General features: G+C 43.8%; 7 protein-coding genes and 1 long non-coding RNA gene across 11 annotated transcripts; 3 read left to right on the top strand and 5 right to left on the bottom strand.

Moving 5' to 3' along the window:
• Positions 1-470: 470 nt before the first annotated feature.
• LOC109874021 (cystatin-B-like) lies at positions 471-2,685 on the bottom strand. The gene is made up of 3 exons (XM_020465757.1): positions 2,525-2,685; positions 1,649-1,750; positions 471-953 (listed from the first exon to the last, which is right to left on the bottom strand). Exons 1-3 carry the CDS (start codon positions 2,588-2,590, stop codon positions 825-827), a joined length of 297 nt encoding a protein of 98 aa, XP_020321346.1. The 5' UTR covers positions 2,591-2,685; the 3' UTR covers positions 471-824.
• A 13,702-nt stretch (positions 2,686-16,387) lies between these two features.
• On the bottom strand, positions 16,388-25,309 carry LOC109874428 (uncharacterized). Its single transcript, XM_020466328.2, has 4 exons — positions 24,267-25,309; positions 17,619-17,963; positions 17,281-17,381; positions 16,388-17,058 (listed from the first exon to the last, which is right to left on the bottom strand). The coding sequence occupies exons 1-4, from the start codon at positions 24,343-24,345 to the stop codon at positions 16,816-16,818; spliced, it is 768 nt and encodes a 255-aa protein (XP_020321917.1). The 5' UTR covers positions 24,346-25,309; the 3' UTR covers positions 16,388-16,815.
• Positions 25,310-26,681: 1,372 nt separating this feature from the next.
• On the bottom strand, positions 26,682-38,478 carry LOC109873873 (palmitoyltransferase ZDHHC23-like). The gene is made up of 5 exons (XM_020465587.2): positions 38,086-38,478; positions 29,496-29,644; positions 28,511-29,179; positions 27,563-27,730; positions 26,682-27,254 (listed from the first exon to the last, which is right to left on the bottom strand). Exons 2-5 carry the CDS (start codon positions 29,612-29,614, stop codon positions 26,981-26,983), a joined length of 1,230 nt encoding a protein of 409 aa, XP_020321176.1. The 5' UTR covers positions 29,615-29,644; positions 38,086-38,478; the 3' UTR covers positions 26,682-26,980.
• Positions 38,479-53,080: 14,602 nt separating this feature from the next.
• Positions 53,081-58,704, bottom strand: LOC109874002 (V-type proton ATPase catalytic subunit A-like). Its single transcript, XM_020465737.2, has 15 exons — positions 58,451-58,704; positions 57,813-57,913; positions 57,427-57,555; positions 57,041-57,255; positions 56,775-56,912; positions 56,243-56,394; positions 55,945-56,107; positions 55,691-55,799; positions 55,367-55,489; positions 55,145-55,259; positions 54,886-54,949; positions 54,558-54,761; positions 54,344-54,438; positions 54,055-54,226; positions 53,081-53,892 (listed from the first exon to the last, which is right to left on the bottom strand). The coding sequence occupies exons 2-15, from the start codon at positions 57,892-57,894 to the stop codon at positions 53,800-53,802; spliced, it is 1,854 nt and encodes a 617-aa protein (XP_020321326.1). The 5' UTR covers positions 57,895-57,913; positions 58,451-58,704; the 3' UTR covers positions 53,081-53,799.
• A 580-nt stretch (positions 58,705-59,284) lies between these two features.
• On the top strand, positions 59,285-60,955 carry LOC116358303 (protein shisa-2-like). Its single transcript, XM_031809540.1, has 2 exons — positions 59,285-59,718; positions 60,220-60,955. Exons 1-2 carry the CDS (start codon positions 59,310-59,312, stop codon positions 60,741-60,743), a joined length of 933 nt encoding a protein of 310 aa, XP_031665400.1. The 5' UTR covers positions 59,285-59,309; the 3' UTR covers positions 60,744-60,955.
• A 2,969-nt stretch (positions 60,956-63,924) lies between these two features.
• Positions 63,925-73,339, top strand: LOC109874442 (wiskott-Aldrich syndrome protein family member 3). Of its 4 annotated transcripts, none has more exons than XM_031808690.1 (9): positions 63,925-64,106; positions 65,569-65,726; positions 69,389-69,547; positions 69,715-69,868; positions 69,957-70,074; positions 70,895-71,076; positions 71,209-71,442; positions 71,556-71,860; positions 71,994-73,339. In XM_031808690.1, exons 2-9 carry the CDS (start codon positions 65,594-65,596, stop codon positions 72,149-72,151), a joined length of 1,443 nt encoding a protein of 480 aa, XP_031664550.1. In that variant the 5' UTR covers positions 63,925-64,106; positions 65,569-65,593; the 3' UTR covers positions 72,152-73,339. The 4 variants fall into 4 exon arrangements, with proteins under 4 accessions (XP_031664550.1, XP_031664549.1, XP_020321933.1 ...); XM_031808689.1 differs by having other exon boundaries at positions 65,566-65,726; XM_020466344.2 differs by having other exon boundaries at positions 63,931-64,106; positions 69,389-69,523.
• A 16,646-nt stretch (positions 73,340-89,985) lies between these two features.
• Positions 89,986-93,664, bottom strand: LOC116358281 (uncharacterized). Its single transcript, XR_004206157.1, has 3 exons — positions 93,483-93,664; positions 90,593-90,656; positions 89,986-90,440 (listed from the first exon to the last, which is right to left on the bottom strand). It is a non-coding gene; the product is annotated as an uncharacterized LOC116358281 (long non-coding RNA).
• Positions 93,665-100,093: 6,429 nt separating this feature from the next.
• Positions 100,094-102,004, top strand: LOC116358314 (uncharacterized). The gene is made up of 2 exons (XM_031809590.1): positions 100,094-100,323; positions 101,272-102,004. The coding sequence occupies exon 2, from the start codon at positions 101,292-101,294 to the stop codon at positions 101,808-101,810; it is 519 nt and encodes a 172-aa protein (XP_031665450.1). The 5' UTR covers positions 100,094-100,323; positions 101,272-101,291; the 3' UTR covers positions 101,811-102,004.
• The last annotated feature ends 19,892 nt before the right edge of the window (positions 102,005-121,896 follow it).

Below are 121,896 nucleotides of genomic sequence, written 5' to 3'. Positions count from 1 at the left end.
GGGTGGGGTTTCAACTCAATATTTGGAAGATGTGCCTAATGTTTTGTACACTATTCTTCCCATAAACCTCTACTTTTTATTCCCCTCAAACCCCCAAAGACAAAGGGATAACTAGCAGTTCAGCTTTGTGTGTTTTGGTGGAATTTAAACTGGTAAAAGCTGCCATCAACCAATCATGCTGTCATTACAAGTTGTGAACACCTCTAAAATGGTTGCAGTCCTCTTGAGTTGCATTCAGTGGACACCCAAATGTTTTCAGAAAAAAGAAAAGCAAGACTATGCAAACCGCAATTGATGCACCCTTTCCTGTTGCCAACATCTAATTTTGATGTCCAGAACCAAAAGTAATTACAGACATCTTTCTATCTTAAATGCAAAATAGGTTTTCAAACAGTATAGAGCTATAATCACAGGCTTCTTTGCAGGAAGGAAAACTGCACAAGGGTGTCAAATCACTTCCTCCAGCTGTACCGATTTTAAGGAGAACTTTATTTGAGGTCCTCAATTGAAAGACTGCACTGGATTTAAACTTCTTTTTTTTTAATGAAAAACAATCTCAACTGAATCTCTCCTCCCCGAAATGTACCACACAATCCTGAGAAACATGTTAGTCACTAACCGCCACAGATTGACAAAAACAAGTCTGTCAAATTTGTATTTATGTCCTAGCAAAAGCCATTTTGTCAAAGGTGTAGACAGCCTTTAGTACAAAAGACACATTTACCAACAGAAGTATACAATACAGGTGACCATAATAAACAAGGGTACACATGATCCAGGCATGGAGTAGAGGTGTGGCATCCCCTGCAGGGAGTTACAGGTAATCAGAAGAAACCAATGGGGTCATGGTGAGCTTTGGATGTCTGTACACCATGAAGCTCCAGTTTCCCACCAGCGTGGGGTAGAGTTCTATGGACCCGCAGGTGCACAAATTCATCTCCACCAACATGGACCTATGAGAAAAGGATAGAATAGTGAGTGAATAGGTGATGGGGAGACAGGACTCTGAGTAATAATCTGTTTGTTTAGAGTTCACATAGCTCTTCCAGTATATACATGTTCACTCCACAGGAGGCTGCCGAGGAGATGAAGGCTTATAATAATGCCTGGAATGTGGTAAATGGAACGACGTCAACCACATGGAAACCATGTGTTAGATACCATTCCATTAATGCCGTTTCAGCCATGACTATGAGCCTGTTTGCCCCAATTAAGGTGCCACCTTCCTCACTCCCTACAACTTTGATGCAGCCCAATGCTTTGAACCCCACACAGGGGTTGTGAGGATGTGGCAGGCTGTCACGAGCTTGAAACCAAAATAATGTATTTGTTGTAGTGGGGACAGTAACATTGGTACTGAAAAAAATGGTTAAGGAATTTAAAAATACTTTCACATTCAGTTCACTTAATATAATTTAAAAGTAGGCCTATGCATTAAAGGTGTCTAATATAATAGTCAAAACAAATGTAGACATTAATCAATGCATTTTTATAGCTTTCAAAAAAAAAAATACAATGATGTACGGTGGCGTCAAAACAATGTCAGCCATCCAGGGTTAATAAATATAATTGAGTGAAACTGGTGACATTTTTTTATTTTTGCATAACTGAAAGGCTAGAAATTATATTTATAAAATTAAACACTCACTTTAATGAAGAAGTTGGTCCCAGCCACAACTTGCGTTGTGAATGTTTTGGCAGCGAAGACGTCAAACTTCTTTGCAGCTTTCTCCTCTGCATATGGCTTCATCTAGAAACATTTAAAAATACTCAGGCAATGACTCAACTGTTCCCACAGCATCCCAAATTTCCGCCATATAGCCTACGCACATGCACACCTACAGTCCTATAGATTGAACGTTGACAATACACACTGTAGAGCTTATTATTCAATAAAAGGTTTAAGATCACACCATCAAGTCTGAGTCTCAACGCAGTTAAAAAGAGGATGTTCAGTGGGACAGATGAGGAACGCGCAACTCCGTTCCTATATCGAGGCGGAGGTGAGAATTGACACCTGGTCACGAGATTTTCTCGCAACAACGTTGAGTCACCATCAGCCGATACTAGTAATAAAGACGATTCTGAAAAAGCTTTCCTGCATCTAAGTTTGTCCTGTACAACTGCGATCCTTCCGCAGGGTGCTGAAATTCATAATTTTAATAAATACTTTGAGAACCGACTTTCTTAATTTGCATTAAACTGGAGACGGTAGCGGCCTTGACGTAGTAAACTACAACTGGGACTCGGGCGCCGAGATGAGCAACACAAATCGGTGGTTGTATTCCATAAATGTTCATTAAAAGTATGACTTTCAGCACCCCGCTGAAGGACCGCAGTGGTGCAAGACAAACATAGGTACAGGTAAGTGTTTACATTATTGTAAAAATATAAATCAACGAATGGGAACACAATGTTGTTAGCAAATCGCGCGACCAGCTTTCAATACTCAACTCTGCCTCGATAACGGAGTTGAGCGTTCCTCAGCTAGACTATGCAGGATAAATGAAGGAAATATGCTTACCTCATCGCAGATTTGCTGCACTTCGGGTGTGGCATCCTTCGCCTCGGCGGTACCGCCACACTTCATTACGATTGATTGCAGATAGAAAGTTACTTACGACTGAAATATTTCACACATGGCTTTAAACTTCCTTATTTATATTGTCGCATCACATGACTCGAGTCATGTTTTTTTAGAAGGTACCATTATGTTTATGAAGTGGAAAAACAGCCGCTGTATCTTATAATGAAAAACATAGGGCACTTAAACCAAGCTTTAACATTTGTAGTTAATGCATGTTTAAATTCATATATTGTGTCATTTAGGGTATATGTGACCAGAAAGGTGCTCTTTTAATCATGTATAAAAATTTGCTAAACCCCCTTCAACCTTAGAATAGTTTAGGCGGAGGTGCGGCTACAGTAGTGGGCGGTTCAATCACGAGGCAAATTGCTGCGTCTCTTTTTTTTTAATTAAAAAAAAATATATATATTTATTTTATTTTAATTTTTATTAACAACAAATCAATACATAAAGCACATGAGGGAACACATACATAGATTACAAACAATAGACAATCGAGCTAGGGGGTACAATATCACATTACAATTACACAAGGACCTTAAGGGACATGCATATACTTACAATTCTAACAGCTTTTTTGTTAGTAGAGCATTTAACCGTCTTTAAATACAGTTCAATTTCTTTTTGTAGGGTACGAAAATGTGGTTTTCTGTTTGTAAATTTACATTTGTGTATATGAAATTTGGCCAAAAGAATAATGAAATTAATTACATAAAAATGTTTCCGCTTATTTCTATTGTATGTAAAGAATCCAAACAGTACATCTCTCCATAATAGTGTAAAATCTTCATAAATGTGTTCAATTATAAACCTACTGATGTCTTGCCACAGTTTTCTTACATGCATACATTGCCAAAAAAGATGCAAAACTGTTTCTGGGTGGTCATTACAAAAGGAGCAATTTGAGTTGATGTTTTCCATAAACTTCTTCATATAGTGGTTGGCAGGATAATATTTATGAATAATTTTAAAGGAAACTTCCTTAATTTTGTTAACAAGTAGGTATGTGTGTGGCAACATCCAAACTTTTTTCCAACAGATATTATCAATAAATCCATTCCAATAAGGCATGATATAAGGTATAGATACAACATCCTGCTGAAACAAGAATCGTATCGCTCTGTTGTTGAATGGACCAAAAGACAAACAAATCTGGACCAAAAGACAAACAAATCTTTCTTACTGATGAGTCAACAGGGTCAATAGAAGGTAGGCTCTGAAGGTCAGGTCTTGACACGTTCCTGAATAACAGAGCAACACCTGAGGGAATGGCATCAAAAACAATTGCAAAATCTTTAGGTGTTACAGGGACCTTGTAAAGTGATAAGAATTCTTTATAACTGAGTAAAAGACCCTCTGCATTTACCAGTTCGCTCACCAATATGATATTATTTCGGAACCAATATTCTAAAAACAAAGAAGTATTTTTATACAATATATCCCGATTATTCCATATATAATATCTGTGTGGAGAAAATGTGTGTTTATAAATTAAGGACCATGACAAGAAAACCTGCCGATGAAAAGCAGAAAGTTTCACTGGAACTTTGTCAATATTATATGCAAAACAACATGAAGTTAAGACCACCAAAAGTAGAGAAGACATGATGAGGAATACAATTCTAAAAATAATATGAAGCTATCCTCAGTTATTAGCTCTGAGTAGTCAAATATGTCTAATACTAGTCTGACATTGTTATAAATATGTCTGTTCCTCATGAAGCCAGACTGTGTTTCATCAATGATTGCATCCAGGACTTCTTTAATTATTTTTGCAAGTAGTAAAGCTAATATCTTATAGTCATTATTAAGAAGACAAATTGGACACCGGTTATCGATGAGCAGCACTTCTTTTTTAAGCTTAGGTATCAGTGTTATTAACCCCTGACTCATTATAGGAGGGAGAACATTGTTTTTAATACTCTCTAAAAAAGACTTCAAATAGGAAGGGAGCTACTTGTTCAGAAAATAATTTGTAAAATTCTGATGTAATTCCATCAACACCTGGTGATTTATTGTTCTTTAGATGTTTGATAGACTCTATAATCTCTTCAACTTTGATGGGTTCATCACACTGTTTAGATTCAATATCACTGATAGAGTGAACATTATTCAGTGAGTTAAAAAACATATCTGTGGATTCCTGACAGTACGTAGAGCTATACCATTTTCTGTAAAAATTGTTACAGTATTTAGCGATTGATTTTTGGTCATCTGTAATAACACCATCAATGTTTAACTTATGGATAGTGTTATTTTTAGAGTGACATTTCTCAAGTCTAAAGAAATAGGATGAATTCTGTTCTCCCTCCTCAATCCATTTTTCCCAGATGTAATAAAGGCTCCTTCTGCTTTTAATTTATAAATATTATCCAGTTTATTTTGTAACTCAATTAGTTCCATCTTCTCCTCGGCTGGGGACCTCTGAGAAAGGGAAGTTATCTTAATGATCACCTTTTCCTCCTCAGCTCTTCTGGTCTTAGCAAGATTACTACCATATTTTCTAAGGTATTTGGACATCTCAAATTTAAAGAGCTCCCAGTTCTTGCAATAAGATTTTTCTTCACAAGCCCTTTCCCAAAAGTGTGAAAGCAGATCTTTAACCTCAAATGTAACTATATCATTATTTAATAATGAGCTATTTAGCTTCCAGTAAGATGCTCTACCAAGGTTATTATCATGGATAAATATTTTGATATCAATGTAAATAGCCCTATGGTCTGTGAAGGGAGTAGTACAAATATTTGTAGTAACACACTCACTATCATGTGATGTACAACTGACTAAGTATCCCCCTTTTCCCTTCACGTGTCAAACTCTGGTGGCCGCGAAGGGTCAAATTTAATCAACAAGGCTGCATTTTCGGCATTTCAGAAATATTTATGAAGATAGTTTGCTAAAATATATATAAACGAAATTGTTTTAATCATTGGCAAATTGGCTTAGTCTCGAAGTGAGGAGATAATAAAACGGAGCTAGAGTCATAAACATATTTTGGGGAATTCTGAAATGTATTGCAATAAATGACCAAACTATAAAACTAGCCAGCCAGTTAACATTATAGCTAACTGTAGCTAGCTACCCGACAGGAGTGCTAGCTAGCTATGTTAGCTTACTAGGTACATTAATAGCTTTAGGTTGGTTGTTTTTAAGCTCAACTTCAAGATTTCCACCAAGGACTTTGCCTCTCTGATCATCACTCTTCCTCGCTTGGGCAAGGGACATTTAAGACACACGATGTAAAACCTCATTCAAGGGCTGAGGGTTAAGAGCCGATGGCTGTCTACTTTGAGTTTGAAATGCAGCCAAGGTGTGGTGTGCTGTGGTCAATGTCTCCACCTAGTGTTGAAATACAGGAGTGAAACCAATAATGGAAAAAAATTGAAAACTGGATACACAACCACTACTACTGTATATAATAACCAGTTTATAATAGCAATAAGGCACCTCGGGGGTTTGTGGTATATGACCAATATACCACGGCGAAGGGCTGTATCCAGGCACTCCGCGTTGCGTCGTGCATAAGAACAGCCCTTAGTGTTAGAGTGCGTCTTTCGAATCCGGTATAAGGAAGAATAAAAGTCAGAATCTGTCGTTAATTATCTTTAATTAAATTCAAGCAATAAATGGTGAATGCAATTTTCGTATATACGGGCTCTCTGTCCCACCTCGCAGGGCAAACAGACAACTGGCAGGATGTACGTAAACAGTTGTTCTTATACTGTGATAAACAGGCCAACAGACGGGTTGGAACTATCACAGTAGAGTCTGAGCGTGGTTTAGACTTTGCTCAGCCTATCGCAGGCGCTCAGACTAGTCCTAGCTTCTTGGCGCTTCTTGGAGTTTACCCTCTGTCGATGTATAGATTCTCACTGTTCTGGTATCACACCCTAGTTACTGCAACTACTCGTTATCTGTTATTGTGTTATTCAGTATTTTCTAATTCAATCAAATCTTGTGATGAGCCTCCCCTCCCTGTACCTGATTAACCACAACTTTGTAAGATACAGCGAGTCACACCATGTGCTCAATATTGTCACATACAAACACAAGGAAAAATCAACTAAGAAAAATAGAAATATGCTTTTGTCTCCCCCTTTTGACACCCACAAGGGTGTCACATCAAAAATAGGATAAAACTTTATTGTTTATTGACTTGTTAGATATAGGATAAAACTTTGGTCATGGAAAATAGGGTAAAGCAAAGCCAAGCATTATTATAAACCGTCTGGTCCTCTCAGCTCCTCCTATCCTGTACCAGGTGGGCTTCATGCCACCCAGGGACTCCAAACCCTCACAACAGGGAGAACAATCATACTGGAAAGAACTTATCATAAAACAAAAATGTAAAAGAAGGAACTGTGGTGGTGTAATATTTATTCTACTACATCACCCACAGTAAACCATGGGTCATCTTCAGTCAGTCCCATCCTCCCCTGAAAGCTTGATTCAGTATCAGCATCTCCAACTGGAGCATCAAGCAAAGGCATCATGCCTGAAGCCTTCACCACATCTGTAACAGACTTCTTAAAACACGGTATGATGCAAGCAGCACAACACATCAAAAATAAAAATACAAGAATTAGGGTCAGAAATCCAGTAACCATCAGTGATGCATACTCACCAAGCCACACCCCCATCCAAGACATCCAGCCAGACTCCTCCACCCCAGCCACGCCCTTCATTTCCGCCGCAAGCTCGTCCAACCCAACCAATGCTTTTGATATACTCCCATCAGGACTGGTATTATTAGGTATAAATGTACAACATTGTTCACCAAACATTTTGCAAACCACTCCCTGACTGGCCAGGATCATATCTAAAGTCAATCTATTCTGCCTGGCGGTCCTGGTAGTATCCTCCAATTGCTCGGCCATACCAGTGAGAGCTGTGTGGGTGTAATTAACAAATCTCTGTTGATTATAGTAGATATAATTAATCCAAGAAATCTGTTTAGCATCTATAATAGCAGGCCCAAGAATTGGTAGTAGATGCCATAAACCATCATTCCTGTTTAGGTTCTGGAATTCCTAAGGAACACCTACTGGCACACCTAGTAGGTTGAAATGTATATGATCTGTTTCCTCAGACCAAGGTGCATCACGCTTATATCTGGAGTACGGGTGAACATTTTTAGGTGCTTTTTCTAGTAGATCCCAGGAGCTGATTAGCTGTAACTTCAATAATGGTTAGTGGTATTATCAGACTGGCTAAAGCACACGTACCCTGCCAGTTACCTCTAAGAACAGGTGTTAAATGCCTGTTTGGGCCACACATCCACCATACATCAGCAACACCCTTAGTTTGATTCAAGCTTTTCACTGGCCAGGTGGCATTACTACAATCTGCTGCAGGCAACCATCCACAGTCAAAACCCCTACCTGTACCAGTGATGCAACTGTAGTTACCTCCGTACGCTTTAACATCCCATGGAGCCTTTTGAGGAGGGACTTCCGGGAACCCTAGAGATAAAGTCTTACAAAGGGTGGAGTTGGGTTTAACATGGTAAAAACTTTCCAGTATACACCTTCATCCTTCCTTTGTAATGTCTTGGCAGTATATCGCATGTATGCCAACCACATATTCCCTACCGTCATATACAATTTCAGTACCCATTTGGTCGCTATCTGTGATATCCTTAACATTAATTACCTTGATAGGATTTGGTATTTTGGTTGGTGGAGGCAGGGTTGGGCCTGGAGTGGTGGAGGCAGGGTTGGGCCTGGAGTGGTGGAGGAGTGTTTCTGGGTCTGGCTGTGGTTCGTCTGGGACCGCTGTGGCTCAGGCAGCACCTTTACAGAGAACACACCCATCATGTCAGCCCCATTCCTTTCCAGACCAAAGGTATAGGTTCCTGCATCAGAAAGCTTAATGGACCTAATGGTTAGTAGGATTTCATTACCTTTACAGAGTTCAACAGTGCTCCCAGGTTTTCCCCATATCATGGAAAACCTATCCACCTTTCTGGGATCCCCTATGCTATAAGGATACCCTTTTCTCCAATCCCAGAACTGTCCCAAATTGGTTATCATGTAATCCCCATACGGACACCCTCCCCCATTATACAGGTACACCATTATACAAGTACACTGGCACCCTCCTATACACAGGTGTTAAAACCAAACACATCTCAAGTTCTTCCCTGCTTATCCAGATTAAGTGATCCCACATGCTTGGTTAATATAAAATCCTCATCGTCTAAACTATGGGTCAGGTTAACCTGTAAAGCCCCACCCTTTCCTGGAAAACACATCAGCAGCCAGAGGCCAGACACACTTTCACTTCTATGAATGCTACACAGTGATGAGAGGGCGGGGTCAGGGAAGCTTCGTTAAGAGAGTTAAACCCCGAGATTGGTTTCGGTTCTCTCTAACTCTGATGGTTCGGCAGTGTCAGTGTGTCCTACCCTCCAACAATGTGTGATATGTCCCCTGGTAGCTCTTTCAGCTATTCTCACAGCGAAGGCTGTCACCAGGAGTACTTGGTATGGCCCCTTCCAACGGGGCTGCTTCCAGTCTATTCTCCTCAGGGACTGGATTGAGTGAATCACCTTGTCCTTTAATTCACCTGTAATGCATAAAATCTTGGACATACAGGTTTGGTTAACAAACAGTTTCTCATTTGTTCTATCTGATTATATCTTTAACTTCTATGCCTATTTGTTAGCTAGAATATATATATTTTTTATTAGTTTATTATCCAATAGGCCCCATCCTATCCTAGACCATAACAACTTACCCATCCCCCTTTTGATACCTGGCTCTGCCCAGGTAACAACCTTATCTACTCTAAATAATGACTTAGGTAAGATTAGTAAATTATCTTTATGTTCTTACATTATCATGTAGGAGCGCCCCTTTCATTCTCCTCATGTCCAATTCTCAGTTTTGTCTCCACTCAGTAACTGTTATCTACCCATTCTGTAATCTTTGCTCATGTCCTGGCGCCTATTCTTTTCCCCCTATCTGTCTGTAACAACTGTGTGTTGTATCCAAATTTTAACTAAATGTCTCACTGTTTGGCTTATCTAAACTCATGGATTTTTAGAAAAACATGTCTATGGTGGCAATTTCTAAAGTCCTTATATAGGTTAATTAAACTCCATTATAATTAATTTACCTTAAAAAAATAGTATTACCTATGACCACAAATTCATTATTCAAATGGCACCCCCTTGTGGCTGATCAGACCACCTGGGAAAGCCATGAAAACAGGTCAAAGGTTACACCACCCCCTTATATTCGTGTTCCATACCATATTAGACATATTAAATAACCCTTTATCTTAAAAAAAGAAAAAAAAGAAATCACTTGTCTAATTAAAACTCAGAAAAATAAAACTCCTAATATTCCATATGTGAGTGTACCCCTTTAAGATATCTTGTCTCTGGGAACATGGAAATCCCCTTAAACCCAAAACGTTTACTACAAATAAAACCTAATAATTATAATAATACCCTCAAATCATTCGTTTTAAATTTCCTCGATGTTTCATGAAACTCATTTGTTCTTTCTCAAAATTGTCTCCCCAAAATGCTTTATACCCTGCCATTAAACACACACACTTTAACATAAAATAAACTCAGCCTGCAATCCACTTTGCGGGGCCTTTCATTGTTCTCCATGATGCAAAACCTATAAATATTTGAATTACAATCAGAATGAATTTTAGTCTCTGTTTTTCGTTATGTCACCAGTATTTAACCAGGCTCCCTGTCGACTGGGCGCGGCAATACTGCCCTCTTCTGTCCACTCTCTGTATAATTTCTCCTTTCTTCTCCCAATCCTTTCCATCTTTACCTCCATTAATTTCTAGTGTGGATTTCAATGTTTTCAACACCTTCTCAGCCTCCTGACTAGTCATTGTCATTGTTAAATAGTTCAATTACTTGTTTTAATTTGAATACAATAGAAATTATCATGTTTAATTGTGAGCTGCCTTAGAATGTGTCCCAATCTAGCCACTGTCTAGTAAACACCGTGCACTTCTCCTTTACCGTTTCAAAACATAACCTAGGTCTCACACTGTTATTTACCCGAAGGTCATACAAACTTGGTATTAGTACATCGACTTAGTACCTAATGTACTACAATCACACGGTTCGACTCTCTCAAACCTTCAAACATACATCAGTTCGAATCACTCAAACCTGCAAACATACATCAGTTCGAATCACTCAAACCTGCAAACATTCATCAGTTCGAATCACTCAAACCTGCAAACATACATCAGTTCGAATCACTCAAACCTGCAAACATACATCAGTTCGAATCACTCAAACCTGCAAACATACATCAGTTCGAATCACTCAAACCTGCAAACATACATCAGATCGAATCACTCAAACCTGCAATCATACGTGGACTTCAACGTTTTCAGTACCTTTTCTATTTCTAATGACATTTTAGTACATATATCTATCCAGTTCTACTTAAATGCTACTATATATAACCAACGTAATCAAATATGCAATGCGGGTCCCTTAAGATACCCGCCCCAACTGTAATATCTAAGGTACTTTCAGTCACTCTGTAAAAGTATTCCGTATAAACTGAGTGTCCCCAAACACTCTTCTATAAATATCAATTACACTTATATTAGCCCCAAATAATATTGTAATGTACTTCACTCACACAGTGAACTTATCTTATTTCTAGTATAGTATAATGCCGTTCACATATCCAGGAACTTATCTTATTTCCAGTATAGTATACTGCCGTTCACATATCCAGGAACTTATCTTATTTCCAGTATAGTATACTGCCGTTCACATATCCAGGAACTTATCTTATTTCCAGTATAGTATACTGCCGTTCACATATCCAGGAACTTATCTTATTTCCAGTATAGTATACTGCCGTTCACATATCCAGGAACTTATCTTATTTCCAGTATAGTATACTGCCGTTCCCGGTGGTTAAACTGCCGTTCACCTCTCAATCGTACCAGTGGGTTCGCCGACCCACCCTCACACAAACCAGTAGATTTACCGATCTACCTAGTACATTTCATTCGCATTTATACGGTCATTTACCCTCATTCACACCTTGTAGGCCCCAACCTACGTCAAATATTCAGTACATTTCATTTACACATTGCAACATTCAAATGACATTGATCAACTTAAAATTGCATTCACCACCGTTTTGTCTATATTGTTATAATATTTTTATAACTAGATATAGGGAATTAAAATTTGGTAACTTACATCAGACAGGGTTTCTCACAAAAAATAGATTTGGATAATGCCAATATGCAGAACTTCAGTTATCACAATAGGTATCTGCTTACATTTCTGGATGACTGGTCAGTATAAACTGGGTGGTTCGAGCCCTGAATGCTCATTGGCTGAAAGCTGTGGTATATGAGACCGTATACCACGAGTATGACAAAACATTTATTTTTACATATCTAATTACATGTGCAACCAGTTTATAATAGCAATAAGGCACCTCGGGGGTTTGTGGTATATGACCAATATACCACGGCTAAGGGCTGTATCCAGGCACTCCGCGTTGCGTCGTGCATAAGAACAGCCCTTAGCCGTGGTATATTGGCCCTATACCACACCCCCTCGGGCCTTATTGCTTAAATAAACAACAGGGTTAAGCACAACTAGGGCTAACAACTATAAACATTAAAAGCTTAGGCAAAGAAATCTAACAAGTGGTTTGGACAACAGTTTGTGAGCTAGTAAGCTCCATGTGTAAACAAGAAGTGGAAATGGGGGGTTGTCACTGGACCAACTGTCACGTTCTGACCTTTATTCTTTTGTTTTGTCTTTATTCAGTATGGTCAGGGCGTGAGTTGGGGTGGGCAGTCTATGTTAGTTTTTCTATATTTTCTATTTCTGTCTTTGGCCTGATATGGTTCTCAATCAGAAGCAGTTGTCTATCGTTGTCCCTGATTGAGAACCATATTTAGGTAGCCTGTTTTCCTTTGTGTTTTGTGGGTGGTTATTTCCAGTCTTTGTGTGTCTGCACCAGATAGAACCATATTTAGGTAGCCTGTTTTCCTTTGTGTTTTGTGGGTGGTTATTTCCAGTCTTTGTGTGTCTGCACCAGATAGAACCATATTTAGGTAGCCTGTTTTCCTGTGTGTTTTGTGGGTGGTTATGTTCAGTCTTTGTGTGTCTGCACAAGATAGAACTGTTTCGGGTTGACACTTTGTTGTTTTGTATTTTGAAGTGTTCAGGTTCTTATTAAAGAGATGAACACTAACCAAGCTGTGCTTTGGTCCTCTGCTTCTTCCCATGACAGCTGTTACACCAACAAAGGGATTGGGCCCTTCACAAAAGCATACTATAGTCCTTCTCTAGACTAAGACCTCAGGGGACTAAAGTATCTAAGGAATGGATCCAGAATGTCTCTCTGGACCTTCGGTGTTTGTCGACATCACCACAGCGTTTGTTTACTGACTTGTTCAATTCCAACATTTTAAAAAACGTACAAACTGAGTGTCTTCTCTCTTTGAAATGGTGGGCCACTGGGCTGTTGGGTTCAGCACGTAGAATGGCCCTTCGGTGTTCACACATTCTAGTGCGTAACTAGATGTAAAATATAGATCAGGCGTCCGCAGGAGGCTTACCTAGAGCTGAGTCTGAGCATAGAATATGCCAATGTTTTTTAATGATGCTTAGTAGTTCTGGACTTTGGGGAATATGTAGTGACCATTTGGATAGGAGGTCTTGCTCTCTAGGGCTTGTGGGCTTGCTCAGTAGTTGGGCTCTAGGAATATCCAGGCTCTCAGCGACTTTAGGTCACCCTTGTAGTCCAAATAATGTAATCAATGTAACGTTTCCAAATGACCAGGATCTCGAAAAAAGTGTTGGACATCTCATTTAGAATGTGAGCTTTTTCATCACTAGGTGTAGACATTAACCACAGCACACCACACCCTGACTACCAACTTGTTTGGTCTACGACAGTCTCTCATTAGCACCACCAGTTGAAGTGATTGATTAAGTTTAATGCTAGCTAGCAACTTACCTTGGCTTCTTACTGCATTCGCGTAACAGGTGGGCTCTTCGTGAGGCAGGTGGTTAGAGCGTTGGACTAGTTAACCGTAAGGTTGCAAGGTTGAATCCCTGAGCTGTTGTTCTGCCCCTGAACTTTGTGTGAGACTCAAAACAGGTGCATCCTGTTTCCATTGATCATCCTTGAGATGTTTATACAACCTGATTGGAGTCCACCTGTGGTAAATTCAATTCATTGGACATGATGGAAAAAGACCCATAACATCCACATGAAATAAAATATTTTTCTTGATCAAATAACATAGAAAAAAATAATTTTTTGTGCAGTATTAATTTACCATCCTTACAAACCAATTAATTTAAATGTACATTACTGTATTGAACATAGGATGTTCATGTAGGTTTGTACCTGTAGACTTTCCATCACGATGAAGGAAAACAATGTTCAATACAGTATTTGAGTACATTGAGACATGAAAGGGTTTGTGATGATGTGATATGATGTGGCTCAGTTGGTAGAGCATGGTGCTTGCAATGCTAGGCTTTTGGGTTCAATTCTCACGGGGGACCAGTACAAAATGTATTACAATGTAATGCACTCACTACTGTAAATTGCTCTGGAATATAATTAAAATGAATGAATAGACCATTTTCAGTTTTCACATAGAAACAACATGACTGATGATTTACTCTTACAACCGCCCTAGATACAGTGGCACCTATTAGAAAGAAAAAATGTACCCTAGAAAAGCTTGCCCCCTGGTACACTGATCATACCCGAGCCCTGAAGCGTGCCGGCCAGAAAGCTAGAGTATAAATGGCATTCCTCCAAGCTTGAGGTATACCGGCTGGCATGGCAAGACAGCATCACAGAATACAAGCAAGCCCTAGCATCTGTGCATGCGTCCTACTTCTCTAAATTAATAGATAACAAAAAGAACCCTAGATTTTTCTTCAGCACTGTAGCCAGCCTCACAGAGAAGCAGGCCCCAGCCTGCCCGAGCCAGCCTCACAGGGAAGCAGGCTCCAGCCTGCCCTGAGCCAGCCTCACAGAGAAGCAGGCCCCAGCCTGCCCTGAGCATTTTTCTAGCCTCACCTGTAATGATTTTACTTAAAAAATCTATTGAGAAAATAACTACAATTAGAGATAAAATCTCCAAGAATCCATCTGCTATGCCACAAACCCTACGGGATTATGAGGAGACCACAGCTATTCTGGATTGTTTCATACCCCTGATTTATGATGACATGGTTGAACTTATGATGCACTCCAATCAATCAATCAATCAAATTATTATTATTTATGAAGCCTTACGTCAGCTGTTGTCACAAAGTGCTGTACAGAAACCCAGCCTAAAACCCCAAACAGCAATCAATGCAGGTGTAGAAGCACGGTGGCTAGGAAAAACTCCCTAGAAAGTCCAGAACCTAGGAAGAAACCTAGAGAGGAACCATGCTATGAGGGGTGGCCAGTCCTCTTCTGGCTGTGCCAGGTGGAGATTATAACAGAACATGGCCAAGATGTTCAAATGTTCATAGATGACCAGCATGGTCAAATAATAATAATCAGAGTGGTTGTCGAGGGTGCAACAGGTCAGCACCTCAGGAGTAAATGTCAGTTTTCATAGACGATCATTCAGAGTATCTCTACCGCTCCTGCTGTCTCTAGAGAGTTGAAAACAGCAGGTCTGGGACAGGTAGCACGTCCGGTGAACAGGTCAGGGTTCCATAGCCGCAGGCAGAACAGTTGAAACTGGAGCAGCAGCACGACCAGGTGGACTGGGGTCAGCAAGGAGTCATCAGGCCAGGTAGTCCTAAGGCATGGTCCTAGGGCTCAGGTCCTCCGAGAGAGAGAAAGAAAGAGAAAAAGAAAGAGGGAAAGGACACCGGATAAGACAGGAGAAATACTCCAGATATAACAGACTGACCCTAGGCCTCCAACACAAACTATTGCAGCATAAATACTGGAGGCTGAGACAGGAGAGGTCGGGAGACACTGTGGCCCCATCCGAGGACACCCCCGGACAGGGCAAAACAGGCAGGATAGAACCCAACCCACTTTGCCAATGCACAGCCCCCACACCACTACAGGGATTTATTCAACCACCAACTTACAAGGCTGAGAATAGCCCAGTAAGATCTCCGCCACGGCACAAACCCAAGGGGGGGAGCCAACCCGGACAGGAAGATCATGTCAGTGACTCAACCCACTCAAGTGACACACCCCTCCTAGGGACAGCATGGAAGAGCACCAGTAAGCCAGTGACTCAGCCCCTGTAATAGGGTTATAGGCAGAGAATCCCAGTGGAGAGGGGAACCGGCCAGACAGAGACAGCAAGGGCGGTTCGTTGCTCCAGTGCTTTTCCATTCACCTTCACACTCCTAGGCCAAATTACACTTAATCATAGGACCTGTTCCACTTACTGGTGCTTTCCCATGCCTTCCCTAGGAGGAGTGTGTCACTTGAGTGGGTTGAGTCACTGACGTGATCTTCCTGTCCGGGTTGGATTATGGAACCCTGACCTGTTCACCGGACGTGCTACCTGTCCCAGACCTGCTGTTTTCAACTCTCTAGAGACAGCAGGAGCGGTAGAGATACTCTGTTGCACCCTCAACAAACACTGTGACTATTATTTGACCCTGCTGGTCATCTATGAACATTTGAACATCTTGGTCATGTTCTGTTATAATCTCCACCTGGCACAGCCAGAAGAGGACTGGCCACCCCTCATAGCCTGGTTCCTCTCTAGGTTTCTTCCTAGGTTCTGGCCTTTCTAGGGAGTTTTTACGAGCCACCAAGCTTCTACACCTGCATTGCTTGCTGTTTCTTGTTTTAGACTGGGTTTCTGTACAGCACTTTGTGACAACAACTGATGTAAGAAGGGCTTTATAAGTACATTTGATAGATTGATTGACAGCCAAATAACCATTTTTTCTAATGGTGTAGTGTGACTGTTAAAATCATGCTGCAGGGCCATTCTGTGTGTTTGAGAGATATTGAATTCCTTTTTATTACAAAACACAAGATATTTAGGATGCAGAGCCACCACAATAAGACAAACAACATTACATCTTTACTTCAGAGTAGGGGAGATGCTAAACTGGAAATTGTCCCAAACCAAATATAGGTAATGTGTGTGAATGTAACTGCTTTTGTGTCAGTGAGTGTGTGTATACATTATATTTTGTCTTTATGAACACATGTCTTTGTTTGTTTGTATTTTATTCTGTTTGTATGAGAGTGCAGTATTCTCTAGCTTTTCCTCAAGGCAGAGGAGGCAGTAGGTGGAATTCTGGGGAGGCGAAGCACTGTAACGTTCAAGTAATCCATTTCCCCGTTCTCCTCCTCCTCCTCCTCCTCCTCCTCCTCACTGTTACTCCTCTGTGGTGGGGGAGCATGGGCCTGGCTTTTCTGGAGGATGGATTTTTTTTTTTGTGGAAGCCCCCCTGGATGAACTGCCACATGAACAGGGTCCTGCACGGGTCTTCTACACCTCTGTGAATATGGGAACGTTCCATTAAACACTTTGGAGAGAAACGGGGTTATATAGCAGCTCGACGTCACAACATGTATATCAATCGCAGCCACCAAGCTACACTGCAGTTCCGATTATAGCCACCTAAGGGCATTAGAGAATTTCATCTCTAGCCCTCTCTCAGAACCATTGAAATAACTATGAAGTGATAGAGGTGTTATGGGTAGATGTGTGAGTCTCACCTGACAGAGCAACAGTGCTGTTATGGTCCCTCCCAGCACCAGCACTCCCAGAATCCCACTCGCAATGGACACAATCATTATGAGAGGAGATTCACTGAAGGCTGACAAAACAGGAGGGAACTAGTTAGAAATGTCTTATCTTTTCTACATCCTTGTTCAGATTATTACAATAGCTGACGTATAAGTTAGTGTGACAGTTCAGAAAGGAAGCACGCGCGTGGTTGTTGTGGGTGTCATCCTGGTGACTAGGTACTTCTATGGCAGAACAACTTGGCGTAGAAGAGAAATATGTGAGGTACATGTTAGCCTGGTTTGGAGTTGGTGAAGGTGGGCAGTACCTGTTTGTGGGTCCTCAGTCAGATACAAAAAAAGGTGACATTTCAAAGACCCAAGTGGGAAGGTTGTGAGAGAACAGCAGTACGGCCCAGCGTCATTCCTCTGTGTCCCTAGTAACGTGAATCCACGCATCGTCACAGCAGAGACACGGTCGATATAGTCCTGCTCCACGACAACTGGGTTGTTCGTGTTCGAAACCAGAATCCTACGGCCATCACACCCTCCAATCCTCCACTCAACCTGGGACACATTCCCGTCTCCAGACGGCTCACAGGACAGGGTCACAGGATGACCAATCTTTGCTGTGATGTTACCAGAAGTTCTCACCCTGCTGTCTGCAAAACAACCTGGAGGGGATGGGGGTCTTATTTTGGGATGATCTTACATCATCATGAAAACATTGGCACACGTTTCTTAACTTTGTTCCTTATAATTATGTAAAATGAGAGATACAGTGCATTTGGACAGTATTGCGACCCCTTCCCTTTTTCACATTTTGTTACGTTACATTCTTAAATGGATCAAATAAAAAAACATTAATCGACACACAATACCCCATAATGACAACGTGAAAACATGTATTTAGAAATGTTTCCAATTGTATTAAATATAAAAACAGATACTTTATGTTTCCATTGATCATCGTTTATGTTTCTTCAACTTGACTGGAGTCCACCTATGGTAAATTAAATTGATGGACATGATTTGGAAAGGCACACACCTTCTATAAAAGTTAACAGTGCATGTCAGAAAAAAGACCAAGCCACAAGGTCGAAGAAATTGTCCGTAGAGCTCCAAGACAGAATTGTGTCAAGGCACAGATCTGGGGAAGGGTAGCAAAATTTCTGCAGCATTGAAGTTCCCCTACAACACAGTGGCCTCCATCCTTCTTAAATGGAAACCTGCTCCAGAGCACTCAGGACCTCAGACTGGGGTGAATGTTCACCTTCCAACACGACGATGACCCTAGGCACACAACTTAGTCATACTTTGGAGGCGCGCACACCACCCACCGCTTCCGAGTATATTACTCACTAATGTCCAGTCCCTAGATAACAAAGTTGACGAAATCTCCAGAGAGACATCAGGGATTGTAACATACTCTGTTTCACACAAACTTGTCTCTCTCGGGATATGCTGTCAGAGTCGGTACAGCCACCGAGATTCTCAGTGCATCGCGCCAACAGGAATAAACATCTCTCTGGGGAGAAGAAGGGTGGGGGTGTATGTTTCATGATTAACGACTCATGGTGTAATTGTAACAACATACAGGAACTCAAGCCATTTTGTTCACCTGACCTATAATTCCTCACAATCAAATGCCAACTGTATTATCTCCCAAGAGAATTCTCTTTGGTTATTGTCACAGCCGTGTATATCCACCCTCAAGCCGATACCACAACGGCCCTCATGTAACTTCACAGGACTTTATGCAAACTGGAAACCATATATCCTGAGGCTGCATTTATTTTAGCTGGGAATTTAAAAAAAGTACATTTGAGAAAAAGGCTATCAGCATATCGACTGTAGCACTCGCGCTGGAAAAACACTGGACCATTGATACTATAACTTCCAAGATGCATACAAGGCCCTTCCCACCCTCATTTTGGCAAATCTGACCACAACTCCATTTTGCTCCTCCCTTCCTATAGGCAGAAACGCAAACAGGAAGTACCCGTGCTAAGGACTATTCAAAGCTGGTCTGACCAATCGGAATCCACGTTTCAAGATCATTTTGATCACGAGGACTGGGATATGTTCCAGGTAGCCTCAGAGAATAATATTGACGGATACGCTGATTCGGGGATTGAGTTCATAAGGAAGTGTATAAGAGATTTAGTACCCACTGTGATTATTAAAACCTATCCTAACAAGAAACCGTGGATAAATGGCAGCATTCGCGCAAAACTCAAAGCACGTACCACTGTTTTTAACCATGTCTACTGGGAATATGGCAGAATACAAACAGAGCAGTCATCCCCTCCGCAAGGCAATCAAACAAGCAAAATGTCAGTATAGAGACAAAGTGGAGTCGCAATTCAACGGCTCAGACACGAGATGTATGTGGCAGGGTCTACAGACAATCACAGACTACAAAAGGAAAACCAGCCACGTCGCGGACACTGACGTCTTGCTTCCAAACAAACTAAACACCTTCTTTGCCCACTTTGAGGATAATACAGTGCCATCATCATGGCCCGCTACCAAGGACTGTGGGCTCTCCTTCTCCGTGTCCAACGTGAGTAAGACATTTAAACCTCGCAAGGCTGCCGGCCCAGATGGCATCCCAAGCCGTGTCCTCAGAGCATGCTCAGACCAGCTGGCTGGTGTGTTTACGGACATATTCAATCTATCCCTATCCCAGTCTGCTGTCCTCACATGCTTCAAGATGGCCACCATTGTTCCTGTACCCAAGAATGCAAAGGTAACTGAACTAAATGACTATTGCCCCAGAGCACTCACTTCGGTCATCATGAAGTGCTTTGAGAGACTAGTCAAGGATCATATCACCTCCACCTTTCCTGTCACCCTAGACTCGCTTCAATTTGCTTACCGCCCCAATAGGTCCACAGACGTTGCAATCGCCATCATACTGCACACTATCCTATCCCATCTGGACAAGAGGAATACCGATGTAAGAATGCTGTTCATTGACTATAGCTCAGCATTCAACACCATAGTACACTTCAAGCTCATCATTAAGCTTGAGGCCCTGCGTCTCAATCCCACCGTGTACAACTGGGTTCTGATCTTCCTGACGGGCTGCCCCCAGGTGGTGAAGGTAGAAAACAACATCTCCACTTCACTGATACTCAACATTTCCCCACAAGGATGCGTGCTCAGCCCCCTCCTGTACTCCCTGTTCACCCATGACTGCGTGGCCATGCACACCTCCAATTCAATCATCAAGTTGGTAGGCTTAATTAATTATCAACAACAACGAGACAGCCTACAGGGAGGTGGTGAGGGCACTCGGAATGTGGTGTCAGGAAAATAACCTCCCACTCAACCTCAACAAAACAAAGGAGATGATCGTGAACTTCAGGAAACAGCAGAGGGAGCACCCCCATATCCACATCGATGGGCAAAGAGTGGAGAAAGTGGAAAGTTTTAAGTTCGTACATATCACTGACAAACTGAAAAGGTCCACCCACACAGACAGTGCGGTGAAGAAAGTGCAACAGCGACTCTTCAACCTCAGAAAGCTGAAAAAAATGTGGCTTGTCACCTAAAACACTCACAAACTTTTACAGATGCACAATTGAGAGCATCCTGTCAGAAATCCTGAAATCCTTTCCTGTTGGAAATCCACAACCGCAGGGCTCTCCAGAGGGTGGTGGGTCTGCACAACGCATCCCCGGGGGCAAACTACCTGCCTTCCAAGACACCTACAGCACCCGATGTCACTGGAAGGCCAAAAAGATCCAGGACAACCACCAACCGAGCCACTGCCAGTTCACCCAGCTACCATCCAGAAGGTGAGGTCAGTACAGGTGCACCATTAGCTGGGACCTAGAGACTGAAAAACAGCTTCTACAGTTGATGTCGGAGGTTTACATACACCTTAGCCAAATACATTTAAACTCAGTTTTTCGCAATTCCTGACATTTAATCCTTGTAGAAATTCCCTGTCTTAGGTCAGTTAGGATTACCACTTTATTTTAAGAATGTGAAATGTCAGAATAATAGCAGAGAGAATGATTTATTTCTTTCATCACATTCCCAGTGGGTCAGAAGTTTACATACACTAAATTAGTATTTGTTAGCATTGCGTATAAATTGTTTAACTTGGGTCAAACGTTTAGGGTAGCCTTCCACAAGCTTCCCACAATAAGTTGGGTGAATTTTGGCCCATTCCTCCTGACAGAGCTGGTGTAACTGAGTCAGGTTTGTAGGCCTCCTTGCTCACACACACTTTTTCAGTTCTGCCCACAAATGTTCTATGGGATTGAGGTCAGTGCTTTGTGTTGGCCTCTCCAATGCCTTGACTTTGTTGTCCTTAAGCCATTTTGCCACAAATTTGGAAGTATGCTTGGGGTCATTGTCCATTTGGAAGACCCATTTGCAACCAAGCTTTAACTTCCTGACTGAGGTCTTGAGATGTTGATTCAATATATCCACATCATCTTCCTCCTCATGATTCCATCTATTTTGTGAAGTGCACCAGTCCCCCCTGCAGCAATGCACCCACACAACATGATGCTTCCACCCCCATGCTTCACAGTTGGGATGGTGTTCTTCAGCTTGCAAGCATCCCCATTTTTCCTCCAAACATAACAATGGTCATTATGGCCAAACAGTTATATTTTTGTTTCATCAGACCAGAGAACATTTCTCCAAAAAGTACGATATTTGTCCCCATGTGCAGTTGCAAACCGTAGTCTGGCTTTTTTAATGGCGGTTTAGGAGCAGCGGCTTCTTCCTTGCTGAGTGACCTTTCAGGTTATGTCGATATAGGACTCGTTTTACTGTTGATATAGATACTTTTGTACCTGTTTCCTCCAGCATCTTCACAAGGTGGCACAGGTGGGGCGGCGGGGTAGCCTAGTGGTTAGAGCATTGGTCTAGCAATCGGAAGGTTGCAAGTTCAAACCCCAGAGCTGACAAGGTACAGTTCTGCCCCTGAACAGGCAGTTAACCCACTGTTCCTAGGCTGTCATTGAAAATAAGAATTTGTTCTTAACTGACATACAGTGCCTTGCGAAAGTATTTGGCCCCCTTGAACTTTGCGACCTTTTGCCACATTTCAGGCTTCAAACATAAAGATATAAAACTGTATTTTTTTGTGAAGAATCAACAACAAGTGGGACACAATCATGAAGTGGAACGACATTTATTGGATATTTCAAACTTTTTTAACAAATCAAAAACTGAAAAATTGGGCGTGCAAAATTATTCAGCCCCTTTACTTTCAGTGCAGCAAACTCTCTCCAGAAGTTCAGTGAGGATCTCTGAATGATCCAATGTTGACCTAAATGACTAATGATGATAAATACAATCCACCTGTGTGTAATCAAGTCTCCGTATAAATGCACCTGCACTGTGATAGTCTCAGAGGTCCGTTAAAAGCGCAGAGAGCATCATGAAGAACAAGGAACACACCAGGCAGGTCCGAGATACTGTTGTGAAGAAGTTTAAAGCCGGATTTGGATACAAAAAGATTTCCAAAGCTTTAAACATCCCAAGGAGCCATTGAATGACTCCAACCTAAGTGTATGTAAACTTCCGACTTCAACTGTATATACTATATTCTATACTATCTATTACATCTTAGTGTCACGCCCTGACCTTAGAGAGCCATTTTATTTCTCTATTTGGTGAGGTCAGGGTGTGATGTGGGGTGGGCATTCTATGTTTTGTATTTCTTTGTGTTTGGTCGAGTGTGGTTCCCAATCAGAGGCAGCTGTCCATCGTTGTCTCTGATTGGGAATCATATTTAGGTAGCCTTTTTCCCCACCTATGTTGTGGGATCTTGTTTTTGGACAGCTCTGTGTAGCCTATGGAACGGTACGTTCATTTTGGTTTCATTTTGTTGCTGGTTCTCATTTAAATAAATATGATGACCACAAATTACGCTGCGCCTTGGTCTCCTTCAAACAACGCACGTTACACTTAGTCTATGCCGCTCTGACATTTCTCATCCATATGTTTATATTCATATATTCTTATTCCATTCCTTTACTTAGATTTGTGTGTTTTAGGTGTTTGTTGTGGAATTGTTAGATATTACTTGTTAGATATTGCTGCACAATCGGAACAAGAAGCACAAGTATTTTGCTACACTCTCAATAACATCTGCTAAACATGAGTATGTGACCAATAAAATTTGATTTGAAGATAACGCAGGAGTGGCTTTGGGAGAAGTCTCAATGTCCCAGCCAGAGCCCGGACTTGAACACGATCTAACATCTCTGGAGAGACATGAAAATAGCTGTGCAGCGACGCTCCCCACTCAACCTGATAGAGCTTGAGAGGATCTGCAGAGAAACTCCCCAAATACAGGTGTGCCAAGCTTGTCGTGTCATACCCAAGAAGACTTGAGGCTGTAATCAATGCCAAAGATGCTTCAACAAAGTACTGAGCAAAGGGTCTGATTACTTATATAAATGTGATTTTTTTTCCTTTTTTTTTAATACATTTTCTAAAATTTCTAAACTGTTTTTGCCTTGTCATTATGGGGTATTGTATGTAGATTGATGAGGGGAAATAAACATTTGAATACATTTTAGAATAATGCTGTAACGTAACAAAATGCAGGGATCTGCATACTTTCTCGAATACTATACATTTTTTGTTAAAGTGGAGTATTGAATTTGTCCTATCATTTCAGCTCTGTTCGACAATAGTTTGTTCCTAATTGCTGTACATAATGTTGTTTGTACTATGCAGTGACCCTGTTGATGATCATTTGTGATCTTCCACAGTCTTAGTTGCGTGGTACTCATGATAAATTTACAACAAGTCCTCTTCTATTCTTTATTGAACTATCACCAATACTAATTAGCTCAAATGTAGGCATATTCGTACACAGAGAGAACCAGTCAGAATAGATTTTCCAGGACCTATACTCTATACCTTATCAGAACATTAATGTCTAATAACACATTTATCAACACAGTCTCTCTCCAGTGGGAACGTGGGTCTCTTACCAGAACAGAGGAGCAGGAGGACCAGTGGTGCTGAGGACCAGTAGTGGACAAGCAGACACTCTTTAGTACTGACACTCATGATGGGAAATGCAGCAATGTTGGGGGGGGATGGAGAACATCTCTGAGCTTTATGAAATGACAGGAAATGACAGATTCAACGCCAGCGAGTGAGAAGGGTCCAACAAAAAACACAGAAGGCACACCAGGAAATACAATCAGTGTGTGTGTGTGTGTATCAGTCTGTTTGTGTGTGAGCGAGTGAGTAAGAGAGAGAGCATGTGCATATCTTCAACAGTAGCCACGTTTGCAATTCAAGTTGAGGTGGATTTTAAACAGTTAAAATATTGAAAATACTGTGTACACTTACTAACGAACTAGTGACAGTTCTACACAGACTCTCATTGTGTAGGTTTGTTGCCGTGATGACACAGATGAGGCCTACTGAGCTTCTAGCCACTTCCTTTGAACACAGCAGCCCTGGTCGACAGTTTTTTTTATGCCCCACTAATACACATGGTCTCCCACTCTTAGCCGTTAGATAAGGTATGCTTTATTGGCTTGACAAACAAACAAGATACAAAGGAAGATGAGTCTTAGTCTTATACAAGTAAAAGGATAGTTGAAATATAAGTAATGTAAATTAAAACTTAACAATAATAGCACTTCAACTACAAAGAGTGTGTGTGGGTGAGAGGATGTATGTCTGTCATGTCTGGCAGAACTTGTACATCTTTCCTCCCTTTGAAGAAATCTTATGGTCAGGTGCATTCTGTCAATAAGTAGTCTACAGTTTCTTAAACATGTTCTCTAACTCATGTCTTTCTATGAATCTATTGCTATTTAGTCTACCATAGTTCCGAATCTTTACATCATTTTGGAAAAGATAGAGACAGCAAAATCAAACAGATATTTGTAAGACGTTAAAACGTATCCTATTAGTCAGAAAAACCCTTTATACACTGCTCAAAAAAATAAAGGGAACACTTAAACAACACAATGTAACTCCAAGTCAATCACACTTCTGTGAAATCAAACTGTCCACTTCGGAAGCAACACTGATTGACAATAAATTTCACATGCTGTTGTGCAAATGGAATAGACAACAGGTGGAAATGATAGGCAATTAGCAAGACACCCCCAATAAAGGAGTGGTTCTGCAGGTCGTACCACAGACCACTTTTCAGTTCCTATGCTTCCTGGCTGATGTTTTGGTCACTTTTGAATGATGGCGGTGCTTTCACTCTAGTGGTAGCATGAGACGGAGTCTACAACCCACACAAGTGGCTCAGGTAGTTCAGCTCATCCAGGATGGAACATTAATGCGAGCTGTGGCAAGAAGGTTTGCTGTGTCTGTCGGCGTAGTGTCCAGAGCATGAAGGCGCTACCAGGAGACAGGCCAGTACATCAGGAGACGTGGAGGAGGCCGTAGGAGGGCAACAACCCAGCAGCAGGACCGCTACCTACGCCTTTGTGCAAGGAGGAGCACTGCCAGAGCCCTGCAAAATTACCTCCAACAGGCCACAAATGTGCATGTGTCTGCTCAAACGGTCAGAAACAGACTCCATGAGGGTGGTATGAGGGCCCGACGTCCACAGGTGGGGGTTGTGCTTACTACAGCCCAACACCGATCAGGACGTTTGGCATTTGCCAGAGAACACCAAGATTGGCAAATTCGCCACTGGCACCCTGTGCTCTTCACAGATGAAAGCAGGTTCACACTGAGCACATGTGACAGACGTGACAGAGTTTGGAGACGCCGTGGAGAACGTGCTGCTGCCTGCAACATCCTCCAGCATGACCGGTTTGGTCATGGTGGGTCAGTCATGGTGTGGGGTGGCATTTCTTTGGGGAGGCGCACAGCCCTCCATGTGCTCGCCAGAGGTAGCCTGACTGCCATTAGGTACTGAGATGAGATCCTCAGACCCCTTGTGAGACCATATGCTGGTGCGGTTGGCCCTGGGTTCCTCCTAATGCAAGACAATGCTAGACCTCATGTGGCTGGAGTGTGTCAGCAGTTCCTGCAAGAGGAAGGCATTGATGCTATGGACTGCCCCGCCCGTTCCCCAGACCTGAATCCAATTGAGCACATCTGGGACATCATGTCTCACTCCATCCTTTAGTCCAGGTCTGGGAGGAGATCCCTCTGGACACCATCCGCCACCTCATCAGGAGCATGCCCAGGCATTGTAGGGAGGTCATACAGGCACGTGGAGGCCACACACACTACTGAGCCTCATTTTGACTTGTTTTAAGGACATTACATCAAAGTTGGATCAGCCTGTAGTGTGGTTTTCCACTTTAATTTTGAGTGTGACTCCAAATCCAGAACTCCATGGGTTGATACATTTGATTTCCATTGATAATTTTTGTGTGATTTTGTTGTCAGCACATTCAACTATGTAAAGAAAAAAGTATTTAATAAGAATATTTCATTCATTCAGATCTAGGATGTGTTATTTTAGTGTTCCCTTTATTTTTTGAGCAGTGTATATTTACTAGTATTATTAAGAGTGTCAGATCCATGACAACTTGGAGGATCATGATTATTTTCTCTACCTGGAGTGTTTGGAATGTAGAGGTATATAACAATTCAAAATTAACACCTCTGAGTTGCAATACCTAGAGATCCAGAACAGCTCACAGTCCCTAAAGCCACACAGTTGAAACCCAGCAATGTTGACCTGCTTAGGCAGTGGCATGGTGTTAAGCCAAGGCTAAACCAAGTCAGTGTGGACGGAGGATGGTCTATCGACAGGCTCTCTCATTGCCAGGAATTCAGCCCAGTTCTGGCAGAAGCCACGTGAGTAGACCCCTGTGTCGACAACGAGGCCACACGGACGACTCTGGCCATTTTTCCTCCGCAGTGCAAGTTGTGCTTCCCTTTCTGTCACATTGTAGCTTATATTGATAAGTTGCAGCACCAGCAGGTTTAGCAGGCCTGCTGTGACAATACTGCTGTACCAGGCACAGGTGAAGCACAGGGCTGAGCTGGAAAAACATCAGCATGAGCATAGTTACACTTAGAAATCAGCATAATGCTTTATCTTTCAGTTCTATTTCAGTTGGTTTTAGTTACCTGATTCTTTAAGTAAATCTTCTTGTACTTATTTAAATAACTCAAAACATTTGGTAACTACCTGGTGCCAAATAGCAGGCAATATAGTGGTGCTTATCTCAATGAATGCTAAATACACCAAAAGTAATTATTAGGTAATTACTATGTAATTACAATTGTCATTTTGTAATACGTTTTCATGTGTGTATATTTTAAGCAAATACCAAATACCGTAGTGTACCTGTACTGACTGTAGACACCAGGGCAGTAGAATAGGGCGGTAAGCAGGTTCTGTTGGGGACACACGCTGCGCAGCACCAGACTGACCCCATGCAGAGAGGTCAACAGAAAGAGGAGCAGGGTCAGCAGGAAGCTGCGATGATTAGCCTGGCCCACACAGCTGTTAATCCTGCCTCAGCAGTGATGCACAAGACAACAGAGACACAGACACACACAGACACCCACAGTTCAAATGACCAACTTCTGCTGTGTTTGCATGTGAGAGTACAATTAGCATGAATGTGAGAGAATGTGACTACGTGTTCTAAATGTGTCTGGTTGTGTTGGTGCATCTATCTAAATGCCAGAGATAACAGATTGTCTTGGTTTGAGGTCGCCTCACCCTGCTGAAGGGTGAACCCCTGTGGGCCCTACACATGTCTGTACAGCCTGGTTTGCTTTGGTGACGTCTTCTTGGCCTGACAGTACGACACTTAGTGAGATCATGATTTTGTGTTGAAGAGAAGTGTTGAGCGAATATAATTGTGGGGATTCTGAGGGATTAAAATATTGCATGTGTAACGGATGTGAAATGGCTAGCTAGTTAGCGGTGTTCGCGCTAAATAGCGTTTCAATCGGTGACGTCACTTGCTCTGAGACCTTGAAGTAGTAGTTCCCCTTGCTCTGGAAGGGCCGCGGCTTTTGTGGAGCGATGGGTAACGATGCTTCGTGGGTGTCAGTTGTTGATGTGTGCAGAGGGTCCCTGGTTCGCGCCCGGTATGGGCGAGGGGACGGTCTAAGTTATACTGTTACACATGTGTATATAGCAGGGAAGTAGAGTCAGACGTGATAACGCTGTGGTTATCTGAGTGTTGCAGAAAGGTATTTCTGTCAGCCTGTTGTTGAACAAATAATGGTGTACTAAATGACTGATCCTCCACAACTGACAAAGGTGTTTAATGAAACTCACCAGATACAGTGGTGGTCCAGGCGCTGGACACAGCCTCCACAGATCCGGCAATGTCCCGCCCGAGGGGGACGCACCACTTTGCACAGAGGACACCTGCCCCCCTTCGCTGTCAGGGACTGTGTCTGCTGTTCCACTGGTCTGGCAGGCAACACCGACTGGTCCACTCCCTTCTGAGAGGCAGAGTCTTTGTCAGGCAGTTGGCAATGATTGGTGCTGGTGCTGTGCGTGTCAGCCAGGGAAGGCTGCACGAAGCCTGGCCCCCTCTTGGTGCGCACAAGAGAGATAAGAGTCAGAACCACACCCGTTGTCACGGTCACCAGCTGCAGATGACTTACGTCCCCACGAGGTAGGATCTCTGTGATGAAGAGGAAGTACATGTAGGCTAGGGAGAAGAGCGCCAGGCTGAGGAAAAAGAGGGTGCGGCCCTTCTTCCGGTGTGTGGCGTAGTAGTACCACAGCACCAGGCCAGGCAGGGCTGTCAGAATGACCAGGCCCAGCAGGAAGTGCAGGGCTGCCAGCCGCAGTAGCATGGGAAGCAGCACTAAAGCTGGGACCATGGAGATCTCCACCCGCCTGTCCCCTGATAACAGTCTCAACCTCAGCCGGTCCATCACTGCACCAAACACAGGCAACACACAGTCAGGTTTCTGAGGCTCACCCTTCAGCCACCTGGAAAATACATGAGGGCAGGGAACGACAGAGAGGAAACACAGAGAGGACAGGGGTTTAGACCAAGTGCTTAACTTGGGTAGGAGCTCACCGGAGCTGAATACTGGCACCTCAAATGTTCTACTGCAAGAGCTCCTGTTCCTTTTATAGAATATTAGCTCAAAAGTATTGTGGAGATCATGAACCTAAATATAAACAGTACCAGCACCAAAAATGACTACTGGCAAATATTTCAGTCCAAGTCAAGCACTGGTAAGACGTGAACTTGGACTGCTGAGACTTGCCATGATCCTCCTTCCCATTCCACCCACCTCACCTGCTGCAAGCTTCATCCAGGTCGTCACAGTCACAGAAGCATCCATGTGGGTCCAAATCACATTCAAAACAGCACATGGCATCATCTGGCTCTGGAGGCTTAAACTTCTCCCATTTCATTCTAGCTGTTCACAGATCCACTTTAAGGTCCTGTGCAAAATAACAGCAACAGTAGAGAGACACAGTCAAACCACATGATAACTATACTTAACAAAAATATAAACACAACATGTAAAGTGTTGTCCCATGTTTTATGAGTTGAAATAAAATATCACAGAATTTTTCCATATGCACAAAAAACCTTATTTCTCTCAATTGATGTGCACAAATGTGTTTACATCCGTGTCAGTGAACATTTCTCCTTTCCCAAGATAATCCATTCACCTGACAGGTGTGGCATATCGAGAACCTGATTAAATAGCATGATCATTACACAGCTGCACCTTGTGCTGGGGACAATAAAAGGCCACTCTAAAATGTGCAGTTTTGTCACACAACAAAATGCCACAGAGGTCTCAAGGTTTGAGGGAGCGTGCAATTGGCATGCTGACTGCAGAAATGTCCACCAGAGATGTTGCTAGAGTATTTAATGTTAATTCCTCTACCATAAACTGCCTCCAACATAATTTTAGAGAATTTGGCAGTATGTCCAACTGGCCTCACAACCTCAGACCACGTATAACCACACCAGCCCGGGACCTCCACATCCCGCTTCATCATCTGCAGGATCGTCTGAGACCAGCCATCCAACAGCTGATGAAACTGATGAGTATTTCTGTCTGTAATAAAGCCTTTTGTGGGGGAAAAACTCATTCTGATTGGCAGGGCCTGGCTCCCCAGTGGGTGGGCCTATGCCCAGTCATGTGAAATCCATAGATTAGGGTCTATTGAATTTAATTCAATTGACTGATTTGCTTATATGAACTGTAACTCTATTAAATCATTGAAATTGGTTGCATGTTGCATTAAAATAACACTGAATGAATGAAATATTCTTATTAAATACTTTTTTCTTTACATATTTGAATGTGCTGACAACAAAATCACACACAAATTATCAATGGAAATCAAATTTATCAGCCCATGGAGGTCTGGATTTGGAGTCACACTCTAAATTAAAGTGGAAAACCACACTACAGGCTGATCCAACTTTGTAATGTCCTTAAAACAAGTCAAAATGAGGCTCAGTAGTGTGTGTGGCCTCCACGTGCCTGTACGACCTCCCTACAACGCCTGGGCATGCTCCTGATGAGGTGGCGGATGGTCTCCTCAGGGATCTCCTCCCAGACCTGGACTAAAGCATCCGCCAACTCCTGGACAGTCTGTGGTGTAACGTGGCGTTGGTGGATGGAGCGAGACATGATGTCCCAGATGTGCTCAATTGGATTCAGGTCTGGGGAACGGGCGGGGCAGTCCATAGCATCAATGCCTTCCTCTTGCAGGAACTGCTGACACACTCCAGCCACATGAGGTCTAGCATTGTCTTGCATTAGGAGGAACCCAGGGCCAACCGCACCAGCATATGGTCTCACAAGGGGTCTGAGGATCTCATCTCGGTACCTAATGGCAGTCAGGCTACCTGTGGCGAGCACATGGAGGGCTGTGCGGCCCCCCAATGAAATTCCACCCCACACCATGACTGACCCACCGCCAACCAGGTCATGCTGGAGGATGTTGCAGGCAGCAGAACGTTCTCCACGGCGTCTCCAGACTGTCATATGTGCTCAGTGTGAACCTGCTTTCATCTGTGAAGAGCACAGGGCGCCAGTGGCGAATTTGCAAATCTTGGTGTTCTCTGGCAAATGCCAAACGTCCTGCACGGTGTTGGGCTGTAAGCACAACCCCCACCTGTGGACGTCGGGCCCTCATACCACCCTCATGGAGTCTGTTTCTGACCGTTTGAGCAGACACATGCACATTTGTGGCCTGCTGGAGGTCATTTTGCAGGGCTCTGGCAGTGCACCTCCTGCTCTTCCTTGCACAAAGGCGGAGGTAGCAGTCCTGCTGCTGGGTTGTGGCCTCCTACGGCCTCCTCCACGTCTCCTGATGTACTGGCCTGTCTCCTGGTAGCGCCTCCATGCTCTGGACACTACGCTGACAGACACAGCAAACCTTCTTGCCACAGCTCGCATTAATATGTCATCCTGGATGAGCTGAACTACCTGAGCCACTTGTGTGGGTTGTAGACTCAGTCTCATGCTACCACTAGAGTGAAAGCACCGCCAGCATTCAAGTGACCAAAAAATCTGCCAGGAAGCATAGGAATTGAGAAGTGGTCTGTGGTCACCACCTGCAGAACCACTCCTTTATTGGGGGTGTCTTGCTAATTGCCTATCATTTCCACCTGTTGTCTATTCCATTTGCACAACAGCATGTGAAATTTATTGTCAATCAGTGTTGCTTCCTAAGTGGACAGTTTGATTTCACAGAAGTGTGATTGACTTGGAGTTACATTGTGTTGTTTAAGTGTTCCCTTTATTGTTATGAGCAGTGTACATTATTTATTATTTCGGTGTGGTAAGGATATGGAGAGTAGTCTTCAGTCTTCATTCAGTGAAGTGCTTCAGTAATATGGACTGTGTTGGTAATCTTATTCCACCACTGAGGTAATGGTTACCAGTGACTCGGTCTATAAAAAAGTGGTCAGATGAAACAGATGCTAAACTACAGGACTGTTTTGCTATCACAGACTAGAACATGTTCAGGGATTCTTCCGATGACATTGAGGAGTACACCACATCAGTCACTGGCTTTATCAATAAGTGCATCAAAGGACGTCGTCCCCACAGGGACTGTACGTACATACCCCAACCAGGAGCCATGGATTACAGGCAACATTCACACTGAGCTAAAGGGTAGAGCTGCCGCTTTCAAGGAGCGGGACTCTAACCCAGAAGCTTACAAGAAATCCTGCTATGCCCTGCGACGAACCATCAAACAGGCAAAGCGTCAATACAGGGCTATTATTGAATCATACTACATACCGATGCTCGTCTTATGTGGCAGGGCTTGCAAACTATTACAGAGTAAAAAGGGAAGCACAGCCGTGAGCTGCCCAGTGACACGAGCCTACCAGATGAGCTAAATCACTTCTATGCTCGCTTCGAGGCAAGCAACACTGAGGCATGCATGAGAGCATCAGCTGTTCTGGACGACTGTGTGATCACGCTCTCCGTAGCCGACGTGAGTAAGACCTTTAAACAGGTCAACATACACAAGGCTGCGAGGCCAGACGGATTACCAGGGCGTGTGCTCCGGGCATGTGCTGACCAACTGGCAGGTGTCTTCACTGACATTTTCAACATGTCCCTGATTGAGTCTGTAATACCAACATGTTTCAAGCAGACCACCATAGTCCCTGTGCCCAAGAACACAAAGGCAACCTTCCTAAATGACTACAGACCCGTAGCACTCACGTCCGTAGCCATGAAGTGCTTTGAAAGGTTGGTAATGCCTCACATCAACACCATTATCCAGAAACCCTAGACCCACTCCAATTTGCATACCGCCGAAACAGATCCACAGAGGATGCAATCTCTATTGCACTCCACACTGCCCTTTCCCACCGGGACAAAAGGAACACTTATGTGAGAATACTATTCACTGACTACAGCTCAGCGTTCAACACCATAGTATCCTCAAAGCTCATCACTAAGCTAAGGATCCTGGGACTAAACACCTCCCTCTGCAACTGGATCCTGAACTTCCTGACGGGCCTCCCCCAGGTGGTGAGGGTAGGTAGCAACACATCTGCCACGCTGATCCTCAACCCTGGAGCTCCCCAGGGGTGCGTGCTCAGTCCCCTCCTGTACTCCATGTTTACCCACGACTGCATGGCCGGGCTCGACTCCAACACCATCGTTATGTTTGCAGACGACAAAACAGTGGTAGGCCTGATCACCGACAACGACGAGACAGCCTATAGGGAGGAGTTCAGAGACCTGGCCGGGTGGTGCCAGAATAACAACCTATCCCTCAATGTAACCAAGATTAAGGAGATGATTGTGGACTACAGGAAAAGGAGGACCGAGCCCTCATTCTCATCGATGGGGCTGTTGTGGAGCAGGTTGAGAGCCTCAAGTTCCTTGGTGTCCACATCAACAACAAACTAGAATGGTCCAAACACACCAAGACAGTTGTGAAGAGGGCACGACAAAGCCTATTCCCCCTCAGGAAACTAAAAAGATTTGGCATGGGTCCTGAGATCCTCAAAATGTTCTACAGCTGCACATCGAGAGCATACTGGTTGCATCACTACCTGGTACGGCAATTGCTCGGCCTCTGACCGCAAGGCACTACAGAGGGTAGTGTGTACGGCCCAGTACATCACTGGGGCTAAACTGCCTACCATCCAGGACCTCTACACCAGGCGGTGTCAGAGGAAGGCCCTAAAAATTGTCAAAGACCCTAGCCACCCCAGTCATAGACTGTTCTCTCTACTACCGCATGGCAAGCGGTACCGGAGTGCCAAGTCTAGGACAAAAAGGCCTCTCAACAGTTTTTCCCCCCAGCCAAAATGGCTACCCATACTATTTGCAATGTGTGCCACCCCCCCAAAAAATCCAGAAAATCACATTGTAGGATCTTGTATTAATTTATTTGCTAATCATGGTGGAAAATAAGTATTTGGTCAATACCAAAAGTTTAGCTCAATACTTTATTATATACCCTTTGTTGGCAATGACAGAGGTCAAACGTTTTCTGCAAGTCTTCACAAGGTTTTCACACACTGTTGCTGGTATTTTGGCCCATTCCTCCATGCAGATCTCCTCTCCTCCTCAGAGATGTTTTGGGGCTGTTGCTGGGCAACACGGACTTTCAACTCCCTCCAAAGATTTTCTATGGGGTTGAGATCTGGAGACTGGCTAGGCCACTCCAGGACCTTGAAATGCTTCTTACGAAGCCACTCCTTCGTTGCCCGGGCGGTGTGTTTGGGATCATTGTCATGCTGAAATACCCAGCCACGTTTCATCTTCAATGCCCTTGCGGATGGAAGGAGGTTTTCACTCAAAATCTCATGATACATGGCCCCATTCATTCTTTCCTTTACACGGATCAGTCGTCCTGGTCCCTTTGCAGAAAAACAGCCCCAAAGATGTTTCCACCCCCATGCTTCACAGTAGGTATGGTGTTCTTTGGATGCAACTCAGCATTCTTTGTCCTCCAAACACGACGAGTTGAGTTTTTACCAAAAAGTTATATTTTGGTTTCATCTGACCATATGACATTCTCCCAATCTTCTTCTGGATCATCCAAATGCTCTCTAGCAAACTTCAGACGGGCCTGGACATGTACTGGCTTAAGCAGGGGGACACGTCTGGCACTGCAGGATTTGAGTCCCCTGCGGCGTAGTGTGTTACTGATAGTAGGCTTTGTTACTTTGGTCCCAGCTCTCTGCAGGTCATTCACTAGGTCCCTCCGTGTGGTTCTGGGATTTTTGCTCACCGTTCTTGTGATCATTTTGACCCCACGGGGTGAGATCTTGCGTGGAGCCCCAGATCGAGGGAGATTATCAGTGGTCTTGTATGTCTTCCATTTCCTAATAATTGCTCCCACAGTTGATTTCTTCAAACCAAGCTGCTTACCTATTGCAGATTAAGTCTTCCCAGCCTGGTGCAGGTCTACAATTTTGTTTCTGGTGTCCTTTGACAGCTCTTTGGTCTTGGCCATAGTGGAGTTTGGATTTTGACTGTTTGAGGTTGTGGACACGTGTCTTTTATACTGATAACAAGTTCAAACAGGTGCCATTAATACAGGTAACGAGTGGAGGACAGAGGAGCCTCTTAAAGAAGAAGTTACAGGTTTGTGAGAGCCAGAAATCTTGCTTGTTTGTAGGTGACCAAATACTTATTTTCCACCATAATTTGCAAATAAATTCATTAAAAATCCTACAATGTGATTTTCTGGATTTTTTTTCTCATTTTGTATGTCATAGTTGAAGTGTACATATGATGAAAATTACAGGCCTCTCTCATCTTTTTAAGTGGGAGAACTTGCACAATTGGTGGATGACTAAATACTTTTTTGCCCCACTGTACATACTACCTCAATTGGGCTGACCAACCAGTGCTCCCGCACATTGGCTAATCGGGCTATCTACATTGTGTCCCGGCACACACCACCCGCCAACCCCTCTTTTACGCTACTGCTACTCTCTGTTCATCATATATGCATAGTCACTTTAATCATTCCTACATGTACATACTACCGCAATCAGCCTGACTAACTGGTGTCTGTATGTAGCGTCACTACTTTTATAGCCTCGCTACTGTATACAGCCTGTCTTTTTACTGTTGTTTTATTTTACTTACCCATTGTTCACCTAATACCTTTTTTGTACTATTGGTTAGAGCATGTAAGTAAGAATTTCACTGTAAGGTCTACCTACACCTGTTGTATTCAGTGCACGTGACAAATAAACTTTGATTTGAACATCTTAAACTTGCATGGTAATATCACCTCTACCAAGGCCTGAAGTCAACTGTCGCCTCCCACAGTGCATTCGGAAAGTATTCAGACCCCTTGACCCCATAAATTTTGTTACGTTACAGCCTTATTCTAAAATCAATTAAATTGTTTTTTTTCTCCTCATCACTCTACACACAATACCCCATAATGACAAAACAAAAACAGTTTTTTTTTTTTATGTTAGAAAATGTATTATAAAAAAAACTTCAATATAATATGTCCATACCTCTGTCAGGTTGGATGGGGAGTGTCGCTGCACAGGTATTTTCAGGTCTCTCCAGAGATGTTCAATTGGGTTCATGTCCGGGCTCTGGCTGTGTCACCCAAGGACATTCAGAGCCTTGTCCCAAAGCCATGCCTGCATTGTCATGGCTGCGTGCTTAGGGTCGTTGTCATGTTGGAAGGTGAACCTTCGCCACAGTCTGAGGTCATGATTGGCGGAGTGCTGCAGAGAAGGTTCTCCCATCTTCACAGAGGAACTCTGGAGCTCTGTCAGAGTGACCATCGGGTTCTTGGTCACCTCCCTGACCTTCTCCACCAATTGCTCAGTCTTGGTGGTTCCAAACGTCTTCCATTTAAGAGTGATGGAGGCCACTGTGTTGTTAGGGACCTTCAATGCTGCAGAAATGTTTTGGTACCCTTCCGAAGATCTGTGCCTCAACACAATCCTGTCTCTGAGCTCTCACGGACAATTCCATCAACCCCATGGCTTGGTTTTTGCTCTGACATCCACTGTCAACTGTGGGACCTTACATAGACAGGTGTGTACCTTTCCAAATCATGTCCAATTGATTGAATTTACCACAGATGGACTCCAATCAGGTTGTAGAAACATCTCAAGGATGATCAATGGAAACAGGATGCACCTGAGCTCAATTTCGAGTCTCCTGGCGAAGGGTCTGAATACTTATGTAAATAAGGTATTTCTGTTTTTTTTTTGTAATACATGTGCAAAAATGTCTCTACCTGTTTTCACTTTGTCATTATGGGGTATTGTGTGTAGATTGATAAGGGATACTTTTTTTAAAAAGTCTGTAATTTAACAAAAAGTGAAGGGGTCGGAATACTTCCCAAATGAACTGCATACGGTAAAGCTAGCTTGCTGCTCTAGCGGTAAGTACGGTTGGGGCGTCACCTTTCTCAAATCCGGCCATCAAGGTGTGCAGGACTGATTCAAGGACTGACTGGGGCACCACATGAGGGGTATATCTGGTTGCCAATAATCAATCAATTAACTAGCAGCGAGAGAAAGACCTTGAAAATATTATTGGACTCTGAGTACTCTCTTAGATGGTCTAGTTAATGTATATAATTTAAAAATCTCTTTGTCTTGACCCCCAACAGACAGTTCTTCATCATAATGAAGACATCAAGGTTAAGTTGTCTGAAAGGTCTCCACTACTTGCGCTCAAATCGATTGCAAGTGCACGCGCACACACACATTTTACTAGTATTACCAACTAGGAATACTATACCATCATCTGCCTCATGAAGTGACATGGGGAGTCAATTAATGGAATCAATTAAAATAGCTTTTGATTTTAACAAGTTTTACAATAAAATTACTTTCCTCTAATATGTCGCTTTTAGAAACAAGGCCGTGAATTCCTTAGGGAACGCCTATCTGGGCCAACTAAACCCCAGTCCCCAAACACGTCAGTCGCACAGTGAGATAGAATGTACGTTGTTGGAGTGACTGCCAGTGTTGGCTTTGTCTTCTGGCATTATACTTCAAATATAGCCCAGCTCTTCGATAGAGAGTGAATTTAAGTTAAAACTGCAGAAGCAGTCTAAATATTGATTTCAATATTTTCTTATTAAATTAACTTGAAATAACTGTAGGCTATAGTCACAGTTTAACGGGAAAGGTTGAACAAACAATGCAAATGTATTAAACAATTATTAAGTAAATATGTTTCATGTTTCAATCCAATATTCTAAATGAATGGGATATCGCATACCAATAAACAAGGTGGTCAATATTTTGACCACTTCTGCAGTTTAAACTTGTTCCCAGAGAATTACATCTCATAACGCCTATGACTGCTTCAGTAGCCTACATTGTGTACAATTGCGTGCATCTAGCTTACCTCTGAGAAAAAAAGTGCACAGCCTACATTTACCTGGACTGAAGATTTCTTCGGTGAAAGCACCTTTTCCTCTAAGGCTTGGCTAAAGACCCTTTGTTTTAGGAACATCAATAATTGTTTTATTTATCTTATGTTTTTCCTGAAGTATATGTCTGATTTTCCACGTCAAACAAAATATCCGTTTCAATCTGTTTTAGTCTATGGTCCGTTGACACGTCTACACTAGAAAAACTTCAGTCCGAATATACGTGGCCGCGAATTCCAGGTGGTACCGGGGTATCTGGCAAGCTTTGATAGGTGTGATATCCGTTTCAGTCAAAAACTTTGTATAGTGTAATATCCTGTAATCCGGCCTTTTTTTTGCGGTGAGAGCTTGATTAGGTTTTATTCCTCCTCATGGGAAAGCAACATGTCGGTCATTGTAGAGGAGCAGACTTGATGAGAGGAGTTAGCCAGATTGGTTTGGGTGACAGTGTTGAAATTGGCATGCTTCCCAGTGGCAGAGATAGCGTGTGGCAGCGTATGGAGGTGGTATGCATACCGCGTATTCTCAGACAGAAAGTGTCACCACTACGCCTGACTACTTTGGAAGGGGCAACACAATTTAAATAGCTCAAATGGTCTATTGCGATACATCATGGGAGGATGAAATACTTTCAAATGTGCTGATGTAAACAGTAGGCTAAAGCTTTGTTGGTCATTAACAAAAATGTACTTACTTGTCTGACATAATATCCGACCTCCACTCAGTGCTGTGAATAGCTGAGGCTGATGGTCCTTGCAAAGTCAATGTTCTGCACCTGAGACATTGCATAGTTTATCATTTATCAACATCTCTATAGAAATACATGATATTAGACTATACTGAAATTGCCTTAAATGCCACAATAAGCACAGATGCATAGACCTCACCCCTGATATTACCATCACCCTGCTCTGTGTTATAGGTCAATCACCCTTCTCCAGCCAGTTGTTTCCTTCAATAGCCTTTAAAATTAGTCTGATACCATTTTGTTATTACGGCTGCCGAATTGTTGGCTTGGAAAACTTTAGGTAACTTTAGCCTGGTGGTGCTGCTGCTACATGGACAGTATATCATGGGTGTCCCTTTCCATGGATGATAACACTGAGGTGTTAAAAAGTCCAACAACAGCCCTGATCCACACTGAGTTGACTTGGTGTGGGAGACGAGACAGGCGACATAGTCATGCAAGAGGAGAGTGGGAAGATCCGTGGGACAGACCCACCCTTCCTCATCATATTTCCTCCAGCCAGCAATATAACCCATCCCCACCCTCACAGAGAAGACTCTGGAGGAGTCAAGTGTATGTGTGATGGGAAGCAGGAATCCAACTCTAAGTGTATCTATGCCCTGGTCATGTATAACTCTAGTTAAACACATTATGTTAATAGGTGGAGTAATACAAAAGCAGTGCTTTCTGATGTAAGGTTATATACTGAAAATAAACTAAATTATAATTGAATTTTGACAAATAAAAATGTGCATATTAAGAGGTGACATATTATAGCTCTAACCAAAATGAGGAATCTTAGTACCAAGCCCCAATGTGCAGCAAACAACCAAAACAGGCAATTGTCTACTGACAGATAATTGTGAGTGCGACTCACAATGCACACAAACAGTTGAAAAAAACAAACATTTATGTAATTTGTACCAGTTTACATGGATTCTGATTATAGGGTTATGCAAAAATGTTATTGTGCACAAGTGAATGACATGAAATACATTTTAAAAAGTGTGCATATTTAGATTTCTCTATAGATTCCACTTGTAAAAAAATATAAAATTATCACACAATAGGCATGCACACGTACACGCACGCACACACACATTGGGATATCGGTAGACAGCTGAATTTTCACTTTACAGTAATGTCCACTCTGGTGATGCAGTGTAGATGGACTGGATCAATACACAGGATGAAGCTCCCCCTGCCACAGGCTATTGGGTATGGTCCCATTAGTCAAGCTGTAGTCCGGAACCATGCAGCAGTTAAAATGCCTGGCGCACATAAGCTCTGTCAGATACAGACTCTCTAATCTATTTTGGTGGGGTTAATGCAGTCAGTCGCAGACAATAACAAGTGCAATGTCTGACTAGCATGTACAGCTGTTGTCAGCAAAAGTGGAATGAACGAGTGTAGACCACTGGGGGCTGGTGGGAGGAGCTATAGGAGGACGGGATCAGTATAATGGCTGGAATGGAATCAGTGGAACAGAGTCAAACGTGTGGTTTCCATGTGTTTGATACCATTCCATTTATTCCATTCAAGCCATTACAATGACCTTGCCCTGCTATAGCTCTTCCCATTAGCCTCCACTGGTGTGGGCCTATGTGTGAGACCTAATAGAGTTGAGGAGGTTGTTGTAAGGCATCTGCCTGTGTGTGATGACTTGAAGCCACCACTGAGAGTTTTTATGTTGCTGTCAACCTTTCCTTTTGAAATCCCATCATGATATCAAAATGTGAAAATATTCCAAAAAAGGTATTACTTATGCAAAGGATAATAACATGCAGCACATACTCATGCACATGCACATGCAGCACATACTCATGCACATGCACATGCAGCACATACTCATGCACATGCACATGCAGCACATACTCATGCACATGCACATGCAGCACATACTCCAGATGTGTTTTAAGTTCAGTTGTAGAATTTTGACACTGTCAGATATGCTGTGATGTCTTGGCAGTTTGCCTATTCTCCTATTAAATGTCTGTGTAAATCCATGATGTCCTTGTTGTCCTTAGTAGAATGTGTGAACTGTTGTAAGGGCAATATCTGTATAGAGAGTGTGTGTGTGTGTATTTGGTTGCATGCGTGCGTGTGTGTCTAAACTGTTTCTCTCGTTGACCGGGGGGATTCTCTGGTGCTTCTAACCCCATGCAAGATGCTGCCCATACCGAAGGTCCTGTAACAGACACCACAACAGTGACGGCACTATCAGAGCCTAGCTCTGAGACAAAAAAACACTTAACTGTCTTCTGATGTCCGTACTGATGTCCTAGTGGAGGAAGAGAGCCTTGTGGAGGACGACGGCCTTGTGGAGGAGGAGGGCCTCGTAGAGGAGGAGGGCTTTGTGGAGGAGAAGGGCTTCGTGGATGGGGAGGGCTTTGTGGAGGAGAAGGGAGTTGTGGAGGAGGGGGGCCTTCTGGATGAGGAGGGAGTTGTGGAAGAGGAGGGTTTTGTGGAGGAGGGAATTGTGGAGGAGGGGGGCCTTGTGAAGGAGAAGGGAGTTATGGAGGAGGGGGGCCTTGTGGGGCATTGAGGACTATACCACCTCAGTCACCGGCTTCATCAAAAAGTGTATCAATGACGTCGTCCCCACAGTAACCGTACGTACATATCCCAACCAGGACTCATGGATTACAGGCAACATCCGCACCAAGCTAAAGGCTAGCCAGCAGCATACCACCCTGCATACCACTGCTGGCTTGCTTCTGAAGATAAGCAGGGTTGGTCCTGGTCAGTCCCTTAATGGGAGACCAGATGCTACTGGAAGTGGTGTTGGAGGGCCAGTAGGAGGCACTCTTTCCTCTGGTCTAAAAAAAAATATCCCAATGCCCTGTGTAGGGTGCTGTCTTTCGGATCGGCTGTTAACCAGGTGTCCTGACTCTCTGAGGTCATTAAAGATCCCATGGCACTTATTGTAAGAGTAGGGGTGTTAACCCCGGTGTCCTGGCTAAATTCCCAATATGTCCCTCAAAACATCATGGTCACCTAATAATCCCCAGTTTACAATTGGCTCATTCATCCCCTGTAACTATTCCCCAGGTTGTTGCTGTAAATGAGAACATGTTCTTAGTCAACTTACCTGGTAAAATAATGGATAAATAAAAAAAATAGAGCTGCTGTTTTCAAGGAGCTGGACAGTAATCTGGATGTTTATAAGAAATCCTGCTATGCCCTCAGACGAACCATCAAACAGGCAAAGCGTCAATATAGGACTATTGAATCCTACTACACCAACTCTGTCGGACGTGGCAGGGCTCTCTGTAGCCGATGTGTGTAAGACCTTTAAACAGGTCAACAATCACAAGGCATTCCCAGATGGATGACCAGGACGTGCACTCAGAGCATGCACGGACCAACTGGCAAGTGTCTTCACTGACCGAGTCTGCAATACCTACATGTGTCAAGCAGACCCCGGTCTGCTAGCTTGCCGGCCCCGGCCTGCTAACTGCTAGCTTGCCTGCCCGGTCTGTAACTGCTAGCCCCTGCTAACTGCTTACTTGCTAACCCAGCCTGCTAACTGCTAGCTTGCCCTGGTCTACTAGCTGCTAGCTTGTTTAGGCCCGGCCTACTAACTGTCAGCATGTTAGCATCGGCCTGCTAACTGTCTGAATCGCCGTGTCCCCAGCCAGCCCAACCACTCACTGGACCCATATGTTCACTTGGCTACTCATGCCTCTCTCTAATATCAATATGCCTCGTCCATTATTGTCCTGGTTAGTGATTACTGTCTTATTTCACTGTAGAGCCTCTAGCCCTGCTCAATATGCCTTAACCAACCATGTTGTTCCACCTCCTACATGTGCGAGGACATCACCTGGTTTAAACATCTCTAGAGACTATATCTCTCTCAACATTACTCAATGCCTAGGTTTACCTCCAATGTACTCATTTCCTACCTTATCTTTGTCTGTACACTATGCCTTGAGTCTATGCTATCGTGCCCAATAACCTGCTCCTTTTACTCTCTGTTCCGAACGTGCTAGACGGCCAGTTCGTATAGCCTTTAGCCGTATCCTTATCCTACTTCTCCTCTGTTCCTCTGGTGATGTGGAGGTTAATCCAGGTCCTGCAGTGCCTAGCTCCACTCCCACCCCCCAGGTGCTCTCATTTGTTGACTTCTGTAAACGTAAAAGCCTTGGTTTCATGCATGTTAACATTAGAAGCCTACTCCCTAAGTTTGTTTTACTCACTGCTTTAGCACACTCTGCCAACCCAGATGTCTTAGCCGTGTCTGAATCCTGGCTTAGGAAAACCACCAAAAACCCTGAAATCTCCATCGCTAACTAACGTTTTCCGCCAAGATAGAACTGCCAAAGGGGGCGGTGTTGCAATCTACTGCAAAGATAGATAGTAATACAGAACTCTGCAGCCTAAGTCTGTACCCAAACAATTTGAGCTTCTACTTCTAAAAATTCACCTTTCCAGAAACAAGTCTCTCACTGTTGCCGCTTGCTATAGATCTCCCTCTGCCCCCAGCTGTGCCCTCGATACCACATGTGAATTGATTGCCCCCATCTATCTTCTAAATTCGTGCTACTAGGTGACCTAAACATGCTTAACACCCCGGCCATCCTACAATCTAAGCTTGATGCCCTCAATCTCACAAATTATCAATGATCGTACCAGGTACAACCCCAAATCATTAAACACGGGCACCCTCATAGATGTCATCCTAACTAACTCGCCCTCCAAATACACCTCTGCTGTTTTCAATCAAGATCTCAGCGATCACTGCCTCATTGCCTGCATCCGTAATGGGTCTGCGACCAAACGACCACCCCTCATCACTGTCAAACGCTCCCTGAAACACTTCTGTGAGCAGGCCTTTCTAATCGACCTGGCCAGGGTATCCTGGAATGACATTGACCTCATCCCGTCAGTAGATGATGCCTGGCTATTCTTTAAAAGTGCCTTCCTCACCATCTTAAATGAGCACGCCCCTCTCAAAAAATGTAGAACTAGGAATAGATATAGTCCTTGGTTCACTCCAGACCTGTCTGCCCTTGACCAGCACAAAAACATCCTGTGGCGTTCTGCAGTAGCATCGAATAGCCCCCGTGATATGCAACTTTTCAGGGAAGTTAGGAACAAATATACACAGGCAGTTAGAAAAGCTAAGGCAAGCATTTTCTAATAGAAATTTGCATCCTGGAGTACTAACTCCAAAAAGTTCTGGGACACTGTAAAGTCCATGGAGAATAATAGCCCCTCCTCCCAGCTGCCCACTGCTCTGAGGCTAGGAAACACTGTCACCCCCGATAAATCCACTATAATTGAGAATTTCAATAAGCATTTCTCTTCGGCTGGCCATGCTTTCCACATGGCTACCCCTACCCCGGTCAACTGCCCGGCACCATCCACAGCACCCCGTCAAAGCCCCCACCATTTCTCCTTTACCCAAATCCAGATAGCTGATGTTCTGATAGAGCTGCAAAATCTGGACCCCTACAAATCAGCCGGGCTAGACAATCTGGAACCCCTCTTTCTAAAATTATCTGCCAAAATGGTTGCAACCCCTATTACTAGCCTGTTCAACCTCTCTTTCGTATCGTCTGAGATTCCCAAAGATTGGAAAGCTGCCGCGGTCATCCCCCTCTTCAAAGGGGGTCACACTCTAGACCCAAACTGCTACAGACCTATATCTATCCTACCCTGTCTTTCTAAGGTCTTCGAAAGCCAACTTAACAAACAGATTACTGACCATTTCGAATCCCACCATACCTTCTCCGCTATGCAATCTGGTTTCAGAGCTGGTCATGGGTGCACCTCAGCCACGTTCAAGGTTCTAAACGACATCATAACCGCCATTGATTAGAGACATTACTGTGCAGCCGTATTCATCGACCTGGCCAAGGCTTTCGACTCTGTCAATCACAACATTCTTATTGGCAGACTCGACATCCTTGGTTTCTCAAATGATTGCCTCGCCTGGTTTACCAACTACTTCTCTGATAGAGTTCAGTGTGTCAAATCGGAGGGCCTGTTGTCCGGACCTCTGACAGTCTCTATGGGTGTGCCACAGGGTTCAATTCTCGGGCCGACTCTCTTTTCTGTATACATCAATGATGTTGCTCTTGCTGTTGGTGATTCTCTGATCCACCTCTACGCAGACGACACCATTCTGTATACTTCTGGCCCCTCCTTGGACACTGTGTTAACTAACCTCCAGACGAGCTTCAATGCCATACAACTCTCCGTCCGTGGCCTCCAACTGCTCTTAAACGCAAGTAAAACTAAATGCATGCTTTTCAATCGATCACTGCCCGCACCTGCGCACTCACTACTCTGGACGGCTCTGACTTAGAATACGTGGACAACTACAAATACCTGGGTGTCTGTTTAGACTGTAAACTCTCCTGCCAGACTCACATTAAGCATCTCCAGTCCAAAATTAAATCTAGAATCGGCTTCCTATTTCACAACAAAGCATCCTTCACTCATGCTGCCAAACATACCCTCGTAAAACTGACCATCCTACCGATCCTCGACTTCGGTGATGTCATCTATAAAATAGCCTCCAACACTCTACTCAACAAACTGGATGCAGTCTATCACAGTGTCATTGCGACCTGTACGCTCTAATTGCGACCTGTATGCTCTCTTTGGTTGGCCCTCGCTTCATACTCGTCGCCAAACCCACTGGCTACAGGTTATTTACAAGTCTCTGCTAGGTAAAGCCCCGCCTTATCTCAGCTCACTGGTCACCATAGCAGCACCAATTCGTAGCACGCGCTCCAGCAGGTATATCTCACTGGTCACCCCCAAAGCCAATTCCTCCTTTGGTCGTCTTTCCTTCCAGTTTTCTGCTGCCCATGACTGGAACGAATTGCAAAAATCTCTGAAGCTGGAGACTCCCATCTCCCTCACTAGCTTTAAGCACCAGCTGTCAGAGCAGCTTACAGATCACTGCACCTGTACGTAGCCCATATGTAAACAGCCCATCTATCTACCTACCTCATCCCCATACTGGTATTTATTTATCTTTAACTGCACATTCATCTTCTGCCGATCTACCATTCCAGTGTTTAATTGCTATATTGTAATTACTTCGCCACCATGGCCTATTTATTTCCTTATCTTACCTCATTTGCACTCACTGTATATAGACTTTTTGTTTTCTTTTGTTCTACTGTATTATTGACTGTATGTTTTGTTTATTCCATGTGTAACTCTTTGTTGTTGTATGTGTCGAATTGCTACGCTTTATCTTGGCCAGGTCGCATCGCAAATGAGAACTTGTTCTCAACTAGCCTACCTGGTTAAATAAAGGTGAAATAAAATAAATAAATAAAAAGACCACCATAGTCCCTGTGCCCAAGAAAGCGAAAGTACCCTTCCTAAATGACTACTGCCCTGTAGCATTCACATCGGTAGCCATGAAGTGCTTTGAAAGGCTGGTCATGGCTCACATCAACACTGTCATCCCGGAAACCCTAGACCCACTCCAATTTATATTCCGACCCAACTGATCCACAGATGACGCAATCTCAATCGCACTCCACACTGCCCTTTCCCACCTGGACAAAAGGAACACTTATGTGAGAATACTATTCATTCACTACAGCTCAGCATTCAACACCATAGTGCCCACGAAGCTCATCACTAAGCTTAGTCCCCTCCCTGTTCACCCACGACCGTGGGGCCAAGCATGACTCCAACACCACGACACAACGGTGGTAGGACAGATCACCAACAATGATGAGACAGCCTATAGCGAGGAGGTCAGAGATCTGGCAGTGTAGTGCCAAGACAACAACCTCTCCCTCAACGTGAGCAAGACAAACGAGATGATCGATGGGGCAGTAGTGGAGCGAGAGTTCCTTGGTCTTCACACAACCAATGAACTATCATGGTTCTAACACACCAAGACAGTCGTGAAGAGGGCATGACAACACCTTTTCCTACTCAGGAGACTAAAAAGATTTGTCATGGGTCCCCAGATCCTCAAAAAGTTCTACAGCTGCACCATCAAGTGCATTCTGGCTAGTTGCATCACCGCCTGGTATGGCAACTACTCAGCATCCGACCGTAAGGCGCACGACCCAGTACATCAGGACCTATATACTAGGCGGTGTCAGAGGAAGGCTCAAAAAATTGTCAAAGGCTCCAGTCACCCAAGTCATAGAGTGCTCTCTCTGCTACCGAATGGCTAGCTGTACCGGAGTGCCAAGTCTAGGTCCAAAAAGCTCCTTAACAGCTTCTACCCCCAAGCCATAAGACTGCTGCAAAAGTGTATCAAATGGCCAACCGGTCTATTTACATTGACTCCCCCCCCCCCCTTTGTTTTTACACTGCTGCTTCTCACTGTTTATTATCACTTCACCTCCTGTATATAACCTCTTTATTGTTATTTTATTGTGTTACTTTTTTTATTTTAGATTTTTTTACTTTTCTTTATTTAGTAATTTAGTATTTTCAGAAAACTGCACTGTTAGTTAAGGGCTTGTTAGTATGTATTTCACTGTAAGGTCTACAACTGCTGTAATTGGCACATGTGACAAAACAATTTGATTTCAGTTCTAGAGGAGGGGGGGGGGGCTCATGGAGGAGGAGGGAGTTGGTTGTGGAGGAGGGGGGCCTCATGGTGCAGTAGCAGCCCGATAAAGAGAACGCGATGGCGGGAGACAGTGTGGTCTTCTCCTGCTTGCTGTCTGGAGGTGACCCAGATGGAGGTATAGTTGGTGCTCCATGGGCATGAGGAGAGGCACACCATACTAGAGGGTAACCAGACGTCTGAGGATACCTTTGCAGGCTGGGCATTCTTCTCCGGGAATCCCGTTGCTGGGAACTTCTCCATGATACTGAGGAACACATCAAGAGTTTGCCACTGTCTCCCCATAATGGCACCACTGTGGAGGGGAGTGGAATTAAGCTCAGCATCTGCAAGGACCTTGATTAGTGGTGTGGTTGTCAGGTGAGAGAGTGAACTGTGGGTCTGTGTCAAAGAGGCGAGGGTTTCAAAATAATTGACCTTCTCAGTGGTACAGATTTATTAACTTGCTACGGTTTCTCCCTGACTACATCTGAACCTATTCCTTCCTATCAAAAGTCTACTTGACCAACTCCATATCAGGACAATTATTTACAGTGCGGTCTGTGTGTTCCTTTTAAAAACAGCATTCAGAACCGTGGGAAACAGTGATGCTCAATAAGATTACATTACAAGTTGTTTTGGATGTATACAGTACTGTATAAGCTGATTTTGATGCAATTGAGAAAAATACTTGTTTGTTTTTGTTTTCCAACTATTTTCTATTATTTACATATTTTGGGTTTGACGTAAAGAAACAATGTTTCAATACAGGATTTTTTTTTAAACTAGACATTTTTGTGAATTGTTTCTTTTGAAGGAGACAACTTTTATGACAGTAGCTAGGTTTCCATCCAATTGGTGACAGATTTTCATGCGAATATTCTAAAATCCACATAAAAACAATATGTGCATTTTCCCACCAGAGATGTGTTTCCATCAGATTGAATGGTTGAGGATAAAAAGCTGTGCGTGATCGCATAGTGCACATGAAAATTACATTTGCGGTTAATTCCCCTGTATGGGATAAAAAAAACAAGTTAAATGGGTTTCCATCGCATTTTCAACTCTACTGGTGGTTATGTCACAAACAAATGTTGCGTTGTAGACAGGTTAGTGGTTTAGAAACAAAACCGACGTGTGCGCAACTATGGGGCAAAACAGACAGGGTTGTCTTAGATTGTTGACAACATGTAAACTAGATTTATTTTCCAATGTTTATTGAAAATATAAATACATTTACACAATGAGCACTTGTCTCTCAAATACATTGTTACAGCTAGCTAGCGAATGGTTCAAACACACGCATACAGTCGTGAAGAAAGTGCGACAGCACCTCTTTCCCCTCAGGAGGCTCAGAATGTTTCCCTCAAATCCTCAAAAAGTTCTACAGCTGCACCATTGAGAGCATCTTGACTGGCTGCATTACTGCTTGGTATGGCAACAGCATCGCCTTCGATCGCAAGGAGCTACAGAGGGTGGTGCGGATAGGCCAGTACATGGCTGGGGCCAAGCTCCCTGACATCCAGGACCTCTAAATAAGGCGGTGTGAATGGATGGCCCGGAAAATCGTTAGAGACTCCAGACTGTTCTCTCGGCTTCCGCACGGCAAGTGATACGATACCAACAATCTCCTGAACAGCTTCTATCCCCAAGCCATAAGATTGCTAAATAGCTAACAAAATAGCTACACAGACTATCTTTTTTCCCCACTCTCACACACACAATCATTTGCTCACACACACATAATATGCACATGCATTTATACTGACTCGACACACACCCACTCACATACAATCCTCATAGACGCTGCTGCTACTCTGTTTATTATATATCCTGATGCCTAGTCACCTTACATACACCACATGACCAAAAGTCGAACATCGCTTGTCGAACATCTCATTCCAAAATCATGGGCATTAATATGCATTTGGTCCCCCCTTTGCTGCTATAACAGCTTCCACTCTTCTGGGAAGGCTTTCCACTAGATGTTGGAACATTGCTGCTATAACAGCCTCCACTCTTCTGGGAAGGCTTTCCACTAGATGTTGGAACATTGCTGCTATAACAGCCTCCACTCTTCTGGGAAGGTTTTCCACTAGATGTTGGAACATTGCTGCTATAACAGCCTCCACTCTTCTGGGAAGGCTTTCCACTAGATGTTGGAACATTGCTGCGGGTATTTTCTTCCATTCAGCCACAAGAGCATTAGTGAGGCCGGGCACTGATGTTGGACAATTAGGCCTGGCTCGCAGTCGGCATTCCAATTCATCCCAAAGGTGTTAGATGGGGTTGAGGCCAGGGCCCTGTGCATGCCAGTCAAGTTCTTCCACACCGATCTCGACAAACCCTTTCTGTATGGACCTCACTTTGTGTACAGGGGCATTGTCCTGCTGAAACAGGAAAGGGCCTTCCTCAAACTGTTGCCACAAAGTTGGAAGCACATAATCGTCTAGAATGTCATTGTATGCTGTCGCGTTAAGATTTCCTTCACTGGAACTAAGGGGCCTAGCATGAACCATGGAAGACAGCCCCACACCATTATTCCTCCTTCACCAAACTTTACAGTTGGCACTATGCATTTGGGCAGGTAGCGTTCTCCTGGCATCCTTCAAACCCAGATTCATCCGTCGGACTGCCAGATGGTGAAACGTGATTCATCACTCCAGAGAACACGTTTCCACTGCTCCAGAGTCCAATGGTGGCGAGCTTTACGCCACTCCAGCTGACGTTTGGTATTGCGCAGTGTGATGTTAGGCTTGTGTACGGCTGCTTCTCCATGGAAACCCATTTCATTAAGCTCTCGACGAACAGTTATTGTGCTGACGTTGGTTTCAAAGACATTTTGGAACTCGGCAGTGAGTGTTGTAACTGAGGACAGACGATTTTTATGCGCTACATGCTTCACCACTCCGCGGTCCCGTTCTGGGAGCTTGTGTGGCCTACCACTTCACACCTGAGCCGTTGTTGATTCTAGACATTTCCACTTCACAATAACAGCCCTTACAGTGTACCGGGGCAGCTCTAGAAGGGCAGAAATTTGACGAACTGACTTGTTGTAAAGGTGGCATCCTATGACGGTGCCACATTGAAAGTCACTGAGCTCTCCATTAAGTTCATTCTACTGTCAATGTTTGTCTATGGAGATTGATTACACAGCCATGCAATGTTATACACCCGTCAGCAATGGGTGTGGCTGAAATAGCCAAATCCACAAATTTGAAGAAGTGTCCACATACACTGTATATACAGTGTACCTTCCTCAATCACTCCAGTATTCCTGCACATTGTAAATATGGTACTGCAACTGACCCTGTATATAGTATGCTTACTATCTTCCTCATGTTCTTATTTTTATTTCTTGTGTGTTTTTGTTCTACGGTGGCAGGTAGCCTAGTGATTAGAGTGTTGGGCCAGTAACTGAATGGTTGCTAGATCAAATCCCCGAGCTGACAAGGTAAAAATCTGTCGTTCTGCCCCTGAACAAGGCAGTTAACCCACTGTTCCTATGCCGTCATTGTAAATAATGATTTGATCTTAACGGACTTGCCTGGGGTAAATAAAGGTTAAATAAACATACCTTAACTAAGTTTTAGTATTACATTGTTATTGAAAGGCATTTTATTGTACTTGTGCATGTGACAAAAATGTGAAACTTGAATAAAACCCTTGATATTTATTGGAAAGTAGCATCAAGCTCACCACCCTGTGAAGTTCATCATAATTAATTTAATCTCTAGCCTAATGAACTGCATGCTTTCCGGAGTCGTAGTGGGAGAACCACGCAGACTTGTTATCCCATGACACCAAATATCCTACTTTGTCTAGCATATTTTGTTGTCTAAATTTGGAAAGTTTACTGACAAATGTGTCATTTCCATCAGTCCTGTCATGACATTTATGAAACAGGTACTTTACTCGCATAAAAAGGTTCGATGGAAAACTGGTTACTGTTACTGGTTACTGTCTAGTGGTTCAAATAGTTGCCGTATGAGGAGCTTCATTTTGCTGTGCCACGTTCAGGTGCAAAGTCTGATGCCCTTACCTTTTTCCATTTTGGATTCATCCAAGTAAAAACGTTTTTGTGAAAGAGGAAACGCATTAATAAAGTATATGAGAAAGACTAACAATTGTTCGGGAAATGATGTCCTTCGTGGCGTCAAGGTTACTTGCTGTAATTGTGCATTAGAAGTACATTATAAATAAATGTACAGGGCATTCGGGAAAGTATTCAGACCCCTCAACTTTTTCCACTTTGTTACGTTACAGCCTTATTCTAAAATGGAGTAAAACATTTTTTCCCCTCATCGACACACAATACCCCATAATGAAACATCAAAAAACAGGTTTAGAAATGTTTGCAATTGTATTAAAAAAGGGCTCCCGAGTGGTGCTCTAGTCTAAAGTCCCTGGTTTGAATCCAGGCTGTATCACATCCGGCCGTGATTGGGAGTCCCATAGGGCGGCGCACAATTGGCCCAGCGTCATCCGGGTTTGGCCGGGGTAGGCTGTCATTGTAAATAAGAATTTGTTCTTAACGGACTTGCCTGGTTAAAAGGTTACATAAAAATAAAAACAGAAATACCTTATTTACATAAGTATTCAGACCCTTTGATTTGAGACTTGAAATTGAGTTCAGGTGCATCCTGTTTCCATTGATCATCCTTGAGATACTTCTACAACTTGATTGGACTCCACCTGTGGTAAATTCAATTGATTGGACATGATTTTTACTATAGCTGGCTGCCCGGCCAAACTGAGCAATTGGGGGAGAAGGGCCTCCTTGGTCAGGGAGGTGACCAAGAACTTGATTGTCACTCTGATAGAGCTCCAGAGTTCCTCTGTGGAGATGGGAGAACCTTCCAGAAGGACTACAGTCTCTGTAGCACTCCACCAATCAGGCCTTTATGGCAGAGTGGCGAGACGGAAGCCACTCCTCATTAAAATGCGCAACAGCACACTTGGAGTTTGCCAAAGGGAATCTAAAGGACTCTCATACCATGAGAAACCAGATTCTCTGGTCTGATGAAACCAAGATTGAACTATTTGGCCTGAATGTCAAGCATCACATCTGAAGGAAACATGGCACCATCCCTACAGTGAAGCATGGTGGTGGCAGCATCATGCTGTGGGGATGTTGTTCAGCGGCAGGAACTGGGAGACTAGTCCGGATCGAGGGAAAGATGGACGGAGCAAAGTACAAAGAGATCCTTGATGAAAACCTGCTCCAGAGTGCTCAGGACCTCAGACTGGGGCAAAGGTTCACCTTCCAACAAGATAACGCAGGAGTGGCTTCGGGACAAGTCTCTGTATGTTCTTGAGAGGCCCAGCCTGAGCCCGGACTTAAACCCGATCGAACATTGGAGAGACCTGAAAATAGCTGTGCAGCGACACTCCCCATCCAACCTGACAGAGCTTGAGAGGATCTGCAGAGAGGAATGGGAGAAACTCCCCAAATACAGGTGTGCCAAGCTTGTAGGATGTAATCGCTGCCAAAGGTTCTTCAACAAAGCACTGATTAAAGGGTCTGAATACTTATGTTAATGTGATCGTTTTTGGAAAAATTGATACACTTGCAAAAAGGACTAAAAACCTGTTTTTGCTTTGTCATTATGGGGTACTGTGAGTAGATTGATTAAAAATATATAAATTTAAGAAAAAGGCTATAATGTAACAAAATGTGGAAAAAGTCAACGCGTCTGACTATTCTATCCAGCATAAAACACAAGGCAAATTATTATTTCCCATTCATTTATTTTCTTTAGACTTACACAATGCATGTGACATAAATATGCCTTCAAGTTGGAGGCAACTGATTCTAATACACACACGCATACACTTTCTGTCTCACACAACAGAAAAACAACATCAAAATATCCACAGAGAGAAGTAAGAACACAAAATACCATCTAAGAGGCATTGAGAGGAAGAGGGCCTCAACCTCCTGAAATAAACAAGGTGCCTCTGTCCCTTTACCCCTGTGTACGTTCCCATTTTTGCCAACCATCTATTGGTGGTGGTCAGTCATACCTGGGAGATGAAGTAACACTCCACGTGTTTCAGCTAGTAGTTAAGTACAAGTGTAGTACCTGATCGGGGTCCACTGATTATTGTCTGTAACCAGGGCTGTAGTCGTGTGCTCTTCATGGATGACAAGGGGGCTGAAGGGAGAGGAGGAGAACATCCATACGATGGGGTAACGGATTATGGTATTGCTAATGGTAATAGATTTGGTAAACATGAATTCTGAGAAAACTGAGAGAAAAAAATATTCCATTACTGCCTTGTACATGACAGTATGGTGAAATTAAAAGAGCATGGTTGAAATAAAGGGGTCGACCATCGTGTTGGAATGTGGAGGAATGACTGAGGTTTGACTGTCACTGGCCTAAGTAGACATTCACAAACAGGGGCCAGAGAGCACTGGGTGTAGGAGGGGAGGGAGGTGAGAGCTCAGTCCTCCAGGGTACGGAAGGCATTCTGCATGTCCTCCAGCAGCTGAGAGTAGTCTGCTTTAATTTTGGCCTCGCCCTCCTTCACTGGATCCTGAAACAACAGGTACACAGAGACACTGAGGCTAGGAGACACAATGACACCCCAAGACAAAGTCCCACAGTGGATGTACAAAGGCCAGAGTTGGTAGAGTGATTGAGGAAGTTGATTTTGAATGCAGATGAACATGGATAAAGGGGCTGAACAAGCATGTACCTTGAACTTCATAGAGCTGAGTCTGTAGAGGATCTCTCCCATGTGCTCCCGGATCATGGACCAGGTGATCTTGTTGTCACTCTGAGCAGTGGTCTCCACTGCATGTCGCGCCAAGTCATAGAATGCAATTGTGTTGGAAAGGATGCCCACCGTTTTGTAGAAAGGGCAGAATCTTCAGGAAAAGGGCAAAAAATTGAATTAATTAACCAATATGGGCTTAATAACCGATGATTAAGTCATTTTAGCATGTTTATGACACAGATGAACGTGTGCCAGAGTGTGTATTTACCTGTCATACGGAGTATAGCCATTCTGCTGCAGGAAGTCATCCTTGAGTAGTTTAGCAACCTCCAATGTGATCTTGTCGGTTTCAGCGAGAGATGCCTGTTGTTAAGTTGACATGGGGGACAGCAATAAGTGCCTAGTGCGTGCATACACATGCCAACCATCAACCTAGGCAGTATATCAACCCATAACCCTTCCTCACATGAGCTCAGCCTCACCTTTCCTACAAGCTGTACAATCTCAGCCAAATCCTCCTCCTCCTGCAGGATCTCCTTGGCCTTGGTGCGAAGCGGCACAAACTCAGGGAAGTGCTTGTCGTAGTACTCGTCCAGCGCCCGCGTGTACTTGCTGTAGCTGATCAGCCAGTTGACAGAGGGGAAATGCTTTCTCTGAGCCAGCTTCTTATCTAGACCCCAGAACACCTGAGAGATGGAGAAAGAGAGAAGATAAAAACAGGAATGAGGAGTAGGAAGAGTAAAGGTTTGAATTGTCGAAACTTAAAATTGTCAATAAAATTGTAATATATATACACAATTGAGGCATTACCTGTACAATACCCAGTGTAGCTGAAGTAACAGGATCAGAGAAGTCTCCACCAGGGGGAGACACACTAGGGGAAATAACACCAGGCCAAGTTATTCAGACACCAGTCTGCCATCACTGTATCATACATTCCAAGGTGAAGAATACATGGTTCAGGTATCTTGTGTTGCAGGACTGGTACAGAACCTGTCTGACCCTTAGTGTCAGGAGGTATGGGGGGTGATAGAGGTTCCCCCTGCTGGTAGAATGATATAGTACTCACGCTCCAACAATGCTGACGCTGCCCTCTCTCTCTGGGTTACCTAGGCACTTAACCCTGCCAGCACGCTCATAGAAGGAGGCCAGTCTGGCTCCCAGGTAGGCAGGGTACCCGCTGTCTGTGCACAAACAGCACACAGAGCTCTGACTGGCTCAAAATGGCAGACATGTTGCTGTGATAGAGCATGTTTTTTTTATACTATTGTTATTGGCTTATTGTACTCACCAGCAGGCATCTCAGCCAATCGTCCTGAGATCTCCCTGAGAGCCTCGGCCCACCGGGAGGTGGAGTCGGCCATCATGCTGACGTTGTAGCCCATGTCTCTGAAGTACTCAGACAGAGTGATTCCTGCAGTGGAACAAAGTAGATGCAGTCAGAATCAGAGGCACAGAATTCCAGTCACCACAAGGTTATGAGAATGAGTGGTGACTGGTGGCTAATCCCCCCACATTCCAGACCAAAAGATGTACAACTACCAACAACGATGATGATTCAAAACAGCCGACACCAGCTTTATAGGTTGCCATCTGTAATGTGATCGCCTGGTACCTGTGTAAATAGAGGCCTCTCTAGCAGCGACAGGCATGTTGGAAGTATTGGCCACTAGAGCTGTTCTCTTCATGATACTTTCAACCTTTCCATCCACTTCCATTGTAAGCTATGGAGCAGGGAGGAATACCATTAGTCAGACTGAAAACACATCACAAACTGGTGATCGGCTATGCCAGACACCAAAGTAGTGTAATTCACTGATCTCATTAACATGTCAATGATTAGAACTTGACACACGGACTATCACTAACCTCAGGGAAATCTCTCAACACTTCAGACATCTCATTTCCACGCTCTCCACAGCCCACATAGATGATGACATCACTGTTGGAATACTTGGACAGGGACTGTGAGATCACAGTCTTGCCACAACCGAAGGCTCCTGGGATAGCAGTAGTACCACCCTGGACACACCTGTGAGCACAGACAAACACAGAGCCAGAAGTAGGTGACTTGTCAGAGGCTTAAGTAAAGGTCAGGATGAAAGGATATGAAGTGGGAATGGGCCAGTAGAAAAAAGGAAAAGAAAGTAGAGATGTGTATACTCACGGGAAGAGGGCATCCAACACTCTCTGGCCAGTGAGCAGGGGGTGATTGGCAGGTAGCTTCTCTGTGACCGGGCGAATCTGTCGCACTGGCCAGACCTGGATCATGGTAAACTTCTCTTTCAAACCCTCAAACTCCAGTTCCAGCACCACATCCTGTCGAAACACACTAAATTTTACCAAACAACAGAGACAAGATAATGGCATTGTGCCATTCAGCTGTAAAGATGTTAGTAGGTGGAGGGTGACTCACATTTAGGGCTGTGACGATACCATTATGGCAATATTTTTTCCCATGCCAAACATTTACACGAAGCAGACCAAATTCTTTGGTCCTTTAAAAACCTGCTTTATGTAAAATATTGTGTACTATAGTTTGGAAAATACATAAATGTGACTCCGGATGAAAACATAATGATGTTTGTTTCCAACATTAGGGCTGTTTTCATAAATAAATAAATCCCGCTTTGTGTTTTGTTTCCTTGCCACGATACTAACGAGTATCACGATACTGGTATCGTCCCGGCTCTACTCACATTGACATCATAGTTTCCAGGTGGGGCCACGTAGGTGACAGTGCCTCTGCTCCGGGGAGGCAGCATCAACTTGTGTTTGATCAGCGAGTTCTCAAAGACCGTGCCGTAGATATCCCCACCTGTTATGTGACTGCCAGTCTGAGGCAGAGATGGACAGGGGGGAGAGAACAGAATATGTAGATTCAGGAGATGGATCATATTTCAGTGGAGACACATTCAAACACACCTTGCTTACACACTCACAAGGAAATACATTGTTGTCTTACTCTAAGACTCTGGCCAGGTGTAAACTCCCACTTGAGGTCACGGTTGAGGGCTCCAATGTTGACTCCTCTAGGGATGTAAATGCTTTGAGTGAGGTCATTGATGTCTTTGAGGGGCCGCTGGATGCCATCAAAAATGGACCCCATGATTCCCGGACCCAACTCTACAGACAGGGGCTTTCCTGTCCGAAGGACAGGGTCTCCGACAGACACACCAGCTGTGACGTACGTTCAGGAAAAATAACCATATAGCCAAGTAATATGCCGGACAAGAGGATATGCTAGAATACATCAGAATGGAAGTACACAAAAGTAAGTGAACCGTCAACAGTTACTGAAGGTGGGAGTAACTGTATGTCTAGTTGAGAAGGTATGACTGGAAAGGATACAGGTCTCCTCGTAGACCTGAATGGTTGCCATGTCTCCCTCCAGCCTGATGATCTCTCCCACCAGCTCACTGTGACCCACACGCACCAGCTCGTACATGGCCGCTCCTGCCATGGCGGTGGCCGTCACCACTGTTGATTAAGCAGGTTAGACAAAGAACAGATGACAGAAAACATGTTATTGAAAAGTAGCAGGCAGTCTGGCTACATGAACAAGTCGAAATATATATTTTTGCCATACTGGAAATGAGCAGGCTGAATTGAGCAGGTGCTATAGCATGTGCTGAAAGCATTGTTAGCTCACTGAACTAAAGCCATAGGCACAGGCATGAGAGTTATCACTCCCATGCCAGAGCCTGGGATCCTTGATTTGAACTGCAGACACTGACCTGGACCAGAAACGCCATGCACATATCCAAACTCGCTTTCCCGCTCTTCATCACGGATCTTAGGAAGCTTGGAAGTGTCCATCCTGAGTGTGTGTGTGTGTCTGCAAAGAGTAAGGAGAGGAAAAACAGAGATCAATCATGCGACACTCCACTATGACGACACGTGAAAGACATGACACTAGTTATATATTGATAAACTGTTTCAATAACTTTAATTACTTAATGGAATGAAAATAATTCACCATAACCACACAGAATCATCACATTTCATTCATTGGTACAGTGACATGTAAACTTGCTCAGTGATAATACCTGGAGAGCTTCGATACCATCTGCTTGGTAAAAGCAGGAGAAAAACAACAAGCTATGAAGCTAGCTAACTAGTCTCTACAGACCATAATACAACTACAACATTTCTGAAATACAGTCTTAAGTTTCAGTTGTTTATTACACAAACAAGCAACTCATACTAGCTAGATAGAGCTAAACTAATCGTAGTCAGGCAGGTGACACTGACAGAACGAAAATGTAACAACAGCTAACGTTAGCTAATCTGCGTGGTTTATCATAATGTACTAGCCAGTTGCAATGAATTGACAATAACGTTATATTGGATTCATATGATTCGGGTTGATTACCTTCTCTTAGTATTCAATAGTCCAGGGCCCTTCAGAAATTTCTGTCGGATTAGGAGACTGATCAGCTGACAGGCCCAAGACTACTTTGGTAAACAATCACCATTGTGGCTCGGAGGCCCGAGATTACATTAGAAAATACGAGCTCTGGGAGTCAAAATGGCGTAACAGCGCAACAGTTTCCTTCCTCTTTCGGATCGTTTAGCTCGAATGCGGCGGCGGCTGCATTCCAATATCATTGACGTGATTTCCTCGTCTCCTTTTCTCAATGACAAAGTTTACTTAGACACTCAGTCAAAATCAAGCTATTGCTTTGATATAGCAACACAGTCGAATAATATCCAATCACTTAGCCCATGTTGGCTGTGATAGGCCTATTGAAGCAGAACATTGGAAAAATAAACTTGGAAGATCTATTAGCCGAATAAACTGCCCAGTTAAGATTTTAAAATTAAATTGGCCTAACTATGCTAGGCTATTTAATCAGCAAAATAGGCTACATATCTACATATATATTAATGTGCCCATACAGTCTGTAAGGAATAGTCTAAAATTAGTGTGTCCCATGACACAAATTATGGAGAGAACAGATCCACAGAGCAGAACCAACTCATGTTATGATGCATCACATGGCGTGAATCCAATGGTAAGCCTGTGCGTTCATTTTACATAGCGTACCTATAGCTCCCTGTATGATTTTATTAGCCTATTCTAGATATGTCTAGTTGCGCTTTCGAAATAGGAACAAGCGCTGCGGTCATAACTTTTGATCAGTTTAAATAGCCTAGTTGTCATGGGATATAGGCCTAGCCTATGTGACATTGATCCTAGCCTATTGCAGAAAGGGTGGTGATTGAGCCACATGTGTTATATGTTATTTATAATCTTTTTAGGATTTATTTCCAGGTTATTCTTTTGTAATAACAAAAAATACCAATACGGGATTCGTCTCTTCAGTTGGAACGGGATGAGGACCGTGCGTTTTGCTGTTGGGGCTTTTATCAGTCTGATTTTCCAAGTGGGCATGACACAACAGAGGACGAATGGTGAATATTGCCATGGTTGGAAGGACGCGCAATCTAACTGGCGAGGGGGTTTCCATTGTCCGGAGGGCCACGATCAAAGAGAAGCTGCGATCTGTTGTGGAACGTGTGAGCTGCGCTACTGTTGCGCGCTCATAGGAGCAAGACTGGATCAGGGTAACTGCAACAACCACGAGCAAGTTCTACAGCCTGGCACGTCTGATGACGAGAAAGATGCCAAGAGTGCAGGTAAATTGTATCTTTGGCTACTGAAATAGGAACAAATACTTGGTCAATTATTATTTTTCATTAAGGCTCAATGTGCTGGCTATGTAATGCCTTTTTAGGCATAACTACCTATTCATTGATAACACACACAGTGAGATTCCTTATAAATGTTATTGAGGAATGAGAAAGCCTAATGCAGTGTGTGCTTGAATCCAACCCACCAAATGTGCCTTAAAGTGTGGCCTCATGTCTAAGCATTTATTCTATTCTTCAACATGCAGTTAGACTACTCCTCACATCACGAGCATCATGTTAAGACTTGATCTGCTGCCAAGGATCTTTCAATGAACCGTTTTTTTGTGTGTTTCATGTGTTGCACAGTTTAATACTCTTCTTGGAATATGAACACATCTCCAGCTTTTTAAGGTCATCCTTAAAATGTCTTTCTTTCCTTTCCACTCAATCAATCCATCCACTTCTCCCCTGCCCTCTTTATTTTTGTGTTTTCTTTTCACTCTGTAGTACCTGTCTATGTCCCCTTTGTGATCGTGGGCTCTGTTTTTCTGGCCTTTATCTTTCTGGGCTCCATGGTGGCCATGGGTGTCTGTCTGAGTCGTAAACAGGAGATCTCCCAAAGCCCAGACGGTGCTGCTGGGCCCCAGGGTGGGAGTGGAGAGCAGCAGCAGGAGGCTGTACCCATGACTGTGAGTACAGGGACGTCCTGTGGTTCCACCTCATCTCTCTACCCTCCCAATCCCAGCCAAGCCTGTCCAACTGGATCCACACGTGTCCACCAAACCTTAAAGAGGCAGGAAACTCCCACCAGCCCACAACCCTCCATGGTCCAACCTTTTACCATGCACCCCACCATGGTGTTTTCCAGCCTGGTTCACCCCTCCATGCTTCATCATTCCATAATGCATCCTTATATGGCTCAAATGCCTACTCTGTATACCTCACAAGGGGAAAGCCGTCATCTTCCATCTCCCTGCCCCCCATCCAGCTATACCAGCACTAAACCCAGGCACACTGAAGTGATCATATAATTTGTGGCTGTGACTTTGAAAGACTCCATTATGGAGTATTTGGGTATTCAAATAGCAAAATATTAATAAGCCCAGGAAATGGAATGTAAATGTGTGGCAGCCAGTTTAGACTAATAAAAATGTTTAGGAGAATAATTGCAATTGGTCAGTTAACAATAATTCAATCATTCATATTTTATTATTCCTTAAAATGTATAGTGTTTCTTTGTAAATATTCTGTACTCATTTCTACAAATTACACATTCAATTGCTGGACTTTTTCTGATGTTTTTTTGTTGTTGTTCATAATATAGTTATATTAGCCCTACTGTTATGTATTACTGATGCAAAAGCTACACTACGCACATAACCCTGTCACATAACAATAATAGTAATAATTTGGCGGGGACTTATATTTTGTCCTATTTCACACATGTACAAGTTGAAGAGTTGGACATAGCACCATGATTTAGGTGACATGATACTGTATCATGATATCATGACACCATCATTAACCACAATTTTATCTAAAACATTCCTCAATGCGATCTCTATACATTAACAGAATTTACTCTGGTGGCTTCAGAGTTTATCATCAGGCCTTTCACAACTTTGGTTTTAGAAGTGTGTGGGGGGGGGGGGGACATAAAAAAAATGTATTCAGTCGGATAAACACTCGAAGAAGCCTACCCGATCGCTCGGAGCTGTCCACATGGTCCGGAAGCACACCGTTGCCTCGTTTTGCATCACATTCGAATTATAAAACTGTGAGGGGGGACAAAAATGCAATTCAGAATGTGGGGAGGACATGTCCCCCCCCCCGTCCCCCGTGAAAGTTGTGCCCCTGGCCTTTCTGCAGCCACAGCCTCGCAACAGGTGTGTTGAAACGTCTCATTTCTAGGAGGGGCGCTGTTCAACCGCCATGCTGCTGAAGTGGCGACCAATCCTGTGTTTTAGTTTGCACTGATTGCTTTGCTGACCATGGTGCTGAATGTTTGCGCGGCTAGTTGTATCTCGTGCCAACTTCTTTTACAATTGAAGTTATAACACCGTTTTTACATTTTTACTTCCCATTTTAAGAAACGTTTTTATCCATAATTCCATGTGTCCATCTGTAGCATCTATCTTCAGCAGTATCTTATTATGGAGACCATTTTAGGCCTAGGCAATCAGACAGAATCAGAATCATGTTTATTGTCCTAGAATAGGAAAATCTTAGCATAGCTCACAAATAACATGCACAACGCATATATAAACACAGCAGGAAACAAGCTATAGTCAGACATAAGTAGTAGCAGGAAGCTACCCATAGCAGGAAGCTGCATGGCATTGCTAATGAAGCAAACTTGACTACCACAAGAGAAACTGAAGGATAATTTGGGGGTAATGGTGGTATAGGCCTAGCTATAATAATCACAGAAAAACACTAAGTGATAAATGGAGAATACGTGTTATAGTGTCTGGGGTCTCAGTGTCATGAATAGCCTAATAGAGGCATTCGTGACTGGGAGTGTACATGGGAGCAGTGATAGCGATGTATGAAAACATTGGGATAAACAGTGGCATTGTCATTGAGGGTAAATACTGTATTATTGTTAATAGGGTTGAGCAACTGAAATTACAGGAGCACCAATATGTTACTCTGGCGTTTAGTTCTTATTAAGGCCCTTCCCTTGCATTAGATCATGCATTAGCGCACAGTGATCTACAGACCTCCAATAACGTCACAGCAGCAATAATCACTGTGTGTTTTAGAGTCAATTTATGCTTGATCTGAAAATGTGGTTGGAGGTGCTGCATGGATGGTGTGACGCAATTACTGAGCCTCCAGAGGCATGCGGAGGCCAAATTGAGCTCCTTACTGCATCGTCGTGTGCCGCCCAAATTTTGTAACAATGCGGAGGGCTCCGTATAGCTTCGCATTGACATGATTGGTTGATGGGTAGGTCAGGGCGGGAGGTCCTGTACTCACTTCCTTGACAACAGCTCTGCTCAACAGCGCTGCAATGCTCCGCGAAGCACAATAAGTATGAATGTCCTCACTTCTGCAGAGGCCGTTTCACCGTAAACCCTGCAAAGCCTATGCAGAAGTCAGAATGCCCATGCAGCGCCTTTAAGCTCCCAGACCTCCAACCCACTTCCACGGTCCAGATACCATCTGTCTGGATGGGCTAATCTGAAAGGGGATTCTATAAAACACACCAGTTCGATAAAGCTACAACCGAAAGTTACTTTTCGTAGCAGGTTGGGAGATCATTTTCGCTAACCCTTTCCCTAACCTTAACCGAATTCCCCTAACCTGCTACGTTAATTCTCCTAACCTTCTGCGTAACTTCTCCTAACCTGCTATGAAAAAGTAACTTCTGGTCATAGCTGTATCACCATAAGGTTGTACCTGGCTGCAGGGGCGCAATTTATAATTGGGGGGGGGGGGGGGACAAAAATGCAATAACAGAATTTGAGGGGGGTACATGTCCCCCCCCATCCCCAGTGGCTGGGACCAACGCTGCTATGGCCCCATGGTTCTTCTGATACACAGAATCCAGCTGGACTAGAGAGAAGGAGAAACCGAACAGGGACAGAGAAAGGCATCCTTAGGTAATCACTTACCTGTGTGCAATATGGAATTGCACTGGTTATATCAATTTGGTAGCAGGATAAGAGTTTAATAGACTATAACACTGATCATGCAATCTAAAAGATAAAAAATCTACCTTGTAATCACAAATTGTTATCTGACTGTGGAATTCCATCATCAAAAATCACAAAACTCACTAATCGTGACTATTGTTTTCTCATGTAGGCCTAGTTGAAATTAACTATTTGTAGAGCTGCCAGACAAAAATGCTTGAATGTGCCAAAAAACAAACTCATAGGCCTAAAAGTAAGAAAATAGATCGTTTGACAACGGGGCGTGACCGTTGTGGTGGTAGGATGCCCGCTGTTAGGTGGGGTCAAACGGTCACCCCCTGGTTGAATCCATTCTCTTTTGAAACAATTCATTGACAATCCGAAAGTGGTCATATCTTCGAAGACACATTTTTGAGTGTTTATTTATACATTTCAGAATAACTGGGCTAAACCAGTCACAAAGTCCTAATAATGCAATTTATGTAATGTAAGCTTGTGTTCTAAAATAGGGATTCTCGTCATCATCTCGAAAACGCACTCATGTCGCGCTGTCAAACTGCCCATGGTTGTCACGATGGATGCTTTTGGCGATCCTGATTGGACGACACAACTAAATCTGCTAATTAAATCTCTGAGCCTGGATGCTGATTTGTGCGGGAGATTGCTCCTCACAGAAAGAATCCTGGTGAGATGCGGGGACAGGATGGCAACTCTACCGGTGGACTGCAGCTGAATACTAAAAGGACACATTTGGTGAGCGTCCAGTCTTTATCATATATCTATATCTTCCCTCCTTTGTTATGTCTGTTTGTGTATTATATGTAGGCTATTACAATTAGGGTGCTGCTATTTAAAACCCTCGGTCACTCACGGGTCACAGACCACCGTTCTTCGGTAATAAACCGGTCCATCTGGAGTTGCAGGCACTTAATTGTTACAATCAAGATAAGGCATCACTCTAAAGTGGTTTGAAACAAACGGTGCGCTGTTCGCCCAGTTGAAACTGTTGTACTTATTGGCTCCTCTAATCACCTCAGAGCATGTGGTTGGGACTACCTTGCTATTCTTGCTTGCGTAATTGGTAAATCTGTAGGATGCTTTGGATTCATGGTTTGTTGATAAATGTGTGATCGAGGTTGCCTTGATGATCAGGCCCACAGGGCACAGACGTCAATTCAACGTCTATTCCACACGTTCGTTCAACGTGTAAAAGACGCTGTGTTTAAAAAAAAAATTGTATGGTGAGTTTAACATTGCTTAGGTTCCTCCCAGTCTTGCATGGCATGTGTCACCATTCATACTATGTTGCACAGCAAGGCCCCTAACTTTAACTGTAGCATAATCCTTACTTCAAATAAGACTCAATTATTTTTTTAACTGGGTTGTTCAAGCCCTGAATGCGGATTGGCTGACAGCTGTGATATCAGACTTTATACCATGGGTATGACAAAATATTTATTTTTACTGCTCTAATTACGTTGGTAACCAGTAATAGCAATAAGGCACCTCTGGGGTTTGTAATATATTACCAATATACCGCGTCTAAAGGCTGTACGTGTTGCATCATGCTAAGAATAGCTTTTAGCTGTGGAATATTGGCCATATACCCCCCCCATGCCATATTGCTGAAATATACTTCCCTTATATAAGCCAAATCATAATTTATAATAGCAAATCATCAAATTATTCAACAGTTGCATTAGTAAGCTTGCCTTGAGTGAAATATAAAACCTGTGTCTCTGTGGTAACACAGGCTTTAGCTCAGTTGACTATATAGCACAATATTGAAATAGCCCAGACTGGGTTTTGATACCGGTTGATACTTGTTTACAAAAAGCATAGTTTGAGCCTATAGTCACTCAGGGGGACCCCCTTGTGATGGAGTGCTATGTGTAAATGTATGTATTTTACTGCAGTTATTGGTCTGGAAAGAAGTATTGATTGGCTGTTTCAGGGTCCAATAGAATTAATTGCCTCTCTAAGGAATTTTCCATGAATGACATGAAAGGCTCTGGGATGAAGTAAAGAGTAGTTTGTTCCATGATAACTTGTATGTGCTCTGATGGTATTACATAAAGATGGATGGGATTTGGTTAGTAATGTAATCTGGAGAGGTTTGACTCGACTGCCTCTCTCACACACCATCTGGTCTGAATTGTCTGGCTGTGTCTAATGGAACATGGAGGTTATTGTCAGTGGCTATGTGTCCCAGCAGGTGGCGTGTGGTGTGGTGTGAGGAGATGCCCCTGGTCAAGAGGAGCATAGATCCCCGGCACCTCTGCCGCGGGGCGCTGCCCAAGGGGATTGGCAGTGAGCTGGAGTGCGTCACCAACAACAGTCTGTCTGCCATCATACGTCAGCTCAGCAGTCTAAGTAAGACACACCTTCCACACAGTCACCCCACCCCCCACCCCGTTATGTGCGATAAGTAATCACCTATCTTTTAACCAGATGTATGCATCTATGCCCCAGAATGGTGACCTAAACACCCTCATCCCTGTGTTACACTGGGAAACTGAACAATTTATGGAAATAAATTAACTTACTGCATTTAATGATTGGAATCGATATGGTAAAATACATGTTGATATTGACAGATGTGTGTGTCCGTTGTAGTGTGGGGAGGGATGGAGAGAATTTGAGGATGAGACATCTGGCCCAAATATATCCATATTACTGTGTGTCTGTGTGGGGTGGGATTGTATGAAGTCACCGGAGATTAGAGCTTACTGTAGAGCTTAGTTTCACAGAAGCAAATAAAGGAGGCAGGGACAGAGAGAGAGAGAGACAGATTTCACAATCACTTGCTCGTCTCACCGTTGTTTGACAAATCTCAATCAATTGGTTGGTTGTCTGGAAATCTCCATCATTAAATTGCCCCTGTCTGTTCAACTTTACCTCAACTTACGGTTGAAGTCAGAAGTTTACATACACCTTAGCCAAATACATTTAAACTCAGTTTTTCACAATTCCTGACATTTAATCCTCATACAAAATTCCCTGTCTTAGGTCAGTTAGGATCACAACTTTATTTTAAGAATGTGAAATGTCAGAATAATAGTAGAGAGAATGATTTATTTCAGCTTTTATTTCTTTCATCACATTCCCAGTGGGTCAGAAGTTTACATACACTCAATTAGTATTTGGTAGCATTGCCTTTAAATTGTTTAACTTGGGTCAAACGTATCAGGTGGCCTTCCACGAACTTCCCACAATAAGTTGGGTGAATTTTGGCCCATTCCTCCTGACAGAGCTGGTGTAACTGAGTCAGGTTTGTAGGCCTCTTTGCTCGCACACACTTTTTCAGTTTTGCCCACAAATTTTCTATGGGTTTGAGGTCAGGGCTTTGTGATGGCCACTCCAATACCTTGCCTTTGTTGTCTGTAAGCCATTTTGCCACAACTTTGGAAGTATGCTTGGGGTCATTGTTCATTTGGAAGACCCATTTGCGACCAAGCTTTAACTTCCTGACTGATGTCTTGAGATGTTGCTTCAATATATCCACCTAATTTTCCTCCTCATGAAGCCATCTATTTTGCAAAGTGCACCAGTCCCTCCTGCAGCAAAGCACCCCCACAACATGATGATGCCACCCCTGTGCTTCATAGTTGGGATAGTGTTCTTTGGCTTGCAAGCCTTCCCCTTTTTTCCTCCAAACATAACAATGGACATTATGGCCAAACAGTTCTATTTTTGTTTCATCAGACCAGAGGACATTTCTCCAAAAAGTACGATCTTTGTCCCCATGTGCAGTTGCAAACCATAGTCTGTCTTTTTTAATGGCTGTTTTGGAGCAGTGGCTTCTTCCTTGCTGAGCGGCCTTTCAGGTTATGTCGATATAGGACTCGTTTTACTGTGGATATGGATACATTTGTACCTGTTTCCTCCAGCATCTTCACAAGGTCCTTTGCTATTTTTCTGGGATTAACTTTCACTTTTCACACCAAAGTACGTTCACCTCTAGGAGACAGAAAGCGACTCCTTCCTGAGCGGTATAATGGCTGCGTGGTCCCATAGTGTTTATAATAGCGTACTATCGTGTCTTTGGCTATGCCGGATTAAGTGATATGACATGCTATTCTATAAAATAATTTATTCGTAATTAATATCACCTGATTGAGCTAATCATGTAAATTTAATTAACTAGAGTCGGGGCACCACAAAATAATATTTATAGAGCTGTTATCTTCTGAATAAACTCTTAAATACCTAGTAATATTTTACATCAATAGCAGTCAATATTAATCGTCATCTTAATTCAGTCTCATCTGAAAGTTGTAAATTCTTGGTTATCTGCACGAACCCTGGCTAACAAGTTGAATCAGCAATACAAAATTGGGTTTATTTATTTACTAAATACCTAACTAATCACACAGAAATACACATACACATAATTAAATCATAACTTGATTACAAATTATGTCATAAAGGAAAACGTCCCTAGCGGGCGGAACAGATATGACAGCTTGTTACACAAAAGAAAAGGGCTGAGTGAAAGAGCGGGAAGACTGAGGAACAAAGGGCGAAGCTGTGCTATCGTAAATACAGAATCTTATGCATTCTAAATTACCGCCCATTTGGAAAAGGAAAATGCAATAAATATTTACTCTGAGCTGCGCTTCGGTAGGTTGGTGGTAGATGGAAGGCCGTGTTGCCCAACCGAGTCCTTTGAAGAATGTCTCTGCTGGTAAATTGGATATGTTGTAGTAACATCGTTGTTGTGGGATACTCTGTCTGTTCCTTCCTAACCTGCGTTTGCAGCTGCTGTTGCTAACTCAACGGCTAGGAGTGATCACTTTTGTAGTGAATAAGAGTTCAAAGTTCATACCATTCGCAACCAAAGCTCACACTAATGTTGGCTTCGTTCTGTAGTTATTATCTGAACCATTCTGACATCGGACCATCGTCCTCACATCCTCGGAACAGGAGGTTATATTGTCGTCAAGGCTTTATATAGGAAGGGAGATGAGGGCGTGTTTGAAAAGTTTTATAGCCCATGTCCCTTCACAGGGGCGGGCCACTGATTGAGCAGAGCCCTACCTTATGAAAACCCAAATCTCACATTTTAGAAGCTAAAATCACATTTCATGCCATCACGAATAATTTCATATTCAAACATTTAAATTGAACAACAATTCCATGTGAATCCGATAACTCTGATGTATAGACTTTCCACTGTAGAGTTTGTCATCTTGATGAGAATGTCTCAGATGACAACCGAAATGACATCATATTCATTAAGTACCACCGCATATGTTCAATTGGTCGGATTACCAGAATATAGTTAATTTCCCCCCACCTTCTGATGTTCCCAGAATCTCTATGTTAACCAAGGGTTTTGCAAATGTAACATCAGTAGGGTAGAGAGAGGGAAAAAGGGGGGAAGAGGTATTTATGACTGTCATAAACCTACCCCCAGGCCAACGTCATGACAGTACTATTGTTTGTACAGATGAACGCGGTACTTTCAGGCGTTTGGAAATTGCTCCCAAGAATGAACCAGACTTGTAGAGGTCTACAACTTTTTTTTCTGAGGTCTTGGTTGATTTCCCCATGATGTCAAGCAAAGAGGCAGTGAGTTTGAAGGTAGGCATTGAAATACATCCACAGGTACACCTCCAATTGACTCAAATGAGGTAAATTAGCCTATCAGAAGCTTCTAAAGCAATGACATAATTTTATGGAATTTTCCGAGCTGTTTAAAGGCACAGTCAACTTAGTGTATGTAAACATCTGACCCACTGGAATTGTGATTAAGTGAAATAATCTGTCTGTAAATAATTTTTGGAAACATTACTTGTCATGCACAAAGTAGATGTCCTAACCAACTTGCCAAAACTAGAGTTTGTTAACAAGAAATTTGTGGAGTGGTTGAAAAACGAGTAATGAGTCCAACCTAAGTGTATGTAAACTTCCAACTTCAACTGTATCTCTTTGCTCTTTTCTGTGTAGTATGAAGTGCACTTCTCCAATCATCTTGTCTGACCAGTTGGACACAGTGAAAGTCTGTATTAATGACTCCTCTCTGTCCTCAGGTAAACATGCAGAGGACGTCTTTGGAGAGCTGTTTAGTGAGGCTAACACCTTTTACCTGCGTGCAAATGGTCTCCAAGACCGCATCGACCACTTGGCTGTCAAGGTCACTCAGCTGGATTCCACTGTGGAAGAGGGTCAGTTGGGGTCAGGGGATAAGGGTAAAAAAAAAATACATCTCTAATGTTGAATGAGAATAACCGACTCATTAGTTATCCTCCTTGTCTCTGGTTCTGCATGGCCCATAATCTATTTATTATTTTCTATCTCCGTATCTTCTAATTGCTTATCTTTCTATCAATCTCACATTCTCTGTTTTGATCTCCAGTCTCTCTGCAGGACATCAACATGAGGAAGGCATTTAAGAGTTCCACAGTCCAGGACCAGCAGGTGGTGTCCAATAGCAGCACGTCCAACCCTGTGGCAGAGATGTACAACACCAGCGACAAGCCTCCTCCTCTCAGCATCCTCTCTGCCTACAGGTTCACTGTGTGGATGCATCACATTCACCAAACAAGCTTTAACCTCAAGGTTGTGACGAATAGCTAACTAGTCTCTCTTTTGACACAGAGATGACCACACTGATGGGATGAAGTTCTACACAGACCCGTCCTACTTCTTTGACCTGTGGAGAGAGAAGATGCTGCAGGACACGGAGGACAAGAGGAAGGAGAGAAGAAGACAACGGGTGAGAGCCTCTTAATATCGCACTTTAAAAAGCCTGCTTCTGAACAGCTAATTTTCTGAGCAACTTGTGTATACAATATCCTGTAACTCCACACCTATTTGCAAAAGGACCCCTCTCTCTCTCTGTCTCTGTCTCTGTCTCTCTCTGTCTCTCTCTCTGCCTCTCTCTGCCTCACCTCTCTCTCTCTCTGCCCCTCTCTCTCTCTCTCTCTCTGCCTCTCTCTCTCTGTCTTTCTCTCTCTGTCTCTCTCTGTCTTTCTCTCTCTGCCTCTCTCTCTCTGTCTTTCTCTCTCTGCCTCTCTCTCTCTGTCTTTCTCTCTCTGCCTCTCTCTCTCTGTCTTTCTCTTTCTCTCTCTGTCTTTCTCTCTCTGTCTTTCTCTCTCTGCCTCTCTCTCTCTGTCTTTCTCTCTCTGTCTTTCTCTCTCTGCCTCTCTCTCTGTCTTTCTCTCTCTGCCTCTCTCTCTGTCTTTCTCTCTCTGCCTCTCTCTGTCTTTCTTTCTCTCTGTCTTTCTCTCTCTGTCTTTCTTTCTCTCTGTCTTTCTCTCTCTGCCCCTCTCTCTATATCTCTGTCTCTCTCTCTCTGTCTTTCTCTCTGTCTTTCTCTCTCTGCCTCTCTCTCTCTGCCTCTCTCTCTGTCTTTCTCTCTCTGCCTCTCTCTGTCTCTCTCTGTCTTTCTTTCTCTCTCTCTGTCTTTCTCTCTCTGCCCCTCTCTCTCTGCCTCTCTCTCTCTGTCTCTCTCTCTCTGTCTTTCTCTCTCTGCCTCTCTCTCTCTGCCCCTCTCTCTCTCTCTCTCTCTCTCTCTCTCTCTCTCTCTCTCTCAGGAGCAGAAGCGATGTGTTGACGGCACACTTCAGCGTGAGGTGAAGAAGGTTCGTAAAGCCCGAAACCGCCGTCACGAGTGGAACATGATGGCGTTCGACAAAGAGCTCCGCCCAGACCATCGCCACCCTCACTCTCTCCACCGGGGGGCGTCGTCTGAGGGCTCCCTCTCTCCGGAGAGTAGGTCAGTGGTTCCATCCCCTAATTAGGACTATATTCATCTCTCCTGAGCAAAGGATTCCTTCAGTTTGTTTTCCAAATGGCATAGTAAAATGTTATCAGGGTAAAGAGTTAATTATGACTTTTTGTTGTCTAGATATGATCTGCCAGACTACCCAACTGTTCCAGGCCTTCCCCATGCTACATCCAACCACACCCTGGCTCACCCTTACCAGCCTGCAGACATCCATGAGTCTGTAGAGCATGAGTACCACAGCATCGGAGTCGGCTACAGAGACGGGACTCTCAACCGCCCACACCACCCCAACCCTCTGCATCACTCCACTGAGAGAATGAATGGCACTATAACGCTTCCACCTGCAGACTACAGGTATTGTTACTGTAACAATAAGAAATCTGTAATATAGATCAGTGAATCTGATTTGTTTATACTAATTGTTACCTCAAATGAAGTTCTAAAACTGAAAATCTTATTTTTCTCAGTATAATGGAGTACTATGCCAGTTCTGGACCATCACCTCCTCCTCCCCCAGCCCCTCTTATCCCATCTGCACAGACAGCATTTGGCTCTCCAATGGTGTCCCCCACCCCCCTTACTGGATACTCAGCATTGGGGGACAATAGCCTATCTCCCCCAGGACCCCGTATGATTCCACCTCCCCCAGGTCCTCCACCACCACCAGTCCCTCCCGCTCCCCCCCAAGTGGCAGGACTCGGTGATTGGAAGCGACAGGACACCCAGCCTGTCACTGGTACTCGAAGTGACCTTCTGTCAGCTATTCGCATGGGTAAGTTTAGCTGTACTTAGATGTTTACCATTCTTCTGGAGACAGCAGAGGTAAAAAAATATATACAAAGTATTTGCACAGAAGTTCATGTTTAGACTGTGTGAATGTGTCTGTGTGGGTTTGTGTTGCTCAGGTATCCAGCTGAAGAAGGGGCAGGAGCAGCAGGAGCAGCAGGCCAAGCGGGAGCCTGTGGGGAACGACGTGGCCACTATCCTGTCCCGACGCATCGCAGTGGACTACAGCGACTCAGAGGACGACTCCGAACTGGAGGACAACGACTGGTCAGACTGACCCTTACACCGGCCCCACACGGTGACCAAATACCATGGACACACCTCTGCTCCAGCCCAACTGTCCCACAAAGGATATGATGTGCTACAGATTCATTATGAGAGTCTCATATGCAGTATGCGGTCAGGGACACTGTTTTTACAGACCAATGACCATATTATGGTTCATAGTGATTAGTGGGCATAGGCTGAGGACCCAGTTTTATTTTAGTTTTAGCCATTTTGTCCAGTAGGTGAATGGACTTAAAATTAAGGCAAATTGGTTTCCTGATTAACTGAGATTCAGCTGAAATCACTCAAAGGTATGTGGACCAAATAACCATGTGGTGAATTCCCCCTTTTTCCTACTGTACCTACAGAGCTGCCTGAGCTCTTTTCCTACTGTACCTACAGAGCTGTCTGAGCTCTTTTCCTACTGTACCTACAGAGCTGTCTGAGCTCTTTTCCTACTGTACCTACAGAGCTGTCTGAGCTCTTTTCTTACTGTACCTACAGAGCTGTCTGAGCTCTTTTCCTACTGTACCTACAGAGCTGTCTAAGCTCTTTTCCTACTGTACCTACAGGGCTGTCTGAGCTCTTTTCCTACTGTACCTACAGAGCTGTCTGAGCTCTTTTCCTACTGTACCTACAGAGCTGTCTGAGCTCTTTTCTTACTGTACCTACAGAGCTGTCTTAGCTCTTTTCCTACTGTACCTACAGAGCTGTCTAAGCTCTTTTCCTACTGTACCTACAGAGCTGTCTGAGCTCTTTTCCTACTGTACCTACAGAGCTGTCTGAGCTCTTTTCTTACTGTACCTACAGAGCTGTCTGAGCTCTTTTCCTACTGTACCTACAGAGCTGTCTAAGCTCTTTTCCTACTGTACCTACAGAGCTGTCTGAGCTCTTTTCCTACTGTACCTACAGAGCTGTCTGAGCTCTTTTCCTACTGTACCTACAGAGCTGTCTGAGCTCTTTTACTCAGACACCAACATGATCATTTAGTCTAAATAAATCACCAACACTTTACTCTCAATGTCACTAATCATAATTGTTTTATTTTAATCTGAATTTGTTATCTTTTGCTTTTTCCCATGTCTGTGCCACGTCCTATGTAAATGTGTACACTCCTGATGCATAAGACAATTACAGTGTAGGCTCTAATTGTCTTATGCCCTTAAATGTTAACGTCAATAAAATTCTAGCATACTTAGCTGATCTTCATGTGACTTCTCATCACCTCTGAACTGTCTCTTAGTCGACCATTAGAAAGATGAGGTTCTCTCTGTAGCATATGAGACCGTCTCTGAACAAACATTCCAGCTCGACCGTGTTTAAAATGGGATGGAGTATAACCAATGACACAAATTAGAAACTGCTTGTCAATGGAAACATCTTCCTCGTCAAATGTGTTCTAGAGATGCATTTGAGATGATATGCAAGTCAGCAAGCTGACCCGAGTGGCACTGTGCTCACGTTTAATGCACCTTATACTGAACAAAAATATAAACAACAAATGTTACAGTTTATATATGGCAATTTAAATTAATTAATTAGGCCCTAATCTATGGATTTCACATGACTGGGAATACAGATATGCATCAGTTGGTCACAGATACCTTAAACAAGGTAGGGGTGTGGATCTGAAAACCAGGCAGCATCTGGTGTGACCACCCTTTGCCTCATGCAGCTTAACATCTCCTTTGCATAGAGTTGATCAGGCTGCTGATTGTGGCCTGTTGTCCCACTCTTCTTCAATGGCTGTGCGACGTTATGCTGGATATTTGCAGGAACTGGAACATGCTGTCATATGTGGATCCAGAGCATCCCACACATGCTCAATGGGTAACATGTCTGATGAAAATGGAAATACTGGGACATTTTCAGATTCCAGGATTTGTGTACAGATCCTTGTGACATGGGGCTGTGCATTATCATGCTGAAACATGAGGTGATGGCGGCGGATGAATGGCACGACAATGGGCCTCAGGATCTCATCACTCTGTGCATTCAAATTGCCATAGATAAAATGTAATTGTGTTTGTTGTCCACAGCTTATGCTTGCCCATACCATAACCCCACCATGGGACACTGTTCACAACGACATCAACAAACCACTCGCCATACATGCCATCTGGCTGGTACAGTTCAAAGTGGGATTCATCCAGCATGCCAGTGGCCATCAAAAGGTGAGCATTTGCCCACTAAAGTTGTTTACGATGCAGAACTGCAGTCAGGTGGAGACCCTGGTGAAGATGACGAGCACGCAGATGAGCTTTCCTGAGACTGTTTCTGAGAGTTATTCGGTAGTGGAAACCCACAGTTTCATTAGCAGCCCGGGTTGCTGGTCTCAGATGATCCCACAGGTGAAGAAGTCGGATGTGGAGGTCCTGGGCTGGTGTGGTTACGTGCAGTCTGAGGTTGTGAGGCTGGTTTGACGTACTGCCAAATTCTCTAAAACAATATTGAAGGCGACATATGGTAGAGAAATTCTAATTATTTGGCAACAGCTCTGGTGGACATTCCTGCAGTCAGCATGCCAATTGCACTATCCCTCAAAACTTGAGACATCTGCAGCATTGTGTGATAAAACTTCACATTTAAGAGTTGCCTTTTATTGTTCCTAGCACAAAGTGCACCTGTATAACGATCAGGCTGTTTTAATCAGCTTCTTGATATGCCACACCTGTCAGGTGAATGGATTATCTTGACAAAGGAGAAGCGCTCACTAACATGGACTGAACAGGTAAACAAAGAGACACAAATTAGGTCAGGAATAGACATGAATGAAGAGTCACAGTGTGAGTAGAAGACCTCAAGTAGACCACAGACAAGTCAAGGACTTCATACTGTGTGAGCTGTCTAATGTACTGACTGTATGGACAGGCTCCTATGACTGAATTCCATATGAGGCGTCAGTAGGGTTGCACATTTTGGGGAATTTTCAGAGGTGGAAACTTTCCGTGGGAATTAACAGGAATATATGGGACTTTATGGAAATATGCTAATGAATATAATTTAAATGTAGATGTTTTTTGCATTGGATATATTTACCATATCATATGGAGACAGAAACATAAACTTTTTACCTTATCATAAGTAGACATAATTGCAAATGATTAAATCCTTCCAATAGAAATAAACAATTTAGTTACAAATTTAACTTTAGTTAAATGAGTTGACTCTTCACATGGGATGATTTCACTAAATGACAAAAGGGAATATTGAATGTTTTCAACATACATCTGTAAAATGATAGTTTCTAGACTAAAGGTTTGGTTGTCTTCCTCTCAGGCTTCGGTGTCTTCTCCCTGGATCTCCTCAATGTCCACCTCTTGTACATCAGACTCTGAGGCCTCATCTTCACGGTCACTTTCCAACCTTGTTGAGGATGGCTTGTTGTCAGGCTCAAAAAGCCTCCAATTTGCCCTGATGGCCACCAATTTCTCAACCCTTGTATTGGTCAGCATGTTGCATGCTTTGGTGTGTGTTCCCAAGCAAGGACCAGTTGCTCTCTGAGGCGGCTAGTGTTGGTGGTGGGGCATTCTGAACATTCTAAACATCAGACAGGATGGCATTGTCGCCCTCAATCCATGCAATGGCTACTGCTATAGGTTTCAGGAGTTTCAGGCTGCTTACCACTCTCTCCCTAAATACATCATCCAGGAGGATCCTCTTGATAGGGCTGTCCAAATCGGCAGACTGATATGGCCATTTCTTGGAGAGACTCCTTCCCCTCCAGGAGACTGTCAAACATGATGACAACACCACCCCAATGGGTGTTGCTGGGCAGCTTCAATGTGGTGCTCTTATTCTTCTCACGTTGCTTGGTGAGGTAGATTGCTGCTATAACTTGATGACCCTTCACATACCTAACCATTTACTTGGCTCTCTTGTAGAGTGTATCCATTGTTTTCAGTGCCATGATGTCCTTGAGGAGCAGATTCAATGCATGAGCAGCACAGCCAATGGGTGTGATGTGAGGGTAGGACTCCTCCACTTTAGACCAAGCAGCCTTCATGTTTGCAGCATTGTCTGTTACCAGTGCAAATACCTTCTGTGGTCCAAGGTCATTGATGACTGCCTTCAACTCATCTGCAATGTAGAGACCGGTGTGTCTGTTGTCCCTTGTGTCTGTGCTATTGTAGAATACTGGTTGAGGGGTGGAGATGTATTTAATTATTCCTTGCCCACGAAAATTCGACCACTCATCAGAGATGATTGCAATACAGTCTGCTTTCTCTATGATTTGCTTGACCTTCACTTGAACTCTGCATCCTGCAAATGAGTAGATAAAGCATGTCTGGTTGGAGGGGTGTTTGCTGGGCAAAGAATATTCAGAAATCTCTTCCAATACACATTCCTGTGAGCATCAGAGGTGAACCAGTTGTATACACAGCATGAGCAAGACATTCATCAGCATTTCTCTGACTACGTTCGTTCCTCCATTGAGTCAAAAACACTTCTGATTCCAGGAGGACCATGGGCTGTTGCTATCGATAAGTTGTTTGATTCATAATTTTCACCCCAAATAGAAGTAGAGGGACTTTTGTCAAAGGATGCTTGTTGTGAGTGCTGAGGGAACTTTATGCACTTGGCCAGATGATTCTGAATCTTTGTTGCATTCTTCACATATGATTTGGCACAGTATTTGCAAATGTACACAGCTTTCCTTCTACATTAGCTGCAGTGAAATGTCTCCACACATCAGATACATTTTCATGTAAAGAGTAGGGAAAAAATTGGTTTAAAAAAATTATTAAATTCCATGTACAGCTAAATAGTTAAGCAGTTAGATTAAACAACTCCTTTGTAAGATAAACGTTTTAAAATGAAACACTCCTCAGTTAGCAGGCTCAAGCAAGCTAAAACCCACATGGTAGCAAAAACTAACTAGCAGAAATTAAGTTATAAATTATTTAAACACACTTTGCTGTAGGCTACTATTTACTAGTTTAAAAAATAATGTATGTCATATAAAATATATTCACCCCACCCAGTATTGTAATCAAAACTTACCAGAAAGCAAGTAGTCCTTGGCTCAGACAGTAGTGTGGGCTCAATAGCATCTCATAATACCCTGACGACACCTCTTGCGTTGCGTGCGTAAGCGTTGCAAAATAAATGTAGAAATCTGTTATTCAATTATTGCACCCACACTGCTCGCATGCGTCAACGAGCGTCTGCTTTGCCAAGGGCTAAAATAGAAGACCTTTCTATTTCTGACGCAGATCGCGCTGCAAGTCCTGCCTCTCCCATCTCCTCATTGGTTTATAGAAGCAGGGACCCACGTGCCATCTCCTCATTGGTTATACCCACTTGGGTGTTTGAAAGACGAACTGTGTTGCCAGGAGTCGTGGTAATACTATGAAAGTTTAGATGCTGTTTACCACCCCTCTTCCTAGAGGCGTTCATAACATAATAGGGGCTCATCCGGGATTCCATTAAACCCACCGGACCCTGCTGCACTGAACTCTCTGTGATTAGTGATTGAGGGGTGATGGTAGGTTGTGAGTTTGGATTACTTGTTTAGTTTGTGTGTATTCAGGAGGTTGCAGTGTGCAAGATGGTTGCCTCAGCCATCTCCAAGTTTTTTGAAGTGCCCTCCGTTGATAGTTTGGTGAGGTTGCGGAAAGTAGACCTTTTCGCTATAGCTGACCATTATGGACTCTACGTCCCTGAGAAAGCCTTAAAGGCTGAGCTTTTGGTATAAGTCAGGGAGGGTTTAGTGAAGAAATGAATTTTCTCGTTGAAAGATGACGAGAGGGAGGCTTCAGGAGAGGAGACGGGTAGACCTTCCGATGCCAAGTCGGAGGACAGGGCGGAGGAAGGGGTTGCTCGTACCCCCTTTACATTGCCCCGATTTGACCCTTTATCTTCTGCTTCGGGTCATTCAGACGGGACCGCTAGGCTGAAGGTGAGGCTGGCCCGGTTAGAAATGGAGCAAAAGGATAAAGAGAGACAGATAAAGTTCAATTTATAAGTGAGGAGAATGGAAATCGACAAGGAGGTGAGGATCCGACAACTGGAGCTAGACGCTGGCTCCAGTGCGACTCCACAAGCTGCTCATCATCAAGCCCACTTCGATGTGAGTAAAAATATAGTTTTAGTCCCTCCATTTCGAGTCGGAAGTTGATTCCTATTTCTTTGCATTTGAGCGTGTGGCCGCTGCGCTGCATTGGCCACTAGAGGTATGGCCGCTCCTGTTGCAATGTAAATTGTCTGGGAAAGCCCACAAAGTAGTAGCTGCTCTCTCCCTGGAAGACAGTTTACACTATGATAAAGTTAAAACTACCGTGTTGCGGGCTTATGAGTTGGTGCCTGAAGCTTATAGGCAGCGCTTCAGGAACCACAAAAAACCCTCTCACCGTATGTTTGTTGAGTTTGCAAGGGACAAAGAGTCTCTGTTTAGTCGTTGGTGTTCAGCCAGCAAAGCGAACACCTTTGCTGATATTCAGGAGTTGATGCTGTTGGAGGATTTTAAAAGCAACCTCCCAGATAGAATTGTAGTTCATTTAAATGAACAGAAAGTGGTGACATTGGCCCAGGCAGCAATGTTGGCAGATGAGTACGCTTTGACACACAAGACTGTCTTTGGTGCACCTCTTTTTGAAGGCCGAACAATTACGTCATCAGTGCCTCATTCGGGTCGCTTTTCCTCTGACAACCCTAAGACTTTTCATGAAATCCGTGAATGTTTTTACTGTCATCAAAAGGGTCACGTGATTGCAAACTGCCCGGTTTTGAAAAATAAACAAACAGTCACCGTCCCCTAAAATGAAAAGTGTGGGTTTAGTCAAGTCTTTGGCTCGTCCTTTGGACTGAGATATTGATTCAGCATTTGAGAAACCGGATCCTCTCTATGCTCCGTTTATCTCCGCCAGTTGTGTTTCCTTAACTGGAGAATAAGCTGATCAAAAGCCCATACAAATTTTATGAGAAACCGGGGCGGCGCAGTCAGTAATTGTTACTGATGCTTTACCCTGGTCTCCTGAAACGTATTGTGGCTCTCATGTCATATTACAGGGGATAGAGACAAAAACCGTACCTGTACTATTACACTGGGTCCACTTAGTGTCAGACTTGGAATCAGGACATTTCCGTGTTGGTGTAGTGTCTATACTGCCAGTAAAAGGAGTCACCTTGCTACTAGGGAACAATATCGCTGGTGGTAACATCACTACTGTGTTAGAGGTAGTAGACAACCCAGAAATCAAAACTACAGATGAGAAATTGGTTCAAGCACTTCCCCATGTTTTTCCTGCTTGTGTGTTAATGAGGGCATAATCCCGCAAGCTTGGAGATGTGGTGAATTAGGCTAGTTCCATTTTTGAGAATGTTGACGTAGAAGACAATGCACCAAGTATTCCTTCTGCAATGCCGACAGTTTCTACAGAAGTAAAAACTAAGGCAGGGGAAAGCAAAATCGTGCCCCAATTGCATGACATTCTTTAGTCTGTCACCCCCGAGAAGGTGATTGAATGTCAAAAAGGAGACACCAGTCTTCAAGTCTTTTTTGCTTCGGTAATTTCCATTGAGGAAGCTAAAACCAGAGAGACCGCCTACTTTATGGAAGCAGGAGTTTTGATGCGTAAATGGGCAGCTCATGACACCGTTGGTGACTGGAGTGAAGTGTGTCAAGTGGTTGTTCCTACACCGTTCCAACAGCAGGTGCTGTCACTCGCCCATGACCAGGCGTGGTCCTTACACTTAGGGATCACAAAGACTTATAACCGAGTCCTTCAACATTTTTTTCTGGCAAGGTTTGAAGCCTGACGTGGTCCAATTTTGTAAAACATGTCACGCATGTCAACTCACTGGGAAAACGAATCAAACAGTTCCTTGTACGCCGCTCTGCCCGATTCCTGTGGTGGGGTAACCGTTTGAAAGAGTGATAATCGATTGTAGGTTCGTTGCCGAAAACCAGGTCAGGTAACCATTTCTTACTAACAATAATGTGCAGTGCTACTCGATACCCAGAGGCTATTCCTCTCCGTACTATAACGGCTAAGACTGTGGTGAAGGCACTAGTGATGTTCTTCTCTGTTTGGACTCCCTAAAGTAATCCAAACTGATCAGGGAACCAACTTTATGTCAAAACTGTTCTCAAATGTGTTAAATACACTGTATTTCCCATCAGGTCTGCAGTCCGTATCATCCAGAGAGTCAAGGGGCCCTCGAACTCTGGCATCAGACACTGAAGGCGGTGCTACGCAAGTATTGCATGGGGCGGCAGGGTACCCTAGTGGTTAGAGTATTGGGCTAGTAACCAGAAGGTTGCAAGTTCAAATCCCCGAGCTGACAAGGTACAAATCTGTCGGTCTGCCCCTGAACAGGCAGTTAACCCACTGTTCCTAGGCTGTAACTGGACTTGCCTAGTTAAATAAAGGTAAAATAAAATAAAATACCAGTACCGATTGGGATGAGGGGGTGCCCTTTGTCCTATTTGCTATAAGGGAAACGATACAAGAGTCCTTAGGGTTCAGCCCTGCTGACCTTGTGTTTGGACACACCCCAAGGGGTCCGCTAAAAGTTCTGAAGAAGCATATCCTAGCTCTTACACCCAGTAGCGCCCCTAAAAATATGTCAGTAAGATGCGGGAGAGGCTGCATGTGCGTTATCCCCAAAGTCTCTCTCCTCGTCTCAAAAACACATGAAATTGCTGTTGGCCGTTCTTTTGTACTAGGGGATCAAGTCTTAGTTTTGTTCCCAATCCCTGGCTCGTCTCTGTCTGCACGTTTTTCTGGACCATATCTTGTGGAAAAGAAACTCGGTGACACCAATTATGTGATAAAGACCCCAGATTGTAGGTGTTCTTCCCGTGTGTGTCATGTTAACATGCTGAAAACATATTATGTACGTGACTCTCCAGACAGCTCCTCAAGTAAGCCGGTCCAGCCCGTCTCCAGTGTGGCTATGTAGGTGCTGAAGCCTGGCTGGGACCTAGAGGAGGATAAGGAGGACAGGTTGGAGTTACGCCATACGTTACAGCAGTGTGAACGCTTACGTAATTCAGAGATGCTGAAAAAGTTACCCTCTCAAATGGAACATTTGGATAACGATCAAACTAAGGATCTCATCCTATTGATAAACAGTTTCAATGTGTTTCAGGACGTTCTAAGTCGCACGTCCATCTTGGAACATGACGTGGATATAGGGAACGCTGCTCCTATACGTCAGCATTCGTACCGGGTTACTGCTAAGAAAAGGGAGGTAATGAAAAGTGAGGTAACTTATTTATTACAGAATGACATGGCAAAACCCAGTAACAGCTCCTGGAGTTCCCCGTGTATTCTTGTTCCTAAGCCAGGTACGTCCCGCTTATGTACGGACTATCGTTGTGTAAATGCCGTTACAAAGTCTGATTATTTTCCTCTACCTCGCTTAGATGACTGCATTGATAGAATTGGCTCTGCTGCTTACGTAAGTAAGTTAGATTTGCTAAAAGGTTATTGGCAGGTACCTCTGACCTCTCGAGCTTCGGACATCTCGGCTTTCGTTACGTCTGATAACTTCGTACAATACACTGTGATGCCCTTTGGAATGTGTAATTCACCTGCTACTTTTCAACGCCTAGTTAACATTGTGTTCGCGGATGTGCCAAATTGTACTGCTTACCTTGACGATGTGGTGATTCATTTGTCTACTTGGTCTGATCATCTCGCCACTTAAAGTGTGTTTCAGCGGTTGGAGAATGCTTCTTTAATCCTCAATTTGGCCAACGGTGAGTTTGGGAAGGCTACAGTGACTTACTTAGGGAAACAAGTGGGATGAGGTCAAGTGCGCCCAGTAACTGGCAAAGTAACCGGCCCCCATTGATTGGAGCTGACCCCGCCCTCTCGTCAGAAACAGCTGTCTTCAATTACAGACTCCTTCTGAAGCAATAAAAGCCAGTGTTCTGTTGCTCAGAAGGGAGATGATTGCTATGAAGAGAGCTGAGGGTTATATAATATGTTGGTTGGTTCTCAGAAAGAGATTTGGTATGTACTATGTTGGTTGTTGCTGAGAGTGCTGATTGTTATGTTCTGTGTTTGTTGCTCAGAGAGAGAGAGAGCTTCTTTAATGTCCTGAGTTATTTTTTTTCTCAGTTTTTGTTGTGAAGTAGTTTGTATTCTTTTTCATTTGTTCCCAGGGGGGAAGGCAGCTTGGGAGTATTTAGGCAAGAGGCCTACGGGCATACATATACCTGTAGTATATACTCTGTCTATGCACACTAGGTAAGACCTGGGTGGACCATCCCCTGTATTTTGGTTAGTGCACCAGGTGGTGCTAGTTAGGTAAGTAGTGGGTAGGCAGGTAAGGTAGGAGAGGGGGCTTTGATATTTACTTTCTTTGCTACGGTTCCGTCCAGACCCTTTTCCCCAAAATCACTGTGTGACGGAATAAATTCCCTATAAACGGTAAATTCTCTGCTGGGAACTGGGAAGGAGGAGAGATGACGAAACGATTCGGTTGACTGTTTTATGTGTGGATTAATTGTGGATTAATAATTATATCCCAGGACAAATTAGCTAGCAACAACAAGCTAGCTAAATCGGACGAATTAGCTAGCAAGTGCAAACTAACTAGCTAAATTGCCATAAATGTTTAATGCTTTTCGACCTGTCCCAAAATTAATGTAATTGGTTCAGAGTTTGTTTTGATATTTTAACCTGCATGTCGTGATCTCGTAGGGGGACAAAATAAATGTCTGCACGATGGCGCACGCACGCAGCCAGTTTGGGTTCTGTGTTAGCGTGCAAAGTCTTGAGAATCAGCTGTACATATGATGGAAGAATGCACTTTGCATGCGGAGGGTTGCAATTCCATTAAATTGGGGATAGTTTAACCAAAATATGCCACAAGACCTAGATTTGCCGTATCCCACAAAAGGTTCACTGTTAGCTTAACTTTTTTGATGAATTTAAGCAAAATTCCCAGGCTTAACTTCCCATGGGAAATTTCCCAGAAAGTTTCCGACCCTTTGCAACCCTAGGCATCAGTCATACAAATGGAATATTGGTAGGGTGAGCCAGTACAAGTAGATAGGTGTAGGGCCAGGGCCCCAGACACACTAAGCACTCAGACGCAGGCTTAGTAAAGTTTGAGAGGGTGCCTACCCAGGGTCATAGACACTGGCTGTATTAACAAGTCTCCCTACAGGTATAAAGTGTAACCTCCTGCCATCTCTCCACTCCTAATGCCTCTTCTGCTGCGGGAGGGGTAATCCCTCTAAGCACAGACAGACCTATACAAGTATTAGGTAACTCTGAGTGCATGTTGCACACTCAGGATAGCGTGAGACTATTGGATAGTCTGCTGATACAGACCTGTGTTCACTTTTTGATGGCATGCGCCTTCCACTGCACTCCTTTGCTACAAAGATGAGGATGAGATATTAACTATATTCAGCTCTTGTTGCTGGTTCTTCTGTGGAGGTGGTGCACTGGTTGTACCGTTGGTAAGCTCTGTGGAGGTTGCCAAACCCATAGGTGAAAGTGCTCATAGCCATACCGCTTCGGTGTTTGGCGCTGTTGGACTGGGTGTCCTGCCCGTATGTCTTACAGAGAGCTGGCTAAATTAGTGTCTTCTATACAGTCTTTTTGGTAGCCACCCAATCCACTTCAAGGACCATGTAAGAAATGGTCTAGTTTTGAAAGTACTGTATGGCTGGTTTTAGTGAACGGTGATGGTCCCCAAAGGGCTCCTGTCATAGAGATTCAAAACTTCTCTTTGATCTGTTTTAATTGCGCAGGTCAATCAGAAGACATTTAAGTTATAAAAAATGTATTATGTATGGTTCTAGGTTCAAAGGAAACAAGTGACAGTTATTAACAAATCCACAATAAGCAACAATTACCAAAGGCACAATTCATCAAGACATTTTCCATATAATGCTAAACAAAGGGTGGTATAAGTAGCAATACTGAAATGGCTTAAACTTAAATGAACAATATGCTAACTCTAAATAGCCACAGGCAAACAATGGGGTGATTACAGCATCAAAAGGTACGGTCAGAAACTATAGGACAAACCAAAGTACATAGTAAGACAAAACACCAGAACTCACTTTTGGTTAATGATGCATACTGATGGTCTTCAGATGATGGCTGCTGTTCTTCTTCAATGTTTATTGGCAGACTACACTCATAAGGTGTATTGCCGCCACCTAGAGTACGAAGTAGTAAAAAAAATCCCCCAAAAACATAATCTGTTTTGGATGATCAAATTCATACTGATTACCCAAAACACTAACCCAATTTTACTCTACTACCCTGAATTTCAGTCAGATTTACATGTTTATTTAGATCCCTGCACAGGATCAGGAACCTGGGAGGGAGGAACCACTATAGTCAGTACTCCCTGTAACATTCCAGCTGTAAAGTCCTGGAGATCCAGAAATCTATTTTACGACCAGTTTGATTTATTAGTTTGACTAGTGCAATTTATCACTTGCGCTATAAAACGCAACAAAGTCCACCTTCTTCTCCTACATGGCATTCACTGCAGAATGTGGGATGTCCACTACCATCTCATCTCTACTCACTCCTTCAGCTATTTTCACAGCTACCACATAGGAGATCTGCTGGATAGCCCTGACCCTTGCTTCTGCAACCTCCTTCATCCTTACAGGGCACTCCAGGAACGTGATTCCCATCACAATTACAGTAACATGATTCATCTGACTCTTCAACTATGACATATTTATTCCTAAAACAAACACTTGCCACATGTCCAAACTTTTTACAATTGTAACACTGCAGTGGCTTCTGTACATATGGTCTCACCTCATATCTGACATACCCAAGTTTCACATAAGTCGGGAGAACCCCTTTATCAAAAAACAGTAAAACTGATAGGCATTGCTCCTTCTTTCCGTCTATCATTCAATTCAAGCGACGGGCTTCTACCACTCCTGGCATGTTATCCCTAAACCACACAGCCAACGACACACCAGAGATGACACCTTTAACCAGTGCTCTACTCTGAAAGTCATTGCTTCCACATCATACTTTGATATCTTGTAGAGCCACAGAGCTTTCTCCTTTTGTGCTTTTGACATATACAAAATGCACATCAAACCACTCCTGGTCACTCTAACCGATTCCACTTTTCCCAATTCGTCCTTCACCATCTTCGAAAGACCAAATGTGTCACCCCCAAAAAATCATCCTTGCTCGTGAATCGTTCTCCAACCATAAACTGCTGTTCTTTTCCAACTTTAGCCCTTTTTACTCCAATCTTCTTCCCCATCGTCCCCTCATTCTCACCAACTGTACTCGCGCCAACAGAATCGCACAATGCTACCCCCATCTCATCCAGCTGTGTTCCTCTCTTCACCTCAAGGATAATGTGCTTTTCATCAATGGCTGCTGTTCAATTCATTGTTGTGGTGTGTGTGTGTGTGTGTGATGGCCATCTTAATATGGTCAGCTGGTGACCACCTGATCTGTCAGGTGAGCCGTCAGGTGACTGGGCGGACCTTTTGGAGACGCACTTTGCCACTGTGATAGTGAGTTTGATAGTGAACTGAGTATTTACTTCAGAATATCAGCAACAGTATACATTCCAACAGTCTGTGCTGATTATTACATACACTGGGGTCCAAAATTATTGCCCCCCCTGATAAAGATGAGCAATAATGACTGTATAAAATAAATAATTAAAATACTGAGCTATATTGTATGCTCTGAACAAATGTACAATTATATTATTTTGTACTAACACAATTGCTGAGAGAAACAGATTTAGTTTTTTATTCTTACAAATAAAGTTGTAAAATGTTTACTATTTAGTCCCATATTCCTACAATTCATGTGATTGTCACGCCCTGACCTTAGAGAGCCTTTTTATTTCTCTATTTGGGTAGGTCAGGGTGTGATGTGGGGTGGGCATTCTATGTTCTATTTTCTATGTTTTGTATTTCTTTGTTTTGGCCTGGTATGGTTCTCAATCAGGGACAGCTGTCTATCGTTGTCTCTGATTGGGAACCATACTTGGGCAGGCCTTTTTCCCACCTGTCTTTGTGGGTAGTTAACTTTGTTTGTGACACATAGCCCGTAAGCGTCACGGTTGTTTTGGATTGTTTATTTTTGGCGTCATTTCTAAATAAAAGGAATATGTACGCTCGCCACGCTGCACCTTCGTCCACTTCCTTTGACGGCCGTGACAGTGACTCTACAAACATGCTGGATGTATTTGCAGTTAGTTTTGGTTGTGTGTCACACTATCCTGAATGAGTAGTGAATGATGATAAGTGAAAAAGTTACAGAGGGTCAAATATCATAACCCCAAGACATGCTAAACTCTCACCGTTACTAATAACCGGGGAGGTTATCATGTCTTTGGCATATGATCTTTGACCTTCTAACTTTTTTTAATTTTTTTTATTTTACCTTTATTTAACCAGGTAGGTAAGTTGAGAACAAGTTCTCATTTACAATTGCGACCTGGCCAAGATAAAGCAAAGCAGTTCGACAGATAAAACGACACAGAGTTACACATGGAGTAAAAACAAACATACAGTCAATAATGCAGTATAAACAAGTCTATATACAATGTGAGCAAATGAGGTGAGAAGGGAGGTAAAGGCAAAAAAGGCCATGATGGCAAAGTAAATACAATATAGCAAGTAAAATACTGGAATGGTAGTTTTTCACTCATCATTATTCACAATTCATTCAGGATTATCTGTAATCATGGTGGTATCCACATGAATATAGAAGTGTTTAGAAACATATTCTTATTTACAATAAAAGTGACTACAAAATGACTCAATACATTATATACCATTAATTTTTTATTGGGAACAAAATAATCTAAAACACAACCAAAACGAACTGCAAAGTGCCTCGCTCAAGGGCACATTGACAGATTTTACACCATGTCGGATCGGGGATTTAAACTAGCAACCTTTTGGTTACTGGTCCAACTCTCCAACCACTAGGCTAGGGAAGGACTGGCATGAAACTAAGTTAACATTCTGCTCATATGCCCCTCCCCTATATAATAAAGTGTTTGAAAAAAAGGAGAAACAAAAGATGTCAACCCCAACCCATGTCAACCCCAACCCATACAACGCCAACCCATGACAACCCCAACCCATACAACCCCAACCCATGACAACCCCAACCCATGACAACTCCAACCCATACAACGCCAACCCATACAACGCCAACCCATGTCAACCCCAACCCATACAACGCCAACCCATGACAACCCCAACCCATACAACCCCAACCCATGACAACCCCAACCCATACAACCCCAACCCATACAACGCCAACCCATGACAACGCCAACCCATACAACGCCAACCCATACAACGCCAACCCATACAACGCCAACCCATACAACGCCAACCCATACAACCCCAACCCATGACAACCCCAACCCATGACAACCCCAACCCATACAACGCCAACCCATACAACCCCAACCCATACAACGCCAACCCATGACAACCCCAACCCATACAACCCCAACCCATACAACGCCAACCCATGACAACCCCAACCCATACAACACCAACCCATGACAACCCCAACCCATACAACACCAACCCATGACAACCCCAACCCATGACAACACCAACCCATGACAACACCAACCCATGACAACCCCAACCCATACAACGCCAACCCATACAACGCCAACCCATGACAACACCAACCCATGACAACCCCAACCCATACAACGCCAACCCATACAACGCCAACCCATGACAACCCCAACCCATACAACACCAACCCATGACAACCCCAACCCATGACAACGCCAACCCATACAACGCCAACCCATACAACGCCAACCCATACAACGCCAACCCATACAACGCCAACCCATACAACGCCAACCCATGACAACGCCAACCCATGACAACGCCAACCCATGACAACGCCAACCCATGACAACCCCAACCCATGACATAACTGCAGTAACAGAATTGCCAGCTTGAGGTTTTAATTACGTCAAATCAAAAAATCTAATCAAATGTTATTTTTTACTTGCAACGAGTACAACAGGTGTAGTAGACCTTACCGTGAAATGCTTACTTACAAGCCCTTAACCAACAATGCAGTTCATGGATGGGAAAGCGGGAGTGAAAATAACTCTTCCAGCGTTTTGAGACGGTTTCTCCGTTCTGTGTTTTTAGCTAGAGCAGTCAGCAATGGATGGGTGGATACCATAGACAACTTTGTCCGGCCCTGTAAACCACCACAAAGGAATCCTACAAGAGGAGGGCTGCTTCTGGAATGGATTCGATAATAAACCAGGAAATTGCATGCCCAAATTGGGAAGGGGTGCGAAAATTGGAGGGTATCACAGTAAAATTTAAGACCGCATATTCGAACCAGAGGCCAAAAGCTGGGATTGTTGCAGAGGTGTCCCTGCTGTGTGTATAAGTGAAGGCCAAGGTAGAGCTCGTGAGTGCATCGGCATCCGCCACGCCATTGAAGATCAAGACGGGTGTGGCCATTGACACTGGCGTTGAGTTCAGTTCAAATGGGATCAATATCGAGGTGCTGGGAACTTTCCTATATGCTAGCCAACACAATATGTTAAATGCAGCTTTCATTGGCTTTTCAACCAAAAATATGTATTTTCAATGTTTTGCTCATTTTCAGGTCCTCTCATGCATGCATAAGTGTGTGTCAGACCCGGCACTAGGATAAAGTGACGTATGCGTTAGATACTCTGTGTTAGAGGCCCAGTGCTCTGGATCTCTCTCATGATGGACTAGACCACATCAGAGGTTGACCCCTGACCTCCCAACTTAGCTGTATGGAGCTAGAGAGGGAGAAAGAGAGAGACATAGAAAGTGAGAAAAAGAAGGGATAGAGGGAGAGAGAGGAGAAGAGGGAGAGAGAGGGACAGAAAGGTATATTTCAGTTATTTAATTTGTTATGCGAAGGTATAGTATTGGGTCTATGGAAAATCTAATCATTTGCAACTAAATGCATTCAACCTAAATTCTTCTTCCATATTTAACCCAACCCTTCTTAATCAGAGCGGTGCGGCGGGCCTACCTTAATCGATGTCATCGGCGCCCGGGGAGCAGTTGTTGTAACGGCCTTGCTCAAGACCATAGCAGTAGATTTTTCCACCTTGCCAGCTCGGGGATTCGGACTAGCAACCTAACCGCTACGCTATCTGTCAGCCCTGCCTTTTAGTCGATGTAGCTGCTATTAACATGGAGCTAGTCTGATTTCTGATCTCTGATTCAGAAATCACTGTGCAACAAAGTGCATGTGTGTGTCCACGTGCGTGTGTATGCGGATGAATCCAGCCCCAAAAGAAACAAAGTGGCCTGTCCTGTTGTGCAGCAGCTCAGTTTGACCACTAGGGGGTGAAATTGTGCTGTGGGGAAGAAGAGGCTTCTGTGATACATGTATAGGTTGGTTAGTTAGCAACAATACCGATGTGTGTGCAACTATGGGGCAAAACAGACAGAGTTGGCTTAGAATATTGACAACATGCAAATTATACTTAGCCTCAAGTTTGTTGAAAACATAAATGCATTTGCACAATGAGCACTTGAATGTCTCTCAGATACATTGTTACAGTTGTTGGTTAGCTAGCTAGTGAATTTGAGCCATATTAGCATTAACATGAAATCCGTCAACACACCTCAAAACAAAACATGGTATCAAGAACAAGATAAAACTAGCTGAAACAAGCCACTTACGATTCCCCACATGGCAGTTTCTTGTCATTGTTGCTAGCCATCTGGCTATCCACAACAACTCACAGACTTCTGCCCAATTGAAGAGCGCAAATTGTTTTTGTGACGTTGTCAGCTAACCCATCTATACATATACATACCTGTGTGTGTGTTTGCGTGTGTGCGTTCATGCATAAAAAAAGAACAGTCACCAATAGAGTTGATAATATATTGTAAATACGGTCCACTGATTAAGTACAATACATCAAGATGTTTTCATTAAGTTTAAGAAGCCAAGCACATCTGTGACCCTGAAGCCTTATCTGTAGGCTATAAGAGAGCTAAACAGGTGGAATTAATACATCTCCACAGAAGTGGACCTCTGGGCTCTGAGTGGTGGTGTTTCACCAGTGTTTGAACTACGACTTGCTACCAAACAGAGAAACAGATGTTGTCCTCCCGACAGAGAAGCCTGTACCCAAAACGTGTTCCCTGACCCCTTCCTTGCCTATATCAAAGCCGGTGGTAGCTGCTAGACCCAATGTGGCCATCGTCAGCCCGGCGATTGCAGAGACACTTCCAACCTCATATGTCTGCATTACTTTTTTATGATCATCCGACCACTCAACATCGGTGCTGATCTTGGGCCCTTTCACCTCTATGCCGTCAACTGTGAACACAGAACAGAGAGACAGTCTCAAAAAGCTGAAAGAGTTATTGTCACTCTGCATTCCCCATTCCCAAACCTCTATATTATATTATTTTAAATACGATTATCTTTAGCTTGCTCCTGTCCTGTCCTGTGTGATTCATAAAACATACCTTCAGGCTGGTTTCTTGACATCGTTCTGGTAACAGGGCTGTCAGTAGAGAGTGAGGAGAGTCACTGGGAAACAGCCCGTGTAAAAAAGAAACTGAAAGTTAAAAGTTTGCTGATTTGACACAGTTTACAATATTCAATCATGGCAAAAAAAAAAGTATCTATAGAGTTTTTCTAGTTTAAAATCAGTCCAGTTGCTGTGATACCATGACTGTGTCAGGGCCTGGTGAGAGGCCAGTGCCACGGACCATCTAAAGTTCATTACTACAACAAAATCTGTTTCACTATATCAACACTTCATTACATATAAAATTCCATTCAAAAATTTGGGGTCACTTCCAAATGTCCTTGTTTTTGATAGAAAAGCAATTTTTTTGTCCATTTAAAATATCATGAAATTGATCAGAAATACAGTAGACATTAAACGTTAATGTTGTAAATGATTATTGTAGCTGGAAACGGGTGATTTTTAATGGAATATCTACATAGGCTTACAGAGTCCCATTATCAGCAACCATCACTCCTGTGTTCCAATGGCATGTTGTGTTAGCTAATCCAAGTTTATCATTTTAAAAGGCTAATTGATCATTAGGAAACCCTTTTTCAATTATGTTAGTACAGCTGAAAACTGTCCTGATTAAATAAGCAATAAAAATTGCCTTCTTTAGACTAGTTGAGTATCTGGAGCATCAGCATTTGTGGGTTCGGTTACAGGCTCAAAATGGCCAGAAACAAAGATCTTTCTTCTGAAACTCATCAGTCTATTCTTGTGCTGAGAAATTAAGGCTATTCCATGCGATAAATTGCAAAGAAACTGAAGATCTCGTACAACGCTGTGTACTACTCCGTTCACAGAACAGCACAAACTGTCTCTAACCAGAATAGCAAGAGGAGTGTGAGGCCCTAGTGCACAACTGAGCAAGAGAACAAGTACATTAGAGTGTCTAGTTTGAGAAACAGACGCCTCAACTGGCAGCATCATTAAATAGTACCCACAAAACACCAGTCTCAACGTCAACAGTGAAGTGGCGACTCCGGGATGCTGGCCTTCTAGGCAGAGTTCCTGTGTCCAGTGTCTGTGTTATTTTGCCCATCTTAAACGTTTCTTTTTATTGGCCAGTCTGAGATACGCCTTTTTCTTTAAACCTCTGCCTAGTAGGCCAGCATCCCCAGAGTTACCTCTTCACTGTTGACATTGAGACTGGTGTTTTGTAGGTACTATTTAATGAAGCTGCCAGTTGATGACTTGTCAGACATTTGTTTCTCAAACTAGACACTCTAATGTACTTAGATTAGCTAACACAACGTGCCACTGGAACACAGGAGTGATGGTTGCTTATAATGGGCCTCTGTACACCTATGTAGATATTCCATTTAAAAAATCTGCCATTTCCAGTTCCAATAGTCATTTATAACATTAACAATGTCTACACAGTATTTCTGATCAATTTGATGTTATTTTAATGGACAAAAAATGAGCTTTTCTTTAAAAAACAAGGACATATTTATGTGTCCCCAAACTTCTGAATGGTAGTGTACATATATATTTAATCATTTTCATCACCTGTCCAATAATATTTTTTACGATTAATTCCCACAATCAAAATGCCAACTTAATTTCATGCCTGTCCTTCCCTATTCAGGGGGCAGGTAGCCTGGTGGTAACAGAGTTTGGGCAAGTAACCGAAAGGTCTCTAGATTAAATCTTAGAGCCGAAAAGTTGAAAAGCAAGGCACTTAACCCTGACTGTTCCAGGGACATAGTTGATATTGGGAGACCCTGGCCGTGACCACACTCTCTGAGGGCGTCTGTCTCAGGGGGAGTTGGGATACTCAAAAAAACACATTTACAATTCACATATGTTTATTAATGCACACTTGTACATGTGAAATAGGACAAATATAAGCACCCACCAAATCAATTGTATTTTTGATTTGTATATCCCTGTTGTGTGATTGTCTTTCTTGACGAATTGTCACATTCAAATTGTAAAAATACTAATAAACAGCATAGACTGCTGGAATGTATACTATATAAGACAATACTTTACCTTCCTACTTTTAACTTTTTACTTTAATTACCTTTTGATTTCTAAGTTTCAGCGATAGAGATTGAATAAATCCTTAAGCCATTGGTCCTGTGCAGTTGTAAATCAAACAAATACATGTGTGAACACCAAACATTTATTTAAATCGACTTTATTTTAAAATACATTTTATTTGCAGGATCTGTACATGGTTGCTTCAAGGGTGGAATCCCAAAACAAGTAGTAAAACGAAATTAAGCTAGTTGTGCTAGATATTTTATAGATAAAACGATAAGTAGAATATCGTTGTGAAACGTATGCATGCTTTTCTCTTCCGACAAAACAAGAGCTGATTCAAATGGGATGTGGCGGATCTCAAAACTCTTCCACGGAGGACTCAAGTAGGGTGCTCTTGTGCTTCCTTGGCAGGAGGAGCCGAGGACACTCCTCCGTTCGCCTACTAACGAATTGACCCTCTCTTCGACCACTCAACCACTTATCGGTTTTCCGGTCACGGAGAAGAGGAAGACGGAGGAGTTGAGGAGAGGACGGACTTTTACCCATCTGAGAATCTCCCATTGTTATTTTTGTTTGTGATCAGAAGGGTGGGAGCATATATTTTGCTCATATCCTAGCAGTGATCCATTTAGTCAAAGGCAGATGACAGGTTACGTTGTCGTAGAACAGAGCATACACATGGATGTACAGCCCATGTGTCAAAAAAACGTATACACGTAGTCAGACATAATACAGAATATACAGTCACCCTTTTTTTTGTTCACAACCCCAAGCTCACAAACACTTCTCCACATAGTGTAAGTGTGGTGACTAAAAGTTTGTTGAGAGTAGTTTAGTTTGATAATTACCTTTCTGCTCAGTCTGCAGCTGTTCTCAGGATTGGAATATTGAAGTGGATGTGATGTCCTGCTGTTGCTGTTCAAACATGTATAGTTAAACTTCTCTCATTATTAGCCCATGACGTCTAACCAACCAATTAGAGTACACGGTTTTATCAGAGGAGGGGAGGGGGAAACGGATAAGCTGGGTACTAATATGTTTAGCTAACGTGCCACTATTTGTACAGTATAAACAGGAACAAAAAAACAAAAAAGTGGGCCTCCACCTCCAACCTCCCATACAACCCCAACCTCCCATCCCACTCCTCCAACCCCAACCTCCCATCCCACTCCTCCAACGCCACCCAGCCAACATATCTCCATCCTCTAGCCCCATTGGATACACATGTTTGTAGTCTGTTTTAGGCAAATAATGTTAACTTTGACTCGTACAACAACTCAGTAAAACCCAGCAGGTATTTCTAAGAAGTAGAAAGTGAAAGTGTGGGAGCATCAGACTCTCTTGGGGTCTTTGACCAAGTATTTATTTGTTTTGTCATTGTTTAGTATGGGGGTGGGTACATTATCCATTTATATGTTTTTATAAAACCTGTACCTGTAGGCTGCCAATTAAAAAAAGAACAAAACTCTCAGCAATAGATAGAGTTTAAACAATAATACATTCAGTATTGAAATATTGTAAATTACTGTTTTATAGAGTGTTAGGTTTAAGCGTTTTGTGTATGTACAGTCATGGCAAAAAGTTTTGAGAATGACACAAATATAAATTTTCACAAAGTCTGCTGCCTCAGTTTGTATGATGACAATTTGCATATACTCCAGAATGTTATGAAGAGTAATCAGATGAATTGCAATTAATTGCAAAGTCCCTCTTTGCCATGCAATTGAACTGAATCCCCCAAAAACATTTCCACTGCATTTCAGCTCTGCCACAAATGGACCAGCTGACATCATGTCAGTGATTCTCTCGTTAACACAGGTGTGAGTGTTCTTGAGGACAAGGCTGGAGATCACTCTGTCGTGCTGATTGAGTTTGAATAACAGACTGGAAGCTTCAAATGGAGGGTGGTACTTGGAATCATTGTTCTTCCTCTGTCAATCATGGTTACCTGCAAGGAAACACGTGCCGTCATCATTGCTTTGCAAAAAAAAGGTTTTCACAGGCAAAGATATTGCTGCCAGTAAGATTGCTCCTAAATCAACCATTTATCGGATCATCAAGAACTTCAAGGAGAGCGGTTCAATTGTTGTGAAGAAGGCTTCAGGGCGCCCAAGAAAGTCCAGCAAGCACCAGGACCGTCTCCTAAAGTTGATTCAGCTGCGGGATCGGGGCACCACCAGTACAGAGCTTGCTCAGGAATGGCAGCAGGCAGGTGTGAGTGAAGACTTTTGGAGGATAGCCTGGTGTCAAGAAGGGCAGCAAAGAAGCCACTTCTCTCCAGGAAAAACATCAGGGACAGACTGATATTCTGCAAAAGGTACAGGAAGGCCATAAAGATCATCAAGGACATCAACCACCCGAGCCACTGCCTGTTCACCCCGCTGTCATCCAGAAGGCGAGGTCAGTACAGGTGCATCAAAGCTGGGACCGAGAGACTGAAAAACAGCTTCTATCTCAAGGCCATCAGACTGTTAAACAGCCACCACTAACATTGAGTGGCTACTGCCAACACACTGTCAATGCCACTGACTCTACTCCAGCCACTTTAATCATGGGAATTGATGGGAAATTATGTAAATATATCACTAGCCACTTTAAACAATGCTACCTTATATAATGTTACTTACCCTACATTATTCATCTCATATGCATACGTAGATACTGTACTCTATATCATCGACTGCATCCTTATGTAATACATGTATCACTAGCCACTTTAACTATGCCACTTGGTTTACATACTCATCTCATATGTATATACTGTACTCGATATCATCTACTGTATCTTGCCTATGCTGCTCTGTACCATCACTCATTCATATATCTTTATGTACATATTCTCTATCCCCTTACACTGTGTATAAGACAGTAGTTTTTTTTGGAATTGTTAGTTAGATCACTTGTTCGTTATTACTGCATTGTCGGAACTAAAAGCACAAGCATTTCGCTACACTCGCATTAACATCTGCTAACCATGTGTATGTGACAAATAAATTTGATTTGATTTGATTGGACTGCTGAGGACTGGGGTAAAGCCATTGTCTCTGATGAATCCCCTGAAACCCCTTCAGCCATGAATAAAGAATGGTACCAACACATCCTCAGAGAGCAACTTCTCCCAACCATTCAGGAACAGTTTGGTGAGGAACAATGCCTTTTCCAGCATGATGGAGCACCTTGCCATAAGGCAAAAGTGATAACTAAGTGGCTCAGGGAACAAAATATTGATATTTTGGGTCCATGGCCAGGAAACTTCCCAGACCTTAATCCCATTGAGAACTTGTGGTCAATGTAGGGGGTGGCTCTGGTGGAGCTGACCGTCAGGGTTCGGGGTTTCGAGATGGCTGACTGGGTTCGGAGGACTGGGATTGCCTTCTGGGGGGCCGGGATGGCCGGTGGTCTCTGGGGGGCCAAGATGGCCATCTGGAATTGGGGATTCGGGTGGGTGAGCTTTAGGGGGAGCAATGGCCACTGTACAGAGAGTGTTCGGGGGGCATGACACACTGGTCATTGTAGAAGGAGCACTCTGGGAGTTTGGTCCAATGACCACTGAAGGTAGAGCGCTTGACACTGGCCACTGGAGGGGGAACACCCTGGAGGGGTGGCATGTTGGGTTCATGACTAGGTGTCTGGTATCCATCCCATCTTGGCTGGGGATGGCTGTAGCTGCCTGGCTGCTCAGGGTAGGCATAGGGACCCTGGTAATGCTGAGCTGGTTGTTGGACTATGGCCTGGTAATGCTGAGCTGGTTGCTAAGCTGGAGCCACTGGGCTTGGCGCTAAATAAGGTTGGGCTGGGAGCTGAGCTGGGGTCAGGTAAGGTTGGGCTGAGCTGGTTGTAAGGTTGGGCTGGAAGCTGAGCTGGGGTCAGGTAAGGTTGGGCTGGAAGCTGAGCTGGGGTCAGGTAAGGTTGGGCTGGAAGCTGAGCTGGGGTCAGGTAAGGTTGGGCTGGAAGCTGAGCTGGGGTCAGGTAAGGTTGGGCTGGGCTGGAAGCTGAGCTGGGGTCAGGTAAGGTTGGGCTGGGCTGGAAGCTGAGCTGGGGTCAGGTAAGGTTGGGCAAGGCTGGAAGCTGAGCTGGGGTCAGGTAAGGTTGGGCAAGGCTGGAAGCTGAGCTGGGGTCAGGTAAGGTTGGGCTGGGCTGGAAGCTGAGCTGGGGTCAGGTAAGGTTGGGCTGGGCTGGAAGCTGAGCTGGGGTCAGGTAAGGTTGGGCTGGGCTGTAAGCTGAGCTGGGGTCAGGTAAGGTTGGGCTGGGCTGTAAGCTGAGCTGGGGTCAGGTAAGGTTGGGCTGGGCTGGAAGCTGAGCTGGGGTCAGGTAAGGTTGGGCTGGGCTGGAAGCTGAGCTGGGGTCAGGTAAGGTTGGGCTGGGCTGGAAGCTGAGCTGGGGTCAGGTAAGGTTGGGCTGGGCTGGAAGCTGAGCTGGGGTCAGGTAAGGTTGGGCTGGGCTGGAAGCTGAGCTGGGGTCAGGTAAGGTTGGGCTGGAAGCTGAGCTGGGGTCAGGTAAGGTTGGGCTGGGCTGGAAGCTGAGCTGGGGTCAGGTAAGGTTGGGCTGGGCTGGAAGCTGAGCTGGGGTCAGGTAAGGTTGGGCTGGGCTGGAAGCTGAGCTGGGGTCAGGTAAGGTTGGGCTGGGCTGGAAGCTGAGCTGGGGTCAGGTAAGGTTGGGCTGGGCTGGAAGCTGAGCTGGGGTCAGGTAAGGTTGGGCTAGGCTGGAAGCTGAGCTGGGGTCAGGTAAGGTTGGGCTGGGCTGGAAGCTGAGCTGGGGTCAGGTAAGGTTGGGCTGGGAGCTGAGCCGGGGCCTGGGCTAGGGCCTAACATGGCTGGGCTGGAGGCTAATGGGGCTGAGCTGGAGCCTGGTATAGCTGGGCCAGGGTTTGGTAGGGCTGAGCATGGGGCTGGAGTCTGGTATAGCTGGAGGCTGGTAGGGTTGAGCCGGGTTAATGCTGAGCCGGAGACTGGTAGTGCTGAGCCGGGATAGGGCTGACCGGGAAACTGGTAGTGCCCAACGGAGGTCAGGGGCCGACTGGGTTCTAGAATACCATTGAAGTCGTGGGTCTGTCCAGTATACTGTATGTAGGCTTGACTTTCTGACCTTTACTACAGCCCCTGGGTCGGAGCAGGTGGTAAGGTGGCGAGGTAGCGGCTGATGGTGGAGCCTGTAGGCCGCTGTGCTGGGATCCATGGGACTGGGGGATAGTGCTATCTAATCCGTAGGACTGGTTTGCTCTACCTCCACTCACAGTGCGAACTGGTCTCTGGAAGGTTATGATCATATGGGGAGGCCGGGATGGCCTGGATTGTGTTGAGGCCTGGATGGCCTGTGTTGAGACCTGGATACCCTGAGTTGGGGGGGGGGGGGGTATCCGGGGGGCTCTGAGGAACCGGAACACACTGAGAAAAAAGGGTCAAACACAACGTAGCTGCCAAGTAGTCTACTGTCCATGGTGGTGAAACGGACAGCACTCTCCAAGGTGCTAATAAATTCAAAGCATTATATACGTCACTGCAGTATGCCCACATACTTGGGTATAGCTACGGGGCTTACACAAGTCCGATATTTCTTATAGTCTAATTTTCTAGACATCAATGTACAGCAACATGTTTAGACGACACTGCAGAACACCTGCCATGCGCACACATACTCAGCTGTGGGACAATTTCATATAATTTTCAAGACATCAATGTAGCAGTAGAGCAAACATCACAATATCGGAATATAACTTCAAATAAAATAAAACAATGTAGGCTACATCAGAACACACATATGAGAATATATAGGCCTCCTGCCTCGGTGATAATATGAAGCACATATTCAGATTACAAACTAGATCTTTGTTGTGAAGGTGTCACGCCCTGGCCTTAGTATTTTGTGTTTTCTTTATTATTGTGGTTAGGCCAGGGTGTGACATGGGTGATTTATGTGTCTTGTCTTGTCTAGGGGTTTATTAGAATTGTGGGGTTGTGTTTAGTGGAGTTGTCTAGGAAAGTCTATGGTTGCCTAGAGTGATTCTCAATCAGAGGCAGGTGTTTATCGTTGTCTCTGATTGGGAACCATATTTAGGCAGCCATATTCTTTGGGTATTTTGTGGGTGATTCTTCCTGTCTGTTTGTTGCACCAAATAGGGCTGTTTCAGTTTTTCACGTTTTGTATTTTCATTAAAGCTGTATAAAGATAACCACACTGCATTTTGGTCCTCTCTTTCACCAGAAAACCGTAACAAAAGGTAAAGGAAAAAAAATGTTCTACCTTAGTTTTAAAAACCTCCCACAATGACTCTCCTTTTTTTTTAGTGTTAACCTGGGTGTCCTCTTGAGCCTTGTCTACAAGGCTTGCTGCCACCAAATGTGCCTTGGTGCAGGCATGTTAAAACAACTTTTTTCTGAGGGCTCTTTGTTTTGTTTAATCCCTCCAGCACACCAATATATCTACCTGTACATGACCATCTGATCATTTATCACTCCAGTGTTAATCTGCAAAATTGTAATTATTCGCCTACCTCCTCATGCCTTTTGCACACAATGTATATATAGACTCTTTTTTTTCATTTTTTTCTACTATGTTATTGACTTGTTCATTGTTTACTCCATGTGTAACTCTGTGTTGTCTGTTCACACTGCTATGCTTTATCTTGGCCAGGTCGCAGTTGCAAATGAGAACTTGTTCTCAACTAGCCTACCTGGTTAAATAAAGGTGAAATAAAATAAAATAAAAAAGTTATCTTGCTTCCATCTTTCTTTCTGTATAAATGTTCGTATGGTCTTGGTTAATGTACTCTTTCAAAAATAGAGTATAGCCTGGGTGTTATGAGGCCTGGGTGTCATCTTCTCTTAATGTGCATGTCCTTGCAACCAGACCTATTTAATGCTCAGCTCTCTCCTTAATGGTTCGCTCCAACACCTCCCCTTGTGTTCTTGCAGACATTATTTTTTATTTATTTAACCCTTCTGGTACCAGATAAGTTGACTGAGAACACATTCTCATTTACAACAACGACCTGGGAAAAGGTTACAGGGGAGAGGATTGTACTCAGACTTTAAGCTATTTTTCACACGAGAAACCCTTATTGTGTCAAAGTATGTTTGGTCCCCAGAAGTATAGTTAAACATGTCCACACACACGAGAGAGTCTTGTTCTGCTCTCACACTTTCACTTTCCACTTCTTAGAAATCACTGCTGGATTTGACTGAGTTATTGTAACAGTGAGTTCAAAGTTCAAATTGCCACAGGGGATTGGGGGGGGACAGCCCCAACAGAGTCTGTTGCTCCCACACTTTCACTTTCTACTTCTTAAAATAACTGCTGGGTTTTACAGAGTTATTGTAAGAGTCCAAGTTAACATATTTGTCTAAGACGCAGACTACAAGCGTGTTGATAGAATAGGGCTAGAGGATGGAGACATGTTGGTTAGGTGGGTTTGGAGGAGTGGGATGGGATGTTGGGGGCCCACTTCTTTTTTGTTTCTTTTTCCCGTTTATACTGTACAAGTAGAGGTATGTTAGCTAAACCGTTTAGTACCCAGCCTATCCATTTCCTGTCCCCTCCTCTGATAAAACCATGAACTCTAATTGGTTGGTTCGACTTCATGGGCTAATAACAACAGAGAAGTTTAACTATAAATGTTTGCGCAGCAACAGCAGGACATCACATCCACTTCAATATTCCAATCCTGAGAACAGCTGCAGACTGAGCAGAAAGGTAATTACCAAACGAACCTACTCTGAACAAACTTTTAGTGTCACCACACTTACACTATGTGGAGAAGTATTTGTGAGGTTGGGGTTGTAAAAAAAAAGAAAAGGATGACTGTGTACACTGAGTATACAAGAAGGAACACCTTCCTAATATTGAGTTGTATCTAGGGCTGTGGCGGTCATTACATTTTGTCAGACGGTTATTGTTATGCAAAAGGCTGCCGGTAATTTACCTTTAACGTAAATGCATTTAGCATCTCCAGGTCTCTATGCATACAGCCAATGATGTGCACCTTTGGAACATCTACATTTTAAAAAGTTGAATAAATTCATGAATATACACCATCAAAAGACATTCATTAGTTAGTTTAGTCAGGTCTAAATAAACATTATGATGTGAAGAAAATGTATTTCAGAAGAACAGAATGAGTTGGCCTACTGTATGTTATCTTTTATCAATGTTTATTATGAGTATTTCTGTAAATTGATGTGGCTCTCTGCAAAATCACCGGATGTTTTGGAAATAAAACATTACTGAACGTAAAGCGCCAATATAAACTGAGATTTTTGGATATAAATATGCACTTTATCGTTGAAAAACTGCAAACCTTAGATTTCCCACTTTCTGGTTGGATTTTTTCTCAGGTTTTTGCCTGCTATATGAGTTATGTTATACTCATAGACATCATTCAAACAGTTTTATAAAATTCAGAGTGTTTTATATCCAAATGTACTAATTATATGCATATTCTAGCTTTTACGGCTGAGTAGCAGGCAGCTTAATCTGGGCACGTTTTTCATCCAAGCTACCCAATACTGCCCCCTACCCCAACCATGTTGATCTCATAGACTGGCCATTATTTTATCCATAATGTCATTCTATTACTTTTGTTGCTGTTACATATCTCTCTCTCTCTCTCTCTCTCTCCTGTGCCCACATCTGTCTTTCTAGTCATCACTGCCATTGAAGAGATGAAAAGGAGCGAGGAAACAAGTATACCTGTAAAGGCATCCATTGAGACGATGTATGACCACGAGGTAGACAGGGAAGGAGAGTGGCACGGGGAGGCAGGAGTGTATAAGGGTGAATTAGACATCGGTGGCGTGAGGTCGGTGACCAAGTTGGCCAACATGGGTGTTGGTGGTATGGCATCGAAGGAAAAAGGAGTTAGTGGGCACCTTGACTACGAATTGGGAAAGACTCATTTAGACCTCGGTGGCGAGTTGAAGGTGGAGGGCAGGTTGCCCAGCGCCGGTGTTGCTGCTGGGATAACTAATGAAGGAGTTAAAGCCATGGCCACAGCTGAGCTCCTAGGTGCCTCTGTGTCCCACGGGAAGGCGACAGCCACAGTGCGTCTGGCAGCTGATACAGGCTTTGGAGTAGGCAAGGATGGGATCGAGGCACAATTTCTGGGTACAGGATTCTCCATTGGGAAGAAAACATCCATTTCTCTGTTTGGTTCCAAGTTTGAATGGGACTTCAGCAAGTGACACACCCCCACTCAGAGCCCAGAGGTCCACTTCTGTGGAGATGTATTAATTGCACCTGTTTAGTTCTCTTATAGCCTACAGATAAGGCTTCAGGGCCACAGATGTGCTTGGCTTCTTTTAAACTTAATGAAAACATCTTGATGTATTGTTCTTAATCAATGGACTGTATTTACAATATATTCTTATCAACTGTATTGGTGACTGTTATTTTTATGCACGCACGCACGCACACACACACAAACGCACACACACACACACGCACAAAGGTATAAGTCACAGAAGCCTTGTCTCCTTCACAGCACAATTATCAGCCTCCAGTGGTCAACCTGAGCTACCACATTAGAGGACACTTGGCTTGCCTACAGAAACATGTGTATGAGAGATGAGGGGACAATTAATAAATAACATTAATACAATATAGTAATATAAGATATTAATCTTAATAAATCCACATAAACAGATTCAGTTACTATTAAAATAAATACTTAATACATTCACTTTTAAATGGTTACTGCTAGTATATGACTAAAATAAATACTTGTGTTACATTACCTATATAACTAACCACATAAATCTAGTCTGTATATATGATGAAAAGTATATAGATACAAACTCTGCATGTTTACGCATGATTACAAAGTATATATTAGTGATTCACAAACTTTTTCCCTCATGCCCCCATTTCATCACAAGCACTGTCCATGACACAAACTTTTTCCCTCATGCCCCCATTTCATCACAAGCACTGTCCATGACACAAACTTTTTCCCTCATGCCCCCATTTCATCACAAGCACTGTCCATGACACAAACTTTTTCCCTCATGCCCCCATTTCATCACAAGCACTGTCCATGACACAAACTTTTTCCCTCATGCCCCCATTTCATCACAAGCACTGTCCATGACACAAACTTTTTCCCTCATGCCCCCATTTCATCACAAGCACTGTCCATGACACAAACTTTTTCCCTCATGCCCCCATTTCATCACAAGCACTGTCCATGACACAAACTTTTTCCCTCATGCCCCCATTTCATCACAAGCACTGTCCATGACACAAACTTTTTCCCTCATGCCCCCATTTCATCACAAGCACTGTCCATGACACAAACTTTTTCCCTCATGCCCCCATTTCATCACAAGCACTGTCCATGACACAAACTTTTTCCCTCATGCCCCCATTTCATCACAAGCACTGTCCATGACACAAACTTTTTCCCTCATGCCCCCATTTCATCACAAGCACTGTCCATGACACAAACTTTTTCCCTCATGCCCCCATTTCATCACAAGCACTGTCCATGACACAAACTTTTTCCCTCATGCCCCCATTTCATCACAAGCACTGTCCATGACACAAACTTTTTCCCTCATGCCCCCATTTCATCACAAGCACTGTCCATGACACAAACTTTTTCCCTCATGCCCCCATTTCATCACAAGCACTGTCCATGACACAAACTTTTTCCCTCATGCCCCCATTTCATCACAAGCACTGTCCATGACACAAACTTTTTCCCTCATGCCCCCATTTCATCACAAGCACTGTCCATGACACAAACTTTTTCCCTCATGCCCCCATTTCATCACAAGCACTGTCCATGACACAAACTTTTTCCCTCATGCCCCCATTTCATCACAAGCACTGTCCATGACACAAACTTTTTCCCTCATGCCCCCATTTCATCACAAGCACTGTCCATGACACAAACTTTTTCCCTCATGCCCCCATTTCATCACAAGCACTGTCCATGACACAAACTTTTTCCCTCATGCCCCCATTTCATCACAAGCACTGTCCATGACACAAACTTTTTCCCTCATGCCCCCATTTCATCACAAGCACTGTCCATGACACAAACTTTTTCCCTCATGCCCCCATTTCATCACAAGCACTGTCCATGACACAAACTTTTCACACCACTCCTGTTGGCATTTTAAAGCTTATTTCCTGCAATTCTACACATTTTGCCATTTATTATATGTGTACATGGTTAACTGAGTGACTCAAACATTACAACAAAATCAATGGGCTACAAAAGCTAGCTAATAAAATATGGGCTAGTTGATCGGTTATAAATATCATTCTAAGGTTAACAATGATTAACATGACAAGAGGAAAACAACTGATTCACGACCCAATTTCGAAATTGCACCTTGTGCTACTATTACAATGTTCAAGAGTAAATTGAAAACCTGGCTGCAGGTCAAACTCATAAAAAAACACACCCTCGTCCACTTACCCTTTCCTTATGCCCTTGGGGGAATCCCTAAAACCATCACCAATCCCCATCCTCATCAGCCTAGTTAAATAAAGGTTAAATAAAAATAAACATTTAGAAATGTAAATCTTGGAAGGCGGTCCAAATGATTAGACAAGCAATGGACGTTTGCAACGTAAGCCCCTCAGCCCTTGTTTTTAGTCGAGTTTGCAAGTGTACAATTATGTTCACTCAGGGGCCTGAACCTCCCCATAATTCAATTTGCAATGATTGTACATCCGCTAAGAAAGTCCTCCAAAACGTAAAAACGACATCAAGCTACATCAAGCCCTGAAGAAAGCTTCCAGAAAATTGGAACGGAAAAGACGCACCACCAAACTGGAAGTTTTCCAATTGGCTGGGTAAGACAGTACTGCGCAATATCAACTGCTGCACGATCATCCTACTTTTCCAACCTAATTGAGGAGAATAAAAACTATCCAAAATGTATTTTTCATACTGTCGCAAAGCTAACTAAAATGCAGCATTCCCCAAGAGAGGATGGACTTCACTTCAGCAGTGATGAATTCATGAACGTGTTCGATGAAAAGATCATGGTCATTAGAAAGCAAATTACAGACTCCTCTTTGAATCTGTGTATTTCTCCAAAACTCAGTTGTCCTGAGTCTGCACAGAACTGCCAGGACCTAAGATCAATGGAGACACAAGTTTCCATAATCCTGTATCTCTCGATGCATTCACGAAAATAGTCATGACCTCTAAAGGTTCCAGCTGCCTACTGGACCCTATTCCAACTAAATTACTGAAAGAGCTACTTCCTGTGCTCTGCACTCCTATGTTGAACATAATAAATGGCTCCTTATCCTCCAGATCTGTGGCAGACTCACTAAAAGTGGCAGTGATAAAGCCTCTCCTGAAAAAGTCAAACCTTGACACAGAATTTTCTTTGACTATTTATTAGCCTATATCGAATCTCCCATTCCACTAAAGAAAATGTAGAAAAAGCTTTTGCTCAGCAACTCACTGCCTTCCTGAAGACAAATCATTTATTTAGAAATGCTCCAGCCTGGTTTTAGACCCTATCATAGTACTGAGACTACACAAAAGAGCAGTTTTTTTTCCCATCTTTTGCAATCTTAACATTGCAAAAACCTTTTGTCAAAAAAATTACGCTGAAAAGCGAATCCATGCTTTTGTCAACTCAAGATTAGACTACTGCAATGCTCTACTCTCCAGGTACCTGGATAAAGCACTAAATAAACTTTAGTATTAGTTAGTTAGTGCTAAATACAGCTGTTAGAATCTTGACTAGATCCCCAAAATTTGATCATATTACTCCAGTGTTAGCCTCTCTACACTGGCTTCCTGTTAAGTCTAAAGCTGAATTCAAGGTTATACCGATAATCTACAAAGCATTACATGGACTTGCTCCTACCTATCTCTCCGATTTTGTCACGCCCTGATCTGTTTCACCTGTCCTTGTGCTTGTCTCCACCCCCCTCTAGGTGTCGCCCGTCTTCTCCACTTTTCCCCTATTTATACTTGTGTTTTCTGTCTGTCTGCGCCAGTTCATCTTGTTTGTTCAAGTCAACCAGCGTTTTGTCTCAGCTCCTGCTTTTCCCCAGTCTCTCATTTTCTCGTCATCCTGGTTTTGACCCTAGTAGTGCTCTTCCATGCAGGTGTGGGGGCTGTGCTTTGGGAAAGTGGGTGGGGTTATATCCTGCCTGGTTAGCCCTGCCTGGGGGTATTGCCTAGGGTCAAAACCATTGTCCTGGTTTTGACCCTAGTAGTGCTCTTCCATCCAGGTGTGGGGGCTGTGCTTTGGGAAAGTGGGTGGGGTTATATCCTGCCTGGTTAGCCCTGCCTGGGGGTATTGTCGGACGGGGCCATAGTGTTCCCTGATCCACCCATGTCTCAGTCTCCAGTATTTATGCTGCAATAGTCTATGTGCCAGGGGACTGGTGTCCTGTGTGAATTTAAGTATGCTCCCTCTAGTTCTTTCTCTCTCCCTCCCATCACAGAGGACCTGAGCGCTAGGATCAGGACTACCTGGCCTGATGACTCCCAGCTTTCTCCAGTCCACCTGGTCATGCTGCTGCTCCAGTTTCAACTGTTCTGCCTGTGGCTAGGGAACCCTGATCTGTTCACCGGATGTGTTACCTTGTCCTAGACCTGCTGTTTTCGACTCTCAATCATCCTCTTTCTCTCTCTCTCTCTCTCTCTCTCTCTCTCTCTCTCTCTCTACCGCACCTGCTGTCTCGACCTCCAAATGCTCGGCTACTGACCTGTTGCACCCTCTACAACCACTGTGATTATTATTTGACCCTGCTGGTCCTCTATGAACGTTTGAAAATCATGAAAAACTATCTGACCTTAAATGGCCATGTACTCTTATGTTCTGCCTGTCCCGGGTGGAGATGATGACTGGCCACCCCTCAGAGCCTTGTTCCTCTCTAGATTTCTTCCTAGGTTCCTGCCTTTTCAGGGAGTTTTTCCTAGCCACCGTGCTTCTACATCTGCATTGCTTGCTGTTTGGGTTTTAGGCTGGGTTTCTGTAGAGCACTTTGTGACATCTGCTGATGTAAATTATTTGGGGGCTGGATTCATCCGCACACACACGCACGCACACATGCATGGACACACACATGCACTTTATTTCACAGCTATTTCTGAATCAGAGATCCGAGATCAGACTAGCGCCATGTTAATAGCAGCTACATAAACTAGACGACATGGGAGACAGGTATCCTAGCGGTTAGTAACCGAAAGGTTGCAAGGTCGAATCCCTGAGTCTGCATGATGGAATAATTTGCTGTTCAGCTCTTGAGCAAGGGGGTTACCCCCACAACAATTGCTCCCCGGGTGCTGATGACATCAATTAAGGTACGCCGCCGCACCTCTCTGATTCAGAGGGGATGGGTTAAATACGGAAGACGAATTTAGGTTGAATGTATTCAGTTGTGAAACTGATTCAATGTTCCCTAAACCTATATATATATATATGGCTGATTTGGGAGGTCAGGGATCAACCTCTGATGTAGTCCAGTCCATCATGAGAGAGATCCAGAGCACTGGGCCCCTAACAGAGCATCTAACGCATACGTCACTTTATCCTGGTGCCTATTGAATGCCGTTTGGGTCTTATAGCACGTGGTCAAAATGCAATCTTTTTAATGCTACGTGTGTAAAGTAAACAGGTGCAGGCGCTAAATCAACGCATGTACGCGTTAAATTAACATCTTCACTTCACTTAAATTAATGCCTACACGTGTCAAATAAGTGGGTTCAAATGTGCTTGCAGGCGATCCAACATGTGCTAAAAAAACAGCTGCAAGCGGTCCTGCACACGTCAAATTAACGCCTACCACTGCTAAATATACAGTGTGGGGAAAAAGTATTTGATCCCCTGCTGATTTTGTATTTTTGCCCACTGACAAAGAAATGATCAGTCTATCATTTTAATGGTAGATTTTTTTGAACAGTGAGAGACAGAATAACAACAAAAAAATCCATGAAAACGCATGTCAAAAATGTTATAAATTGATTTGCATTTTAATGAGGGAAATAAGTATTTGACCCCCTCTCAATCAGAAAGATTTCTGGCTCCCAGGTGTCTTTTATACAGGTAACGAGCTGAGATTGTGAGCCCACTCTTAAAAGGGAGTGCTCCTATTCTCAGTTTGTTACCTGTATAAAAGACACCTGTCCACAGAAGCAATCAATCAATCAGATTCCAAACTCTCCACCATGGCCAAAACCAAAGAGCTCTCCAAGGATGTCAGGGACAAGATTGTAGACCTACACAAGGCTGGAATGAGCTACAAGACCATCGCCAAGCAGCTTGGTGAGAAGGTGACAACAGTTGGTGTGATTATTCGCAAATGGAAGAAACACAAAAGAAATGTCAATCTCCCTCGGCCTGGGGTTTCCATGCAAGATCTCACCTCCTGGAGTTGCAATGATCATGAGAACGGTGAGGAATCAGCCCAGAACTACACGGGAGGATCTTGTCAATGATCTCAAGGCAGCTGCGACCATTGTCACCAAGAAAACAATTGGTAACACACTACGCCGTGAAAGACTGAAATCCTGCAGCGCCCGCAAGGTCCCCCTGCTCAAGGAAGCTCAGATACATGCCCATCTGAAGTTTGTCAATGAAAATCTGATTGATTCAGAGGACAACTGGGTGAAAGTGCTGTGGTCAGATGAGACCAAAATGCAATGCGGTGTCTGTGTGTCTGTATATTGTCTACAAAAGTGGATCCTCGTGATTGTATTTAACTTCCTTTTTAGACCACATAGGCCTAATAAAATACTTCAAATGGTAGGCTAAGCACGTCTCTCTCTGAATCTATCTGTATTTCTGTCGGTGTCCATTTTGAAATTGCTGAACGAATAGGCCTACCTCATCGCAGCTTGTTTGCTTGCACTTGCTTCTTCTTAGAGCTAAGTGTTAATGATATAAGAACATTGTGAATTTACTGAACGAAAATGTAATGTTTGTGTATAGTTCAAAATTCAAAACTCATGTTGCCGTTCGTATTTATTGAAGGATATTGAGGTTCTTATCGACTTACACAAATCCACAAGGAATCAGTAGAAACCACATTTGTTTAAGGAAGTCAGCCATAACAGCTATGGCTTTAAAAAGTCAGTAAATGAGGCTGGATGAACTGTTCGCTGTCAGATGAGTTACCGCTATTAGCCAGGTGTAACGGTGGTAAGGATTCACTCCATGGTGCTGAAAGGAAAGCTCCGCTGTCAGGACAGCTGTATTTAGTTTGTGGGCAATGGTTGTCATTATTATAGTGCAATTAATGTATAGTTTAGTGTTGTGTTGTGTAGTGGCTTTGCTGGCATGCATCAAACAAAATGTTGCGTTTGTCCCACCAAGATTTACATGCCAAAATTGCAACTGAGTGATTCATGTGTGCTGCGGTCTATAACAGAATCTTGATTAAAGTTCCTTCTCCCAATGCTGCATTGTAGTGTGCTGAACGTCACATGAGTTCAAGCCAAACACGTCAAAGATCTGGCCAACGTTTTAACACAAGACGTGAAAAAGAAGTACTCAAATCAAATCAAATCAAATCAAATTTATTTATATAGCCCTTCGTACATCAGCTGATATCTCAAAGTGCTGTACAGAAACCCAGCCTAAAACCCCAAACAGCAAGCAATGCAGGTGTAGAAGCACGTTCCTGCTAAAGCATTTCTCATCATTTGAAGCCGACAAAAGACCAACAAGCCTTTTTCAATAAAAGCTCAAAAGCAGTGCTTAATTTGAGCCGGATCCTGCCTCTCAGATTCCACTTTTTGTTCTATATCCTGAACCTCTCACGGCATGATTTATTGATTATTTCACTGTTCGCACTGTAACATTCTAATAAAAGCAATCAGCATTAAATCAAGTTGCCTCCTCGTTATTTCTCCCGCCCCCCAGAAAGACCATCATGTAAAAGCCTTGTGATCCTTCTGTGTAATCATCCTATCCTGCTACACTGATTCCAGACCTTCTCTCTTATTTGTACATTGAGGTTATGGGGATGGCCAGTAGGGTAAGTGACTGATCTTGACACAGATCTTGGTAGTGGTGGTCAGTTAGTGAAGAGGTCCCTACGTAATCACGCCACGTAGTCTAGTCGTCTCCCTACTGATTTTGAATTGTGGTAAAACCAAATAAAAGTTTATAAGAAAAGAGAATCAAGTTTGACATTTTTTAAGTCCAAAAATCCAGAGAAAGATGGTGAATCGAACCCAGAACGAGCCAGAGAACTGTCAGCGTCAGGGGAGAGGAGTGAGGGGCAAACTGTTCCTGAAGGCGATGCTAATCCCACCAGTTCAGCATCACCACCAGCACCTCCACTAGCTAGTAGGCCTCCTAGCTAGTCAGACTCAGCGGGTGAGGGAGACTGGAGCTGGGAGCGAGGTAGGCAGTGCATTCATCGACGAAGTGTTCGGAGCAGGTGCAAGTTGTAGTTCAAGAACAAGCAAACGTATAACCCCTGGTTTGTCATGCAGAATTCAAAGTTGGGCTGTACAACATGCAAAAAGGTTGGGAGCTTTGTTCTAGAAATTACTGGAGGGATTAAACTAGTGATAAAATAATTTATAAGGTTAAAGATAATGATTAAATAGTTCTACCCGGAAACTTAACCATTGGGGAGTATAGGTTGTGTAGCATATATAAGGAATAATACAGATATTAAACATAAGTCCAACTAGGTTGGACTGGGGAAAGAGAGGAATGTGTGTGTGTGTGTGCCTAAAGAAAACACGGAGAACAATTAAACTGTGTTAGAACCGACTAGAACTTACGATATGATAGGACAGTGAGTACCCCTCCAGGTTTCCCTAATCTAGGGGGAATGGAACTGTTGGCTGGGTAGTGATAAACCATGGTGAGAATTCTGGAGAAGAAGATAGCTCTCCTAATGTTAGTGTGCATGTGTGTGCGTAAGTAATAAGCATGGTGTCTTTGTATATCAACTGGAGAGCTCTCGTGAATAAACATTGAGTTGACTTTCGTAAGCTGGGAATTCTGTCTGTTTCATTTAAACCAGAACTTTACAAACTCTGTGTTGCAGACCGATTAGGTTAATTGAAATTTATGAACATTGATAACAAAATTCCCTTAACTAGCAAAAGAGTGGGTGGAATGTACAGTGAATTAACATTCTATGCATCGGATGTAAAAGCAAAAACAAAGAGCCATCAGAAAAAAGGTTTTGATCATGCCTGAACCAAGGCGCATTTGGTGTGGTGGCAGCAAGCCTTGTAGACAAGGCTAAAGAGGACAACCTAAAAACAAAAATGTAAATACACACAAATGCATATACACATTTGTCTTCAGAACAGCCTTAGAAGGAGGCTAAACATCACAGCCACATGTCCGCACATGGCCTTGAGCAAGTTGACTCTTAGGAGGTAAATGGACTTGACATTGGGAGAGTCATTGTGGGAGGTTTTGAAAACTAAGGTAGGACATTTTTCCCCTTTACCTTTCCAGCAAAGAACATGAATATGACATGTGCTTCATATTATCACATAGGCAGGAGGCCTATATATTCTCATATGTGTGTTCTGCTGTAGCCTACAGAGATATATTATTTGAAGTTATATTCTGATATTGTGATATTTGTTCTACTGTTACATTGGTGTCTTGAAAATGATATGAAATTCGGGTCTTGTGAGCCCCACAGCTGAGTATTTGTGCATACACTGAGTGTAGCCTAGTGGTTAGAGCATTGGACTAGTAACCGAAAGGTTGCAAGTTCAAATCCCTGAGCTGACAAGGTACAAAATCTGTCGTTCTGCCCTTGAACAGACAGTTAACCCAATGTTCCTAGGCCGTCATTGAAAATAAGAATTTGTTCTTAACTGACTTGCCTAGTAAAATAAAAATCTAGAAAATTAGGCTATTAGAAAATTGGACTTGTGTAAGGCCTGCAGCTATACTCAAGTATGTGGCATACTTCAGTGACGTCTAAAATGCTTTGAATAAATAGCACCTTGCAGAGTGCTCTCCGTTTTACCCCCACAGGCAGTAGGCTGCCACGTTGTGTTTGACACTTTTTTTCTCAATCTGTTCCGGTACTTCAGCGCCCCCGGATATATCACATAACCCTCCAGAGACCAGTTTGCACCCCGAGTAGGGGTAGATCAAACCAGTCCTACGGATTAGATAGCACTATCCCCCAGTCCCATGGATCCCAGCACAGCGGCCTACAGACTCCACCATCATCCGCTACCTCGCCACCTTACCACCTGGTCCGACCCAGGGGCTGTAGTAAAGGTCAGAAAGTCAAGCCTACATACAGTATACTGGACAGACCCACAACTTCAATGGTATTCTAGAACCCAGTCGGCCCCTGACCTCCGTTGGGCACTACCACCCCAGCCCTACCAGTCTCCGGCTCAGCCCTACCCCAGCTCAGCTCTATCAGCTTCCAGCCATACCAGGCTCCAGCCCCCTGCTCAGTCCTAGCAGCACATGGCCCAGCTATACCAGGCTCCAGCCCCCTGCTCAGTCCTAGCAGCACATGGCCCAGCTATACCAGGCTCCAGCCCACACCCCAGTTCAGCCCCATCAGCCTCTGACCCAGCCATGCCAGGCCCCAGCTCAGCTACCAGCCCAACCTTACCTGACCCCAGCTCAGCTACCAGCCCAACCTTACCTGACCCCAGCTCAGCTCCCAGCCCAACCTTATTTATCACCAAGCCCAGTGGCTCCAGCTTAGCAACCAGCTCAGCATTACCAGTCCTAAGTCCAACAACCAGCTCAGCATTACCAGGCTCCCTATGCCTACCCTGAGCAGCCAGCCAGCTACAACCATCCCCAGCCAAGATAGGATGGATACCAGACCCCTAGTCATGAACCCAACGTGCCACCCCTCCAGAGTGTTCCCCCTGTACTTCCACTGGTCATTGGACCAAACCCCCAGAGCGTTCCCTCTACAATGGACAGCGTGTCATACCCCCTGAACACTCCCTGTACAGTGGCCTTCGCCGCCGCCCCCTACAGCTCATACGCCCGGACCCCCAAATCCAGACGGCCATCTTGGCCTCCCAAAGCCCACCGGCCATTCCGGCCCCCCAGAAGGCCATCCCGGCCCCCTCGAACCCAGACGGCCAGACATTTCTCATCATTTGAAGCCTACAAAAGACCAACAAAACTGTTTCAATAAAAAGGTCAAAAGGGAGTGGAGAATCGTCTCAGAAATATAACACTCTAAAAAGAACGTGTGAATTCAATATACACTTTAATACAAATTAGCAAAACTGAGCCTTTCCATGGAAGGACCCGATTACAAACATAACAGGGCCGAGCGCCTCCGTGGAAAGAGAACATCCTCTCATATTACAGAGTCCTGCCTTTATAGAATTCTGTCTTTGCACAACATATAGAGTCCCCTCCCTCTATATGAAAATAGCTTCCCTTGAACTTGTATTATTTTCTTCTCATCTCAGAGCTAGTTCACGCCCACTAACGCTCATATCTGCTTTTGGTTAGGTTATAATGATGGTAGAACTCTTTCCGTGTTCTAAAAATAATGTATGCATTGCATGCTTATGTTTCACGTGTTAGTCATCAGTTTTATTCATTGTCCCCAACGCTCCAGGCGACCAGTTTTGATAGCCTTTTGCCGCACCCTCATACTACTCCTCCTCTGTTCCGCGGGTGATGTGGATATAAACCCAGGCCCTGCATGTCCCCAGGCACCCTCATTTGTTGACTTCTGTGATCGAAAAAGCCTTGGTTTCATGCATGTCAACATCAGTATCCTCCTCCCTAAGTTTGTTTTACTCACTGCTTTAGCACACTCTGCTAACCCTGATGTCCTTGTCGTGTCTGATTCCTGGCTCAGGAAGGCCACCAAAAATTCAGCGATTTCCATACCCAACTATAACATTTTCCGTCAAGATAGAACTGCCAAAGGGGGAGGAGTTGCAGTATACTGCAGAGATAGCCTGCAAAGTATTGTCATACTTTCCAGGTCCATACCCAAACAGTTCGAACTACTAATTTAAAAAATTACTCTCTCCAGAAATAAGTCTCTCACTGTTGCCGCCTGCTACCGACCCCCATCAGCTCCCAGCTGTGCCCTGGACACCATTTGTGAGTTGATCGCCCCCCATCTAGCTTCAGAGTTTGTTCTGTTAGGTGACCTAAACTGGGATATGCTTAACACCCCGGCAGTCCTACAGTCTAAGCTAGATGCCCTCAATCTTACACAAATCATCAAGGAACCCACCAGGTACAACCCTAAATCTGTAAACAAGGGCACCCTCATAGACGTCATCCTGACCAACTGGCCCTCCAAATACACCTCCGCTGTCTTCAATCAGGATCTCAGCGATCACTGCCTCATTGCCTGTATCCGCTACGGATCCGCAGTCAAATGACCACCCCTCATCACTGTCACATGCTCCCTAAAACACTTCTGCGAGCAGGCCTTTCTAATCGACCTGACCTCATCCCGTCAGTTGAGGATGCCTGGTCATTCTTTAAAAGTAACTCCCTCCCCATTTTAGATAAGCATGCTCCGTTCAAAAAATGCAGAACTAAGAACAGATACAGCCCTTGGTTCACTCCAGACCTGACTGCCCTCGACCAGCACAAAAACATCCTGTGGCGGACTGCAATAGCATCGAATAGTCCCCGCGATATGCAACTGTTTAGGGAAGTCAGGAACCAATACACGCAGTCAGTCAGGAAAGCAAAGGCCAGCTTCTTCAGGCAGAAATTTGCATCCTGTAGCTCTAACTCCAAAAAGTTCTGGGACACTGGAAAGTCCATGGAGAACAAGAGCACCTCCTCCCAGCTGCCCTCTGCACTGAGGCTAGGTAACACGGTCACCACCGATAAATCCATGATTATCGAAAACTTCAACAAGCATTTCTCAACGGCTGGCCATGCCTTCCTCCTGGCTACTCCAACCTCAGCCAACAGCTCTGCCCCCCCCCCCCCCCGCAGCTACTCGCCCAAGCCTCTCCAGGTTCTCCTTTACCCAAATCCAGATAGCAGATGTTCTGAAAGAGCTGCAAAACCTGGACCCGTACAAATCAGCTGGGCTTGACAATCTGGACCCTCTATTTCAAATCAAATCAAATTTGATTTGTCACATACACATGGTTAGCAGATGTTAATGCGAGTGTAGCGAAATGCTTGTGCTTCTAGTTCCGACAATGCAGTAATAACCAACAAGTAATCTAACTAACAATTCCAAAACTACTGTCTTATACACAGTGTAAGGGGATAAAGAATATGTACATAAGGATATATGAATGAGTGATGGTACAGAGCAGCATAGGCAAGATACAGTAGATGGTATCGAGTACAGTATATACATATGAGATGAGTATGTAAACAAAGTGGCATAGTTAAAGTGGCTAGTGATACATGTATTACATAAGGATGCAGTCGATGATATAGCATATGAGATGAATAATGTAGGGTAAGTAACATTATATAAGGTAGCATTGTTTAAAGTGGCTAGTGATATATTTACATCATTTCCCATCAATTCCCATTATTAAAGTGGCTGGAGTTGAGTCAGTGTCAGTGTGTTGGCAGCAGCCACTCAATGTTAGTGGTGGCTGTTTAACAGTCTGATGGCCTTGAGATAGAAGCTGTTTTTCAGTCTCTCGGTCCCAGATTTGATGCACCTGTACTGACCTCACCTTCTGGATGATAGCGGGGTGAACAGGCAGTGGCTCGGGTGGTTGATGTCCTTGATGATCTTTATGGCCTTCCTGTAACATCGGGTGGTGTAGGTGTCCTGGAGGGCAGGTAGTTTGCCCCCGGTGATGCGTTGTGCAGACCTCACTACCCTCTGGAGAGCCTTACGGTTGAGGGCGGAGCAGTTGCCGTACCAGACGGTGATACAGCCCGCCAGGATGCTCTCGATTGTGCATCTGTAGAAGTTTGTGAGTGCTTTTGGTGACAAGCCGAATTTCTTCAGCCTCCTGAGGTTGAAGAGGCGCTGCTGCGCCTTCTTCACGATGCTGTCTGTGTGAGTGGACCAATTCAGTTTGTCTGTGATGTGTATGCCGAGGAACTTAAAACTTGCTACCCTCTCCACTACTGTTCCATCGATGTGGATAGGGGGGTGTTCCCTCTGCTGTTTCCTTAAGTCCACAATCATCTCCTTAGTTTTGTTGACGTTGAGTGTGAGGTTATTTTCCTGACACCACACTCCGAGGGCCCTCACCTCCTCCCTGTAGGCCGTCTCGTCGTTGTTGGTAATCAAGCCTACCACTGTTGTGTCGTCCGCAAACTTGATGATTGAGTTGGAGGCGTGCGTGGCCACGCAGTCGTGGGTGAACTGGGAGTACAGGAGAGGGCTCAGAATGCACCCTTATGGGGCCCCAGTGTTGAGGATCAGCGGGGAGGAGATGTTGTTGCCTACCCTCACCACCTGGGGGCGGCCCGTCAGGAAGTCCAGTACCCAGTTGCACAGGGCGGGGTCGAGACCCAGGGTCTCGAGCTTGATGACGAGCTTGGAGGGTACTATGGTGTTGAATGCCGAGCTGTAGTCGATGAACAGCATTCTCACATAGGTATTCCTCTTGTCCAGATGGGTTAGGGCAGTGTGCAGTGTGGTTGAGATTGCATCGTCTGTGGACCTATTTGGGCGGTAAGCAAATTGGAGTGGGTCTAGGGTGTCAGGTCGGGTGGAGGTGATATGGTCCTTGACTAGTCTCTCAAAGCACTTCATGATGACGGAAGTGAGTGCTACGGGGCGGTAGTCGTTTAGCTCAGTTACCTTAGCTTTCTTGGGAACAGGAACAATGGTGGCCCTCTTGAAGCATGTGGGAACAGCAGACTGGTATAGGGATTGATTGAATATGTCCGTAAACACACCGGCCAGCTGGTCTGCGCATGCTCTGAGGGCGCGGCTTGGGATGCCGTCTGGGCCTGCAGCCTTGCGAGGGTTAACACGTTTAAATGTCTTACTCACCTCGGCTGCAGTGAAGGAGAGACCGCATGTTTTCGTTGCAGGCCGTGTCAGTGGCACTGTATTGTCCTCAAAGCGGGCAAAAAAGTTATTTAGTCTGCCTGGGAGCAAGACATCCTGGTCCGTGACTGGGCTTGATTTCTTCCTGTAGTGATTGACTGTAGACCCTGCCACATGCCTCTTGTGTCTGAGCCGTTGAATTGAGATTCTACTTTGTCTCTGTACTGACGCTTAGCTTGTTTGATAGCCTTGCGGAGGGAATAGCTGCACTGTTTGTATTCGGTCATGTTACCAGACACCTTGCCCTGATTAAAAGCAGTGGTTCGCGCTTTCAGTTTCACGCGAATGCTGCAATCAATCCACGGTTTCTGGTTAGGGAATGTTTTAATCGTTGCTATGGGAACGACATCTTCAACGCACGTTCTAATGAACTCGCACACCGAATCAGCGTATTTGTCAATATTGTTATCTGACACAATACGAAACATATCCCAGTCCACGTGATGGAAGCAGTCTTGGAGTGTGGAGTCAGCTTGGTCGGACCAGCGTTGGACAGACCTCAGCGTGGGAGCCTCTTGTTTTAGTTTCTGTCTGTAGGCAGGGATCAACAAAATGGAGTCGTGGTCAGCTTTTCCGAAAGGGGGGCGGGGCAGGGCCTTATATGCGTCGCGGAAGTTAGAGTAACAATGATCCAAGGTCTTTCCACCCCTGGTTGCGCAATCGATATGCTGATAAAATTTAGGGAGTCTTGTTTTCAGATTAGCCTTGTTAAAATCCCCAGCTACAATGAATGCAGCCTCCGGATACAGTGCCTTGCGAAAGTATTCGGCCCCCTTGAACTTTGCGACCTTTTGCCACATTTCAGGCTTCAAACATAAAGATATAAAACTGTATTTTTTTGTGAAGAATCAACAACAAGTGGGACACAATCATGAAGTGGAACGACATTTATTGGATATTTCAAACTTTTTTAACAAATCAAAAACTGAAGAATTGGGCGTGCAAAATTATTCAGCCCCCTTAAGTTAATACTTTGTAGCGCCACCTTTTGCTGCGATTACAGCTGTAAGTCGCTTGGGGTATGTCTCTATCAGTTTTGCACATCGAGAGACTGACATTTTTTCCCATTCCTCCTTGCAAAACAGCTCGAGCTCAGTGAGGTTGGATGGAGAGCATTTGTGAACAGCAGTTTTCAGTTCTTTCCACAGATTCTCGATTGGATTCAGGTCTGGAATTTGACTTGGCCATTCTAACACCTGGATATGTTTATTTTTGAACCATTCCATTGTAGATTTTGCTTTATGTTTTGGATCATTGTCTTGTTGGAAGACAAATCTCCGTCCCAGTCTCAGGTCTTTTGCAGACTCCATCAGGTTTTCTTCCAGAATGGTCCTGTATTTGGCTCCATCCATCTTCCCATCAATTTTAACCATCTTCCCTGTCCCTGCTGAAGAAAAGCAGGCCCAAACCATGATGCTGCCACCACCATGTTTGACAGTGGGGATGGTGTGTTCAGGGTGATGAGCTGTGTTGCTTTTACGCCAAACATAACATTTTGCATTGTTGCCAAAAAGTTCAATTTTGGTTTCATCTGACCAGAGCACCTTCTTCCACATGTTTGGTGTGTCTCCCAGGTGGCTTGTGGCAAACTTTAAACAACACTTTTTATGGATATCTTTAAGAAATTGCTTTCTTCTTGCCACTCTTCCATAAAGGCCAATATACAACTGATTGTTGTCCTATGGACAGAGTCTCCCACCTCAGCTGTAGATCTCTGCAGTTCATCCAGAGTGATCATGGGCCTCTTGGCTGCATCTCTGATCAGTCTTCTCCTTGTATGAGCTGAAAGGTTAGAGGGACGGCCAGGTCTTGGTAGATTTGCAGTGGTCTGATACTCCTTCCATTTCAATATTATCGCTTGCACAGTGCTCCTTGGGATGTTTAAAGCTTGGGAAATATTTTTGTATCCAAATCCGGCTTTAAACTTCTTCACAACAGTATCTCGGACCTGCCTGGTGTGTTCCTTGTTCTTCATGATGCTCTCTGCGCTTTTAACGGACCTCTGAGACTATCACAGTGCAGGTGCATTTATACGGAGACTTGATTACACACAGGTGGATTGTATTTATCATCATTAGTCATTTAGGTCAACATTGGATCATTCAGAGATCCTCACTGAACTTCTGGAGAGAGTTTGCTGCACTGAAAGTAAAGGGGCTGAATAATTTTGCACGCCCAATTTTTCAGTTTTTGATTTGTTAAAAAAGTTTGAAATATCTAATCAATGTCGTTCCACTTCATGATTGTGTCCCACTTGTTGTTGATTCTTCACAAAAAAATACAGTTTTATATCTTTATGTTTGAAGCCTGAAATGTGGCAAAAGGTCGTAAAGTTCAAGGGGGCCGAATACTTTCGCAAGGCACTGTAAATGGTTTCCAGTTTGCAAAGAGTTAAATAAAGTTTGTTCAGAGCCATCGATGTGTCTGCTTGGGGGGGGATATATACGGCTGTGATTATAATCGAAGAGAATTCTCTTGGTAGATAATGCGGTCTACATTTGATTGTGAGGTATTCTAAATCAGGTGAACAGAAGGATTTGAGTTCCTGTATGTTTCTTTCATCACACCATGTCTCGTTAGCCATAAGGCATACGCCCCCGCCCCTCTTCTTACCAGAAAGATGTTTGTTTCTGTCGGCGCGATGCGTGGAGAAACCCGTTGGCTGCACCGCCTCGGATAGCGTCTCTCCAGTGAGCCATGTTTCCGTGAAGCAAAGAACGTTACAGTCTCTGATGTCCCTCTGGAATGCTACCCTTGCTCGGATTTCATCAACCTTGTTGTCAAGAGACTGGACATTGGCAAGAAGAATGCTAGGGAGTGGTGCACGGTGCGCCCCTCTCCGGAGTCTGACCAGAAGACCGCCTCGTTTCCCTCTTTTTCGGAGTCGTTTTTTTGGGTCGCTGCATGGGATCCACTCCGTTGTCCTGTTTGTAAGGCAGAACACAGGATCCGCGTCGCGAAAAACATATTCTTGGTCGTACTGATGGTGAGTTGACACTGATCTTATATTCAGTAGTTCTTCTCGACTGTATGTAATGAAACCTAAGAGGACCTGGGGTACTAATGTAAGAAATAACATGTAAAAAAACAAAAAACTGCATAGTTTCCTAGGAACGCGAAGCGAGGCGGCCATCTCTGTTGGAGCCGGAAGTGGGAAACTATCCACCGCCATTGTCGCAACCCCTATTACCAGCCTGTTCAACCTCTCTTTCATATCGTCTGAGATCCCCAAGGATTGGAAAGCTGCCGCAGTCATCCCCCTCTTCTAAGGGGGTGATACCCTGGACCCAAACTTCTAAAGCCAAGTCAACAAATAGGTCACTGACCATCTCGCATCCCACCGTACCTTTTCCACTGTGCATTCTGGTTTCCGAGCCGGTCACGGGTGCACCTCAGCCACGCTCAAGGTACTAAATGACATCATAACCGCCATCGATAAAAGACAGTACTGTGCAGCCGTCTTCATCGACCTGGCCAAGGCTTTCGACTCTGTCAATCACCATATTCTTATCGGCAGACTCAGTAGCCTCGGTTTTTCTAATGACTGCCTTGCCTGGTTCACCAACTACTTTGCAGACAGAGTTCAGTGTGTCAAATCGGATGGCATGCTGTCCGGTCCTCTGGCAGTCTCTATGGGGGTGCCACAGGGTTCAATTCTCGGGCCGACTCTTTTCTCTGTATATATCAATGATGTTGCTCTTGCCGCGGGCGATTCACTGATCCACCTCTACGCAGACGACACCATTCGGTATACTTCCGGCCCGTCCTTGGACACTGTGCTATCTAACCTCCAAACAAGCTTCAATGCCATACAACACTCCTTCCGTGGCCTCCAACTGCTCTTAAATGCTAGTAAAACCAAATGCATGCTTTTCAACCGTTCGCTGCCTGCACCCGCACGCCCGACTAGCATCACCACCCTGGATGGTTCCGACCTAGAATCAAATCAAATCAAATCGGCATTCTGGTATAAGTACCTAGGTGTCTGACTAGACTGTAAACTCTCCTTCCAGACTTATATCAAACATCTCCAATCTAAAATCAAATCTAGAGTCGGCTTTCTATTCCACAACAAAGCCTCCTTCACTCACGCCGCCAAACTTACGCTAGTAAAACTGACTATCCTACCGATCCTCGACTTCGGCGATGTCATCTACAAAATAGCTTCCAATACTCTTCTCAGCAAACTGGATGCAGTTTATCACAGTGCCATCCGTTTTGTCACTAAAGCACCTTATACCACCCACCACTGCGACCTGTATGCTCTAGTCGGCTGGCCCTTGCTACATATTCGTCGCCAGACCCACTGGCTCCAGGTCATCTACAAGTCCATGCTAGGTAAAGCTCCGCCTTATCTCAGTTCACTGGTCACGATGGCAACACCCACCCATAGCACGTGTTCCAGCAGGTGTATCCCACTGATCATACCTAAAGCCAACACCTCATTTGGCCGCCTTTCGTTCCAGTTCTCTGCTGCCTGGGACTGGAACAAATTGCAAAAATCGCTGAAGTTGGAGACTTTTATCTCCCTCACCAACTTCAAACATCTGCTATCCGAGCAGCTAACCGATCGCTGCAGCTGTACATAGTCTATCGGTAAATAGCCCACCCAATTTGAACTACCTCATCCCCAAACTGTTTATATTTATTTACTTTTCTGCTCTTTTGCACACCAATATATCTACCTGTACATGACCATCTGATCATTTATCACTCCAGTGTTAATCTGCAAAATTGTAATTATTCGCCTACCTCCTCATGCCTTTTGCACACAATGTATATATAGACTCTTTTTTTTCATTTTTTTCTACTATGTTATTGACTTGTTCATTGTTTACTCCATGTGTAACTCTGTGTTGTCTGTTCACACTGCTATGCTTTATCTTGGCCAGGTCGCAGTTGCAAATGAGAACTTGTTCTCAACTAGCCTACCTGGTTAAATAAAGGTGAAATAAAATAAAATAAAAAAGTTATCTTGCTTCCATCTTTCTTTCTGTATAAATGTTCGTATGGTCTTGGTTAATGTACTCTTTCAAAAATAGAGTATAGCCTGGGTGTTATGAGGCCTGGGTGTCATCTTCTCTTAATGTGCATGTCCTTGCAACCAGACCTATTTAATGCTCAGCTCTCTCCTTAATGGTTCGCTCCAACACCTCCCCTTGTGTTCTTGCAGACATTATTTTTTATTTATTTAACCCTTCTGGTACCAGATAAGTTGACTGAGAACACATTCTCATTTACAACAACGACCTGGGAAAAGGTTACAGGGGAGAGGATTGTACTCAGACTTTAAGCTATTTTTCACACGAGAAACCCTTATTGTGTCAAAGTATGTTTGGTCCC

Source organism: Oncorhynchus kisutch, linkage group LG29 (assembly GCF_002021735.2).
Source record: "Oncorhynchus kisutch isolate 150728-3 linkage group LG29, Okis_V2, whole genome shotgun sequence".
Taxonomy (NCBI): domain Eukaryota; kingdom Metazoa; phylum Chordata; class Actinopteri; order Salmoniformes; family Salmonidae; genus Oncorhynchus; species Oncorhynchus kisutch.
The sequence above is the reverse complement of the archived record's forward strand: the minus strand, read 5'-3'. Positions and strand labels throughout refer to the sequence as shown.

Coding starts and splice junctions, on each gene's coding strand:
- LOC109874021 (XM_020465757.1), bottom strand. CDS start 2,590: ATGAAGTGTGGCGGTACCGCCGAGGCGAAGGATGCCACACCCGAAGTG. Junction 1,751..2,524: donor TGCAGCAAATCTGCGATGAG/GTAAGCATATTT, acceptor AAATGTTTCTAG/ATGAAGCCATATGCAGAGGA. Junction 954..1,648: donor GGACCAACTTCTTCATTAAA/GTGAGTGTTTAA, acceptor CTTTTCTCATAG/GTCCATGTTGGTGGAGATGA.
- LOC109874002 (XM_020465737.2), bottom strand. CDS start 57,894: ATGGACACTTCCAAGCTTCCTAAGATCCGTGATGAAGAGCGGGAAAGC. Junction 56,108..56,242: donor GTGTTGGATGCCCTCTTCCC/GTGAGTATACAC, acceptor CTGTGCTCACAG/GTGTGTCCAGGGTGGTACTA. Junction 55,260..55,366: donor ATTGGCTGAGATGCCTGCTG/GTGAGTACAATA, acceptor GTTTGTGCACAG/ACAGCGGGTACCCTGCCTAC.
- LOC109873873 (XM_020465587.2), bottom strand. CDS start 29,614: ATGAAATGGGAGAAGTTTAAGCCTCCAGAGCCAGATGATGCCATGTGC. Junction 27,731..28,510: donor CTGGACCACCACTGTATCTG/GTGAGTTTCATT, acceptor CTGCTGAGGCAG/GATTAACAGCTGTGTGGGCC. Junction 27,255..27,562: donor GGTGTCTACAGTCAGTACAG/GTACACTACGGT, acceptor ATGTTTTTCCAG/CTCAGCCCTGTGCTTCACCT.
- LOC116358303 (XM_031809540.1), top strand. CDS start 59,310: ATGTGTTATATGTTATTTATAATCTTTTTAGGATTTATTTCCAGGTTA. Junction 59,719..60,219: donor GAAAGATGCCAAGAGTGCAG/GTAAATTGTATC, acceptor TTCACTCTGTAG/TACCTGTCTATGTCCCCTTT.
- LOC116358314 (XM_031809590.1), top strand. CDS start 101,292: ATGAAAAGGAGCGAGGAAACAAGTATACCTGTAAAGGCATCCATTGAG.
- LOC109874442 (XM_031808690.1), top strand. CDS start 65,594: ATGCCCCTGGTCAAGAGGAGCATAGATCCCCGGCACCTCTGCCGCGGG. Junction 71,443..71,555: donor CTTCCACCTGCAGACTACAG/GTATTGTTACTG, acceptor TATTTTTCTCAG/TATAATGGAGTACTATGCCA. Junction 71,861..71,993: donor TCTGTCAGCTATTCGCATGG/GTAAGTTTAGCT, acceptor TGTGTTGCTCAG/GTATCCAGCTGAAGAAGGGG.
- LOC109874428 (XM_020466328.2), bottom strand. CDS start 24,345: ATGAGTGTCAGTACTAAAGAGTGTCTGCTTGTCCACTACTGGTCCTCA. Junction 17,964..24,266: donor CCTCCTGCTCCTCTGTTCTG/GTAAGAGACCCA, acceptor CATCCCCTCCAG/GTTGTTTTGCAGACAGCAGG. Junction 17,059..17,280: donor CAGCACTGTTGCTCTGTCAG/GTGAGACTCACA, acceptor CCATATTCACAG/AGGTGTAGAAGACCCGTGCA.